At 37.9% G+C, this 114,086-nt stretch overlaps 1 protein-coding gene across 4 annotated transcripts; it reads right to left on the reverse strand.

Moving 5' to 3' along the window:
- Window positions 1-21,765: 21,765 nt before the first annotated feature.
- LOC122526058 (discoidin domain-containing receptor 2-like) lies at window positions 21,766-103,041 on the reverse strand. 4 transcript variants are annotated; one of them, XM_043649203.1, is made up of 11 exons: window positions 102,870-103,041; window positions 74,577-74,752; window positions 49,666-49,771; window positions 43,242-43,375; window positions 36,684-36,789; window positions 33,083-33,314; window positions 26,713-27,168; window positions 23,744-23,951; window positions 23,087-23,638; window positions 22,723-22,820; window positions 21,766-22,389 (listed from the first exon to the last, which is right to left on the reverse strand). In XM_043649203.1, exons 4-11 carry the CDS (start codon window positions 43,351-43,353, stop codon window positions 22,222-22,224), a joined length of 1,932 nt encoding a protein of 643 aa, XP_043505138.1. In that variant the 5' UTR covers window positions 43,354-43,375; window positions 49,666-49,771; window positions 74,577-74,752; window positions 102,870-103,041; the 3' UTR covers window positions 21,766-22,221. The 4 variants fall into 4 exon arrangements, with proteins under 4 accessions (XP_043505138.1, XP_043505136.1, XP_043505139.1 ...); XM_043649201.1 differs by lacking the exon at window positions 74,577-74,752; XM_043649204.1 differs by lacking the exon at window positions 49,666-49,771.
- Window positions 103,042-114,086: the final 11,045 nt, after the last annotated feature.

Raw genomic sequence — 114,086 nt, forward strand, 5'->3', positions numbered from 1 at the left:
TAAACTAATGATAATAATTTTAACCGAAAATTTCAAAAGGTGTTTCTGACACCTTCGGTAAAAATAGCGTATAACGATAATAATTATGGTTAGACTACCTTAACATGTATTCCATCCTTATATATCCAATGCTGCATATATCCGTATCCATATATGTATGTGTCACTATCCAGTACTACACACACTCGCGTACATATACATATCCGTATCCATGTATGTATATGTCACTATTAAACACTACACACACTCCCGTATAAATGCATATCCGTATCCATATATGTCACTATCCAACACTACACACACTCGCGTATAAATGCATATCCGTATCCATGTATGTATATGTCACTATCTAACACTACACACACTCACGTACATATATATATCCGTATCCATGTATGTATATGTCACTATCTAACACTACACACACTCACGTACATATATATATATATCCGTATGCATGTATGTATGTCACTATTAAACACTACACACACTCGCGTACAAATGCATATCACTTGCATATGAAGAAAACGCATACACGTATACGCGACGCGAAATAAATTGTTGTTAGATCTTTCGACGTTGGAAGAAGACTGGCTAATAGATCTGCGCAATACACTCGAAAAACATCGAAAGTACGCAAAGGTCGAAGTGTTTACATATTCGACAAAGAGAATACAACGAAAGTAATAACATTTGAAATAATCGTTGAAGACAACGGATAACGAGTGGTAAAGAGAGAGAGAGAGAGAGAGGTATATGTAAATAAACATTCAACGCTGGAGAAAATGTTTTCTTGATTAGTTTAACCGTTCCTCTCTGTTCACTCTTATCTCATCGTCTTTCCAAGCTGCTGACGAAGGTATTACAAATTTTTCTACTTTATTTATTTTCTCATATATACAATGTTTTTTATATTCTCTTTTTTAACTAATACTGTTAAATGTATTTCGTTTTATATACGATGTTCACATACAAGTATACCGGTTCATTGTCCTCTAAGAAAATCGATTAAAATACTTTTATTAAATTTTGTCCTATCAAAATGTTTACCTCATAATTAAAATCTAACAATAACGTATATAAATTTATTACAGTTATTTTAATTGTGTTTATTTTTTTAAAGACATTATTATGATTTGATATTTTATCGTTTCGTTAGATCAATCGTTTCCAATTATTTTCCTTTTAGTTTTCGAGAAAATTTTAACGCACGAGGAGAAAGAAAGGTGAAGGGGGAAAGGTAGGTTGCCTTGGATGACAGTCTTCGGATGTTTCCTTCTTGTTATACACCGTTCGTTGCTTCCATCCTTCGTCTACTCATCCACATTGGAATTCCCCGCGGTGTTTCTAATTTACGATAAAGCTCGCAACGTCGTCGTCGTCGTCGTCTTCGTCATCGTCGTCGTCCATGTGTCGGTGCTTTGAAAGAGAGTCCGATACTCGTGATAGTAAATTCATGAAACGCTAGACGATAATTTTCTCAAATTTTTAATATACGAACCAGAAAAAAAAGAAAGAAACAAAAAAATCTTAATTTGTGTGTCCGTAATATTTCCCCCCCAAAACTTCGACTATTTTTGTCCAATTCATAGAAGATTTATTATCCTGACGAAAAGTTTAGGCCAAATTAATTTGCCAAAATATTAGCTATAAAACGTACTACAAGATTTTAAACGAATGAAAATGTATGAAAAGAATGTTGTTTTACGACTTACGTGAAATATTAAACGAGAGGAGAATAAAGAAATGATGATAATTTTGTTGCTCGCATAAAAGATATACGTACGAATTCGTTATATGATAAATTTCATTAGAATTTTAAAAGAATAATAAAAATTTATGTGAATAATTACAAAACGCATAGATTAAAATATTTAAATTAATAATATGTTAAATATATTCAATATTCTTTTGTACGTTTACGATTGACATAACAACAATTTCATTTCTTTTAAGCAATAACGTCAGTCAAGTATACCAAGGATATATAAAATAAAAATTCGAAAACTGTAAACAACAATTCATTAAATTTTTCTCGACGAGACAATGTAATCATTTGCCATCATATAATAAAAACAAGATAAAAACTTGTTGTTACAATTACGTGAAAATACAAGGACCGTATCTCAGTTCACATTTAACGATTTTCTTCGCGAAAGAATAGTGAATGTAGAAAATGCAAGAAAAGACGAAGGACGAAAGGGAAAAAGACAAAAAAAAAATAAAAGAAAATAAAAAAGATATGGTCGCGAGTAAAAAAGGGGTGAGTTTAAGGATTGTAAGAAGGATGAGAGTAGGGGGTGGGGGTTGGGGGGAGGAAATAAGAAACAATATAGCAGAGAAAGGAGAGTTGAGATTTTCCACAATGAAATCCAGACATCTTTGTAACGAACGTCGCGCCGAGCAATTTTTTACAAGGAAAAGGGCCGCTACGCATAAACGTTGGCCCATCTGTTAGTAATTTGTAAGACGAGTCGGGTAATTAAAAGTTTGATGCGCGCATTAAACTCGTCAGGTTATAAAACCAGGGGTGGTGCTGGTGATGGTGATGTTGGTGGTGGTGTTGGTGCTTTCAACTGAAGTAAGTTGGGACGGGGAGGGGCTGGGGGAGAGGGGGAGGGGTAGGTAAAAGGGAGAGTTCGTACTGGAAGTATAACGCTTGCCGTCAGCTCTTGCTGTGCATGAAAGTGTGTGTGAAAGAGAGAGAGAGAGAGAGAGAGGAGCAAAGAAAGTCTCTCGATGCATACGTTTTGCTTATAAGATGCACCCTGAAACAGTCATAAACTGTTGTACACAGTGCATCAATTTTTAAATCATTTTATTGCGTCTCGCGTTTTCTCTAGACATTATAAATATAGTAGAAATTAATTAATAAACGATCAACGGCAAAGTTCGTCTATTTCATTGCAATCGATTATAATATAAATAACATAAAGGGAGATATATTAATTACAAAAAAAAATAATATTTTATTTTGGTCGGTTAATAAATAGGAAATGAATATCGAAGTTTCTACGGTAACTAATGCATGGTATGCATGATAATTCATGCAAATAACATAATGCAAATGAATCCATACTTGTCTGTTATTTCCTCTGAATAGTATTTTACAATTAATACTATTTTTAAAGTGCTTATACCTTCGTTACTCTCTGTCGATATTATGTTTCTATACACTGCCTTCGAATAATCGATATTTCGGACATTTGGTATCCGGGTAATCGGAGCCTCGGTTAATCGACATTTACACAATTAACGCGTTACTGTATTCCCAGTAAAATACACAAATACCTCTTGTAGTTCTCCGCTCGTTTATCGTTACCTAACTATATATCCATAGCTTTTAAAATATATTTCGCTTAATTTCGATTCGACCGAGTAAATCTTTTTTTCGAATAAATATTGTTTCGAAAACACGAATACAGTTTTAATTACCTTTATGTGGATTCGTTCTATATTTCAATACGCCTGGCTCCAAACCAGAAACGATATTATTGCTAAAAAAACAGAGAGAACAAAAGCACCGTTTGCTTGTTTGTTTGTACGTTTGTTCGTTCGGTTTTTTGTTTCTTTTTTCTCCCTCCCCACCCCCTTTTCACAGAAATGATTGATATTCAACGAATATTATTTGAAATCAAAAAATATATCTCATATTTTTACCACCCATATGTTTGATTAAAAACCAAAGTAAGTAGTCATTTATATGAAAAAAAAGAAAAAACGAACAAAAATATCGTTACAAGTGAAATAGGAAGTATTAAATCAACTTATTTGATTTCAGAAAATTTACATTACTCACACATGAGATATTAATAAGTATAAGATTTTGTTGAATAAATAACATTGAACGTACATATATATATATATAAAATCAATCCAAAGTGCTTTCAGCGTAGAATTCACAGCCACTGGCAACGATAACATCGTTAATTTACGGCAAAATTCAATAGCGTCGAAACGTATCGATTCTATTCTCCCCCTGTCGACGTATAATTTGTCCTTCCGGTTTGCCGAATCGTACCGGTCGCCGAATCTACGTTGTAGGATCTAACATAAGCTGGATTGAATCCGAGAAACTTACAGTAAAATATCGAAAAAATTGAATAAAAGAAAGTTAATTGTGGCACCGCGAACCATTCGGTCTGATTCGTTTGTTAATTCGTTGCACCATAATTCAATTTTTTTACGATCAAAAAGTACAAATTTCCCCTTCAATTAGACAATTATGTTTTTTTTTTAATTAGAAAAATCTATCGAACCAGACGTTCTTTCGTTGGATAAATATTATTTATAAAATTCGACAGATATAAAGTAAATTGTAGAAATAAATTGACGATGAGTTTTAGGATCGTCAATAGTTAACCCAGGTCATTTCCCTCTTCGTTGCCATGAGTTATTTTTATCTTTCAAATGAACCCCTCGATAACCAATATCGGATAAAAAATACGAGCATTAAAATTCATTGTGTAAGCCCTTGCAAATATGCATGGGTAAAGAACGTACCCCTTAATAAGTCAATAGTATTGGTACTGAATATTTAACAAAATTTTGGAAAATAATAAATATTGATCGATCGCGCGCGTTCGTGAACAAAAACAAACACAAAAAAAAACGATATAGAAAAAATAGGAAAACTAGAAAAAAGAAAAAGAAAAAGAAAACGTAAAAATCAAAATAAAATATAATGTTAATCGATTCTCTCGAACAGTGTAGCGCAGTTATCAACCCTTAATCTAGTTGTTGGCATTGCCACGCACCAAATCCCACTCTCGTTAATCAAAACGTTACTGCTTACTCCTGGGAATCTCTCTACGAATCGGAGCGTTAAATTCGTATACACCTAAACGATCTTCATTTCGATTTTTCCAATTCCCTTGACCGTTCTTAACCGACTCGAACAAAAAAAAAAAGAAAAAAAAGGAGGTTACCTAATTATCTCTAGAGCCCTTCGAGCCCCCCCTCTCCCACCCACTCCTCGGATATCGTTGATTGATTATTTTAATCCGATCACTTTAATATCGTTCGCAAAATTTTCTCTCCCATAGATAGATTTTGTTGGTTTGTTTGTTCGTTTCACTTTAAAATCGGAAAAGCAATTTCTTATCTAACTTTCTAACGTAATAGGCGTTCCGATATTATGATAAAACGAAATAAAAGAAAAAAGGAAAAGATATTTTCGTCACGGTCAATCGTTCATTTCGACGCTAATGAGATCGAATTTCAGGCAGGAAGTTTGTTTCGAAGTTTCGAAAGCGTTGCCCTTCCATCCTTTCCTTCCTTTTTCCCTAGCAAGAGTCTCTCGATTTGGCAGAGACTCGAGTATATCTCAGTCTTTAAAGGATCTTTTTTGAAAAGGGAAGAAGAGACGGGACTCGACCGATAACAAGCGGTTCTCCCTTTGTATATTTTTCTGTCTTTCTTTTTCTCGGAAGAAAAAAACAAGATCGATCGCATACTCAACCCTCCCCACACCTTCTCTCACCCCTCCCTTCGGAAAGAGAAAAATAATTCCCGCGGCTGTTTTAAGTAAATATTGAAATATTTCGACCCCCACGCAGAGTGTTCCTTCCTTTTTTTTTTTTTCTTTTTTTACACGTACACTCGCGTGCACGCTTACATATACACGCGAACACTCATACATAACTACGAGAAAAGGGACTGGACGTTGCTTAGTTAGTTAGACGAAACGAACCGGGACTTCGAAGTTTTCTACGAAGGATACTCCCCTGCGGCGACACTACGCATAATCTAATTTGTACTTTGACGACCAAGTGCTTCTTCTCGTTCTGTTACCAAGGATCCTTCCGTTTCTCCAAATCTCACAATCCTATTTCCTCTACGTCTTTATTGATGTTTCGTAAGTCTTCTGCTATCCCCCCTGTGGTTATCGTACGGTGTGATGTATTAGATCGTAATGATTAATCGACAAAAACTATTTTTATACGTGTTTATAACATTTTTTTTAATACTCTAACGAAATAATCGAATATATACTCGTAATTTTATATATAATTTAAAAGAAAATGTATTTTTTTTATTCAGAAACTAGATTATAATATAATTAATATCTGGATAATCATAAATGGTATAATAATTCGATACACTAAGTGTAAAATTACGAACGGATAATATTATGAGAAAATATTTTCGATAAAATTTTACGACTACATATAAATTTATTATCATTTAAATAAATTTATTATAATGAAAAATATGAATTATTTAAGTTGACTTGTACGGAATAAAAGAACTGACTGAGATGTTTACTCGTTGAAAAGCGAAGGAATACTGACTCTGTAAATGTTTGTCAATTCAACCGTTCGTTTCTGTTTATTTAAAATTTTATGCAGACAAAAAAACATTAGGTTATAATTAATTAGAATTTTACGTAAATAAATAGCTATTAAATGTTTGAACATATCCGTTGTGCCTAGTTTTTTAAACGATAGAAATTATTTTACGCTATACATTGTTTAAATAAATGTATATAATTTATAAAATATATGAATTATCTTATTATTTGATAGTACAGATGAAGAAAACTGAAAAAAGATGTTTACTCGGTGGAATATAAAAGAGGACTTCGCTTGATAATCGTCAAAGTTGTCTACGTGGTCGTTCTTATTTGCATCACAAACTAACAACGCAACTCGAAACTTGAAACGTTTTGAATTAAACGAGTTCACAAGGTTCTAGTGTGTTGCGAGTAGATTTTAAAGAGAATATAAATTATACAAAGAATACACGTAACTGTTATAATAAATAAGTTATTTTTTTTTTTACTAACGACTTTCGACAAAAATAAATTCTAAACAAATAGCACATTTTTCATTATTACATTTTCCATTAGTTCGTTAAATGTAAAACATTATCTCTAAAAAATAGAATTGTAAAAATTATTATTATAATATCTTAATTGACTTACTATAAAAAAGCTTTTGACGAACGATAAGAAATGTTTATTCGACACGATGAATGTATATACCGTTGCGTGTAATTTTGTTTACCCTTTAATTAAAAATATATTCAGTAAAAGCAAGGGAAAATAATTTAACTGTAATTTTTCGATATATTATAATATTTTCTTTGATACAGTCAGTTTCAGATTAAATCGAGATTACTTCTATTGAAGACAGTATTTAGAGAACTGGGCTGTTACGAATAACGACTACTTCTTTCTGAAATATCGATCGTTTAATAAATACGAAGATTTACATATCCATCGACGTTGGATGCTCACAAAGGGAATATTGTATCCTTACTGTCGCTTCTTCTTCGGTCGCGGAAAATATGAATAAAACATAATAGAACGTATTTCGTTTTTCCTTTACGGTCCTAGAAAAACTAATGTCATGCGTTCGCATATATATATTTATGTAGACGGCTTTTTCGCGTTTACCTGTATAAAAAAAAAAAAAAAAGAACTTACATTGAACATCATAGTGTCATATTCGTTGTTAAAATATTCAATTACATCTCGTATGCGAAGAATAATTTAAAAACTTACCTTCAACTTTTTTTCCGTAGAACCTTCCGTTTATATTTATAGATGTTATTTTCATTTTGATATTGTGAGATTCGTCAAAAGAAAAAAAGAAAAAAAAACAAAATGATGGGAGACTGTAACTCGAATACGAGTTTTCCGGGGCTCCCATAATAACGTTTGACACGTGAGTTATTATAATGTGCGAACGACAACAAGATAAATTCTAAATTCTTTAAAACAATTGATGTTTCTTATAAATCTACTTTTTACGTCTCTACCATTATAATTTATTTCTCATTTATCGATTTAACTCTTTGTTATTATCATTGTTCGAACGTACGAAAAGTGACACTCGTTCGACTGCTCTTTCGTTTTCTCTTATGTCAAGGAAGTCAGTCTTCCGAAAAAGGGAAGAGAAAGGGAAAGTGAAGGGTAGAACGATTAGCTGGTACTTCGGTAGTTACCGTACTTTCGAATGTTTCTCCTTCGAAAAGGGGGATGAGTTTTCATTGTTTTCAACCCTCGAAACTTGTCTGTCTCGTAAGATTTTTGGACCATGAACTCTGTCTACCCTTTAAACCATAGACAACATTCATCAAATTGTTCTCCTATATAAAATACTCATCATTTATATCAAAGTAATATTATTTATCGATGAAATAAAATGTTTCGTTTAAAAACGAATTAACTACGACTAATATTTTGATTATTCCTTATTATTCATAAAAAAAATTATTACGATTTATTCACGGTCCGAGTTTGACCGAACATTTGGTATTCCCCATCCGAGATCAAAGAGAGACAGGTAAGAAAAAAAGAAGAAAGAAAAATACTTTAGATAGATAGACGCGTTACTTTGATTTAGAAAATAAAAATGAAACGCATATAAGTTCCAGGAATACCAAAGGGAACACGAATGTCGACGTTTAAAAGACACAGGATATACGCTGTGATATCGAGACGGGATCGTTCCTGGCTCGAAGTGACAACTTATTTCCTTCGCGTGTTAGCCACTATCCGAACGCGGGCTTTGTTCGATGAATAATATATGGCAATGGCTGTCTGCATTGTTTTGCGTAAAGGCATGTGCAGCACACGGTTACATGCCGTTCGTGTACTTTAAAACATAGACGATTGACTAACACGAACGTTCACATGTACACACACTCACAAACACACACATGTACACCCACATACGTTTTAAACGCACCGGATGCTGAGCGTGCCCCCCCCCGCCTCTCCCCCCACCGCTCCCCCCGCTGCTCCTACCGTCGTCTACGCGATTTCCCGCTACGTGTCGCGTACGTAACGACGTGTATTCGTCTCTTTCTCGTGGAAGGCAACGTGGTACTCTAACTCGTTGGAGATCAAAGGGAACCGACGACGATCTTGGTAAACGACATCGAATTTCGCGAGAAAATTTCGCGGCCCTTCTTCTCAAGCCGGTAGCACTTATTCCGACGTTGACGATCGTTATCGTATTTATGGCACGTTTTTGAGCTTTTCAAAATTGCTTGGCAATGTTCCAGATGTTTAAGTTTATTTTTACCGTTTTTTTTCTGTTTTTTTTTTCTTTTCCCTTTTGAAAGGACTCGAAAAGATTATGGTAATATTCTAGCGCGTGATTTATTCCTCCTAACTTCTTGTCCGTGTATATATGTATATAATATTTGCAATCGTTTGAAAAATTTTGTTAATTATTTCGATAAACGTTTTTAACGAAATACATTTGAAAAAATATATTCTACAGAATTTTAAATATCCACGTGATATCTTTTTCTGTCGTTGTTGTTGTTACCGTCGTAACTTTAAGTTAAACTTGATATCGTTGTATTATTTTAGAAGAGGGAGGATAAAAGTCAGCGTGTTAAGTTGAATTTTGCAAAAGCGACGGAGTGGAACGACCGAAAAGGAAATAAATTTTGCGTTTCCCCTCTCCCTCTCTCTCCCTGTTAGAGTAATATGCTTTTTCGCATCCCCCTTTCCACGATTCTTCGTACGCGAACTAACCCCGTAAGTCGTGAAGTGAAGAATTCATAAGACCCAAGCGTGCTTTCGTTTCCTTTTGGTAGAATCGTAAAATTCAGGGCCCTTCTTGAATTCTTCGTTTTTTTCAAGCGGAAGTCTCTCAACGATTTCCTTTTTATTTTTTTTATTTTTGTTTTTTCTTTCTTTAACTCTCTCTCTCTCTTTTTATTTCTAGCAACGTCTTAATCGTGTTCCACGACTTTAAAGGTTCGTAAGATTTCATTTAATCTTTTTCGAGGAATCCTATAAAGCATAAGCGGCACTAATTAACGTTGGCATATTAATGGGCCAGTAAAAGTCTTATCTCAACAACGGCATTTCAACGTCGTCAGCGTCGTTTCTCTTTTCTCTCACAATCGTTTACATTCTATTACGAATACGCACAAAGAATGTCGAGAATTTCTTTTAACGTGAGTTGATTACGAATGACAAATTCATTGGTACGTTTATTCGCGCGTTAAGTTTATCTTCGATTTTACATCGTCTAGTTAACGTATAGAAACTAATTGAAATTAGATCGGATTAATTATAAATTGGTCAATAATCGTGTTTCGATAAATTATCCGAATGGATAATAAAATTGAAATGAAATTAGATGGGGAGTAAATGATATCGGTTATTAGCAAACGATCAAAGTGTAATTATCTCAAAGTCAGAGATAAATTGTCAATTCCAGGCAATCGAGCATCAACATTTCGCACTCGAGGACCGTCATCGTTGTCAATCCTTCTCTCCCGCATGAGTTCGCCATCTTCGACGCAATATATGCATAACAACAACTGGCTCGAATTGGTGATCGTTCATAGGCTGAATGAGCATCGAGTGGAAAGGGTTAATAGTCGATTAAGCGGCCAGTGAAACGCGCAGGAAGTGATCGGAAGCAAGTGAATGGAAGGAAAGGCTTAAATGCTTTTGTTAGAGCGAGCGAGTGAGTGAGTGAGAAAGAGAAAGAGAAAGAAGAGCACTCGTGATTGAACGAACGTTCATTGTCGCAGCGGTAGGCTTGACGATTGGCCAGTTAGATGCTCGAGAAGAGGCCACAAGTGCAACCATAGTCGCGCGACTTGCGGTTGTCCGATCGAAAGTACTCTCGAATCCGATTCAACTTTGCTTGTCCATTTCAATGGTGGTAGCCTCTTTCGAAAGGGCCGAGCCCAACGAAGGGTGAACGATTAATCACCACCAAGTTCTTCTTGCATGCTCCCACGCGAATTCGATCGTTCGATTAAAAGAATCAACGTCGTTTCCTCGATGGTTCTTCTTCCTAATCGTTTCTAGAAGAAACGAGTGTGTTCTCGTCGCTTGGGAACACTTTTAATCTTTCCCTTTTTTCCCTTTCAAAGTAATTACCTGGATTAGTTTGATACGAATGGTCTAACGTAACGATACATTTCCTTTTTTCATAATGTACGTAATATGTTTAATGAGCATTGAATAATAAGGTATGGTTAAGTATATTTATACGTTAAATGTTTATTCAAATAATTTTCATATAATATTGTAATTCGAAGATACATACCCCTTTTTCCAACAAACAAATCCAGCGATTTACTTCCGGACATACATAAATCCATCTTTTGGCTCGCGTTCAATCTCCGTTATAGACACGTTCTACACCATCTTTCTCATAGTTTCGCTGACCATAAATGTATTTACGTTCTCATAATATTTTACATTTGCGTGTTATTCGCAGAGGAATGATAATACAGGGTAATAAAATGTATCCACAATAAAACGATCTTCTTTCGACTATCTCAACGTGTTTTTATCTTTTATGTATCTCGTATTTTAACGATTATTACGTGTGTTCTAAGGTTTACATTAGTAAGTGACTCGTATAGAATACTGATGGTAATACAATCAAGTCATTGATTTATGTTCTTCATTAAAATATGACTTGTTGCAATTCGTAAGAAATAAATATTCTTAATGTTATTTATTTTTTAATTTACTTACGCTTATTAAGTGGAATTCCCCCGATGGACGAAGACCATTTTGGGAAATCTCAACTGGTTGGAACAAATGAAAATAAACTTTGGTACAATTAAAGAGACGTTTATTATGAATATGCCGGATAATTTGGGGTTCACTTTGCGAATGCGACCGCATGCGTGGAGGACCGATGAAATATCGAAGCGGCAGATCTTACGAGTTACGCTGAGTAGTGGCTTCCTGCTGGCAATTAGGAGGGGAAGAAGAAGAGGAATAAGAATAAGAATAATAAGAAGAAGAAGCGCGAAAGTATGACTCAAAATAAGTCCGTCTTCTTCCCCCGTTTTCTTCTTTTAACGAGCCGTAGTGAAAGAGAAAAATAGATGAAACAAGAACGAACGCACGAACGCGAGCGAATTCACGTATGGTGGGCATACAACGACAGGGATTATTTGTCTTCGAGAGTTGCCCATTTGACATCCGATACATCGGGGTGACATCGGGACTCCAGAGGAATTACCAGAGCTTACCAGCTCTATACAACATCGTGCTCTATTTTAATTGCCATCCATTTTTTGTCTTCTTCTTTTTCTTTTCCTTTCGTTATCGTAATTCAGCAAAACGAGTAATCTTTTTGTTTGAAAAAAAAAAAAGAAAGGAAAAAAACAAACGAACGAAAATAAATTGCCAACGTGATTTTTTCGGATCAACGGATTATATTTTTTATACGCGGTATTAATGGATTTTATACGCGTGTTTTAACCATAAAACACATTCGTTACAATGTAAACGAATTCATAGAAAATACAACAAGGGGGGAAATCGAACGCGTTACGGATAGACAAAATTGAATTATACTTCAGTTTTTGTTGGATTACTAGTGTTATCAGGAATAAAGTACGCGGGATTACATGTAAATGTCATTCGAGAACATGGGTATTAATACTTCGTTAAAACTAAACCGACAATGAGACGATTAAATAAATGTGATCTGTGAAATATATGAATAGAGAGATTTTATCGTCAATATACTCGACGTCGGCGGACTCTTGAATTTATGACGATTCGATCTGTTTTGAACGAATAAAATATGAAGTCCTGTATTCATTTCACGTGGACCGTAGCCGTACAAGCCATATGCATATATATATATTTATACATATATATATGTATATACATGTGAATGCATTCGCTCACGCGGCTTTTACTTTTTGACATTCAACGTTTGTTTAACAATGTCATTTTTCGATCGATTATTTAAACGATAAATACAAAAATTCGACGGATTAATTGACCAACCATTTTTATACATTTATATATTTTAAAAGAAAAAAAGAAAAAGAAAAGGAAACATAAATATACGAATAACGAACATTCTTTTGACTCGTGAATATTTTTTTTAATCTGACGCATTTTCTACGGTATAATATAAGAATTACGTTTATCACGATAAACTAGGACTCTATAAAAATACGTGACATTGGCGTTCATTCAAATCGTTTCTCTCTCTGTAAAAAGAAAAAAGCTTTAATCTAGCCACTAACACTATTTCGCACACTGATTTACTTTTACGTAGGACAAGCATAACGCGATATCACGCAAATATGCGATCATTATACCCTGGACTTGACATTTGGTTCCTGGAATTCCAAGCTAGCGTTGCCGACATTAGGAATGGATATATTTCTGACGAGTTTTCTTACTTTCGTGTTACTTTCAAATAAAAGAGTCTTTTTTAACGATTACGTTTTTCTTCGTAAAAAACAAAGGAAGAGAAAAGAAAGAACCCTTATCAACGTCGCTTAACTTTGTCTAGAAAATGAAATTACATTTACTCTAACGATCACGTGTTTCTTTTCAAAAAAATTATACACTATTTTATTTTAAAGTATAAAAAGATAGGTAGAATACGCGATTGCACGAAATTATAAAACGTTAACGACATCGTGTCAACGGCCATAAAAATAACATCAAGAAAAATACTAGAACCAAAGTATAACCTCGTGTAGAAGAAATATATATATATGTTAAACTATAGTTAATCTCAATCATCCATTTTTTGCAGGCGTGTGTTACGAAAATGACCGGACATCGTTTGTGTCCTAGAACAATGGACAACGAATGGTGAGATAAATCGAATCATTCATAAAGTGTACTCACCCCTAAATATCCATCCTTAAATCGAATTCGTGTCGAGGTAGAAATTTTGGCGAAGGATACGACCGGTGAGTAGTAGGAAATAGTGAAAGAGAGAAAGCTAGAGCAGACAGCTAGCTAGCTAGCTAGCTAGCTAATCGTGGGCCGAATTAGGGCGGACGATAACTACCACAGTACAGGGCCAAAAGCGGAACTCCAGAGCAGCGACGTGGTACAAAGCAAGCCTCCGCACCCCCAACTAACACACACACACACACGCACGCATACACCAACTCCACAAAGTTAGGATTCGACCGTAATTTCGGATGTGATGCGGCAACATTTTCAGGGGGGGTGTGAGATATATATTTCCCGTGGCAACGGCACTCGCAGGGCAGACCGACCGTGATGGATGGGAAACAATAATGGCACAGGTTAAAGGTTCTCGCAGGAAGCGCATTAGCTAGCCCACACCTTTCGCGTGTCGTTTTCTAAGAGGGTGCTAAATGGAATCTAGGACAATTCGTTGGACTCTCTATTCGATACCTTTTATTCCCTTCCTTTTGACATAGTCACGATTTTGGCTACAAGGTCAAAAAACTGATACCGAGTAATTATTATTAGTTACGAATGATTTTATACTAGGAACTTTTTATTATGACAATTAATCGTTAATGAAGATCGATGTACGGAATAATTGATGTAATTCATAGGAAACGATATCGTCGGACTGATAATTGAAAATTCAATTTTGTAGCATTCTCGTTTTTTAACAATCATGATCCTTAACGAGGAGAAAAATATTTAGGAGTTATATTTGAGTCTAATAATAAATGAAATTAAAACGGAGGAACAGTTGGCAGACGTGGGTCAACGTGGTAACTACTTAAAGTGGCGAGGAGAAAGTAGTTCATGGTGCAGAAGATGAGAACACAATAGGACTGTCTCGGTATGTCAAACTTTGAGTAATTTCGATAGAGCCGAGATTGGCGGGCCTAATGGATCGTGCCTGTCTAATGGAAGTCCGAATCGATGGGTGGGGTGGAAACATTTTAGAGAAGAAAACGTTCGAATAGTCGGGTCGGCCCTTCCGCGCCTTTGCATTAGCCTTCTTTAAAAGAAAATGGTGAGCCTTGTCGGGAAGAAGAGAGAGGAAAAAAGAAAAAAAGGAAAGAAAGAAAAAAGGGGGAAACGGACGATAGAACGTAAAGCACCGTGTCGAGGACAAATTAAAAGAGGAACTCACGCAAAAAGGAACTAGCGAATGAATGAGCAAGAAAGAGAAAAGAAAAAAAAAGAAAAGGAGAAAGAGAAAGGAAAGAAAGGAAGAAAGAAGAAGAAGAAAGAAAGAAGGATGGAAGGAAGGAAGGAACGGGTATAGAGGGAAACTCAGAAAAAGAGATGAACGAGGGTACATTGGTTGGTGGGGGTAAAGGCTATGACGGTCTCAACCCTCGAGTCATTAAAAACGCGCTCGTCGTTCTGGCTATTAGAATGACAAATGACATCGTTGACGGCGCCAAATTAGTACGATGAAAGGACGACAGCCATCGCGAAAGCCCAGCTTACGTTGGTACCACTCGTGAAAAGTCTATGCTAAAAGAGGTTGCATAGCCTACCTCGTAGGTTCCCATTGGGACTACCGGTAGATTAATAATTCTTCTTAGTTGAGTTAAACAATTCCAAGTATTCTTGGTATTTCAATGTCCTCGATGAAAAAAGTCTGAGCAGTATGACTCATGGTAATTGGGAAACTGGAAGCCTGTTTTAAAAGGTTTTATAAAATAAATGAAACTGGTCGTTGCATTAATCGAATAATAAACGATGTCGTTATTACTACTACATGCATAATCAAGGTTTTTCGATTAAATGAATGTCAAATAAAAACAAATATCATCTCGAGGAAAGAAATCGTTTGATAAATATTACCTGTTAATTGACTCTCCAACTGGACGGTTCCTTAACGATCTCGTTGATCTTCCATGTGGTTTTATTTTATTATCATTTTTTCTTTCAATTCCAAAGACGAATAAGGATAATGAGAACAATTTAATTTGATCTATGAGTTTGAAATATACAAAGAAATGGAGATCATGTTGTTCACTTTGCTAAAAGTTTTATTTTTGTCCAGACAAAGTTGTCTAAGGACTGAGATAGTCTTATGTATGTGTGTATATGTGTAACATGAGAATGCATAGTGTTGTATGTCTTCTTTATGCGTATGTATTCTGTGTGTATACGTATATTCATATGTACTTGTGATACATTAGACCTCACATTCGCAATCTCCTACGTCTCAATAATATAATATAATATATATATATATATATATATATATAGTAGTCTATCTCGGTAGCATACAAAAGAATACAGGCACACAGATATCAAATATGCTTCCGGTACTTGTTATCATATACTAGTCGATCAATATAATTACATTCATAGTGGTACTTCTCGTCCTTTACGATATAATTATTATTATAATTAATATAATTATTATTATAATTATTATTATTGTTGTTGTTGTTATTATTATTATTAATATTATTTTATTATTATTTTTATTATTGTTGTGTTGTTATTATCATTAATATACAATTTATGTACAAAATGGTCACAGTTCGCATTTTTATCTTAGCGAACATATATCAGCAGCGATCTTTCACGTTTACATATAATATTATGTATAAATTACAACGTTATATACACGAAGAGAGAAAGAGAGAGAAAGAAAGAAAGAAAGAAAGAGAAAGAAATAAAATGACAGAGAGATAATGAGTGAAACATATCATTTTCATTTGAATAATAACATTAATAATCATCATCATCATATATAATTTAATACGAAAACTAACAAATGAAATATTACAAAGATGGCAACAAATTTAACACGAAATTTCGTTACACAATGGAACGAGTTCAGCATCGAGCGAGCGTTAACGAAAAAGAGTTAATCTCCCCGACTGAATCTCTCGAGAGGTATTCGAGTGAATGCGAGAGGGTGGGAGAGGTTTAGGGTCTAGGGGGGAAGGGTAAGGGGTATAGGGGGGGAGTTGGATGCTTGGGGTTAGGGGAGGTGGTGAAAGTGGTACGGCCGAAGGACTTAAAAAATGCAGACGGGTGTGCTTCGAAACGAGGGCCACTAGAAGATCGCATGCAAAGAGTTTCGAGCGTGGCAGACATCGTGACTCCCTCGATACGACCGGTTCGTTCACTCTCTCTCTCTCTCTTTCTCTTTTTTCTTGCTCCTTTTTTTCGGTTCTTTTTATATTTTTCACGTAAGCCTGCCACCTCCCACCCTCCCCCCTTCCACCCCGACGGGGTACACCAGCAACGGCTCTCGTTATATTCCATCCGTCAGGAGCGTGCCGTATCGCGACTATATATCGCATTGTCGTCGACACGTCGGTCGCTGAGGTCGACGTGATGTTTAACCCTCTAAACTACCCCCTTCAAACCTTCCCCTTTTCCTCCCCAGTCACTCCCTGCCCTCTCTCTTTCTCTTTTTCTACGTTCCATTTTAAGGGTATGTAGCATGCACGTAGTGCATTTTCGCGAATAGATATGACGAAACTCGAGCAAAGTACCTTTTTTCTCTTTTGTTCGAGAAGTTAGATCACGAGCTCACTCACTCTCTCATTGTCAGTCAGTTACCCCACGTCTTACGTACATACATACAATTATAAGTTTTTTTTTGTCTTTTTATTTTCGTTGTTTTTCTTATTCTTTCTTTCCCTCTCTCTCTCACACACCTTCTCTCTGTCTGTTTCTTTCATTGACAAATTACATACATACCTCTATTTATAACCCTTCCTCTCAATATTTTCTTCACACACTTACACATTTTTCAAACATTCGATAACACTCTTTTTTTCGTCGGTTGGACCTTTAACACTTTTTCTCCCGATATATTATATTATATATATCATATAAACTAATTGCGTGACGAATTTTGTTGTTTCTGAAAGAAATAATTCGTGTTTATTTTGTTATAATATATTATTATATTCATTTTCTCCTTTTTTCTTTTTATTTTCTTCTTCTTCTTTTTATATATATAAGGATACAACTATATATATATATATAAATTTTAGTGTTATATGATACATGGAAAAATACTGGAAGAAAAAATAAAGACAACAAACAACGAGAAAGTCTTTACGTAACATATCATCTCCTTACACGTTTCTTAGCTCGTTCTTACAATATAAATCCGATGATTGTCGTCGGAAAGGAATCGACAGGTTTATTGGAAGTAAAGGAGAATGCGTTGGTACGTATAGTCCTGGTGAAATCGATCCTTTCGATTCCTTCCCGTATCGAATCACGAAAAATGATGCTCGCGCTTCGTAACAAAGACACACGCCGTTATTGCGATTGAAAATGATTTATTTGCTTGTGTCTCCAATTAACTTAAGGCGCTTGAGAAGATCTGTATGTGTTATTTGTCTGTCTGTCTGTCTGTTTATATGTATGCATGTATGTACGTAAGTGTAATATACGTGTATGTGTGTGTATTATTTATGTATTACATTTAACGCGGTCCCCTATTAATTAATATTTACAATCCGTCGTGAAGCACTTAGAAGCACTCTTATCATTATTTTCAATTTTTATCATTTCCTAATAATTTTTCTTTCATTCGATATAACTTACGAGGCGAGACGATATCAACGATTACACGCTAGAGATATACATTGCTAAGATTTTGATCGTGTAAAACACTATGTGTATATATACATATATGTATATACGCGTCTCTGTACCTTTCCCTCCGAAATTAAATGAAATAAGATTTAAAAAATTCGAAATAAAATTAAATATGAAAAAATAAATCAAACAATAACGCGTATAGTTTTCTATTCTTTTTCTCATTTGTTTTTATATAAATTTATTAATTTATTCAAATTGTACTAACTCGCGAGATCGTGGTTAACATCGCCATAACGCGTTGCTACGAATTCGTTTTTTACGATTAGAAAAATTCTTCCTACGGTTACTTATTTAGTAATGAAAAAAAAAAAAAACAATTTAATTTACGCATCGCTAAAATCCTTTCGTGTTCCCTTTGTTTTCTTTTTTTGTTTCTTTTCCTTCTAATTTTATTTTTTTCTTCCTTTCTTTCTTTCTTTATTTCCTCTTCTTCTCTCCACACCTTTGGACCACAAAAAATCGGGAGAAAGAAAAAAAGAAAAAAGAAAAAAAAATCTTCTCTCCGACGAGACGTGTTAAAGCTCACATACACACATACGAGCGCGCGCGCGCGCGCGGGCGGGCGCTAAACGGAGAAGTAGAGAGAGAGATAGAGGGAAAAGAGTGTTAGAAAGAGAGAGAGGGAAAGAGAGAGAGTGAGAAAGAGAGAGAGAGTGCTATGCGCGAAAGAGCCCCCCTGCAAGCCCTTGTTATTTTATTTTATTCTTTTTTTATTCTCTCTTTCTTTCATTTCTTCTTCTTCTTTTGCTTTTTTTCTATATCACAATAAAAGTCGTGTTAACGGTTCCCTTATTTTCCTGTACTCGTATCCTCTCTTCTTCTTGTTTATCCTAAATTCAACTCTTTCTTCTTATTTTTTCATATTATTTTTAATCCCTTTATAATTCTCTTCGTTAATCTCTTAACAAACACGCAATTTATTTATTGTTGTCTCTCTCTTTCATCCTGTATTGTCTATTCCTTACGTCGGTATATTTTTTATCATTTTTTTTTAATCTTTTTTCTTTTCTTTTAAATCTCGTTGCTTGAAGGCGTTTTGGTACCGATAGAGAAATAATCTTGGGTTTTATATATATATATATATATGGATGTATGTGTGTATGTATGTATATGTGTACTATGCACGTTTAAAGTTTGTTTTGAGTAATATGCAATTGTTCATTTAATTTTTATATGTACGTATTTTTGTTTGTGTGCGAGTGTGTATATATATATATATATATATATCTTTATATTTATAGTTTCACTTCTCGTAGGCATACATTATGTATATAAATAAAGTGGGTTTCTCAGGGAATTTGCAAGATTGGGGGAGAAATATTGCTACGTACATTTATGGGATATATCGCAAAATAATATACAGCGCAATGCCTATATAATTTATATATATATATATACATATACAGGATGTCACATAAAATCGTCCACATTATTATACTTCGACAAACAGAAACTTCATCGTCGTAATAACCTTATCAAATATTCACTTTTTAAATAGGACATCCTATATATTATAACACGAAAAAGGAAGCGCGCGCGCAAGCATCACAAGTCAGCTGCTTATGGTTGCGGGGGGTGGGGCGGGGGTGAGGATCGGATAGAGTTCATTATTTAATTAAATAATAATAATAATAATAATATATATATAACAAATTATCATGAATTTATCGAAACACGTCAGTCTTCGCTAAAGATTCGAGATCGAAGCTCACTATTGTATCGGTCCTTATAAACCCTTTTTTTGTGTGGATCAAACTGGATGAAACCGACGACGGTCTCGTGAAAGCAAGCGTTCGTAATTATCGAGCGATTAATTATCCTTTGGTCCTTTCCCTTGTCTCCCCCCGCTCACCATCCACCGATCTCGTGCCGATGTTCTTTCGAATATATAAATATTCGATTAATCAAGCTCGACATTAACTTTTTTCTCCTTTTTCTTCTTCTTCTTCTTCTTTTGTGTTTTTTTTTTTACTGTTTCATCTATGTGTACTTGTAGGACACGTATTATATACACGTATTATGTATATATATATATGTATATATATAAATATATGCGTGTGTATATCCTTCGGTCGGACTCGAATCGATAGTGAGCTCGATCTTGTTGCACATGCGTGCCGAACAGAGCGAATCATTAGCGTTACTCGTTCTGGAAATCCGTCTGTTATGTTATCTCGATTAAATTTCGTGACGACGAGGACGACGACGACGAGGAGAACGACGACGACGACGACGACGACGAAAACGCGTTCATGTTCTTTATCTCGCGTTTTTATTATATATACATATATATTTTTTTTTTAATTTTTATTTTTCTTCTTTGTGTTATCAAGTAAATAGATTAATCGTACATACATAAAGAAGATATATATATATATATATATATATATATATATATATATACAAATAGCTTTCGTCTTTTCTCGCAAATCTCTCTTATCGCGTTATTAAAATCGATAAAGATCACTATATATTTGCGCGATCGATTATAATAATTATGTTTCAGAGAAAAAAAGAGAAAGAGTTAGAGGATCAAAAGAAATGATTATCCGATAATATTTTAATAAAGTGTCCTGTTAAATCCGCGGGATACGTGTGGCAGTGAGAACGAGAGAGGGAGAGAGAGAGAAAAAGGAGTGGAGAAGAATGAAGAGGAGAGGAGAGGAGAGGAGAGGATAGGTCCTTTGAGTAGCGAGAAACGACATAAGCTTATAAAAAATCAAAGCAAACCGATACTACAAGTACCTAGGTTGCTTTTCTACAAAAGATATGTCTTCTGAATGATTTACATACACATACGTTCGATCTCGATTGGCTGTATTCTCTGTCCGATCACTTTGTCGATTTATTCTACGAGCACATCCATTCTCTTTCTCTTTTTATCTTTTTTCTTTTTTTTTTCCCTTCTTTTCTTTTTTTTTTTCCCTATACAAACGATCGGATTATTTTACAGATCCTTTTATCATTATCATTATTATTATATTATTATTATTATTATTATTATTAATATTATTATTATTATTATTACAAAGAGATATTCGTCGCGACATTGAATTTCCAGAAGAGTTAAATTCCGTGCGATTATTCGCGATTATTGTTATTAAAATCTGATATGCTAATTTCGTGTAATACAACCGTGAGAATATAACGCGCGTATTATCTAACTACATTGTATAGTATTTATAGTATGTATATATCTATGTATATATATATTTGTGTATATTTATATACATACTATATATTCCCCCGAATGTTTAACGCTTAACTATACGATTATTACATTGTTAATAGTGCGTCAATGGCAGTGCACGTCGAAGGAGAATGAACTAAATCCGATAATTATGTAAGAACTATTTTTAATCGAACGCATACGATTTTTGTAAATATTGTTTAATAATGGTCGTCTCTTCCTGCGAATACGCATTTCAGAGATTTCAACGTATTGCTTGATCTTCATTGCTTTATTCTACTTCCTTCTTACTATTAACCCGTTAGATTTGCTCCATTTCAACTATATTTTTATTTATCAGAATTCATTTTCCGATAATATTTACGTAATATAAATAATCTAATAACATAAAACGATGAAAAATAATTACGATCTAGATATCGATAATGATAAATAATCACTGATTGGTGTCTCACCGACGTAAAATATAATATTAAATATATACAATTATTTGTGTCTTTTTCTTTTGTATCGAATACATGCAAAAATCATTCGAGTAAGTTGAAATAGAGCAAGGACCATAGTGTCGTGTAGTAATTAATCAAATTGTGCAATTAACGTACCTCGGTAACCTTCGACACGTTTTGCGTATATCCCCGAAGAATGCGCGCGCGTGTACACTTCGTGTTAATGTAATATTTATGTATGTATGCAGGTATGCGTGTTGAGATGAACATGTGCCACGACGTACGTTCTCTTACGCGTATCTATGAAGAGAATGTTCCCTGCGTTTGCTTCCTCTGCGTTCGCGTTCGCATACTGGCTCTGGACTCGGTGGATTAGAGTACGTAAGATTGTTCGAGCCGCGAGGTGGTGGAGCACTCATCGGTGGCGGGGGAGGTGGGAAAAAGCTCTGTAAACAAGCCTAAGAGAACAACACGGTGACTCATTAAAATTCCTCAAGAGAATTTCGATTTCGATAAAATATAAATAAGTATCATATTCGGAAAAATAATATAATAATTGTAAGACCGTTTCTCATTTAGAAAAGTTGAAACAATTCATTAATGATAAATATCAAATTCATCGGATTATAGCTGACGATGAAAATTTAAGATGAATTAATAAAATATTAATACGTATTATAAGAAAATTCAATTGACCAATATTATTGTAAACTGTCTAATACTTTAAAAACGATTTTATCTAGCAATGTCGACTATTGTAAATCTAAAATTCGAAAAGACCGGGTGCTTACCTTCGCACTGCCTCTAGATGACGACTTGGAAAATACGCTATCTTGATCGCTGCTCACGCTAGGCACAGGCATTGGTACCGCGTAATCGTAGGTGGCATCTGCACGATATAGACCACACGAATCTACTTTAGTGACTCGAAAAAGAGTATCACGAACATGGCAAATTAATCGTTGGTTGGCTACGACTACTACTATTAAAATGAACACAATAAAGTTGAAAATTACTTTAAGATTAAAATCGAAGTGGGTAATGGAAAAAAAATAAAACGTTAAGTCATTCGCCATGTTAATAAATAAAATATAAAATTCCGTTTTTTAACGCGTGTACATTTTGTCTACAGGATAATACAACTTTTTAACTCACCAGATTGTTCAACGCTATCGTGAAGATCTTTGTTGTCTATGACTACAGTGCTGTATCCGTAATAAGCAGCATGAGGAGGTTCACGATATTTGTTCTCGTGAAATGGTTCCTGGTACTCGTCCAACCTAACATCCCCCAATAACCGATCATTGAGATCACGTGGAAGGGTTGTTAATTTGGTTCCCGCGTACCGATCATCCAATTCTTCAACTCTGTACGTCATTAAAGAAGGATCCTTTTCCGTGGTACCATACGCCGATTCGGGTGATAAATGTTGATGATTGCTCGATGGAATAGCACTTTTGGCACCCAACGGACTGGCAAAGTTTTTTCTCTGTCTATGACGCGAGACTATGAGAAAAATGGCCACCGCTAAAAGTAAAATGACAGCTGCTAAAACACCTATGATCACGGCCATGTACGTAGGTTCGTCTTGCTTGGCAATGGGAACTTCGTCTAGCGTGGGATTGTCTCGTGTTGGATTTTTATCACGAATACGCGGTGCTTCGGTTGTAGGCGGAACTTCGGGAGTAAAATTACCATGAGCTATATCTGTAACATTTGCCAGTTGGACGATCAAAATTTAGTTACAACATTTTACAAATCTTTTTAGAAATTTATTTTAAATAAATAATAATAATAAATAAGAATTTATACCAGAATCAAAAGTTATTTCGCTGATCATTATCCACTTGGCAGCGAAACTAAACTTCAATTTGACGAATTTACCAATTCGATGATGAAGTTTGATCGTGATGTTTCTAGATTGTTCGAAAATTTTATCTTCCATGTATGAATAGACGATTGGATCTCCAGTGTAATACTTGCCACCCACGCTGAACATGATGCTAACTTCGGAGAACACCTAAGGGAGAAAGAACAAAACGTCGGTGAGTTCTCTTTATTCGTATGTAATCCGCCTATGTGGGTGGAGGGAGGGGGGAGGGGAGGAGAAAGGTTGCAAGGACGTTAGCAGTCTTGTCGCGTTAACGCAGTCAATCTCGACTCTCGTTAAATCGGCAAATATCGCTTATTAACGCTATTACGAGCGCTTAAAGCGCACTCGATTATGGATATAATCAAAGGCTATTATCGTTATCACCATCGAGCAAGAGAAGGAGAGAATGAGTGAATGAGCGAGCGAGTGAGTGAGTGAGTGGGTAAGAGAAGGAGAAGGAGAGAACGGATAACGACCTTAACGCTGATGCATCAGGATCGAAGATGCGAATACGCGCGGAATGCTAATTTGGATCTCTTGCTAGTTGAAGGAGATCGTGAAGAGGAGGAACCGACAGATAAACGAAGAGAGATAGCACGAGAACTAGGGCTGGTACGTGGTACACGAAAGCGAAGATTACAAAACCCAGATTATCAAACTCCGTCTAAGATGAGCTTCGTGGATTTTCGTCTCCACCTAAGAGAAATGGAAACACCATCTTGAGTAAGAAAGAAAGACGAAGACAGAAGACTACTGACGGCGCTTTGAAGTGCAGTGTCTTTCAGGAGACGTGTCCTATCCGTGCAAGTGGGCACTCGCTTGTTAATAGAAGGAGTTGTTCAGAAGTGGAATGGGTTGAGAAGGTTGCCAACTACTCTTCTCTCTCTCTCTCTCTCTCTCTCTCATTTTCTCTTACTTAGTTCATCTATCTGTCTCTCTCTTTCCTCTAGGCTTTCCTATACATCTAAGTACTGCCGATTTGCCAGACTGCCGGTATTGTATTCGAATACGTGGCGTATCTGTACTCTCCGGGTCGTTGCTTGCTACCATTGTGTGTACGAAAAGGAAAGAGAGACAGAGAGACAGAGAGGAAAAGAGAGAGAGAAAGATAGAGAAGCTCTCGCGACGGTACCTTGCTCCCTTCGAACCTACTCTTCCACCCTTCTTAAATCCGCGTTACCGAGCGTTCCTACTGCCTACCCAACCTACTTGCTATCCTTCTCTTCCTCCTTTCTTCCACTCACCATGCTCGTTCCCTCTCTCTCGCTTGGTCGCGGCTATACAATCGGCTCCCGAGCCGGGTAATGAGGCGCTCTATTCAAATAAATCTTGATACCGGTAGAAGAGTGTTTCGCGGCCCATTATATAGAGAGATCCCAGTGCGAGCTGGAAAATTTTCGCGGAAGGGCCAACCACCGTCGAGGAGAATCCCTACGCGTTAATGCCGACAAGTAAAAGAAGCTTTCTCCTAACTATGGTTCCTCTCTTTCTTTCTTTCTCCCATTCCACCATCTCATTCCATCTAGCAAAGCCAGAGGCTAACCGTTGTTGCGCCTCGTTAACCATCCTACAACCTCGACCTTGACTCCAACGTGAAAACTGGATTCTATGCCGTACATACCCACCCTCGTCTTTTCCGGGCACGGATTAAAGCTTTGCTCTGGATATCTCATTCCTTCGTATGGGTTTTCAACCCGAGTCTATATTTATGGTTCTGTCTCTTCTTTTTTTCTTTCTCTCTCTTTTTCTTTCCATCTATTTTCCTTTCCTCGAACTATCATTCCAGCATAAGCTCCTCCTCCTCCTCCTCCTCCTCCTCCTATTCATATTTTTCTCTTTTTTTGCTTCTTCTATTCTTTCCTCTCCCCTAGCCCGTTTTCCTTTGGTCGCCATTTTGGTGCAAACGAAAAGTCGCCCGAGGGTCTTCCAATTTCCTCTTCGTCACGCGCACATTATATACTTCTCTACGTCTCTGCAGACATTTCTGAGTTCTCTGTTATCCGGAAAGCTTCGTCGTTCGAATTTTTCGATATTTCCAAGACTTCCGAGGATTGTTCGAAGCAACGACGACGAGGTTGAAACTTCGTCTCTAACGACAAAGTTTTGTGAAAGTCACGGAAATAATAGGTTCTGTGTGTACGCCATAGTAAGATGGACACAACTAGTGTCTTTAATAAGTTAGTAACCAGTGTGAGAATGCACGCGAGTGTTCATTGTTGAACGAGAAAAGAAATACCTTGTGCTTGACAAAGAAGACTCATCAAAAATAACAGAAAAAAAATTACGACTACGTGGAGTTACACTGTTCGTTCTTGGGTAAGCATAAAGTACCACGAGAACGGGGTGGGGAATGGGTGGGAGTAATGAACAGCAAGTTGGTTGAAGAAGGACAAGCAAAGTGCATCAATGATCGTCACTATACGCTTAGGAATTCTACGTTCTATATATGTATATGTGTGTGTATTCATGAGTCGCGTGTATGTTATGCGCGATGTTATCGATCGAAAAGAAAGTTAGCGGGGCAGACATGCGAGAACTTGGAAAGAACGATGAAGTCATCGTGTATATTATCGCGTTTAGTAAAATTTAATACATAGAAAACCGCTTTCCTGGTATTTCACGGTTGCGTACGTGACATCATTACACGATTTTGTTCGTAACTTTTCTTTATAATATTTTCCTAATTATATAACTTTAGAAAACGTAATCCGATTATTAGTTTAACGATAAAGTTCCTCTAACGTACTAATTAATGTTAACAAACAACTCGTCGTTACTCCTAGTTACTAGTTTATAATATATATATATATATATTTGTACCGTTAAGAAAGTTAACGATGTAAAAAGATTTTTAAATTTTTCTTACGTAAAAAAGAAAAAACAAAAAAGAAGGATCTTCCAAACTCACCTGTACTTCTTTGGTGAACTGATTGTTGCAATAAATGTGAACGGCTGAGAATTCCCTGACGTGGTCGAATTCAAATTTAATCTCAAGCGGATGACCGGAACGAGTGTCATTCCTCCAACCGACCCAGCCTTGACCACGATCGTAATCGTAGTAGCTCATCTTGAAATTATCCGGACCGATCTTGCCGTCGGTTAGTTGACCCAAACCTCGTAGGAGCTGACCGTCCCAGTAACCATCGTAAGTAGCATCAAAGAACTCCCAGTTGCTGCGCTTGTCTCCTTGTGGCATTGAATATGAAACGATACCATCGTTCCAAGGACAACCGTACAACTCGACTCTCATGCAAACCGTACGACGATGATAACTGTAAGGAAGAAATCGTACTTTGCTCGCCCACATTGGCGGGTCTAACTCGTGTTTCGATTCTAGATAGGTGTTCGTGTTGCCTTTTATCACCTGAAAAAAAAAAAACAGAAAATCCATCATTTTTAACAATACGTAATTTAAAATACTTTTTCAACTAAAAAAAAAATATCATAAAATATAATTCATTTTTTGTCAATTACTTTCATTATCTTTCTAATAAGATGTGACATATTAGACACCATTAATTTTATCCAACACCCCGTTGTTTCACTAATCACATTGGTTCGATACAAGGGACGATCGAGTTACCATGTTGTGACAGGGAATGAAGCAAAAAGATGAGACATATCTCTTATATAAAAGAGAGTACTCACAGATCGGTGCGGCATTACAAAAGCATCTCTGAGAGTTATGTCGTTTATTTCATTTTGAGGATAACGCATCGTTAGAAGAGACAAGACCCGTTCGTAATATTCTTTGAGTGTTCGCGACTCCGCCCCCTCCCCATCACCCCAGAAAAGAAAAAAAAAGATATAGGATGAAGGATGGGGGAGGGGGGAGGGGGTTGAGCGGAGAAAGCTGGAGGAGATTTGTCCAGTTGGCGGGGAGTTGGTTCGAAACAAGGCTCTTTCTATTCGACCATTCGACCGCGAGGAGCAAGGAACGACGAAAAGATTCGCTAAGAGAGAGAGAGAGAGAGAGAGAGAGAGAGAGAAGGGAAAAAGAAAGATAAAGATAGCGACGAAAAGAGAGGGTTAGGGCGAGTAGGGAATATCGAGAATTTCTCGAAGAGCGAGAGACCCTTCGAAACAAAGGCTCTCTTATTTCCCACTTAGGGACGACTCGTCGACGACTAGGTTCCTTGGTTCTCGCGTAATACCTACAACCTTCTCACGTATGGTTAATTACGTGAGCGTACTGCACATTACGAGGAGAGTATACAATCACGAGAACGAGTGTCCTCTTCTCTCGTTTTCTTTTTCTCTCCCTTTTTTTCTTTCATTTTTTTTCTTCTTCTTCTTCTTCTTTTTTTTTTACTTTCTTTTCACCTACTCCTAGTAGGTATACATCTTTCTGTCTATTTCTATCTCTCTCTCTCTCTCTCTCTCTCTCCCTTTCTGTTTATTCTCTTTCTCCCTTTAGTTCGTATTTTCTCATTCTCTTTCCCTTTCTCTTTGGCAGTGTTAACGACCCTATTATCGTCGTTCGCGAGACATCGGTATTTCTACCATTTCCTCTCTCTCCTTTTAACATTGCCATTCGTATTCGTACACGTAACACATTTCGATAAGATTCCAATCGAGAGGCGTTTCGTACGTTTACTACAAAGCATTATCGTTATTCCTTTTTGCCAAGATCTTCTCTCTTCTTCTTCTTCTTCTTCTTTTATTTTATTATATTTTATTTGTCCACTCGGTTCAATGCTTAATTTAACACGGTCATTATTAATAATTAGATAATAACAGGAATGAAAAATCACGACATGCCGAAAGTTAATAGAAACGATGTATTCTTAGTATTTTATTTAATGCGAACATGAGAGATATAAAAAATAATTGAATAATTTATATTTCGAACATTAAAAAAGAAGAAAGAAGGTAGGATTATTATTACTTTTTTGTTGTCTTCCCCCAACCCCCTCCCACTTTATATGAATATCCGCGTAAGGTGTTTTATGTTCACGAGACTGGTTCGTAGCAAATTCCGAACAAGTCGACGACAGGAGCTACCTGCCGTCAGCTACCTGTATACTCATCGATGCGTCGTCTTAAATGCGAGGAAAACATTAACATAAAATGGGCGTTGGTCTTGAGCCACGCCTACCTCTTTGTCGCATCGGCACCACTCTCTTTTTCTTTGGAATTTGTCTACCGAAAATCTTGTCGGTGATGTAGACGAGAAAAATAGAAAAATAAAATGTGTTTCAGAAGAGAAAGAACAAGAAGAAGAAGAAGATGATGATGAAGATGAAAAAGAAGAAGAAGAAGAAAAGAAGAAGAAGAAGAAGAAGAAGAAGAGGGAGAAGAAATGTCAAGAAATGGGAGGAGAGAAAGGAGAGGAAGAAATAATTTAAGAAGCGATATCAAGAGAAAAGTCTTTTACTCTGAATCCGTTTGCGGCTTCCCTCTTTTCATCTCTTTCTTTCTTTCTTTCGTTCTTCTGGCTCTCGCAGCAACTCCTTATAGCGTGGGAGGGAAGATAAATATCGAGATTATTTATTTTTCCTGGCGACCGCGCGAACGTACCGACGACTCGTAAATGCCGTCGTATTTTTGTTCTCTCTCTTTCCCTCTCTCTTTTTTTCTTTTTCTCTTTCTCTCTCTCTCTCTCTCTCTTTCCATTTGCTAGAGGTCCACCACCCTCTCCGAATTCGCGGTTGATATTTACGAAATTATCTTCCGGGAGAGGGGAAAAAAGAGAAAGAGGATATGAGAGAGGGAACAGGAAAAACAAGAAAGAAAGAAAGAAAAAAAGAAAAGAAGAATGGTACAGGGACAAGTGAAACATCTCGATTGGTATCTTATCGAGATATCCCACAGGTACGAAGTAATGGCTCGAAAAGAATAAAACAAACTAAAATGTATCTCTTTCCTCCTAAACGAGTAGTACTCTCCTTATTTTCAAAAATCCACTATAGATAATCGTCTGATTTCAACTAACGATATAAAAAAACGAGAATGTACAAATGTTTAAACAACGTGTTGGAATATAAAAATTATCTAACTAAAATTCAAATGAATAATTTCAAAAATTCTCACGTTAACGTATATTCGTTGTAATTAATTTCACAAATTAGAACAAATTCAACTGAAAATTACGTTCAATTTACTTGATTTTCTTTTCCCCCCATACTTTTGTTTCAGTCCACGTAAATCGAATTTACAGAAGTTTCAATAGTAAACTGTATTCGTTTCTTACACGGTCTACCGATCGATATATCCGTGGGTTGACACGAATGCACTCAAGCTGAATGAAAGTTTCTTTTTTTTTTCTTTTTCTTCTTCTTTCCGACCGTATAAAAGTTCTTACTCGTGTCAGAAAATAATTACCGAATAGGTGTCTCGGACGCCTACGCGGGGGACCGCCAGGAATGAAGTCGTTTTCTGTATATTTTTACTTTGACTTTGGTTCGGATATAGGTATATCTAAATGTGTGCAAGCAAACTGAGAGATATACCCATGCCTCGTAGATTTTTCTTAATTTCCTTTAATAGTCCGTGAACACGACTCGCTGACAGCCGTACCGGTTATATTCTACGAAGGTCGGGCGTCCTCGAAAGAACGCTCGACGATCGTACGTACGATAAGGACGAAGAACGTCGTTCCGTAATTAAGCGACGAGAAACACGCACACACACTGGGAAGGATGTTTCTCCCAGCGGGAGAGGAGAACGTACCGCGGGGACGCGAATTTCTGCGGATTTATACTCGCACTTTCTCTCTGTTTTTCTCTCTCCTTTTTCTTCCTTTTTTCCTTTCTCTCTTTCGTATCAACCTCTTGGGTGGGCCCAACCTTCTCTTATCCTTTCGAACTGGTGTCCTTCGAGTAAAACCTTCGAGTGGACTCCTCCAGGTCGTATCGACCCATGATAGAGACCCTGCCCCCTCCCCCGCACCCCCTAACTTTCGACTAAAACATTTTACTTTTTATCATATTAAATGTACAAAATAAAAGCAATTATTGTACGGTTATAGGAAAACGTATTTTCTATTATTTTCCAATATCTTTCCTTTGTATTCGAACGTAATCATCATACGCTTTAGTGATAAAATAAATTATATTATTATTCTGCAAAGGGTTAGATAGAAAATGTAATTGGATTCGCGTTAATTGTTATTCAATAGAATTCATTTGTACAATGAAGTAATGTAATACGAATATCGGGTCTCAAAAAGTTAACGATTCGTATCAACGAACGTGTAGAATAATTATTTGGAGGAATATCGTTTCAATGAAATAAGTGTTCAGTTACATGTCGGATGAAAATTATTCGTTATTATTTAAGCTTTTAATTTTCCTGCTCAAATAATTATCGGATGATTTAAAAGAAAAAAAAAAAAAAAAAAAAAAAAAAGAAAAATAGTAAAATATTGTGTTTAACTGAATCGACGACGATGAAAGACCTTAACCGAGTTTATGAATAAATAAAAGGAAAGAGAGGGAAAAAAAAAACAAGAAAAGAAAGGAAAAAAAGGAAAAGAAGAGTAAAAAAGGAAAGTCATAGAAACAAGGAAATCCATATCGAAGTATAAAGGGCATCTCTGGAGAGCCGTGATCCCTTTAGAATTTCGCAGTTCGTGAGATTCGTGGAGTACTTCGGTATGGCCTCGCCTATTCAGACAGGTACGTTCTATATAGGTGAGTTGAATATCGTCTGACCCGTGTGCACGCGACGACCTTCCCTTCCCTCGTTTTATTGATCCACCCTCCTATACAAATAAGCTCGAGGCAGCCCTCTTTCGTACTAACTCCCGAGGAAAACCTCTTCAACGATCGGACGCTTTACGTTCTTATTTTTTCCCTTTTTTTTTCTTTCTTTCTTTCTTTCGTTACGTATTTCAAAGATATCTTGTCGTGAATTTTGCGCATGCTCTAAAAAACAATTCTTAAGAACTTTCATCAAAATCTTATTATAAAGTAAAAGTATCACACGAATACACACACATTTAAGAAAAATCAAATTATTTTCTATTAATTATTATTATTAATTCTAAAAATTAAATCCAATCTCTTTGATCGTACCGTTCATATTACGTTTAAGTAACATTAGAGACATATAAATTAATTTAATCGATGCAAATGACGAACGTATATATTTTGTTCGTACAAATAATCCAAAGTGAATATGTAGATTAAGTGCAGTGAGAATTGCAGAACAATCAAATTCATTTAGAAGCTCGAGTAGAGCAAGTTCGGCTAAACCGTAGTCCACTACACTTCTACGAGATTGAAGCGTTGTCCAACCAAAAGCTGATAAGATCTCTCCACCTATATATATATTCATGATACATTGCGGATTTCCCACGAGTAAATCGATATACGAGACTGTGACTACCTTTGCTATTTCTACAGAATATAATAAAGAAATCATTATTTCTATATAGCGAAAAAATAAATATGTTATCATGGGGAAAAAGTTTTCAATATATTTGTCAAAGTGTTTGAAACATTAATAAACTGTTCATAAGAAAGTCAAAGATATTGTGTAGGTATTGTCTACTTAATGAAGGAGTTAGTAGATTCCCGTTTACGAATCTATTCTAGTAAAATGTTGAAAGAGAAAGAAAGGGTGACAGAGAGAGAGGGAGAGAGAGAGAGAGAGAGAGAAAGAAAGGGATAGAGATAAAGAGAGGAAGAACGTAGATCTCTGGAAAATAGCGTATTACATTGAAGATTTACGTCTTGTTAATGTCACGCTTTAGTTGCTGCTCGTGGTCGGCCTTTAGACTCGTGGACAACGCTACAAATCATTCTCAATAATCCTCGCACACGTATGTAAGCACATAAGCACGCACGCATGCACGCACGGCCATTTTATGCACATTGCCCTCGACTAAATTTAACCTCTATCGTATTCCCTCTCGCATTTAACGTGACTCTATTCGGATAAATTACTATAACTTCGGCGATCGATTTGAATTATTCGTTCGTCATAAAAGCCTGTGGTCATTTATTCGAAGTACGGCTACCGGGGGGGACTGGTGGTCTCTAAGGGTCAACGATGATAGTTCAAGTGCTACTAGAACGTAAAGAAGATGGGACCGGATGAATATATTTGAAATATTCAATAAAATTATCCTTTAAATAAATATTTCATCTTATGAACCCCTTGATGAGATTGAATTCAAGCACACTTTTCATTTTTTGTCTTTTTCCTTTCTACATGGAAATTCAAAGTACAATATTTTACATGGAAATATGAAAAAGCTCGTAACTTTTATTATCCGTTAATCAAATAATAAAATGAAGATGATAATACGTATATATTATAATATAACTCACCTCCTCGCCACGAACATCCCTGTAGCGAACCCATTTGCCAAGTTTGGGTCTCCAATATTCCAGAAGATATGCTTCCGAATATTCCACGCCCTGTCCATTTCCGAATCGACCTTGAGTGCCAGTTCCCGTGATCATATGCACCGTGTGTAAATCGATTTCCAACCACTCTCGTGGTTCCGTTGTGATCTGTTGCTTCGGGCACCAGGCACCTCCGTGACTTTCTTGCCTAAGCCTGGGGAAGAAAAAAAAGGTCAATATTTTCTTTTAAAATAAAGAAGAAGAAGAATAAGAAGAATAAGAAGCTAAACCTCTTATTTCGTCGTTTCCTCTGTATTCTTTTCGTTTGCTGATCGATTTAAAACGTTTATACGATCGATTGACCTAAGACAATGTATCACCCATTGTTCTGATGTACGATAAATCACTGATATAACAACAACAAGAATAAAAAACGAAAATGAAAAAAAAAAAAGGTTAAATAAAAGGATTGCGAACGGAAGCGATGTGTGCATCATCGAGAAAAGGAAGTCGCATAAATACGTGATCGTCTTCCTGGCCGACGGATAACCGTCACCTTGCTGGATGAGGTGGAGTTGATACGGGGGAGTGAAATTATAATTTATCGATCGTGCCAAGCCACCGGATGACATGAATTAAAGATGAGGTGGCACCATCGCGAGAACGACGACGACGACTACGACGACGACTACGACTACGACGTCGATGAGGACGACGAGGACGACGAGGACGACGAGGACGAGGACGAGGATAGTGAAGCCACTTCGAGCTGGCTAATAATTGTATTCGCACATACCTTTAGCGACACTCAGACACTCAGAGAAGCGTGCTCTTTACCGAAGAATCCTTCGAAAGATTCGAGTACCTTTGGAATTAATCCTTTGACAAATGATTGGAATATTCTTTGTAATGTTAACAGTGAATAATCAGCGAATATTTTATATATCGGGGTTATACGTATTGAAGAATTTTCTTTTACACTGTGAAACAAAACAAATTCATTTACTATTAATTTAATTTAATTTAATTTAATTTAATTTAATTTAATTTAATTTAATATATATTATTTTTTGTTCAACTCACAATTAGTTAGGATTAATGATAGAAAATTTAATTGAATGAAAAAAGAAAAAGGAAAATAAAGATTAAAAAGAACGGGTAACACGGAATTACCGGTAAATTATTTTGCGACAAAGATATCAACCATAATCCTTTCTGTTTCTTAAACTCTTTTAACTCCCCCTCTCTTTATAAAGTGTAAGAACTTTGAGTTTTGCTTTGACTAGAAGGGCAGTAAAAGCGAGTACACGGAACGAACTCGCGGAGTTGTTGTGTTCTAAAAGGAAGGAAGGAAGGAAGGAAGGAAGAAAATAAAAAGTTAAAAAGGAGAAGGGAAGTGAAGGAAAACGGTGAAACGAAAGGGATGGTGGATAGAACAAAAAAAAAGAGGTAAATAGAGAAAGAGAGAGAAAGAGAAAGAGAAAGAGAGAAAAGTAAAAGTGAAGGGGTGGGAAGGAGGATGGAGAGTGAAAGAGAGATAGATAATATGCACCACCGTGAAGGACCATAACTCATAGCCCATTAAGAGAGCTCGAACTGTCTGGCTGCCACTTTGATACAGTCCAGGGCATCAAAGACATTCCGCGTACGCGGCACCCGCTCCACGATAAATCTCAGAACGGACGATTACGCTGCGAGTAGACTCTGCCTGGAGCTGCCACGTTGGCGAAATCGGTGCGAGAAGCTTTTGAGAGAACTAAAGGGGAAAGAGAGAGAGAGAGAGAGAGGGAGAGGAAGAGGGAGAAGAGTGGAGTGAGTTACTCGATTATCGGGAGAAACTGTTTGTCGAAAGCACGAACGTGCCAGAAGTCGAGCATACGCTGGGATATATAATGGACGTCGAAATCCAACGTGTTTCTCCACCAGTCGCGAAAACTTCGAATCCGTCTGACGAAGGAGAAGAGGAAGAAGACAAGGGGCATGAAACAGAAAGAGAGAGAGAGAACTTTGGAAGACAGAAGGTACGTTTCTAGTTGAAAGGATTTATATATAACGTCGAGTATATTCCTGATTTCATTTATTTGAATATAAAACGTTTCAAACGTTATATCGAAAAATTTTCATTTTTCTATTTATATCCGTCTTATTCCTGATTTCTTCGATAATCTCGATAAAAAATTTTTATCGCGAATTCGACGTTATGTTTAGTATTAAAAAATATTATACAGCGTTATGATATGACAACATGAATAATTCGTTCTCGTTAGCACGTTAAGTTAGCATCATGTAACTTTAATAAAGATATCTTTCCTTATCACGAATATCATTAACGCTAAAGACACTCGTTTAGGGTTAAAAATGATGGGAAGAATGTTAGGAACGTGGAATTGGCGAAACGGCGTGCCGATTTAGAGATAGTATTAAAGTGTATACAAACAATGTTTAAATATGGGTATTTTAGGGTAAATGGAAGGCGTACAGGTAAATAGGGTATTCACCGGGAAGCCCGTGGCATCGTAGAAACCTTATAAGGGCTCGTTGAAGGAGGTCTAGACGGGTCTACTAGGAAAAGACTGCGTAGGAGTGAACGATATCGGTATTGCATTCACGGGGCTTTCTTCGTGTCGCCAATACGAGTGCCACAAAAAAAAACGTCTTGTCCTTCTTTTTTTTTTTCTAGATCTACCGCATAACCTATTAATGCGCTTTCGAGCTTTTCCGAATAAAAATCAAAGAGCTTTTCTTGCCAAACGATTGGATAAAAGTGTTACTCGTTTGTTGAGAAAAAAGTTCATGGGATGTGATTAAATGTACTTAGGAAGAAGATTGAAAAATTCAATGTATGCGTTGTAATGTATATTATTTGAAAAATTGTTTAAAAAAGAAACATAAAAATAAATAACGAATGACATTTCCCACGAGTTAAGTTTCTAATGCAAGAAAGTCCGACAATAAAAAACAGTCAAACAAATGGTCGATGGGAATAAAAGTAGGAACCATTGAGAGAAAATACACCGAACACCGTAGGTGGTCCAAACGACCCTTTGTATCACATATACCAGACTCTGTTGAATTTCTTTTTTTTCTTTTTTCTTTCAATGGTAATTAACTCGCACGTATAATCAAAGGACTAGGTATGGGGAAGGGTATAAGCATTTAGGGCGTCCAAAGAGCTTTGAAGCTGGCCGATACAAATGATTCAGCATGCGGGGCTTAGAATCCCAGGCGTCATTAATCCTCATTGCTAGCTGACGGCCAAAGTAGACGTACAGTTTACTGGTATTTGATTGATATGGTAACCGACTCTCGAGATAGATCTTTACCTATCTCGAATCCGTTTGTAGGGATATGACGAACGTGTCATCGATGAAGTGACATCGTTTCTCACGTATCCATAAAACGACTTACCACCACGAACCAAGTATGGAAGCGAAGTGCTTCTTGACTATCCGATCGATACCACAACATTTTTTCTTTTTTTCCTACATATATATGTAGTATTTTTTTTCTATCTTATTGTATTGCTCGGAGCAACGTGAACGTATCGAAGAGGGAAAAAAGAATATACTACTTTACTACTCACCGTCCATGATGGGGTCCAACGTTTCCGCTATCAAAACTCGAGCTGGCTGTAATGTCGGCATCTGGGATCGCCCTGGACTCCATTCCTAAGGGTGCGATGCATTGTGCTGAAAAAGAAAAAGAAAAAGAAAAAAAAAGTAGAAAAAAGTAGGGAGATTCGGTTACGCACGTTTATTCGACACTCCTCCTTGAATCAATATGATTTTTTGAAAGAGACTTTTCTAACACGTGATACCTATGATCAATCCTCCCTCCTATCTAAAAATAGTACACCTTTTATAGATTGTATCATTCGATAAGGCAAAAGAAAAGGAAAAAGAGGAGAATACCTCATCTTCTGATTCGTTAACGGTACTTTTAAATCGATACTTATCCTTCGAAGAAATTTTTATTAGATCAAAGAGACCTTGATTGCTCTACACGAATATATATATATACACCGCGAGAAAGTTCTCAGGAAAAACGGATAATATTGGTAGCGTTGGCTCAATTCGCTCTCGTAAACTCGATAAATTCAAGTAGGAAATTCAACTCCTACTGGCTGTAACGACAGCTGTTTCCTGAATCATCGCCAGGCACGTCAACGATTATCGAGCTCGTTTACTCGTGCAACGACCTTAAATCCACAAACTTTCTTCTCCTCGTCCTCGTCCTCGTCCTCCTCCTCCTCCTCGTACTCCTCCTAAATCCTTTCCTTTTCTCTCTTATCCCGTCCACTTTCTCCCACTGATTTTTCTGTCCCGTCACGAAAGGCTGCCGAGACCACGTAAATAAGTGAACTTGTAAATGTTCTTTTTTATTTTTTTTCTCTTCTTCTTCTTCTTCTAAGAGTCTAGCCAAAAACTTTGAATCTCCAATGGGTAGAGAGATAAAATTTGATTGCCACTTACGACATTTCACGTTTGGGGGTTGGAGTTAAAACTGTTATCATATAGTAAAACTTTTTTTCGTCATAGAAATATCTACTTTTAGTTTACTTACAATCAAGCTGATAGAATAAAATTGGTATTGTAATTCTTGGACAAAGACAATGAATATGAATGAAGAACTTTTTGATCTTTAAATTGGACTCAAATTAGAGTACAACTTTTGAACTTCTCAAATACCATGTAAAACTGTTTGTTTAACATAAATTATATCTATAGGATATGAGAATTGAAATAATTTACGAAGTAAATGTATTACTTGGTAGACAAGTTATATAAGCTTTCGTTCAAAAGTGGGATTTCATTTAGGAATAACAAACGAACTTGTGTCTCCTCGTGGAAAGCAGGTTCGATTTCTGTATTTATAGACATCTTGGAAAGGAGGTAAGATGAGAGAGTAAGAAAGAAAGAAAGAAATAAAGAGAAAAATAAAGTATTAGAAGGAAAAGAAGAAGTAGAAGTAAGTTATGCGACGTTTGGCCCGCCTCAGCCACTCGTTCGGTCACCATAACTCTCAAGAAGTGACAGCTCCGAACGGAAGGGTGGGCCCGCCCTCATCCATCCGCGAGAAGAGGGAAATTGAATGCCCTAGCAACCCTCTTCGCGAGATTCTTCTTCTTCCTCTCTTTCTCTTCTTCTACTCCTTCTTCTTCATCTTTTCTCTTCCGCTGTCAAACTGATAAGCGTTTTCCTTAGAAGGAAGAAGGCTTTTCGAATCTTCGTATGTTCTCGTAGAAGGCATTTTCCATGAGACAAGAGTGTACCCATCGCCTACTTATTTTTTTTCTTTTTTTCAAATTTCACTTCAATTTAATTGCTAGGTTTATTATATCAAATGGAATGCTAACTGTAAGCTCGTATCAATCAAATACTACAAATCAGTGAGATATAGTTCAATTAATAAAAATTCAAAAAGAAGAAGAAAAAGAAGAAGAAGAAGAAAACATCTTTGAACAAAACATCACCTTCTTACCGAGGCAAATTCGAAATGACGAAGCCAGGAGAATGCGGTATACTAAGAAAACGTTTATGAAGATGCTAATTATTTGAAGCAACAGGATTGCCGGCTTTGCGTTTTTAGTTCCACGAAGGAAGGAAGGAAGGAAGGGGCCCTTTTTCTGCTTGCGTCAGAGTAAAATGGTTGAAGGAAATGAAGCGAGGGAAAATTTTCACAACGCAACGCCCAGAGTTCTCTTTCTCTTTCTCTCTTTCTCTCTCATTCTTCTATCTCAGGCGGATTTAATAATTTCGCCATGCCCCCTTGCCTTTGTTAACTCGGTGATTATTATTAATGACTGTGTACGCGGTCCAGACCGTGGTCTTCGCTCTTCGTCTGTTCCACCCTTCCTCCTTTTACATGTTTTCCTCGTTCAACGGCGCGAATGTAAATTAATTACTCTCTCGATCTTAGCGAAAAACATATTAAGCGGTCTGCCTTATTACGCCGCGATATTAACGTATAAATCATGTCTTGCTTTAAATACTACCCGCGAATGTATTCCTTGTATATTTTCTTTTTTTTCTGAACCCGCAGAAAGAAAGTCTGTCAGGTATGAAATGTGCCTGATCGATCGGTTTTGCATTCAACGCGATTAAGAAGAGCTTTCACCATTTCAACGAGATTCATTAAGAATAAAAATATTTTCAATTTTCTTTTTTCTTTTTCTTGTAAAGAAAAACAACGTCTTATATTCAAGTTCTTATCAACGATATTCAAACACGAACCTCAACAACGCGAGGAAGAATAATAAAATACTTTTTATTTACAAAAAAAAAAAGAAACAATAAAATCGTTGGTTAAAGTAGAGACACGAGCTTTTTTCATCTCTTTAATAATGAATAGTAGACGCGTAATGGCTTTTCCTCGGTCGTATTATGCTAGTGTCTAACACTTTATTCGCTTAACAAAATTAGCAGTTGCCCACCTGCTGCACGGTATTTTCCATCTCTCTTTCTCCACTATTCCTATCTCTTTTCTGTATCACCGAGAACACGAAACTCCTTTCGTGCGGACCAGTGAAATTAGAATGAATGTTTGGAAGAGCGATGACCTCAAAAGAAGTTCATGCTTTCCCTCTGGGCAACATCGTGGTCGTGTTGTAGTGCTATCTCTTCTTCTTCCCCTTTCTCTCTTTCTCTTTCTCCTTCTCATTCTGTCCCTTTCCCTTTACTTTCTTTCTCTCCATTCGTGCCCATTGTCGAGGTCCAAGGGAGCCATTTTCGCCTCTTTCAGGAAAAACAAACAGCCTAGGCGCTGTAGGTTGTTGGAAGGGAAAGGTAGTGTTGGTAGTGGTGGTGGTAGTGGTAGTGGTGGTGGTGTTAGGTGGTGAACCGAAGGCGCATGCTCTTTGTCGTTTCTCTTTCTGGCGCCGCGACGGCTGGAAAAACGGAAGTACTACTTTTACGCGACCCTTCCGTCCCTCCTCAGACGTCCTGCTGCCCGAGCCTTTTCTTCCATCGGTCCTTTTACACCCTCTTCCCCATGAGATCCCCTGGGCGAACCGACCCGCCTCCTCACCAGACTCAAAATCACCGTCTCGAGTTGCATGCGTTGGTTACCTCTCGAGGGGACGCGAAACTCCAACCCCTTTGTGTTGAGCGTGCCATGTGTTTTGCGTTTGCCTTCGTGGCCTGGATTTATGAAAATACTCTTTCTCTCTCTCTTTCTCTCTACTAGTGACGTAAATCGTGCTTATTAAGAATATAGTACCGAGATATTGTATAATACTTTGTTTTTTGGTACTTACTCTCTTGAAGATTTTCTGTTTTTCATTCTTTCGTTCTTCATTTCATTCGAATTGTTTTGAATTTATTTGGTTCAACATTTTTACGACCAATTAATTGTCAAGAAAAGTACGCAGTTTAATAATAAGTTAGTATTTATAATAACAATAGCAAAGCTCATATTCTTTCGAAATTGGGTCTAACCGTTTTTACGTAATTACGTAAAAAATTTCCCGAGAGTATTGTAAATATTAATCCAATTACTTACCCATTACATAGACAAACTTTCATAATTATGATTACTGATAATATTCCCAGAACGGAGATACCTTTAAATACATGAAACCTAGATCGACCGGGTGACCTGGATCAAACGACTATAATGTCAGAACGGATGGACGAACGATAACGCTATAATAGTCAGGTTGTTATGTTAATGCGTCAAAGAGCAAGCTGATAATTTCGTATCCGACGGTTGCGGATCTAATGGATTTGCGAATAATTGAGGAAGGAGACTGGGGTGGGGGTTGGAATGGGAGGACGACTGCTCGAAGGATGACAATAGTGTAATGTGCGCGTGCGTACATGAGGAATGGAGAAAGGGTGAGAGAGAGAGAGAGAGAGAGAGAGAGAGAGAAAGAGCTTTTCGCGTAACGGTTCTCCATCCAGGACAAGCGCTCGTCATGTCAGTCCGGCTGCGTGTCGTCGACGAGATGGAAACTCCAATGCACGTTCGCGCAATCATATCCACCTCGTATAGTGCACAGCCAAACATAAGTATGCATGTATGTATGTATATATGTATATGTATACGTATTGTTAGCTCTAATACATGCTCCGTTTCAATCTAAACCTATGCCCTGTCTCTAATCTACGTTGAGATCTACTTGCTTGCTATCATCGTATACTGAACAAATACACTTACTAATATGAAAATCCTAGATCTATTTGAATATTTACCGAGCGTGTTTAGACATGTATAAATGTGTAAACGACATTTTGTTACTGATGAATTTTAGTTCTAGTTAGTTGATCGGTGAAGAGTAATAAGCACTTTTGAATCATAGGGTTTTAAGGTTTGATCAGAATACTTCGTTTAAAGGTTTCTCTATTCTGTACTATCATACAATTGGATTTGAGTTTCGTATTAAATCAGTCTTGCGTTTAGATTTCTATAATAAAAATATTACATTAAATTACCGCGTCAAATATAGAAAATAATTCAATGTTAAATTACGAATGATACGATAAATAATGGCGAATTCGAAAATACACTGATATCGAAAGATTCGAAACAGTGGATGATGAGCAATAAATTCATATTAGTGTAGCATGTAGAGGGAAGCAGTTCGTGTCCCCCGAAAGCAACAACCCCTCCGAAACGTTTCTGCACGATGTACATGCATAGCAGAACGCGTTCGCCGCTTGCAGACCGCAATCCAACCGACGGACAACATGTTTATGTATCGCCGGTAACATTAACATTGCAATTTATGCGCGCTTTAACTGTATTCCCTTCTCTCCGCAACCCTTCTCCGTTTCTCCTGTTTCCCTTTCTATCTTCCTTTCTCTCTATCTCTTTCTATCTTTCATGTATGCATAGGCTTACTTGCTGTTGCTCGATTTCTCTTTCTGTTTCTCTTTCTCTCTTACTTTAAACTGAGTTGCTTAACACGACCGCGAACTTACTAGCGTGGTTCAACGTACAACTTCACTCGGCATGGATTGTAACAGGGGTAGGACAGAGGATGGGTGGTGGAAAAGGAGAATCACACTCTTTGGGTTGTCCCATAGTGTGTTTCGGTTCTTCTCGCAAAGCCTTTGAATTCGTTTCTCTCGATGCTATTTATATTTCGGCATACGCGTGCCACAGAGAGTTCGTTTAATTCGTCTTCCACCCCCGCCCGCCCTCTTCTTGTCCGGTTAACCGTTTGCCTCGACCGAAATACGCCGCCGGCGACGATAATCGTGACGCGTTTCGCTCGTCGCTGAACGAGCCTTTCAGAAGTACGATCCTGTGTTTTTTTCTTTTTTCTTTTTCTTTTTCTTTTTCTTTTTCCTTTTCTTTTTCTTTACTTTACTTTACTTTACTTTTCTTTCCCGTACTTTACATTTCTTTCCTTTTCGTTTATACATTTGTGGAACTGATACTGGAAATATTTATAGGGGATGTAAATTTCGTGGAAGGATATTTACGAATGGTAGTAACACTTTTCATGTTTATTTTAACGAACGATGCTTATTATATTACGCGTTGAATAGCGCGAGTTATCGCTGATGTGGATCATTTAATAATAATAAAAAAAGAAATATAACTAATTATTATTTATATTTAATTTTTCTTTAGTCTTCCAATAAAATATTTTTCCCATCGATTTTCTTTACGTTTGAAAAAGCCCAACGTAGAAGCAAATGATCAACATACGAAATTTGTCGAATCGCTCAAACTGTTCCTTCAAGAATGTTACGCATATGGAAACAACTTTGACTCGATCGATCAGCATACTCTCTCTTCTATATCTAAGTTTCCAGCACGATTTGAAAGAACCTAAAAAGCCTTTTTCACGTGCGACTTGACTGAATGCTCGTCGAATACTTTACAAGTTTCCGAGGTTGTTTACTTAATGCGTACGAGGGTGCCTCAGCGAGAGCAAGCTTCTCGTTGCCCATGGAGGAGTCAATGGAATGGAAAGCGTGTAAAAGCTTGAAACTGAGGTTTAAACGCTATCCATAAGGATCACCCTACAACGAACCACTCTTGCCTGGTTTTTATCGAATAGAAAGGAAGGATTGCTCTAGAATTAGGGATCACTTTTGAAGATAAAAAACGATGTTATAAATTTTGTTACTAAGGAAACAACTCTGGTATAGATAATGATCGGTCGTTAAAACTTTCTACTAATACTTACATATGTCTATAGATCGTCCAGGTGAACAGGACAAAAGAAGAAGTAAAATCTTTAGGAGCCAAGTTCTCAGATAAGGCGAGTCCATATTGATGTCACTAAAACTTGTAGTCATCGAACCTTCATAACCGCTACTTCTGTAAAATAAAAAGAATGATTAAATGTGTATGAATTCGTATAATATAAGTATATAATCATGTTCTCTGTTCCCTGAATATATATCAGAGTAAAATATTTCATTTTTGTTAAATATCATCAACGTTCAATCTCGTTTCAAAATTTGATTGCTAAATTTTATGTTGAATCTGATTTAAACTTAATGTTGTCTATGGCAAATCTTTATTGCTTGCGGGAATCAAGCACGATTAAACAAGTAAGATGCTTTTTCCTGTATAAACCGAAAAGAAGAGGGAGGGTTTAGCAGTTTCTTGAGGCCAGAAAAAAAAGATACTGGTAAGGGGCCCTTCGGCAGCCCTCGTACTTTTGCCAGGGTGAAATGGTACGCTCAGTATCGGACAGATATACGAGCGGCGTAGGAACTATGGACAAAGAGCTACATTCACGCCAGCAGCCATTACGCATCATTATCGAGATTAGGATCACCAGTTCGAGAAAAGGAGAGAGAAAGAGTCGAAGAAGCGAGTTGTAGTAGGGCCTGAATTCTTCTACGAGGTTGTATGTATTCGAACGGAAGAAGAGGCAAAAGAGGAGGAGAATGAAGAATAAGAATAAGAAGAAAGAAAAGAGAGAAAAGAAGAAAGACGTAGAAGTGAAGAAGGAGAAGACCAAACTGTATTTTATTCTTGGTGGTGCCGTCTTGGCGCGGACGAAGAAAAAAGTCACGAAGTAGGAGGGTGAGTCAGGGAAGGCACCTTCTACGGGGAATGGAAGAGGTCTCACTTTTTGACCAATTAACTTGACTTTCGTTGGCCACGTTCATTCCGATGCTTATCCACTGAGTTTAGGAAACCACTGTCTATGTATTTCTGTTACTTAACATGTCACGAAAAACATGTTCCAGACGATATTTCTTTTTTCGAATTACGGATTCGTCGAAAGCTAAGATTTATGAGACACATCCGGTGGTCAATCGGGACTGTTTCTCGCAATCAAAGTCACATCATCATATCGTGAGATTATTAACCAATTTGCAGTTAATTTGTTATATTTAAATTTTGTCTATATTTTTGTTTTTTTTTTTTTTTTTAATTAAAATTTCATAAATTTCATTCAATATCGATCTTCATGGTTTAACACAATTTCGTATAATATTCTGAGACGGTCGATTGAGATATCGTTTCGCAATGGTGGTTACTCGCGTCGGTACCAGTGTCGACGATGGCGCGATCACAATGCGAAGGAGATCGATTAGCCGACACGGTAATTAAGGTCCTAGGGTTCATCCAACCTAGAGGTCTACTCGAGCAGACTAGTCGCCTCTGTCGGAGACGTGCGTTCCACTTGGAACCGGTTGAATCAGCTAGCAGACGATCGATCCTATGCTTCTGCGAATATTTTGTTGTTCCTGTTAACCCAACGATACCTAAGATTGAATAAAACTCTTCTATTTTTCAATCATTTTATCAAGATCAAAGAAACTAGTCGACGATTTTGCTTTGATGGAATTTTTACAGAATACTTACTATCTCGACGATCGCAAACGTTAAAATGAGATTTTTACGATCGTTTAAATTGCTGCATCGCATTGCCATTACTTATGTGTTCCATTCATTCCAACGAAAACACGACACTTTCAGAAATATCTAAGATCGAGTACTACGAACGGAGAAAGAATTTTTCCTAATGCCCAGCTACCTCTTGAAACGACGGCGACGTTACGTCTAGCGTAAAACGTTCACGCGATATGGTTCAAGAGCGAAGGAAGAAATTACGTGGATTTAGAGTCCCGTTTGTTCGAGCTTCGTAGCACGCTTCCTACGAAACGTACACCTCCATCTTTCATCCGCTCGAGCGAGCCTTGCCGTTTGCTCTACCGCTTTACCACCATCGCGAACTACCAACCACCACCCAGCACTGGAGATTACAAAGCCTTTTATCAAAAGGCTTTTACCTACGTAGTAAGAACATAGAAAAGACTTTAGATGTATGTTTAAGCGAGCTTACTTGGAGATTTTCCAAAAGAAAAACAACGATACAAAATACTGATGTTGATAAACCGAAGCAAAGCTTGCTTGCCTGGTTGCTTGCTTGCTTGCTAGTAGCTATTCGTAATATTTCAAGAATCCAAAGAAACATATTTTTAAAATAAAATCGCTAAGTTTAATTACGAGTAGTCCCTTTGACTACCGTACGGCATAGGTGTGGATACTATCGTGTACTACCGCTCCTGGCACTGATGTTTATCTTCAAGCACGAGCGATGGGATGGTCAAGATCGCAGAGCGTGTCTCTCCCATTTATTCCTCGTGCAAAACCGGTACGGCTTGTCCACTGGCAGAACGAAAAAATGAAAAGGCAGTAGTAGTCCATGATCCAGCCGTAGGATAGTCACTCCCTTTTCTACTATCCCTCTTTTTAGATTCGCACACCGTATGGCGCAGGGCGTTAGATCAAAGTCTCCTTCGTATTAATTTTCACGAAAGTCGGTACTTCGAGCTGTAGGTAATTTATCGAACAGACGTTCTCGACTAAATCGTTGGAAACTCTTTCATACGATCTTTCTCTCTCTCTTTCTCTCTCTTACTTATTTTCTTTTTCTTTCTTTATCTTCCTCTCTTTACCTCAATGCCAGCATAGCCGTTCCATAATTCAGCCAAAATATTCGCCTACATTCCTTTGCACCGTCGCTTTTAGAAGGCTAGCTGGGACGAGTATGTACGTGTGTTTGTGTTGGGTCAAACTTTATCACATAGGAGATTCTGTGTTCTCTAGCATACTGTCCTTCTCTCTCTCTTTCTCCCTAACCCCTCACGCTAACCAACACATGCCAGTTTACAGATGCGGGTTATAAGAACGTCGACGTACAATGCACGCGACTCCAAGGCTGACCCTGGAGAAGGAGAACGAAGAGAAGAAAGGTGGTAGTGGTGGTGAAGAGGTAACGAGGGTTGGGTGTTGGTGTCCCTCTGGAAGAGGGTCGGCTGGGGAGGCGGTCGGTGTAGTAGGGCCATGAATTATGCAGTTCGCCGCGGGCTAGGGCCTCGCACAAGGATAGACTGAGGGATGGGGGGGCAGGTACGAGGCCTTGCTGTGGTGGTAGGGGTTGGAGGAAAGAGAGAAACGTTGAGAATGAGATAGAGCAGATAGAGAGAAAGCAAAAGGTTGGTATAAAGAGAGAGAGAGAAAGAGAAAGAGAAAGGGGAAGGGGGCAGATAGAAAAGTGGAGGCTATACTTACTCGGTCCAGAGCCACTTTACCCTTGCCACTCTCCCTACTACTACCTTTCGGCTCTTTCACCCGACAAACTCCACCTGCGCCTCCAGCTTCCAACGCTTTCGATCACGTCCAACCCCACTATTCCCCCAGCTCCTCCTCTCATCCCTTTTTCTTCTTCTCCAACCCGACACTTTGACTCGGCCGATTGAAATTTTCATACCGATACGTCTGCCGGCCCAGTTTATGTTCCGAATAGGGCTGAAGTGCACGTCCGCAGACACTTATAGCAAGTTCACGTACTCTTTCTCTATTTCATGCCTTCTTTCTTTATAAACGTCCTTATCTCCTTGCTTTGCACTTTTCTTGGATTGGTCTGTCTACTTTCTCTTTCTTTCTTTCTATTTTGTTCTTTTTTTCCTCTCTCTATTCTCTTGTCTGTATTTTCTGTCTGTTTTTTTCCTCCGCCACGCTTTATTGTACAGAATAAAGGAGGTAGGGTTGAAGTTTGCATCCTAGAAGGTACACTTCCCTGCCTTTTTAGATTCTACGCGAGAATCTTATACTCCTCTTGGAATGCACGAGAGATATTCGTAGATGAAAAGAAGAAAACGCGAGAGGTAGAGCAAAAATATTGATTATTCTAACCATTCTTCAAGGAGATTGTATCTTTTCGAATAAAAAAGAAAAGTCTCGACGAGACGAAAAGAAATAAAAAAACTATCCAATATTTGAATACCTCTAGCATTAATTTTTTTTTTTTATAGATTGAACTTAACATTGAGCATCGATCGCAAAAATATATATCTATTTAATACTAACTTAAAAATTGTTTTCTCTTTGGAATAAAATAAAAATCAATCCTTACAGTTGAATAGTAATCGAAGTCGCGAGTTCAACGTCGAAGGTAAACGACATAGGCCCGACGAATCGAATCCCCCATTGGACGAAAATCAAACAATCCGTAGAAGCGAAACAGCCTAAGGGATTAATCCGTTATTCGGCGTACCAACGGAGGAACCAATCGATCGAAACGAACCAAATGGAACGAGTTGCTCATTCGCAACGCCGATCGTCGAAGAATTATTATCCGGTGCGATGACAAAGCGGAGATAGCAGGAAGAACTCGAAGAACTCGTTCGATTCTTGCTTCTTGCTCCTGGCCGATTAATTATTGGCGAGTAATGAGCAAGGTGAGTTGAGATCTTAAAAAAAAAGAAAAAAAGAAGAAAAGAAATGAAAGATAAAGATGATAAAAAAGAGAGATGGAATGATAGAGAGAGAGAGAGAGAGAGTAAGAAGGGGAGGGGGTAGGAAGATAGGAAAAATGAGAACCGGAGAAACCCGATATCTTTAGTGGGATTTTTTGTTGCTCTCTTATTCTTTCTTTTCTTTAACAATCTCTCTCTCTTTCTTTCTTCTGTCCTTAGAAATCGTTTATTCGTGTTTAACGGAGTCCCCGACAGTTCGACGAAACTTTTCGAAGCTCTCAGACGAAAGGCGTTACCTTCGGAGAAAAACCGATGGGCGAAGCGTTGCAACTTCGTACAAGGGAATGCTTTTGCATTGCGACGCTTACAACGTCGTTGAGGAAAATAAAAAAAAAAAATAAAATAAAAAGTAAAAAAAAAGTGTAAAGGTAGAGAAAAAAGTAGAATGAAAGGAAGGAAAAGAAAGGAACGGATAGAGGAGATAGAAAGAAAGAAAAAGTAAAGAAATAAAAAGCAAAGAGGAGAAGAAAGAGGTGTATTTACGTAAATTCTTTTTATCACTTTAGAGTCTTATTGATAAGTAACTTGTTTCTTCTCGTATTTTATTTCCTATAATTCTCGTATTTTTGTTTCTTTTTTAATTAGGCTAAAAATATTTTAGCAATGCACCTAGAACAAAATCGGTTTGTTCAAAGATGATGAAAAAAAAAAAAAGAATCAAATACCCAGATATCAGAAGAAATGAAGAATAAAAGAAAGAAAGAAAGAAAGAAAGAAAGAGAAGTAGAAAAAAGAGTTAAGCTAGCCAGGATAAATTGGGTCGAAGTCTCACGGCCTCTTTAGCCTTGTGAATGGTAGGTAGAGCTGACTAAGCTGGTGGGAAAACTTTTGCCTTCCCTGAAAGATCGTGTCGACGACGTATTCCGATCAAGCTAGGCATCGGGCTTTGAATAAACGTGGAATAAATTACGATTTAGTCGGGAGTAAAAAAAGAAAAATGAAACTAAAGGGAAAAGGATGGAAGAATGATTCGAACGAGTCGTAAGGATCATATATAACGAAAAAGTTAGACTTATATCGATTCTTATAAGTATAGAATTCGAAATACTTATAAGAATTGGAAGAAACGACTGATCTACCCTAGATGCAAATACTCTGTGTGTGTATGTATGTGTGTGTGTAAGAAGACTCTTCAAGGTATGGAAATTGAAGAAAGATAAAAGGAAAAAGGATCGAAAAAGAATAAGAAGAGTAAAAAGAAGTAAAATAGAGGAAAAAAGAAAATGAAGGAGAGAGAAAGAGAGTAGGAAATGCGCACGAGTGGCTCTAATCCGTCCTTCAGGGAAGCTTAAGCCCGTCTTCGTGTACTATGCTCGAAGAATACCGTTTAAGTGTCGTCCGTCTGGGGGTCCTCCACTCGAGTAAATATTTAGGAATTTTTCAAGAGCCCCGGAGAGTGCCTAAGAAAACAGTTTATTTCGTAGGAAAGAGGGATCCTTCCCTCTCTTGTTGTTGAGAGAGTACGTACGTATACGCTTGGGAGCTTGACTGACTCTTCCAAAACTCGAATCCTTCCTCTCGTCATTGTCAAATGGCCACGATGTGTGTTACGCGTCGACTATGCCCCGCTGGCTCGCAGTGTTCCTTTGCGTAAAAAATATTTCAAAGATGTGGACTAAAGGGGAAAGGGGGTGGTGGGAAGGAAGAAGAGGCAGAAAAGGGGGAGGCAAAGAAAGAGAACAAGTTTAAAAAAGAAACGTCCTACGTGGGGTGTGTGCTTCCTCCAAAGATTATCCTATCTCCTGACTCTCTCTCTCTCTCTCTCTCTCTCTCTCTCTCTCTTCTATAAAGCTTTTGTAGATCGGCCTACGACGTTATTCCTACCTTTTTTATTTTTTCTAAAGAGCTTCGTGTTTATCGTTCCTCGGGCTCCTCCCTTCCTACGGCTGATCTTTCAATGTGGAAGAGATCTCCAAACTGGATTACCTACCTGCAAGCAAACGAATTCCGTTTTTCTTACTTGAGGGTTAGATATATATTTTTCGCATAAACGATCGCACTCCCCCTCCCAGGGACGTTTGTTATATTTTTTTCATCGTGATATAGATCGATTCGAAGTATAATAATGTTTTAAAAAGTATCTGTTTAAATTTAATGTTTATTTTAATGTTTATTTTTATTTTTATTTTTTCGTGTCTATCTACTATTTTTTTTTTCCTAAATATTCTATCGGTCGATGCGGAAAGCTATGAAATTTTATATCGGGACATCGCAGAATGAAATTTCGTACGTGCCGGTAGTAGATTGAATTGAAAATAAATAGAAACGAGACAAGCGGCAAATAGTTTAAAATTGACTCGATGTTTATGATCGAATCGATTTTCTAGTCGCAGCTGCACTGTTTCGAGTTTTCGGTCGCGTACAGGAGAACGAATGAAAACGAGAGGAAGAGAGAACAAGAAAGAGAGAAAAATTGGACAGAGAAAAAGAGAGAGAGAGAAAGAGAGAAAAAGTGATAGATCGATATAGAACATCGTCGCCGGTACAAATCATCGAGAGCGATCCCGAAGTAACTGCAATAAACGCTTAATTACGTGCAATAAGTAATCAAAGCGATTAAGCTTTATAATGCCGTGCGTGCAATTAGTAACGCGCTCGTAATCTAAATTTAGTTTCACTGAGCGTCGAATGGTCACGATTTCGTCCATGAAATTCACGGCAACCAGACTTATACGCGAGGGGGAGGTTTTCGCATAGCTTTCATCGATTGCTTTTATTGCATTTTAATTGCAATAGCTTCCATGATTTTCCATTTGATTGCGTCGTCAATAAAAAACAAAATGAAAGAAAACGAAAAAGAAATATTAGAAAGGAAAGTTGATAATAAATTGAATACTAAAATCGTACGAAAATTTATCGGAGTATTTTTATCGCGGATATAGTAGGGGAAAAAAAAAGAAAGAATAGAAAAAGCATGTCCTTGAACGAATCGGGTCGTATCTTTTGATATAAAAGGATAAAGGAATCAATAAAAATGATTCTCCTTAAGAACAATTTTAGTAGCACTACAGGAGGTACTGTCCTTCCAAGAAGCAACGTTTTTATCGTTGATTTCGAACGATTCCGAATCAGTCAATACGTGCGCGCATCCTCAATGAAAGTCGCGCGCCCGTTGAATAATGCCGAGAATTCGTGGAAGGGGGGGGGGAGAAAAGAAAGAATAAGAAATCAGACCCGGGAGAAACCGAAAGAGTAACTGAGAGAAGAATAATAAAAAGAAAAAGAGGAAGAGGAAGAAGAAGAAGAAGAAGAAGAAGAGGCAAGACGGTTGCCAAAGCAGCCGGCGTCTCAATGAACTCCCTCGAGGAGTGGGTGCCTCGTTAAAATGGATCTCGCGACACCGTAGCGAGACCGCCATCTTTGTCCTTCGTCCTCATAGAAGAAGCGCCAGCTGTTCGAGAAAGCGAAAAGCGAACACAACTATTCTCTGAGCTTGAACTTTCTAATCCTAGCCACCGCCGACACGCGTTATCCTATTTCTGTTTTCCTTCTTCTTTTTCTTTTTGTTCCATTGCCAAGTTTATATTTACCAGCATAATAAATTTCAAGTTACATTTCCGAGACAGAAAATTCCTGCAGATTTTCTCTTACTCCTTTATCGAAGCTTCCAGTAAACAAGAATCGGACCAGATTAGAAACGTGAGACGTAAGTGCTGTTTTCTCTGAACTCCATTCGTCTTTGGCTTTTCTCTCTCTTTTCTTCTTTATCTCGCAAGGAAAAGACAGAAAGAAGATGTTACAACGACGATGAGAAAGGAGGCCCCCACTATGGAGGTTCATCTTCTCAAGTAGAGTCGTTACTTTCTTTTCCTTCGCTTCCACATTACGTTTCGGTCCACCCTTGTAAACATCCCTTCGCTCAAACACGTTATCTCGACGAATGAAGGATATTACCTTCGTGCGGCGAACTCTCTATTCCCCGGACTGACTGACTGCTTTTGCTCGCTCAACCTTGGGCTTTGGGTTCACTTAATTCCTCTTTGCTCAAAGTGCGCATCGCCGATTGTTCGACCCTTTCCACCACTCTCTTCTTCTCTCTGTTCTGTCTTCTTTTCTGTCTTTTTTTTTTTTCTTTTTTTCTGTTAGACCGTTGCTTTTCATTGTGCCCTCGAGGAAAAAATCTCAAATATCTGTCCTCGCCCTCTTTCTCCCTTTTTTTTTGCTTTCGTTTGACAACCGTACGCACGCACTCTAATGTGCGTCTCAACCGTATTGAAATACTGTTTTCTTTGGAACGTAATATTTAAATTCCAATAATACTAAGTAAAACTTTATTAATTCCTTATCTCAATTTCAAAAATATGAATTCCAGGAGAGCCAGGATAAAATAATGGATCTTACAATTTTTATCATAATACCTAATCCAATATTAAATCGATAATTCGACATAGAATTATTATAATTTCAAGCTTTAACATCGTTGAAAGTTTTCGATCTCGTAGGATAGAGAGTATTATACATATGTACATGTTTGACTACTAATGTACCTTCTCGTTTACTAGGACGAAATCCTGGATGCGTCGAGACTGGGTGGAATCGCGGTTTACGTGCGTTCTCGTGTACACGCACTTATACACCAATTCCCTGAACAATGCGCGGATCCAGGAGGCCCGTTCGAGCCGGCCCGTAAGGCACGTTATATGCGCTGCTGAATGACGAGCATCCGAGCGAATGGGACCAATCAGGCTGATTGGCCGAGCGGTATTTACATTTCTGCGGGCGAGGGCCGCTTGAGGCTGCCACCAGGAGATTCGGAGAGAATGTTGAAACCTAGCATAGACGTAACGACGCATCGTGGTGTACAACACGGTGTGGTGCCGTACAAATCCCAGAGCGATATGAAGGCTTCGAAGTAGATGAGATGCAGAAAAGCACTTTCGTCGAATATTACTGATGCGTATGCATTTCCCGATATCGCTCAACAAAAGTTTATTGTTGTCCTCGTTTTACTCTCGGAGTACTCCTCTTCTTCATCTTCTTCTTCTACTTTTTCATCTTTTGTTTGTTTTTTTCTCTCCGCCTCTTTTACGTTCTTCTTTTTTTTTGCTCGTTCTCAACACACATCCGCTCTCTTGTTTTTAATTCTTATCGCATATGCCGGATAATTTCGAATGCTCTCGTCGATGTCACTCGAGTCGCATTCGACAACCCCAAGTTTACCGAGTACCAGAAAGCGGCTAATTAATAACCCCGGGTAACAAGGAACAGATGGAACGGTAGAAAGTCGGCTAGCGACAGACGCTCGTCGCTATGCTACGCTTGATCGGTGGACCGATGTACAAGCATAGGTTTATATATATATATAAAAATATATATGTATGTATGTATTTCTGTTTGCACGTGTACCAGTTCCTACTTCAAGCTCGTTCCTATTATTGCGCACGTGTGGTCCGGATGGTCGCGTGCATGCTATTAGCGAAAAGGAGTGTCTAGAGGGTAACCGGTCCATCTACTGAAACGTCTGTTATAACTGACATCTCGTCGTGGTTAAACAGAAGAATCTTCCTGAGTCAATGATGTTTCATTTCCGGTTGACTAGTCATTCAATGCTCGATTTGCTTAATTTTTCAAATGTAATCCCTTTTTCGTTTACTTATTGTTAGTTCAATGCAGCAACGTAGTTTAATCATATTTCAAAGCAAATCATTTCTTTTTTTCTTTTTATAAACGAAAGTCATAGAATTAAAATAATCGTGACTCGAGATATTGTAGAGTAATATCCAACTCGTTTTAGGTCTGCTCGGTTAGGGGATCATCGTCTTTTCAACAACGAAATCAAGAAAAAAAAACCAAACTGTCCCACCTATTGTATTCACGTTCCAATTTTGTGTCACGATTAACGTTCATCCGTGATGTCTTCACCACAAAGCCTCGGGCATTGTGTTGAAATGATTCTTTTACCTTTTCTTCTTCTTCTTCTTCGTCCTCGTCTTCTTCTTCTTATTCTTATACTCCTCCTCATTCCTTTTGCCTTCAGAGCGGACGGTTTATTACGTGTCAGAAGAGATCACGCGGCTTTCTTATTCTTGATACGGTTTCGTGCCTCCGTCGAATTTCATTTATCCGATCAACGATTTTGATAGAAATATATTTTGAGAGTTGCCTCTTTAGATATATTATATATCCTTTATATTAAACTTAGAAACTAGGTTGTTATTTTATTCGACTCAATCTAGGTTTAACTATTTGAAAAAAGAAAAAAAAGAAAGAAAATAAAATAAAAAATTAGAACACAAGAATAAATCGTGCCCAATCGAGTATAAAGAAATATTTTTTGTCAAAAAAAAAAAATATCGAGAATAACATTTGAAAGAAAAAAGATTGAGGCCATTGAAATAAGAATAAACGAATATAAAATCAAGAATAACTCTGCTGATGTATTCGAAACGATCTTACTTGGCAGTTTTTCATGATCCTTATCAAATGGAAATCCTATTTTATTGCAAGTAGCATTCTTATTAGGAGACTCTCTTCAAGTTTTCCTTACTCTGCTTCTATTTCCTCATCTTCCGTCTGCCCTTGTCTTTTTCGTCCCCATTTCGCCTCATATATAAGAGGATTTAGAAAAGTGCTACCCACCGTTACAATAACAGATCATATTCATTAATGCAAAATCCTCTTCTCGTGATATGCTCGACTCTAGTATCTCACTCTACACTCTTTATCAACCATCTAACTTTCCATGCTGACATGAAAAAAAACTTTGGAACAAAATCGATAGAGGAAAAGATATACACCGTGAAAGTTCGTTGGCATGAGAAACATCGTATCGAGGAATCAAATTTCAAATTCGATGGTGAGAGAGATAGAGAGATAGATAAAGAGAGAGAAAGAAAGGACTAGGATGAGAGGAAGGTGGGGGGAGGGGAGGACCAAAAGATTTTGCACATTTATAACACAGTGACTCGAGCTAGCACGCGTTAATAATCCGTTTATAGTATTGATCGTAAAAGGGAGAGCTATAATAATCTGTGTGACGGGAGTCTCTCATAGAGAAAGATAGGGAGGGGGTGGTGGGGGGGTTTGCAGAGTGAGAGAAACAGTGAGAGAGACTGACGCTTTTTGGAGATCGTATCCAGCTGGAATTTCAGTCCTGCCAACCCCTGCCGTCCTTTCATCGGTTGGAGAAAGAGAAGTAAAAGGGACGAAGAGAGGAGAAAGGGCTAGCGCTAGCAGAGACAGAGGGGTTGTTTTCGTGCAATGGCACGACGTGTCTACTACTGTGTGTATGGGTTGGTGCCTCTCGGTATCAAACCCTCCGCGTGCCTAGAATTCCCTCGGTAATTGCATCGCGTGGCGCCACGCCAGAACGATTGCATTTTCCGTAAGCGCGTCACGGTATAAAATAGTAAAAAGATCGTATTTCTAGTCTTCTTCTAATTTACCAGTTTTTCGATATCTATTATTCCTTTATTTAGTTTAACTTCTGTATCCATTTTTAGGTATAACTTCATCGAGGTTTGACGTCAACTCAAAATCTTTAGATTTGATATTTGGAAATTTCGTATTTTATTATTGTAAAAGTTAATATTTGATATTTATTAAATATAAATAATATTTTTGTTAGGTCGGTTAGGTGTTTAGTAAATCATAAAAACAATCTTTAATTTTAAGTTATAAAGTTCCAAGTGACAGCAACTACTCGAAGATTTGAAATATTACTTCCAATTCTAAGTCATCGTTAGTCTACTATCAGTTTGCAAGTTTTGTAGTACTTTAAGTATATTCGAACGATCCTATAATCGTAAGGCAACTTAAGAGGAAAACACCACGATGAACTTCTGAGAGCTCTTTTACAAGTATTTCTTCTTGTCATTTACAACTCCATATTCAACGTTTAGAGCCAATGAAGGAAGTGCGAGGATACTTCCTTGACTTTACCATCGTTGAAACATCGAATTAGAAAGTAGGTGTGACTTGAAATGACCATCACTTTACGAGTTCTAGTATTTCCAATTCTCACGAGAAAAGAGGAACTGATGTCTAATCAAAATGATGATGATTTATTTATTATATAAAATCGTTGAATCTTATAAAAAAGTGAGATTATATTTATATCATGTAATTAATATAATAATTCATCTATATGTCTTCCATTTCTGTCTGTTTTATTTTTTCCCTAGACACGTCTTTGGAAAGACGAATCCTTTCGATCTCACGTTACTTCTCTATAAAGAAGAAAGAAACACTTTGAACGTGAAATGTCTAGGGGTGCTGCTGTCGAGGGATAAAGCGACGAGTTTCGAGTTACTAGACAAGCGCAATAGTTCGCCAGTATGGCGAACTTCTAGGTGTCGATGTATTACTGCGATTTCGATGAACAATAGCATTCGATCTCTTGAAATATTATACGGACGATTGTCTGCGGGGAAAACGAGAATGCTTCAGAGTCTTTTCGTAATAACCGAGGGTTCGACGAGTTCGCTATTAAGAAGAACTTTTCTTCCAACGTATTTTCTTTTCCGATTAAAAAATGTAAATCGGAAGACAGAGGAAGATGCCACCACCCTTCTCTCTGTTAATAGTTTTTTCCCATTCCGAGGGAAATAAACTCGGTGACTATTAAAATGCTAGAATCGAGCAGTAACTGTTCTTAGTTAAATAAAGCAAATCCCCGACGAGGGTGGAATTCTTTTTCCTGGTAAAGTCTCATAACAAAAAGAAAAAGAAAAAAAAAAGAAAAAGAAAAAGAATAGGGAAATCGTAATTTGTAGAAAATTACATTCTCGGTCGTACATTTCAATTTCGTTTGAGAACGTGAAAAGTGAAAAAAAAGAAAAGGTTATTATAACTCCGTAACATTTTTCAACTAATTGTACCAAACGATTATATGGAATAAATTCATAAGGATTAACTTATGAACATAGGTGATAAATTAAATACCATTGTTAAAAAGAAAATATTTTCTGTGCTATTTCTGCTTGTACAACTATTTCATATTCATTGCTACAAAGGTCCGAAAAATGATGGTAGTAGGGGCGATGCGAGTCCAGCATAGACGGAAACAAACGTTTGCGATTCGTTTGACGCGAGGTTCACCTTGCAGGGATATTGCGAGCCGCGGAAAGCTCGACGAGCGGTTGCAATAAAAATGCCTCGTGCAATAGAAAAGGGAGGATACAATGGGAACACAATGGGCACGAGTGGATGGTGGCTATGCGACGTGGGGGATGAGAGAGAGTAAAAAGGTGTGGGCCACGCTCCTCGACGTTGCAACAATTGGCGGTGTTCCTGTACCAGCTACGGGTGCAATCTCATTCGCGTTTTCTCGCATGAACGAACACAAAAAGGGTGGAAAGGAGAGAGAAAAAGTTGTAAAGCAGGAGGAGGGAAAAGCTTTAGGACAGACAATTCTTGCCAGTTTCTTTATTGATTTTACTTCTGTTGTAGAATTGTCATCAACTTGTTATCAACATTGTTAGCTACTATTTATTAACAACCAAGAACTAGATAATTTCCATTGAATATATTTCCTCGTTGATATTAAACGTATCAGTTTTTCTTTTTCAAACAAACAACTCCATTAGATAACGGTTCATGCCACTTGTGGTAACAGTCAGTTCTTGAAAGAAACGTGATTTTAAATAGCAAAGGGTCGAAACTAGAGGGTTGGGAACGCGATAAGCACTCGATCAAAGGCTCGTTGAACGCGTCAGAGACGTGAACTCGAGAGACGAATAGATATCTCGCGGGGAGGAAACTGGAGCATAGATAAGCCGGCCGTCAGCCACAGAGGAGTGAGAGGAAGAGAAACGGAGATAGAAGCTGGAGAGAGAGAGAGAGAGAGAGTGAGAGAGACGGGGGAGGAGAAGGAGGGAGAGAGCAAGCGTTCGTGGTTGTCGGTACTCGTGCGAACCGTCTGCCCGTGAATGTTACGCTATGTCGAGGGCTTTCTCTGTCGTTTACATGAAACACAGCAGTAAATTTAGATCAGAGTCAGCACACTCGTCGCAAGCCCTACGTCCTCCTGCAAAGATCCGTCCACCAATTCGGCGAATTTTTCAAAAGTAATTTTAGATGTAATAAATATCTCGAGTATGTTCTTTCCAACACCCTTGCTAATCGTTTCAGGCAAATGTTTTCTTCGAAATTTTTTAGTAGAAACTACCAGAGTCTATGACGAGTGTACCAGCGAAGGAATAAGATAATTGGCAATCCGACTCGGCAGAAGCTTGGAGACGATATTCCCTAATCCGACAGGGGACAATTATCTGGTCCGTCAGAGCAAGACTCCCGAAAATGTATTCGCAACGGACAAGCGTGTAAACTCGAAGAACGAATAACGGTATACGCTTAAATTTAGTAACAACTTGCTAATGCCGACTTTTTCCGACATGACCTTGGCTCGGACCCATATACCATTCCTAGCATTCTGTCCATCCAAATAATGATTGCACCGACGAATTATTCTACTTTAGTAATTGCGATTACTTCTGTCGATGAAAGAATGAACGTTAAAATGATGATTCGTTGGGTCACTGTTTGATATATATTCATATTCATTCAATTGACGTTGCTCAATTGAAACACCGTACAGAGTAAATATATGTAAATCAGAAATTGGTAGATGTATAATTCAATAGATCAATTTAGAACGAAATTTGTTCAACCTACAAATAGTCAATAGATACATACCTACTAACTTCGTGCCTAGATTACGCGCAAGATACAAGTAGATGATAGATATAGTATGAAGCTGTTAGTGGATATATCCGATCACCTGAACTCGATCGACAACTCGATATAGACTAAGGGACGAGCGATCGCGTCTAGACGTACGATCAATTAGTCTCGAGTGCTGCCCGGTGCCGTAGGAACACGTCAGTTTCGCGGCATGCCTCCTCCTGATCGGAACATAAACGACGCGTCGAACGCACATCTTGCCAAGACGTTGAGTAGAATCGACATCTATACTAGCTCGAATACAGCGCCTAGTCAAAGTCAGGATCATTCTCTTTTTCTATTTTTTTTTTTTTTAGTCTATCTCATCTATCAAGAAGACACGAGAGAAATAAACCGAAATGTTCGTCTGTCGATCAAAAATGATTCACGAAAACAATTTTTTAGGTCCGATCGTTAACGGTTATTAGTTCTTTTTTTTGTTTCGTACCCAGTCATTTTATTATTAACTTAATTGACTTTTATATTTTTATCAAAAGCCTAGGGGAAAATTATTTTTAAAACCAATTGAAAATCATTCTTGTACGATCAATATTATTAAAATATTTCGCCGAACATGTTTCTGATTTTTCATCAAATTTCCAATGTTGACTTTTTCGTCAGTTCGTGCTATCCAATTAAAAGTCGACAATTAAATTCTTCATATGAACGAGTATATATAGATAGAAAGAGAGAGAGAGAGAGAGAGAAAGAGAAAGAGATATGTCTGGGTACGTTCTTCCAGCTTAATGTACTTTATTAAACGTCGTTTTTCGAGCCTATTAATTAAAGTTCATGCGCACGGCAAGAAGAGCAGGTGGCATCGTTTTTCCCCGCTCGTTATGGAACGAGGGAGAGAAAATATCTCTCCCTCGTCACTTCCCATACAACAAGCTCGAAGATATATATTTAGAGCAGAAAGCCCATAGCTTGTCTGTTCTCTTCCTACTTCAGCATTTTATCTCTCTTTACCTCTCGGCTCCATTCGTCCCTAGTTTTCGTATTATCTCTATCCTACTGCCTAGAAAGACTACTTTCGCCTTGTTAGTAAAGTAAATATCGCGTCAAACGGTTTGGCATTAGTGCATCTGCTTCTCACGATGCTAACAAAAGTGGTTCGTCATTGAGGCTCTTGGAAGGAAGAGGAGAACTTGTGAACCTGGCCAATGGGAACGTCAGGTTGCTGCAACTTTGGAACACACGTTACTCCAGACAATTAGATGACGATCTAAGCTCGTGACCGTTCCGATCCTAAACAAATAGGCTTACGATGATCCGTAATAGGATGACGGCATGTCACATGGTGTCTCCTATAAATCCTTTTACGTTAGGTCTCCTTGTCGTGGAAAGGGACTACAGCAGGTAGAGAAAACTGGAGAGTAACGAACCGAGATAGAAAATAAATCCGAAAGAAAGCCTATGGAGTTTACAGTGTCATCGCAAAAAATCCCAAGTTGAAGGAAGGTTTGATGTTTCGGGATTATTTCTTATTTTCTCTCTTATCCTTAGAACAAAATTATTATTTTCAGACAATGACTTTGATAAATGCAATAGCGTTTTTAATAAAGTGTTTAAATAATGGATAAATTATGTCGAGAACAAATAATGCATAAGATCGACGAATAAGTTTGTACACCATAATTTTATTCGTTCAATCTCAAGTTACAAGTTCAACGTTGGAGATTATACGAATTCCCGTTGGCAAGGTATTCACGACTGGTGTATGTGTACAAAGGATTTGGAGAACGATGCATCGTACAACTTGATTCACAAGCAAAACCGGAACGTACAGCTCGCTTTAATTGGCTACGTGTTTCATTCGGCTTGCACGGACGCGGAACACCACACTGCTTACACGTACCTACTCGCGGAAAGAACGAGAAAAGAGAGATGGAAGAGAAAGAGAGGATAAAGTGACAAAGAAACATAACGGAGTACGTAGTTGAGTTCGTCCGAACTTTGTTATCTCTTTCTCTGTCTATTCCCCCAGTCTTCCAAGTCCCTTCCTCTATTTCTCTCTGTCTTTGTCTCTGTTTCCATCACACACACACTCTCTCTCTCTCTCTCTTTGACTCTCTCCTAGAACGATATAATAGTCTCTTCTCTAGCCGTCAGTTGGCTTATGTCACTCGGGATTAGTGCTGTTTGGACGGAGGAAATTAACTGCTACACCCCGAGTACACCATCTGCGTAGGCGTGCACGACATTGAATGTCGTAGCCAACCCCCTTAAGATTTTGGGGCCAATGTAATTCAGTGCCGAAACTGATCCATTGGACACCCCCGTCCCCTATCCCCCATTTCATCATCTCGCTTTCACTTATTCCAAACAGACATTAACATTTCTGTGATTAGAATCGATCTTCATTAGGGTCATTGAACTTAGTTCCCAACTTATGACGATATTTTTCTTTTCTCTTTACTCTTAGCAGGACGCTGTTTGAATTACAAGAGATACCTGCAGGTAGGTAAAGATGAACCGACTCCCGATCCTCTGTTTTAAAGTCATAAATAACGATCAGGTTTAAACGGGCTGATCGATTTTGTAAATAAAGATCCTGGCTGGTTCGTGAGGAAGCTCAGTGGTGGATCTTGCTCGATTATCATCGAGCACGCAGGTAGGCACTCGAGGAATCTTCGAGATGGGAAAAAAAATAAACAGAAGAAGAAGGCAAAAAAGGAAAGGCTGAGAAGCGAGATGTTGAAAAAGAGAATACTGGAAAGCAAAAAGAGAGAGAGAGAGATAGAACCGAAGAAGCCACAGGTCGGGACCGTGGTGTGCCCCGGGTAAGATTTTCGCACCCGGCGGTAAGCTCGTTAGCGAGAGATTGCGATCAATGACCGAAGACGAACGCGTGGACGCGGGTAAGAGAAGGCTATGCTCGTGGGCCTGACGCTGGTGGGCCCAACGTTACTACAGTGGGGGCTAGCCGTTCCTTCGCCAGCCAGTATCACGCCTTGCTCGTTAGTCCCAGCCTCTCGACTTTACCACCACCACAATCACCACCTATTGCACCTAACCTTTCTTTTCTCTCTTTCTCCTTCGCGAACACTTTCCTCTTTATCTTTCTCTCTCCCTCTTCTTCCTCACCGGCCTCTCTTAATACGTGTTATTCGATACCACCGTAGGTGGTTACGCTGGTAATTGCGTTCACACTTAAGCACCTCGTCCGATCGAATGCTGTAGCCACGAATTGCCTCTTTTTCTCGCGCCACTGAACCTTCCAACCAAGTACACGCTACGCATTCTAGATGATGCAATCTTCCTAATACTTTACCTTTATCTAGAGAATTCTTCGGGGTATAAACATTTTCTGCCAGATTCGTTCCTTTTTTTTTATTATTATTAAAAAGGCAATTACTTGTGTTAGGTAATTGATGAATAAAAAGTCCTATTATCCTAATTACTTTTCATTTAAAATGAAACACTTCATAGTTGATGACCTAATAGATAACTGTAGTCGTTTTCGTGTCTCCGGCCGGAGACACACCTGACAACCGTTATGTTACTTAGAGAAATGAGTTAATTCTTGAACCTTAGTCGTTCAGATGACCTTTATTACTTTTATGAACGATCATTGTTAAGATTACTATCATGTATCATAGTTTATGAAACCTCGAATGTTCCTAGCTATCGATATGTGTGCTCTTGAATGCCGCTAGCTTCTAACCGTTAAGAAATAATTTCTTTTAACGATCATCAGTCTCCGTATCCGCCTCGACGCGTATTATTATAGCGCGAAGATATAATCGGAAAGATAATTCTCTATCGCGATAAGAGCCAGTAAGAAGACTGGTGGAGTTACGATTTCCGCCGCTCTTGCTGTAAAATCTAAAAGAAGAAAATAGATTTGTAGGAATAAACTTGTCCGAAGAGGATGCTGCGTAATCCCTATGCCAGCTTTTTGCCACTTTTATTTCCGGTATTAACACTGGCCATCCTGTATATATCTATATCTATATATATATATATCTCATGCAGAAAGAAAACTTCATCGATACCTCCGAACGCAAGCGGCTATTTCAACCGGACTGAAACTGGTATATTCCTCGGTAATGTCCTTTTTTTGCTTTGGAAAGGAAAGAGAGAGAGAGAGAGAGACAGAGAGAGCATATCGCGAAACGATAAATAAAATATAGGCGAATTGAAGTATCCCAGAGAGTGGCCCAAAGGGACTAGAAGTGTAAAGGTCGTTCGGGTAACACCATCAGAAATTCAATTTGGCACAGCAGGATGTGTCGTCGTGCAGCTCCTACGAAGATCTATGCAAATAGCAAAGGTAGAGCAAGCACACGTATATACTAGAGGGAAAAACAACCGGTAAAACTAGGGTTTCGTTCGGCATGGGAACTTGCTGCGCGATACCAATGTTTTACCAAACTAGTGGAAATGTATTCGTTGGGCGGATAGTTCTTGGCCTTTGGGGTTTTAAATCGAAAAACGTGATGCGGTTGGTTTTGAGATGGCCTCGTTCAGAAAATACGTGCTGGAACACCCGAGCGAGAATTCTCTCGTTTTATTATGCACAAGAAAAATATAAAATGAATGTAGGGAAAAAAAGAATAAAGCTCGAAATCGTTTAAGAAAAACGATCTGTTTATATCCAAAAGCAAATATTATTGCTTTCATAATATTTGAAGTAGTACATATCTTTATTTCTAATTGATTTTGGGGTCTATATGGGATAATAAAATTTATGGAAGGGAGTGCTCCCCTATCATGCTTCTAATTCTTATTTTTTCCAATATCCGTTGCCAAAGTTATCCTACGATTCGAAGTAAAGGTGGTGAGCAACCTCAACCACGGCAAGTAAATACTATATTGGGTCCAGCAAGGAACTTCACCCCACATGAAACTCAGTCGACTGTAAGAATACCCTGAGGAAACTGACTGGGTATCTACATAATTCAATATATATACCCAATACCCTGTGGCGGAGTACAGTTAGTGAATTCGTACGGATACGAATCGTTTGTTAATCCCGAACCTCGCCTAACTTCATCCCAGACTACTTTTTTTTATTGCGTCTATGGGGAAATCTAACCCCACGATTTGGTTCGCGAAGAAAGCAACGGGAAGACATCTGGTAAGCGCTATACCACCTAGCTAGCTAGCTAGCTAGTAGTAGTTGATTGTAGTTACAGTAGTAGTCATGGTAAACAAAACCGTTCCAGCTCCAATTAGCGCTCGTTTACTTTGCGTTCTCCTTCTGCTCCTTCGAACACTTTCACCCAACAACCCACCCCAGTAATCACCTTTTCCCCCGATGCCGTTTCTATTCTCTTACCCATCTCGATTAAAACTCACAAGGGATTCTTCCATCGATATTGCGTGCTCGCTTCGCCTCTTCCAACCGGCATAGAGACTCGTATTTCTTTCTATTATTTCGTCGAACCAAGAGAACTCATAGTAAGTTTTACGAATAACATTGCACTTTCTGTTTCTTTCAATAACATTTTTATTTGTTAGAGGGATGTACAGTTCTCGTAGTTGCATTAAATACATTTTTAATTAGCAACGTTTTATTTATACAACAAGAAATATAAAATTTTGTTGTAAACATCGAATGTACAACTTCGATGTATGAGTCACGGTTATAAATCTATCCATAGATTTACATTTTTATGAGAGAACACAAAAAAGAGATATTCATTCGCTTCCTAGTACAGCTAACTTTTTTTTTCCTTAAAAGATAGACCGCAGCTACTTTAAAATACTATTTACTGGAGAAAAACTGAACATTAGAGTTCGTGGAACGACTTGTTTTTGATCGAAACCTTAGCTTTTTTTTTGTTTTATATCCAACAGGAAGAATCTTTTTCCAGTAGGGGATGGTGGGTGGATCGATCGGCAAAGGAATCGTTGTTGGTTCCACGTCACACGCATCGCGAGGTTCAGTCTAGGGAAAGAAATTTGAATGTAAATGCTTCGGCCTCGGCCTCGTCGCGGAGCTCGCATGTTTTCTCAGAGTAAACCGACGGGGAGCACGCAACGACGTCGAATGGAAATCACGGTCGGTCATTGCGGATTGCCGCAGAAATATGAGGGACTATAGCGATGTTGGAAAACAGTGGGACATGTATGCACGTACACAAGAATATATCAGCTCGTGTAGGATTACAATAAACCTTCGTGATCGTTGCTTAGGATAAAACTGAATGCTCGTTGGAGAACATAATCCTTTAGCTTACATAGGATTTGCATGAAAGTTTTAGTAATTTGAAATGAAATCTGGATGAGGACGAAATTTATTTGAAATTAGATCTACGCTAATAACATGGATCGTATTCGTAGAAATCTAAAATTAAGTTACATTTTATTCGTATTATTACGAAAAATAATATTCCCTTTTTATTAGGATTAAAAATACATATAAAGTAAGAAAAGTTTTAATAAAAACCCAATAGTTTTTTAGTCTACATGTCATCATCGATTCGACGTCATCCATTAAATGTTACCCTTACGTGATCCTATTAAGAAACAACAGTTGTTTCCAACTGTTGACCAATTATAATCCAGATATACTGGAGGAACAGGCAAAAAGCAGGGTCTTCTTCGTCGATCGAAGCTATTCGTTCGCGGAACGAAACCCCGAAGCGATTTCGTTCTAGCCAAAAGAAACTAAGGCCAATGTTTAAGGGCTGGATCGTTGGTTGGTTGGAGCGGCTTATCACCGAGTGGCACGAAATCCAAGCCACGACGTCTACGAAGGGTGCTCATAGGAGTTAGGCGTTCCTTTTCTCGACACCCTACACGTTCACATCGTACTTTTCTCCAAGTAGTGTATGGATAGCCACAGATCGATAATGGATCCTTTTCGGTCCGTTCCAGCAACGACGCATCGTTTGACACCCGATAAACGCAAGAGGAGTCGGCAAAGAAGAAGAAGAAGAAGGAAAAGAAGAAGAGGGAAGGACGAATTGAATGGATAGAAATCACTGGCATTGTCGAGTCCACGGTTGTACGAAGCGACGGAAAATGAGAGGGCTCTCTGAGGTACTACTGCTCCTAGGGAAAGAAGAAAAATTCTTCTAGCCGATCGAAATCCTCGAAAGCCCTGAGGAAACCGCCCAAAGCTTTTTCCTATTCGTCTTTTCTTACCGAGAGAGGTGGGGTCAAACTTCCCTTCCCTACCCTTCCCTTCCACCGCTTCTCGAAATAACGGACGGCTTGATGCGTTTCGACGTCTACCAAATCCTCGCAAAAATACCTTCCATGGTATTCATCTCACCTTTTTCTTTCTCTCTCACTCTTTTTATTTTTTATTTTTCTTTTTTTTTTTTTTTTTGATTGAAAATGGCAGCAGCTTGGAAGCACAGAATCTCATAATCCGTTCTATACGAGAAAACTTTCGTAGGATTGAAAAGCAACGTTAAAGTAACACAATCATTTGTATTATTTTATTATTTCTTTTTAAATATTGTTTTATTCTTCTCTTATCCATGACTTTTTACAACAATTTTGATAAAATTATTTTTATCAATTTGTCTATTTACGCGTGACAGCTCGAGAACAAATTCTTCATATTCTTGACATAAAGACGTAATGAGAATCTGTAGATTGATTGATTGATAAACGTACTAGAATCGTAACGAATGTTTTCACTCCTGTTCTTAACTTTCCTTAAACTTTCAATTAGGAGTCTGAGTTTCCATAACGTATTACACGACTTTAAAATTCAACTGTAAAGATTAGAATCGGCTAAAACTTCGAGAGTACGATAGTTAAAGCCTTTTGATAAAAATAAAAAAAAAAATAAAAAAAGAAGAAAAAAGGAGAAATGTGCGCGTCGTCGTGATTTTTTATGGCGTCGAATTTTCTTTGAAATTTTTTCCTCTAAAAAGAGGAGAAAAGAGGCGACGTGGCGTTGCAATCGGTGCCACCTGCCGACACACCGAGGAGGAGGAATATGGAAGAATTCAAAATGGAAGTTTTGGCGTCCTTCTTGGCGTTATCTTGAGATAGAAAATAGTCTTTCCTTTCTTCTTGGTTGATGCTTCATCTCCTTGTGTCCCACCTTGTATTCTCTATCGGTGATTCTACAAGAAGCACGGATAGCTTCGCGAACGAACGAGAGCAGTTTCAGACATCTGTTGCTCGATTTTATCTCTCTCTCTCTCTCTCTTTCTTCTAGTATCCCGCTTGTGTTGGTAGTAGTTTCAGCAACGTAGCCATTTGCATAATTATTATCTCGCATCGCGTCCGTCTAAAACGGCTGGCCTGTTCTCGGATCCAAGCCATCGTCTCGACTAATATCAAGATTTACTTTTAAACGAATTAGTTCAAACAAGCACATCCACCTTACCCCTCCCCGCCCCACCTCCCAAGCATTATCATTCCTTTTATCATTTAACTTACTTTTCCAATTTTCGATGCACCCCACTTCTCCTATTCTTGGAGAAAGAGTCACTCACGCGGACTATAATAAACTGCATTCTCTTCTTCTTACTCTCTTCTAGTTACTCGCTATGATCCGCTGCACAAGCTAAAAGAACTCTCACTCTTACAAAGAAAAAAGATAGGACAAATCTTTTATCGCACACCTACTAGGAAACTTCGACGAAGAATTCTTATTACGTGGAAAGAAAGAAAGAAACAAAAAGAGAAAGACGGACAGAGAGAAAGAGAGAGAGCAACGAAGAATCAAAGAAATCTCATTACCTTCGTCGGGAGGGTTTGGAAAAGGGGGTGGTGGATGTTAAGGGTGTAGAATTGCGTTGACGAAAAGTTCGAAGGAAAAGTAGTAAGGTGTTAAAGGTTCGCGCGAAAGAAAGGGAAAGAAAAGAGAAAAGCAAAGGAGAGACGAAGTCCGCTCATACATATAGCTGGTGGCGTGTACAAGAGGACAGAAAACAAAACTCAATTTTCTCCCACAGATAATAAAAAAAAAAAAAAAAAGAAAAGAGAAAAATAGCGTTACCAGGGCTAAAGGAAACGTCTGCTTCGAGACAGAATCGGGTTTTCCGTCAGTCGCAATCTTCCCGTTCCTTCCTCTCACTCCTCACCACTCTTATAACTCCCCCCAAAGCCCTGCCCCCCATCAACCTCGTTTTTCTCATAGGACAGAGAACGAACACATTACTTTGCTCGTGTTACCTCGTTAATTTACTCTTTCCGAATGCACTTTACCGAAATTAGACAGAATTACGGCCACTGATGTGAGCCTACTTTTCCGATCGTAATGATGGCTGCCGTGCCTAATAATACTCTTTACGAATTCCCATTTCTGAGAGAATTGATACGGCATTTTTATGTTCCTCGCGAATTATTGCAAGGGGAAAGCAGGGAGGGACTCGTTAAGCCAATCTAGGACGTTATATAACTCTCTATCTATGTTCGTTTTTCTATAAGATCCTTTTTACGAATAAAAAGGGAACAAATATAATATATTCTCTTAAAGAATTGTCATAGTCATTCTTCTTGTCGACATATCGTAGCCTTATTGAAAATATTCTAGAAATAATCCTCTGACAATGTGATATTTTATATTATTATTATTATTATTATTATTATTATTATTATATAATTAATTGTAAAATATGATTTAATAAATCACTGTGAAATAATTAACAAAAACTTAAAGTGTGATAAACAAATATAATTTACGATGTGAAAGGTAGAACAAAGACGTCTTTTTCATTTCGTCGAAGGACAGAGAAAAAGAGAGAGAGAGAGAGAGCATGAGAAAAAGGGTAGGGATGGGAAGGGAAGCGCGTTTCACGAGAGGGAAAACGAGATTACATTAAATTCACGTGTACCATGTAAAAAAGATTAATGATCCCATGATTCGTATCGCCGTTGTCTATGCGCGTCGCGTCGTTCATTCGTCACCGAGCTCTCACAGATCGACCCTTTGCGTTCCTTTCGTTCTGAAAGCTGGTTATTTATTACCCCAAAAAGCATCACGCGCATACCTATATAACATACCAACTATGTATTGCATTCTTTTCTTCGGGGGTAACTCGCGAACGTCAAAGCAAATAAAAGAGTCCATATAAATGTGCATCCTGTAGAGCATACAATTCTAAAACCTTCTGCATATTGCTCGGGCTTATCTAAAATGAGGACCTCAAAAGACCTCTTTTATTTTTTTTATTTATGGATATGGTTTCTTATGAGTAAGTTTATGATTCGCTTAAATAAAATCGAGAGAGATGAATAAATAGGAAAGAAACAAAACTCATTATTATTTCAATTCTAGCTGATCAGTATAATCATTTTACGGTTTGACTGATATTTCGTGAATAAACGAATTCCAAGTTTTCAATGGTGACATGATAACTATCATCAATAAGTGATTACGAGATTGTATTTCGACTGATTACCTCATACACTTGGTAATTATCATAAAACCAACTATAATTTCATGCGGTGATAGATTGCATAAAGTCAATAAAAACATTGACTCGATATCATCGAGGGTTATTTTTTGTCGGTAGCACCAACGTCGATTATATCGGCGAGAACCGAGCTCGATTCGCTATCTACACATGTATGTTATATGTATGTATTAGACGCGTATATGTACGTATGCGAACGTAGGCATACAAGAGGATAATTATGCTAAGTGGCTGCATAATCGTGCTGCAACGCGAGTAACGAGCATCGTCGTGTGAAGCTACATACGCCCACGCCTTCCCATACGAAAAGCGGTAAACGATGTTGTGTGTATGTGTGTGTGTATGTGTATGTATTGAAACGATTTTTGCTGGCTCGCACGGGCAGCTCGATAAAAGGGCAAAGGGCTTGCGATTTAAACGAAAACTTGACGCACGAACGCTCATAGAGATTGAACGCTGATCGAAACTACAACCAATACGATTAGTAGTTATCCTTTCTCCTTAGTTCTAAAGTAACTGGACCAATCACTGGCTTGCCAAGCTAACATATATAAACTTGACTTTTTCTTTAACCTAAGTAAATAATTAAATGTTAATTTTGTCGAATCGTTTTATTGTTTTTTATTTTTATTTTACCGATCGATCATCAACCTGTCATCTTTAAATAAGAATTTGTTTTTATTTTAAATAAAATTCTATTTAAAAATTACCGATGGATAATTTCTGACTCGTACTTCTCCCTTTTTCAAACGATCAGATATATTTCAACAGATTATCACGTGATTTCAAGTTCAGGAATATGTCATGTTTATATCGTTGACGTTGACATGCTATTTCCAGCGAGGGGATGCATATTCTATTTATAAATGACCTTGAATCTCGATACGTATCGATGCTCTGAACATGTTATCCGCATCGCTCGATAATCATTTACGCTTGGCGATCAAAAAACGGATAAAATTGAAGCATACGATGCAACGGGGCGGGATCTCTCGTCATCCGTACATCGATAAAACAATGTAATTAGCATTAAAGCAAAACACGTTTCGCATCGGTCATTCGTTGAAATGCGTAAAGACTAATCTGGCAATAAAATCGAAATGGATGTTACCATTAATAACGAAATAATCAAGATAATATTATATAAAAACATTAATAAAAAATCAATTTATATAATATTATTACAAATATATTTCGAATAAGTTAATCAAGTGGCAATGGGTTCGTAGATAAACAAATGATCAAATTTAATCATATACACGTTGAAATAATATTCATTAAATAAACAAACGTTTAATCAAACGTCAGAAAAACGTATTTGTATTTATTTACGGGGAAATCTCGGGTAGAAATTTAGTCAGTTTAAAGTATTTTAAGGTCCACTACTTCCTGTCCCATAACGTCACCGCGTCTTGTCATCAACAGACGACTCATTCTGCTACGAGCATGGAATAATACGTGAATATTACCATATGTGTGCAGAGAGAAATAGTTGGAAACGTATACTTGTTTCGGTTAGATAGAGAGACACTGGAAACAAGGGTGGAAAAAGGGGCTAGGAGGGGGAGAGGAGGAGGGAAATGAAGTGGGGATGAAGGATACATCGTCGAAAGACGGAAATCTACGGAAGCGAAGCGAGGTGCGGAATAGCGATAGAAGTGTGTGGGCTGGGACGGATGAGAAGAGAGAGTTGAGATAGGGAAGAAGAAATAAGGAGAAGGATGAAACTGAGGAGAGAGAGAGAGAGAGAGAGAGAGAGAGAGAAAGAGATAGAAAGATCTAGGACCGAAACTTGGATGTAATTACTCCCGTCTACCGTGTAAACTCTCGTCTTGTCATAGCTATCTCTACCCTGCCGAGTTCAGCCGCGCCAACGGGCTCGAAATTACTCCTGCTTCCTTCTGCCGGCTAATCAGCCACAGGGCTTCTACGATAAAACAAGAATCCTGTTAACGGGTAAGGGATAACGTTGCTCCTATCGCGCAAGGTCTTGGACTTGATACTCTCTCTCTATATATATTTATATAAGAAAAGTATTAATTACCAAAAATCAATGTGATAATTTATAGGAAGAAAAAATTGATCAATCAATTTTGCGATAATTTTTTTTTCTTTTTTTACTAGAACAGTAAAGCAGTAATATATAACTGTAGTTATATTTTCGAAAATTTTGATAAGTCTCAGATGTTACAGAATTCGTTTAGTCTTTTTTTTTTATAACTTTTCTGCTTATTTTATTTCGTAGATTTTTCAAAAAGAATACTACTGACATTCGGTTGCGGGACGAGGAAAGATGATTGCACCTACGTACCATCGATCAAGTCATGCGGCTAACGCAGGTGTATAAAGCAGAAGTATATAAGCGAGAGAATAGCCGTGTTGATCGATGAGTCAGCGTACAGGTAAGAGAGAGAGAGAGAGAGAGAATGAGAAATAGAGAAAACGTACGGAGGAAAGGCAAAGGGAGAATGTACAAGAGAAATAGAGATAGAGATACGTAGGTTAAGGGATAGAAAGAGAGAAGGAGTGAAGGGTGCAGAGACACGCCCGAAACACATCTATATTTTAACGGGAAGCTCGACGGTGCGTTAAAACGATCCGTCAACGCGACTCCCCCCGCCACCCCCGCCTCTCCCGTCACCTCTTCCCCCGCGTGAGTATTAATTACAAAACAATGGACACCGTGGACGACGATCCATGGCGGAATGCGCGCGAAGCGTAATCGACGAAAAGGGCCGTTTCGTACTCTGTAGGATTAACTCGGCAGCACGCGTGCTCAAGCACACCCCACATTTCATGATAACCCTTTCATGGATTTTCACGATTTTCTTCTTCTTTTTTTCAATGGATTCGTCTTGTTTTTTCTTTTTTCGGGATTAAGTATAAGGGAGTGGACGTTTACATAAACAACAATTGTGATTTCAATTCCCTGTTTAACAGGGAAGGGACAAAATATATTAACAATTAGAATGGAACCGATGTTTTTTTATACCGATATACCGATATTACAGAAATGAGTTATTATTTAATGGTCTCCCTTTTTTTTGATTTTTTTTTGTTTTGTTTTTATATAGGTACGTGTTGCAACGGTCGTTAAAGAAAATCGTGCCGCGAAAGGCTTTTTTATTTGTAACCCTGGCATAGGAAAATTCCGTGGTATTGGTGGTAGAGGATTATCGGTATATATCACTGGCTCGTACTAAACCCCAATTTAGCGAGAGACGATGGCAAACAATTAAAACGAGTGCTACGTATGTATATACATACTTGTATATTTGTGTGTGTCTATATGTGTACGTGCACGTATCCGTTTGTGTGCATACTACCTATAGATATAGAAAATGAACGATGAAGCGAGCATCTGCGGAATGGCCTTTGGAGTATCACCACACCGCGGAACTAATATACATCCAGTGCCGATAAATGCGAATTACGACATCTGGTTAACATTCCTCGAGCGATTTACCTAACCTGTGGTTATGTTCTTCCTTCGTCAATCTGTTCTGCTGGCACAGGATCAAGATGCTTGTGTGGACCGAAGTGCAAGTTGTCGCACTTTAGGCACCTCAATGTTCTATAAAACGGTTCGTGAGCTGAGCAAACTGTAACGTAGTAACTCTTCAAGATATATTAACTTGAGATACTAAAGATATTTTCAACTCCAATGATCTATGCACTTTTCCACTCTATATACACAGGAGGGATTCCGAAAGTTTTAGAGGAGTCGAGAAATTTGTCAAATGTCGTCATACTTCCACGTAAAATTAGAAGAGGATATTCTTGTTTTCAATGAATCTGTTGAAAAATAATATAACTCGATTAAAAATTTTATTCGAACGTTTTTACGTTTCTTTTTTTTTTCTTTTGATATTTTATCAACTTTTGAAACACTCTGTAAGTATAATTTAGCGACATCGTTTTATCAATGAACGAACTTAAAACTCTATCTATCTCGTACTAGCATTTTAAGTTAAAAGTATTAAAAAAGCATTGAATCATAAAGATTGGATGGTAAAGTTAAAAGGATAGGACGTTATAAATAGTCAATTTTTGCTTGAAAAGAGGTAAAATATATGAAGGAAGAGGTTTATTGGTCCACAAGATGAAGTGTGTGAGAGAGAGAAAGAGAGAGTTCGTTAAATCGATCAAAAGGATGATTTTCGCGAGAGATGATAAAAGCGATGGATAGTTATAGTCTCATATATAACCGAACACGATTAACGTTGGATTAAGTCAAACGTCATTTCCATACTTTATGCTTTCCCAGACGAACGAGGAAAAGGCCCATCCGATTGGAGAATAGGTTCGTTCAAAGAAAACGCTTTAGTTAGGAAAAGTGAAGAGAAATGAAATGAAAATGAGTGGTAAAGTGTAATAATAGATCTAGAACATTCGTTTTACAAGCACGAAAATATTCAACTTGGTCTCTTTGTCTCCATTTACCACCCGACGTTCAATTCCGACCAGTTCTTCTCTCTTATTTTTACTTATTATTATTATTATTCTATAGGTTTTGTTTAGAAATCCTAAAGATTCGAATAAATGAACAACTAATTATTCGTGCATTTTTGCTTGAAAGATGCTTTTCGTGTCGAACAATATTCATCCTGGTTAATAGTACGATTTTAAACAATAGACATTGTCGTAAGCTTCTAAACAATTATGAATAGGATATAAAACATTTCGATCAATTGTAATATGAATTAACTTACGTTCGCAAACTCTTAGCGTGATATATATTTCCTTCATTTCGTTTATATAAATATTTAATAAAAAAAAAGCCATCAAATCAATCGTACAATTTAACTGATTTTTGACTGAACTTCGGTAGCTACCGAAACTCATTAGGTTTGCTTCAAGATGAACTAACATTTTCATCAGTTACGATTTCATCAACATCCCAAACTCACAAGTCAAGAACGAACTTGGTAAGTTCTTCTCTCGTCTTATCTCCATCTAAATAGGAATCATCAGGTAGACGTACCGGACAAAACTAAATGAAGAAATAATAATAATAAAAAAAAAAAAGAAGGAAAAGCGGAAAAGTAAAAAAAAAAACAGAAAAACGATCAACAAGCTTGAACGGATAAAAAGAAAAGGATAGAAAAAAAAAAAACTAAAAAAGGGGGTGATTAAATTGTGAGTAGGAAAGGTCGAAAGTTCACGTGACGAGTAAACGAAACGTTGGTACGTCGAGCGTTCGAGGAGAAAGAGAAATTCGTAGGAATCGGATTGGCCTACGAACGAGAACGAGAGATATCCTTCTCTGGACTCACGTAGTGCGGTCATTTATTTCCCTAGGGTAAGCCGAATACGTATAGTGTGCGCTCTTAACGAGATTATTGTCGCCTCGACGTGGACTCTACGAGCTAGCCGTCGATATGCCAATCACGAATTCAACCTATGTACTGGTTTACTCTCTCTCTCTCACACACACATACACACACGCACTCGCGTGTTATCCATTTCTCTCTCTTGCACTCTTTATCTATCTATAAAGATAGGTATCTTTTTCTTTTTTATTTCCATTGGTGAATGAGCGAATTTTCGGTATACGAGGGAAAAGCTAAACTTTCTTAATTCTTTTTTCTGTTTTTTATTTTTTTTTTATTTTGTCTTCGTCTTTTTCCCCACTTAAGGAACATCTTTCTCTCTCTCTCGTGAGGATCTTCTTCAAGAGACTGGTAAGAGAGTCTCCATCAGAGAAATAGAGATAAAGAAAATCGTGCTACGCACCGGACAGAGGCAACATTAAGGCCAATTGTGAGTGGCCCCAACGTGAGAAACGGGGCCCGCTCGCGCCTTCGTGTCCATGCGAGAGATTTCAATTACGCCTCGTTATGCCGACAGATGGGAATAATGGTCCTTCTAACATTGCCGACACTCGGTTCTCGTTCCGTAGAAGAAGACGCCTACGATAACAGAGAGAGAAAGAGAGGAAGAAAAAGAATTTATCTTAACAAGAGCTGGGATATGTTGATACAAATAATATGATTTAAATAATTGGGACTAAATATATCTGATAACATGCAATAAAATAAATAATATCATTCGATTGGTCAGCATTTAATTAAATTCAACCAAAAATATATACCTTCCATTTATTAATCATAAATTTGACTTAAGTTAGATAAGTTTCGTAATTATTCATCTTTACCGTTTCCTAAAAAGTTTCATTTCAAAATATGAAAGATTACTTTTTCGAATAAAACGGTAAATATTTTCAGATCTTACCGGTAGTATCTATAAACTAGACGAGTTTAATTTTATTAATTCAACTTATATTCGGAGAGAAGTTTTCGAGATTAAATCGCGAGTTTCTATTAGCAAGTTGAACCAGAGAGTAGTGTAGAGGCCAGAGAAAAAGGAAAAAAAGAAAAAGAAAAAGAAGAAATAAATAAAAGAAGTAAAAAAAAAAGTAAAAGAAAAAGAAAAAAAAGGAGAATCCCTGTTATAATGTACCTTCGATGCGGACGAAATCGAAAAATAGGAGTTTGTTCGGGAGGCGTTCGTCGTCCTCGGAGCGTGCAACGAAATATAAATCGCAAACAGAATGGGGGGAGCTACAGGTTGAAGCGTCCATAGTTGAAAACGGGAGACGAAACGAGAAGAAGGAGGCACGATGAAGGTAGGAATGAAAATAAACTTGGCTTCCTCGTTGCGTTATCACTATAACTCTGCTTTCGGGAAAAGGCTTCTGCTTTTTCTTTTCCACCACACCCTTCCTTCTCTTCCTCCATCTTTTTTTTTTCTTTCTTCCTTTTTCTCTTTTACTTTTCTTTTTTTTCTCTCCCTTCATCTACCCCGTCCTTCTTACCCCTCATCTTTTTACCAACCAACCAACCAACCAACCAACCTACGTGCTTTATACCGCGAACGTAAAAATTTACCGTCTTCCCATCCAGCACCCTCCTACTTTTACTCAGAATCTAGCGATTTCTGGGAGGAAAGAGAAAATGAAATGGAGTTTTCTTCTTTCGAATGATTGTGATATATTGCGCCAGATATAAAGAGGATTTCACTAGATGGCGGTTTAAATGTTCATTTGCAAATGTGTTTGCGTATCGGTTGCATCGAGTATAGGGTTTCTTTTCAAAATCAAAGCTTTCGATTTAGGATGATTTTTTTTATTCGATATATATATATATATATTATTTATATATATATAAAATAAATGTGCTTCGAGTATCGAGTTTTTGTCATAATCAAGATTTCGGTTTGGGATAGATAATTTTGTTTGTTTTATTATTTAATATATTGATATTAGCAAATTATTTATTTTCGTGCTTGTTATGTCAACCCTACTACCTCCCCTCCTAGAATAACGATTGTAAAGTAAATCTATTTCAATTAAATCTTTTTGAAAGAAACCATTTGCGGATATCTATTCTTTACAAAACAAAAAGGGAAAAACTGGAAGAAGTTATTAATCGAAGTTGGGTGATAACTGGAACTGTAGATGTCTCGCGATAAAGGAATTTTCCCGCGAGGTTCCCTGTCCCTACGTCGAGTTCCCGCTTCGAAAGTCGACTGTACTCGATTTTGCGAGCGTGCGAATCGACAAATCGAATTTTCGATGTTTGTTCGTTGAGGCTGCCTGCCTCAAGCATCGTACAGAAATTCCCTTGATACGACTTGCCTCTCCAAGCCAACTCTCGCGTTCTCTCTCTCTCTCTCTCTCTTTATTTTTCTTTTTCTCTTTCTCGTTGTACGCGTATAGATAAACGTATTTCTCAACGTACGAACGATAACGTGAGAAAGAGAACGCGATTCGATTGAATTTATAAAACGAAAAGATCAAAAATTCCCTATCGCTTCTATACAAACGATATTTTTATTAATAAAAAAGAAGAAGCAAAAAAAAGAAATCCGTATTGAATTTATCGGAAAATTGAATAATCCATATATTCTATACATAGTTACGATGGAATTTTATTTCATAATAAATAATATACATGAAATATTTTCATAAATGATATACTTCTCATGTATAGGTATGTATATTATATCATTTTAAATGTATTATTAAACTTCGAGGAAAGGGGAATAGAATCGTTAAGGAAAATCATGGCAAAGCGTTTTATTGTTTGATCGATAATCCCATGGGACTCGGTTAATTCGACTTGGAAGTCGTCGAAGGTGAATGTGAGTTCTCTCGCACCTCGGCGACTTATCCACAGACGGGATCGATATCGGTTCTTGGATATCGACCTGCCGTACGTGTGCTTCGAGACTGCACCCATGAGGCATTGGTTCGGTCACGCCCTCAGAAGTTAAAGTACCTCCAAACAAACCAGAAATGATTGAACTTTTCTCTAACTTTTCTACCATATTTGTTTCGATGCTGTGGATGATGATTTCTTTTTTTTTTTTATTGGATTCTCGGTAAACGAACAGATTGAACAATTGAAAGAAACAACAAGAACCGTAACAGGAACAATTAGAAGAAACAACAAGAAACGTAACAGTAAAGAAAAAAAAGAATACTTTTAATACAATCTGATGTTAATGAACAATAAAACAATTTTCCAAAAGTCACTTGTTAATGAATCGACTAATTTCAATTTTAAAAATGAATAATTGTTTTCCGGGAAACGCGTCAATAGAATCAAATTGTCCTAACGATTTTTATTCACTGCAATCGGAGATCTGTCCGTACGTAATGATTAGAGTATCATTTTTCTATTTCTCCGGCACAATCAACGTCAAGTTCAACGAACCAATATTTAATCACCTGAAATGCTACCACCTTGACGCTCGATATCCTGGAAATCAATAATTCAGACATCTCTCGACTTATCGTTACTTTCTCGCGTCAACTCGGCGAATCAGTTGAGTCATGCTTTTTAACCATCGATCTTAAAGATCAACAACTTTCTTGGAGTTCACACAATCTTATTTAAGAAATGAATCAGATGATCAATCATGGTTCGAAGAATCATCATCTTCATGCGTAATAATAACATTCGAAAAATCAACCAAACGATTTATCTCGTAATCTCGCGAAGAATACTAACGAGCAAAAGAAAATAATCCAATGAAAACAAAGATACCAACAGGATATCGAATTTTTCTTAACGTTCATATCCCCACCCCCCACCCTACCCCACCCCGTTGACTTTCCTTTCTTATTTCGTTCTTTTTAAAAAGGGATTTTCAGGGAGCTATTAAAAGTCAAGGCGACCAACCACCTTCCACTAGGAAGGTTTTCGCACGTGACAAGCATTTATCCGTTCACATTTTCGTCAACTAAGGCCAATTTCCCAAAGTCCACGAGGCATTAATCATGAAAGCGTTGGAACTAATAACCCAACGGTGTCATTGTATCGAAGAAAGACAGAAGAAAAACTAAGGGATGAGACGAAAGGGGGATAACGAAGAAGAAGAAGAAGAAGAAGAAGAAGAAGAAAAGAAATAGAAAAGAAGAAGCATGGGTCACGTCTGGGAAATGCCAAAGGAATTTACTGGACGGTTCTATGCCCGTATCGTTCTTCCAGTCGTGTTAATCAAAAAGTCTCATAAAGCCACGACGAACGGCCATGTTCGCAATGTTTTACGATGCCGTTGCAACGACTAACCTAAGGAAACTTCTTTCCCCGAACTTTATATACCTATATATTTATATATAATACGTATACGTGCGTTTGTTTCCATCATTATTAATCGATTTATATCACTCGGAACTTCGAATTAATACGTATCTTTACACGTGACGTTAAATTTTTATGAAAATTTACCGAGTCTCTTCTTAGAACGATACTATTTATGGTACACCGTAAAAGAAAAAAATCTATAACTCGACGAGTATATAGATGCAATCAAATTAATTACACGCGATAATCCCGTGCGTCTAAGCTACAGAATTATGTGGAGATTAATTAAACAAATAAAACAGAAAAAAGTATAGAAAACAGGAAACGCTTTGTGGTGAGGTGTCTTATTCTCAAACAAGACGAGTCTTGAAACATCGATGACCCTTTTGAAGTCAATGAGCGCATCGAACGCATCGTATTATACTGAAGAATCAGATTTCAGCCGCATTTGCACATACACGTACACATGCACACACTTACACAGACATGTATGCTGGGAACACACGTCGTCTCGATTATTCCGCCTCGTTTTCGAAATCTTTTCGATATCGTCTTGGGTAAATTCGATTTGCTTAGAAGAAATTGGAGAAGGATCTTTCGAAGTCTATCACATTTCATAAATAAAATTTATGCACATAAAAAGTAAGAATAATCCATATCAATGATTCAACTTATTTACGCTTCGATACATTTTCTTAATTAAATACTTTATTAGAACTGCTGATATAATATTGTAATTTTATTCAAACGAATTAATAGATACTTGTTAATGTTTAAATAAACCGACGTATCCGAGTAATAGATTTTTCACGCATGAAAGAATAAACGATCAGCCGGTTGAGGAATCGTATCGGTAACGGAATTATAAGTAAAGTCGTTCGAGTCTCTGTCCCTTTTTTTTTACTTTCTTTCGTTTCTTTTTTTTTTTTCTTCTTCTTCTTCTGCATTGGACAATTTTATAAGCCGCACGAGGTGGCACTCCTCGAATCGTCGTAGAACCAAACGACGGTGCAACGAGATTCGTGATTCAAATGCGGAAGAATACATCTCGAGAAAGTGCGCGCTCGCGTAAAAGGGAAAAAGAGAGAGAGAGAGAGAGAGAGAGGGAAAGAGAGAAAGAATATGCGAGTATAGTACACACATTGGCGCTTAGCTGAATCAATCCGATCGTAAATAACACACTCCACTCGTAAAGCCATCCGTACTGGTCAGTAAAATCTCTCTGCCATTTCTTTCTCTCTCTCTCTCTCTCTCTATCGCTTTCTGCGAACCTTTTTAAGTACATTTTAGACTGATAAATGTGCCGGTCGATCGATGTAAATAAAAAGCAATAAAACGATAAATTACGAACAAGCCGCTCTTTAATGTCGACGCTGTTTCATACTTCGCGATAACGTTACCGTTCGAAAAGTCAGAAGCATTAGCCTCTCTTTAATCTACGTTTATTAATGGACGGCATAGAACGAAAACTCTAACACCACGATCCATCTCTCTCTCTCTCTCTCTCTCTTTCTCTTTGAAATCCTTCCGATTTCAAATAGGAAAGTAACACTCGTTTTCTTCCTTCTAAGATAATTACGATAAAGTTCTGAACATTGATTTTCTTTTTCTTTCTTTCATTCGTTCCTTCTATCGAAATGATTTAAAAGATAGATAGATAGTTAGATAGATAGGTATATATATATATATATATAGATGGGTGAACTGTATATTTAGTTGTAAAAATAAAAAGGCCAAGTCTCTATACGTTATATTCTCTTCCCGCGTATCATTTATGAAAATATTTTCTGTTCGCTAACAAACGGTCTAGAATGACTTTTCATTAAAAAGCCTCGGAGTGTACTGAAAACTTTTGAATTTTCTGAATAAATATGACGTGGCTCAGTAGTCCGTAAATTTTCGAATCCAGCTCGGAGGATTTCTTTTGCGTCGCAAGCAAGAATAAATATGGCGGATCTTCCGAACAGCCGACTTTCATATGGTTCGCATTTTTTTCTTTCTTTTTTTATTTTTCCTCGTTTTTCTTTTATTTCTTTTTTTTTCTTTTTTTGTTTCTTTTTCTGTTCTTTCTTTGTCGACATTTTTCTGATTGCGGAGCAACTCGTTGGCGGTGTTCGGTTTCTGATTATTGGAAATCGATCCACGGCACGTCGTTAAGGGCACGCTTGTATCGTTGGATCTGTTCGCAAAAGTGGATGGGGGTACTGTAAGAGAGAAGAGAAAAATAAAATGTGATTTGAACATGCTATCAGCATTTGTCGCATCACACGGCTAAAACCTTCTTCTCGCTGAAATAAAATCTTATTCCCGGTATTCATTTGTTTGTATTAAACGAATAATGACTTGATTGACGTCATCATTAATTGTAATGATGAATATATAAACCTATGCAAATGAAATTTATATTATACATATTTACTGTTAATAGGATCAAACTTTGAAATAAGAAAAATCGTATAATTCTATTTCCTCGAAGGATCATTATTTAAACTGTAATGGTTAACGTGAGTTAAAACGAGATAAAGCTGAAAAGAAGAGAAACGCGAAAGGCCATTTCCATTATGTGCACGAAACATATGGGCACGATACACTATCCTAGAAAGAGCTTGGTTGAATGAAGTCGTTTCGACTTGGCCGGGAAAACGTGCTTGCACAAGCATAGATAAATAAACGTTTGGCTCATGCCGTTCGTGACATGAAACTGCGACTACTTTGTTGACGTTTCTTCCTACCACGTTGTTCCGTTGAATATCAAACACAACAAGAGCTTGTAATGTTTTATATTTGCGAAAATGATCCAACCAGACACAGACTATGATATAGGATAGTCGGGGAGGGGGGATGATATCGTATTTTTCTTTTTTTCTTTTATTTTTACACTCGTATCTTATCATTGACTTTGATCAATTTTTTACATTTACCTTTGACAAAAACAAAATTAGTTTCAGAACAAATTGACGTACCCGGCCTTAATTAAAAACAGAAACTAATTGACGTATCAGTGTGGTTGTCTAGCTCCTTTACCTAACTTCTTTCCTGTTAGTGATCACGAGTAATCCTCGATAGCAGTGCTCGCTTTCCGATTATTGGAAATCGATCCTGGGCACACGGAACCGGTCGAGGGCACGCTCGAACGATTCCGTGGGCTTCGTCTACAGTCTAACTTGGCCCCCAGACGCACGCAAGCGATCGTCTGAACCAACCCCTTGCCGAACTCAACTGATGAATATCTTGCGATCGGTCGTTCACATTTAAATATCACACCGATCAAACTGCCAAAGTAATTTCTGGTGTATTGTAATATTTTAAAGGTTGTCCCACTAATCATTTCATTACGATGTACAGATTTATTCCACATAATCGATAAGTTCGAACTCGTCAACGTCACAACGGGTAAAAGATTCTTAATACTGATGCAGATTTATGACGTGATCATAAAGGCAATCTACTCGGCAAAGGGTCAGAACAAAAAAAATTCTCAAGAGTGGGGCACTTAGGCGACGTACGAAAAAAAGAAAAAAGGAAAAAAAAATAAAAAGAGTAAAGGAAGTCGTTCCCGCAAACGACAACTACGGGAAAGAAGAAGAAAAGAAAAATTGGAAGGAAGGAGAGGAGAGAAGTAAAAAGGGGAAGGAGACGAAAATTGAGCACCGCGGGCGAGCGTTGTAAATTAAATTTGGCTGCGAAGGAAGTCATAACGGTCGGCACGTGCTTTCTATACGGCGTGCGCGTACGCGTCATGGCATTATAGTGATAGAAGAAGAAGAATAAGAATAATAAAAAATAAAAAAGTAATAATAAAGAATTGTAGCAATCTTACTTTTTCCACCACCATTGTTTTCGTCGTTTATTCTTTTCGTCAGGAAGCGTGGCCGATACGTGACGCGAATGCGAAAATCGAATTCGTTTAAATCGACATTAAAGCGTCGACGTGACATAATGTCGACCTGACGATCGGAATTCCAGTGGATTTGAACGAAATTCACCTTTCCCCAATGTTATTTCGCCATTTGTATCGCAATTTAATGCGTTCGATTGGAATAAACTCAAGCAGGCTGGCACGTGTCATTGGGAATGGAAATGCATTGGTGCGAACGAACAGCGGACTCAGGAAGCGTGGCTGATACGTGTTCAGATTTTCGATTATTGTATTATGTAAAAAGCAAACGATAGGAAAAGTTAAATAATTATAACGATCGCGTTTTTAATATCCAACAAAATTACCGCGTTTAATAATCCTGTCAATTATAAAAAGGAAGCTTTATCGTTAAATCAAATAGACGTCTTGTGCAAATCGAAAATGAGAAAAATTTGCTCGTTTTCTAGAACGAGGTAATATTTTTCCTCATTGAAAATTCTTTTCTCGTTTTTTATTTTTAATTAATAATTCAATGAAACGTTATATTACAGAGAACGTACAGTAAAACGTTTCGCGAGGTTTATATTATACGGTCTACGCTTTTAATAACATTGAAAACAATTGTTTAATGAAACAAATATAATGTTACCGTATAACCAAAGGAGACCAGTTTATATGAAGTCCAGAAGAGTCTCTCGTTCTACTCGAATTTCCATTTGAAACCTATACGAGTAGAGAAAGATTACGCATAAGGCTAATTAAATTCGTTCGCACACAATGTATGTTTAATTAACCATCATCATTGGGCTCTGGTCTCCCCTAACTAACGTCTACCTTCTCTCCAATACCTAAACCCTCAGACTCTTTTTATATGAAAGCTCATAATGCGCAAGCAAATAATAAGGGATGATCGACCCTCTTGTAAAAGTGCACTTTGCATTTTGCCCATGCACGGCTCGCTCCCTCTTTTCAATGATAGGAAGACAGAAGGCATATTTTTTTCTTTTTCTACCCTCTTATCTTGTAAATTTGTCCAACAACGATACGCTCCAACGAGTTCAGGTAAGAAAGATCGATGGCTCGGAAAACAAGTAGTTAAAAGAACGAAGACTAGAAAGGCAGCGATTAATGCTCCGAAAACTTTTATTTGCTGCATTCGGTTTGAACAAAGATACTCGAAAGAGGGATGATGTTTTCGGCGAGCATTTTCCCCACTCTCCCAATCCCCAAACTCGGTCTCCCATCCCCGTTTGCGATCGATCGCAGCTGAGCAAGCGAAACCGTCGAATTACTAGACCATTACGAATTCAAATGGCGCAATAATCGCGCGAACTATCATCAAACAAGAATATTTCCCGATGACATAATGTCAAATAAAGGAACGATACTCCAAAGTCGATTCATTTCTCAGGACTAATTAAGGATTATCAACATTTTGACTTATGGTTGTGGTCAAAAAAAATATATATATATTACTCTTTCGTGATTAATGATTTGAAATGATTCTTTCGGTGTATGCGCGTGTGTGTTACTGTTCCAAGTACACCTTGATAGCGTGTTGGTGATCGATTTGTTCCTTGTGCCTCTCGTCCTTCTCTCGAGTTTATCTCTTTCTCTCATCGACGTACACTTGACCGAGTAGTTCGAGGCACTTGGCAAGACACACAAACATACAGACAGGCACGTACAAGTGCGCTTCCACGAGTAGGTCGTGTCTCGAGCGATCTCTCCAAGAGTGGCGCCAGCGTGTAAACGAGCCGAGAGAAAGAAAGAGAGAGAAAGAAAGAGAGAGAAAGAGAGAGAGAGACCGGATGAAGGAAGAGAACAACCTGTATAGGGAAAGTTCTCTCCGTTTAGGACGTTCAAGAACCGATACAAGAATGCTAAACGAGTAGTGATAAATAGATCGAGAGTATCGATTAAAAGCTCGTTAAGCTTCTTGTAATCATTTTTTAGCTACTTTAATTATTACCTTATACCTTAGCGATATATTTATAGGTATAAACTATGGTTACTTATTTTATTGACGGATTTTATATGTCTGTTAAAAGACTTCCTTCTCGTTATCGAAGTAACGTCATTTTATTTTCTATATAGATGTTAAACCATAAGTTGTTTTAACGCGTTCATGACGCGACCATATTTTGTATGTCTCGACGTCGAGTGACTCTATTACTTGTAATTTTTTCCACCGGACGGCGCCGATTTGAATGAAATGAATGGAATTAATGCGTTTGCACTACCATTGGTAACAACAACAAAAAAACGGTTTGATAGAACAGTCATGCGTGTATTATTATCAATGGAATATCCGGCAGTGAACGTGGTTAAAGGATGGTTTATTTAAACAATGATGACATTATGTTTGCTTTCTCAGAAATGTTATTTCTAGAACGAAACAGCTTTACGATCGAGAAACCTGAAGGAGCCGTCAAGTGGATCATTAACAGACCAAACTTCTTTTCCCAAAACGTCGAGCGAACCTGCTCGTCACATATTTATAGAAACACCAAATCCACTAAAGGAGTTTTCCCTTTAAACGTTCTCCAACACAAACAGATTTTTATCCCATCGAGCTGACTCTTTACAGAACGGTAAGAAAATCAGAAATATTCAGAGAAACGTTTACCCTCTTCTATGAAGTTATCCAGTTTTAGAATATATTCCATGGTCATAAATATATTGAATAAAGTATGAACATAGGATAGTATTCCTATACACCTAACTTATAATATTCTTATATTTATGATCGACGATTTCGTTAGGGATCGTTTTTGTACGGTAGCGCGTTAGTCGAACCGCACCCAAATGGTTCATTCGTTTCATGAAAGATCACCGTTCAAACCTAAAGAGAAAAAAGAAAAGAGAAGAAAAAACGAGCGAGAGAAAAAAGAAGGGTAAACAATAAAAAAAAGTAAAGGAAGAGGAATCGAAATGGGAGGAAGTATTGTCATTTAACGGACGAGAGATAAAAAAAAGGAAAGAAAGGAAGGACATCGAAGGTTCGAAATTATAGGCAGCATACGCTCACGATATGACATAAAGTTGGGTACTGTTAAATAATGTCTGTGGCATAAATCAAAGTTACACTCGTTTCTTTATTGCTCTATTAAATGGGACAGCTGCTGGGATGTGTGCGCGCGCGCACGCGGGGTTAGAAGAAAGAAGAAAGTACTGTGAACTCGAAATCGAGCTCGTTGAAATGACCCTGCTACTGCTGCTGCTGTTGCTGGTGGTACATTCATCTCCCTCCTTCGAAAAGCTGAAATAGAGGGACTTTAGGGGATACAGGGGAATGAACGGGGGATGAAGAGAAGGAAGGGTGGAAAATGTCGTGAACGGTTCGTCGAGTGCTGGCTAGCCAGTATCAATTCATATGCTTTCTGTTAGCGGTATTGTATTAATATCGTTCATTTCCGTCGACGATTTTGTCAAGCGTCCAACATCCAACGTTCATAACTTCAAGCTCGATACGCCGGATAATTGGTGTACCCGATAGCTTATTAAAATTGCGGCCGAGTAACGTTGTTTCGAACTAATCAAAGTGCCAATAATCTCTAGGCTGGTGGCATGTAACAGTGAAGCAATTGCACGGTTCGTTGAATGAGAGACAGACGGAGGAGAAAGAGAGAGTTAATATGAGATAAAAACAAAGATAAGCATAATTTTCTCTTTACGATGTAAAATAAGAATGAAACAAAGTAAACGTCGGCTTAAATCTAAACTCTAAAAGGCGGAAAATACTTCGTCAATAATAAAGGAACATTCCTATTTCCGTAAAATAATTCATCTTCCATATAATGGTCATTCCGTGGACAGCGATAAACAGGAACATCCATCATCGTTAGAGAAACGAACTTCTATCGGTGTTTTGCTATTTGATATATCTTTCATTCTTTCTTACTTATGACCAAAAGATTCAATGACTACCATTCATTTTCAACTAACAATACCTCGTTACTTTTTCTTCTTCTTTTTTTCCATTTTTATAATTTCAACATTAGACTAATTACTATTTTAATTTGTTCATAATTAAGGGATAGAACTTTTGATATTAGATCATTAAGTATGAAACGTTTGATTACACCGATTACTTTCAGTTCGAAGTCAAATAATTCATACTTAATGACCTAATATAATTGGAACTTTCTAATTGTAAGAAAATAATCTTTATTGGGGCAAAAAGGATATTACGATTGTGAAAGTCCAACGTTGGGGAAAAAAAGAAAAATGTAATTTAATAATCAGTCTATTCGTTAGAAGTTCATTAACTGTAATAAGAAAATAATTGTATACCTATCGATATAACCATTCCATTCTATCCAGTCGATAATATTAATTTCCGCTAACGATTCGACCAAACAAAACGCAACTAGAACTAGCCCTGTCAGGTTCCCTACAACGCATTTACCCCTCTCGCCCTTCCATCCTCTTTCCTTGTAGCTTCGTAGAGAGACGGATCGAAGGCTGTTTACATAGAAATTCCTACCGTGAAACCGCATCCAAGCAGGCCACAGTTAATTTTCGAGTAACACTGTGCCGCACGCCATCGAATACGGGTTCAGTTCGTTCAGACTTTGATAATGGACTCAGAATTTCGACGTCATTTCGACGCAAGCTGCGTTCAACCGCACGAGTTTAAACGAGCTTCAACTTGTTTCTCGCCGTCGTTGACAGAACAATTCGATACAAACAAAATCACACTACGGCAAAATTGAACGGGGACTTAACCTTTGCGATTGTAAACCTCGTTCCGAAAAGTTCTAACTTTAAAATCTTCCTTGTCAGATATTTTTCCAAAAACTTTAAAAATACTCAAAATAAGACAATGGTACACTGTCAATAGGATAACATATTTATAAAAATATCGTAAAGATCTCATCATGGTTGAATTCTTTTCCTCTGAAGAAACAATAAAAAGAATACAAAAAATTATGTATTCTTCAGGGTACTTTCTACGTCGGCGCTTTTCAATCAGCGAATTTAGCCTTAAGGATCAAGGTGTACGTCATCATCGTGTCTCGTGGACTGATTTCAAAGGTCGTACGTATACGAGAAGGGAGGAAAAAGAATACAAAAAAGTGAACTAAACGAGGACAGAACAAGATCCTACGCTCGCTTTAATTCTAATAATAGGCCAGCGATCCTACATCGACTCGATTCACGGACTATGCTTTTCATGGATCTTCATCTATTCAAAAGCAGATGCTGCCTATTCGTCGAGTACCTATGCATCCTTCGATACACACACACATGTATGTAATACGTACACTCGTATAACAAATGTACACGGAGCTTCAGAAATCCCTTCGTGGACCCTTCGATTTTGCAAAGCCAGCCCAGTTCTTTTTTCCCCGAGTGATGTTAGACACACTTCGGGGAGCATTAGACTCTCTCTTCAGCTCTCTCAGAACCAAAATGAGAAAATAAGAGTAAGAGGGAAAGAGAAAGAAAAGGATTTCCCTCGGGAAAAACTTTGGTATCTCCTTTTGCCCTCGTTACACATTTGTCGATAAAATCGTTGCCCTGTGTACAACGATCCTTTTCTTGGACACTAACTTGAAACGTAAGATTTCCTTCTACGACTATCACGAACTGATGCTGCTACGATCGTAAATGGAAAATACAAAGAAAAGATAAAAAAAAGAAGGAATGAAAGAGAAAGAGTTAAGCTTGGATTCTATCGTTTAAACTACGTATGGAGACAAGACTTGAATTTAACTGCAAGTGGAAACGTTTTATTCTTAGATCGATAGAAATCACGTTTTGCCCTAGTAAGTTTTTATCTTTACTTTCAAGTTAATGTAAAAACATTCGCTTTGATTTCACGAGCATTTAGATTGAACCTTGGATTACGATAACATGTGCATTACCTTATTTCTGAAAGAAATAATCTATATGTTGATGGTAATATTGTAATATATCTTAACTCATGATCAAGAAACACAAACAACAGATACTACACAGTAATACATTATGAAAATGATTTATTCAGGATAAGAACAGGTATTGAACATTACCGATAGTTCGTTCGAAAGAAACGACAATCCTAAAAAATTATTATAATACTAGATTCAATAGAAAGAGAAAAATATTCCATGATCTTTTTATTCTTTTGCCCGATATACAAATGAGCTAACTAAAATAACTATTTATGAGTAGTTTCTAGTCTAAGTCCGGTCAAAGCTGATTTCCATTTCTCTTTAGCCGCAAGATATCCCATCGTGATTTTTGGAGCGGACCGATTCGATACGAGGGGCATGGTTATGGCGATCTTGCACGTTCGTGATATGAAAACACGGCGGGTCCAATCGGCGTGGAATCGTTTCGATCACGAATATTCCTCCCTCTATCTCGATATCAACCGAACTCGTGATCCTCTAGGTAAGAATAACCGAGTATAACCGAGTATAACTGAGTCACGCTCTTTCTCTCTACTAGGATCCATTTCTCTAGCCCTCCCCCTAGCCCCTCACCTACCCCCCGATGTCCGTGAGCAGACCGATGGAGGACAAAGAAAGCACGCTGCGAATTAATAAGCAGGCTTTAAGAACGGTAAAGAGATTTCCCGTGGTATACTGCTACGTGCCACGAAGAAAACCGTTGGCTCGTTTATAATCGGTGCAGCTGAAAGGACTTTAAGGGTAGGATCGAGCTAGAGGCGTTTCGACGCCATTGTTAAAAAAGAAAACCCCTCTCATGGGCCCTCACGGACCCACACGTAACGTTCTCTTCTGACTTTTTGGGCATCGATGATATTTTCTAGAGGGGTCTCTTAGACGAAAAAAAAAAAGACGAGAACGGAGTTGGTGAAAGAAAGAAGGAAAGATAGGGAAAAAAAAAAGAACTCCTTCTCCTATGGTTTATTCCAAGCGGTCGATGCGAGCTCACGCTTTGTCGGGTTTCGGCAAAGAGCGCCATTTGCGCGTTTCAAATCCCTTCTCTCCGCAGGAGACCCTATTATCCTTCCGCATCCGTATCTTTCTCTCTCTCTGTCTCTTTCAGTCTCACCCTCTTTTGCTTTCTTAGCCTGTCTACTTCTAGTAAGTGGATTATCTAAGATATCCGTTTGATCTCCTCACCCTGGGTTAGGACCACAGGTACAAGAGTGAGTAGCTGATCAACTCTGACACGTCTCGTGTCAGCTTTACAGGTGCTCTGTTTTATTCTCGACCACCTAGGACGATTTTTAGCACATTGATCGAAAAATATTTTATTCTTTTTTCTCATCTTTTCTATGATAAAATTCAACGAAATGTATGTTAAAACTTTTTATAGGAAAAAGTATCCGTTGTTCGTGGTCTTCTTTAACTTGGAATAAAAGTTGTTTCATGGGAATCTTTTATTACGTCGAATCCAAGCATATTCGTTTAACAAAGTTTTTTTTCTTACCCCAGACAAGCAAATAAACGGCCGTTAAATATGCATCGCATACTTATTCACGGAAAAGTCAACGGCGTTAGGTCGGTGAACACTTTCAAGAGTTGGTGGAACGATGATGACTCTTCCTTCTTGACTTTTTCGTTTCTATTCAGTGCTCGGCACGATCAGACAATGGGACATCACGGAGTACTGGACGAGGGTGTAGAAACTTTAGGAAGAGCTTTTCTGGAGGGTTCCACGGTGTAATAACGAGCAGCGGCTCGCTTCAACCCGGTTCTCCCTTTTTTCTCGAGCGAAGTGAAAAGAAGGCGAGACGCGATCTTGCACAGAGTCCTTTCCGTTGAGGGATAAAACGCGCTTCTTCCTTTCGCGATACGACGGACAATGACAACTCCCCATTCATTTTCTCTCTCTCTCTCTTTCTTTTTTCCTATCTATATCTCTATTTCTCGTGCACACTCGTTGGCTCTTTTCTATAAGCGAAATGCATCGTGGGGTAAGAGAAGACAAGAAACAGAAATATACACTTTTTCTCTTCCCACGTCTTTTCCGTTTCGTTCACCGAAACCGCTAGCAGTGGTCGTCGCAAGAAAGCAGTTAAAACGATTAAAGATCTCGAAAGCTTGGCGAAAGGAACAGAGACATCAGAGACATCGAACGAAAGAGGAAGTGAAATGGAAAGCTTTTGGAGTTCCTTTGCCTTGCCTTGCCTTGCCTTGCCGTGGGGTTGCTTCTTGGAAAGGGTGGAGAAGAAGAAAAAAGACAGTGCGAGTGAGTGAACGAGTAAGATAGAGGGGGAGAAAGAGAGAGATGAGAGACACCCAAAGACAGATAGAGATAGAGAGAGAACGAAGACCGGGATATTGCGACTCGCGCTGAAATTGCCCCGGGCAATTGCACTGGAATCCAACTTCCATTCGGACTTATTATTTGAACAGGGGTAGCCCAGCCCCTTGAAGGGCTTAACGCTCCTTCGCTTCCGCTTCCTCTTCTTACAGTTCGTTCGTTCGTTTTCTTCTTCTCCCTTTTTCCTCGCTATCTCTGCAGCTTGTGATCGCGATGAAAAGTAGAAGCTGATCAAGCGTGAGGACGGCAGCATTGCCATTCGTAAAAGAACGTTCATTCTGACTTCGAATAATCTTAGACGAAACTTTCGATAGTTTGATGAAAATGCAACGAAGGGTATATTCAGAATTCTTGTCGTTTTATTTTTATTACCGATGACACGAAAAAATAATGATCGATCAAGATTGTTCTCACCGGTTCTGCCCGCCGGTAACCCGATCCGTTTGCTTCCGGAGTTCGGGATTTAGTGTTCTAAATGAACGGGTCAAGGGTCAACTTTTCATCCAGATGAGAAATTTTCAAACTGGAAAAGCAATTATTATTGATTGACCCTTCATGTAACTTCTGTGATCACGAAGGATTGACGGAACTAATAAACCACCGAATTCATCATGATGGGACTGCAAACTATCAGGAATACATTGTTATTTTTTCGTAGAAAAGATTTTTCTTACTTTTAAGTAATTAATCTACATAATGGCACCGCATTTAAACGAAATAATATTCAATTATCGTATCTCTCCAAACGCATCGATTTAATTAATCAACCGCTGTTAAAAGGAAAATAGATTTTCCCTCGCCACGTGTTCTTAGGAAAACATAAACGAATAATCCGTTTGGTTTTACAATCGAGTTCAATCCGGCAAGCGAATTCGTCGTGGATACGCCAACCAGAGGAGGGGGAGTAGGGGGAACGTTAATTACTCGTAAAACAATGGGCCCTGAAATCGTACTCTACTACTCGTCGCTGTACGTCGGCCAATTTACTGCACGCGTAGTTTGACAAAAGTCGTAGAAAATCGGATCGATACGTCGCGTCGATTACTTCCGATCGAGCGAGTCTTTCAAAACGGCGACGAAACGTTGCTTTAAACCACTTTATCCTAACCCAAACGTTCCAACGTTTTGCAAATGCATCGTGATCTTAGAAAGTTTTGCATCAGGGTATAAGCCGTCGTACGTCGAAAGCTATCGATTTCTGAAACCGAAGTCTTGTACAATTTAAAAAATAATCATAAAACAAATAAAGATCTGCATTTTATTTTTCATAATGTTCGTTGATGAAGGTAAACAATAAAAAGAAAAAGAAATATTGCGATAGTCTATAGACTAACGTAATTGAATTTATAAGCAGCAGTTTGTTTATTGATTTCTTTCAACTCCTATTCGTTCTTCACCACCAAACTCATAAAACACTTTATTGAAGCAGAAATTAATTTTAGAATAGATCTTGTATCATCGATGATTTATTCTATTAATACTTACAATTTAATTAAATATCTTTATTTTGTTGTAACAAGAAAAACAGGTCAGACACAGAAACAAGCCATATCTGTAAATTTTGAAGTACTCTAAAAGCTACTACTAGACCCTTTTTCGCTATCGTGTAACTCGCATAATGGAGGGAAACAAGCTGAGGAGAGGGAGCCGTCCGGTTGAACCGCGAGATAAAACTGTCCGACTAAGCGACGATTTCAGCGCGACCTCCGAGTAAAATCCGAGGTTTGAAAAAGGGATGGTCTACGTCCTTCTAGTCTTTCTCGTCTTCCTTTTCCACCCTATCTCTTTCTCTCGGTACCCAGGACCGTTTCCTCTTACCACGTTGAATGCACCGAGAGAGAGAGAGAGAGAGAACCGAATGAAAACGTTCGTCCCGACGAAATAATTCATTGTTCTCGTGGTAAAAAGCAGAGATGTTTTACGCTCTTGTGTTCGGTTAACAGATTCTTTTAAAGTTAATGTAATTTTGAAGATTTCCGTCGTTTAATTCTACCGTGACACGAGAATTCTACGATATGATAATCAACGAAATTTTGATAACATTTTATCTATGATTGACTCGATGAAATATTCTCTTTCTCCTATACAAACTAACTTAACCGATCTTTTATCTAAGAAAAACCCAGAGCTAGCTAGATAACTATCATATAAGCATAAGAAAGATAAAAAGGTAGGGAACATCATGGTCATCATCAATCCACGCTTTAACATCTAAATAAGAAAAAAAAAAAGTTGAAGTAAAATAAAAGTGTTAAGGCTTGGCACCGCCATAGGAAATTCGAACAAAGGACGATGAGCGAGGTAAAAGAGAATAGGAGAGTGAAATGGAATACGAAATGAAGGGTGGCTCTCTTCTGTGTCCATCGTTACATGGCGTTTGTCATGACGGTGGTTTCCACCTCCTACGACGACGAAGTCCGTAGACGGTGGTGGTACCTGGAATCCTTCTCCCCCTTTTCTGTACTTCACTCTCTCCCTCTTTTGGTGTAGGAATCGGCACGCGCAGGCTGGACGTCCCTTTACTTTGTATTTTTGTATGCGAGAGGAGGAACCTTTCCGTAGATAGAGACGGACACCAATACCGAAAGGGTCCAAGGATTTGAAGTGTAACCAGAATGAGAGAGATGGAAGAGGACAGTAGCCAAAGGCACAAAGGACACCCGCATGCATTAAAGGGTAACTATTGCTTCGTGTTGGAAGCTCGTTCTCTCCTCTCTATCTTTCTCTCTTTCTCTTTCTCCACTCGTTTCGAAGTTGGTGAACGTACCGCCACGCGACCGACCTTCCCCTTTGCCTCTTGCTCCTCTTTATCCTCTACGATGTTTTACTTAACGCACGCAGCGTATACGACCGGACGCTGGCTCCTGCATGCTAATTCCTGTCTCAAAGAAAAAAGGACTCCTCTTTCTTTCTTTCATTGTTTCTTTCTTTCTTTCTTTCATACTTTTTTTCCTTTATTCCTTCCTTTCTATTTTTTTCTTCCCTCCTCTTTATTACCAACTCTTCCTTTTTCTTATCCTCTCTCAGACTCCGACATTCCAATTTGCCTCTCGCCGTCACACTAATTAAGCTAACTCCTTTATATCCGTTACTTCCAACCTTATCAAATGTAACGACATACTACCTCGAACGTGGTATCTCTCTTTCCAATTTCTTATTTGAATGACTTAATATTTATAACTTCAAAGATTCAGATGTAAGAAGTTAATTGGACAAATCAATTTTTTTTGTTTGTTAATTCCTTCTTTATACAATGTTAAGATATAACGTAATAATATCTTGATCAACCTGTATATGTACTTTAAGTTATTAAAGATAATATCGTTTATTTCAGACCGGACCTATTCGACAAGGCAAATAACAAGAAAAGGAATAAAAAAAAAGAAAAAGAAAATCAAACAGCATGGCTTATAAGTTATATCATAAAAGATACTGATGTATCGCGACGGGACATGTTACGATACACATACAACATTTAATAGCAGATGTGCACAGCCAGCTTGAGACACCGGAAAGGTGTAGGATAACTTCAATCGTCGTGCTCGTTAAAGCGAGAAAATACATTTCGCGCGTTCGGCACCATTAATTCGCAACACTGGCCTTTATTAATCGTTCACGCGATTTACGTTCCATTAAAGTGAACGTAAACTACGTGAACTAAAGCGAGAGAGAAAAAGAGAGAGAGAGACTCGGTTGATATTGAATTAATGAATCCACGACTGTCTCCTCTTTGAAAGATAAAGAACGATCAAAGATGCCGCTTGTGCGCGTCCTTGCTAATTGCCTTTCCGACTGAAGCGGAGACAGAACGAGCAAAGATGAGGAGAACTACGAAGAGTAGTATTCGTCGGAAATAAGAACGGGTTCGCGGCTCGTTAAACGATCTCCTCCTCATCCTTCTACTCCTCCTCCTCCTCTCGTTTGGTCTTCCTTTAAATTAATCCGTCGTTTCGGGGATCCGGGGAAAAATAAAAATCAAACAAAAGTTTTCGAATATGTGTTACGAATAAAAAAGTTACGATATCATATCTCTGATCAAACTAAAAGAACGAACTATAATTCTAACTCGATTTAATTCACAGATTAAAATATACGCTTATTTAATTACGAATCCAGTTGAATAAAAATCAACGTATAACCCATGCAAAAGGATATAAACGTTCGAATCGATCTATGGTAATTCGAGGATCTCGCGAGCCGAAGTATCATCTCCTTTTTCTTTTTTCCTCCTCTCTTAAAAACCTCTCGATACTTGCACGACACCAAACGCGGAATTGATTACGGTTTACGGCTAACGTTTAGAGCTACGCGTACGTATTTGTGGTACCGAAGCAAAAGACCGACCGACCAGTTCTATAAAGTCGCCATTGCGGAAATTATAACTCGTGTGCCACGGTTAGGCGTGTAAAACGCCCCTTTACAAAATAATTTACCGGCCGAACTCGTTAGTGTGACATTCAAAGCGTGGTGAGGAGAACGGTGGTGGGAAGCTGTACATTGCAGTGGGAGAGAAGAGAAAACGGGATACGCAAGAAAAAGAAAAGGAAAGAAGAAAGAGAGAAAAAGAGAGCATGGTTAAAACTTGCGTTTACGATTGTATTGCTACCAATTCTTTATTCTTTTTTTTTTTGGAACAGAGAAAGAGCAGGAGAAAAAAGGGATGACGCGTCACAATCGAAAAGATCCAATTTCGGTAACTCGTTCTCGTTTACCAATCCTACGTAAGAAGAAACGTTAAGATCCAGATCGCTACTATTGCATGCGGGCATTAAACTCAATGTTTTATCTGATTTTCGAATGGTCGGCAGACCGGCCGAACGAAATCCTTTTCTTTCTTTCTTTCTTTCTTGGCTCGGGACTCGTGAGATCGTTTACGTTAAAACGCCACGAATGAGATCTGTTCCCGAGAGCTCGTACGTTTCACGATCAATTTATTCTTACTCTCGCTGGCTCTCGAACTTGGATAACAATAATGGTAGAATAGAAAAGGGGTGGAGAGTAGGGGGTAGGAGGAGGAGGGGGAGGGAACAGTTGCTAAAAGCTTTCCGCAATTTTCAAAGTGATTATTATTTCGTGACCGAGCTATACGCACTCTAGTAGGCCATAGGCTGCTACCTGCCGGTGCTATAACTTTCGTTGATTTTTATTCAACAAATCCAAATTTTCCAATTAATTTAACGAAATGACTTTTCTTGTTACCATGCGTTGTACAGTTCGCTACGAATACAATGAGCTAGCTTTGCAAAATGATCGATAGTCGATTTCACGTTCAAATATTACGAAATTCGTATAGAATTTCGTAGCTTTTACGAGTATCGATAAATTTCGATCCGAAATATACCAAGTTCTTTAAAATACGATCTTTGTTAAATAAAAACATCGATTTTCGTGTTACACCTGTCATATTCCAAGTAGTATTACGAGAATATATATTTTTCATTTCTCTCATCCCACGTGAATTCCTATCGACCTGGGGATCGTATGAATATTCAACGAATCAACGAGATTGTAAAAAATAAATAAAAGGAAAGAAATCACAGAAGAGAAACAGTAAAATACAAAAATAATAAGAAGAGAATTCGTAATAAATTTCGCAATAATATCCTCCTGTTACTTTTCGTGAAAGCTAGTAGAACGCGTTCGATAAATACTACCAACATTTCACGACCTTAGGAAACATGAATAATCATCGTGCTAGGCTTAAGAACATGAAAAAAGGGAACCGAAGAATGAACATCGAAAACGTTGAAAAATATTCCTGTGCTTTGGGTGAGACTACGGAGCAGGTAACCGCAGCACAGCGGGTCGTCATCTCGACCTGTCCGTTGATATATCATCTCCACTTTGCAACAGTTCTCATCGCCCTAGTACCTTGACTCCCTTTTTCTTGTGCCGAAAGAAAGAAGGAAGGAAGGAAGGAAGGAAGAAAGTAAAAGAAGAAAAAAGGGAAAGATATACAACAGCCTACCGGTGGTCTATTCCCAGGAAGTTTGTCACATAAAAAACGTACGAATAAAATTTCAAAATAATGTATATTCTTGTATATAATATAAAAAGCAATCTCATTATTTGTGTAATAAGGATTAGATTAGTCAGCTCTAATCTTATCTTATTAATAATATCCTTTTAAATGTAATCCAAATAAGAGTATATTAAAAATGGAATTATGAAGTATAAAACGGATAAATCTATAGTTGGTTGGTAGAAGAGAATAAAGCAACGAAAAAGGGGGTGTTAAAAGAAGATAGAAAGAGATACCAGGAAAGTAAAAGATAAAGAGAGAACGAGAGGGGGAGTCTAAGAGAACGAAAGGGAAGAGAGCAAGAAGAACACCTGGGGAATAGTAAATTTCTGTTGCAACGCTAGCGCCGTTATTAGCATACGAGTATTTAGAATGAATTATGGGCCAGACCGCTTATCCTCGAGGGTGGATATATTCGGTACAGGGTTCTCGCGACTCTCCCATGTCAGGTGTATCCCTAAGGAGGTAGCATTATGTCCTCCGGCATATTTTATTTTCGCAGACTTGCTTGCGTCAAGAGAAAGACGAAAAGGGTTCGAACGAAAAAGAAGAAAATAGGGGACACAAAATCGGCGGGGTAGAAATAAAAAAAGAAAAAAAAGAAAGGAAGAAAGATATTTCCTTGTTTCTCTGACATTTATGATTTCAATGCTACGTATATGTAAGCTACGTGATATAAATATGTATGAACCTAATCAAAAGACATCAATAAGAAGTCCCTTTTAAAGTCTAACAGTTGTTATCTCAAGAACATTGATATTTAAATACAATTCATTTTCTCTTCAACGGGAGTTCGAATATAAAAATCTTCTAGTTAAAAACGATACAGAAGAATGTAATTTCTTTTATGTTGAAAAAGAATCATAGAGTCAGATATCAATGCCGGATTTAAATAGAGACAGCCTACTCTCTCTCAAAGCTCCTTCCCAATCTTTCAATTTACTTTTTTAACCGATATCAAAATTGACTTGAAAAAACGGAAGCGAAGTGAGGGACCCCACCAATTACAGAAAATCAAACCACTTTCAGGAGTATGCTTCTATTGAACGAATCGCTTGAATATCGAATTTATTGGTATTCGCAAAACAATTACCGGCTTCATTCCCTCCCCTCGATTCTATCAATTATCCGAACTTCATGATGGTGATGCTGAATAGTGATGGGAGAAAAAAAAGGGGGGTGGGAAAAGAGGGGAGAACGAATCAGAAGCTTGATCATTATTGCCCAGGGATTTTAACCGTGAATTGCGGTAAAAAAGAATACATGTATATGTGATAGATACATGGGATAATATTACACACGTTTTGCGTAAGTGAGAATGAGAGAACGAGTGTGAAAAAGATAATAAGCGATCTTGTAACGTCGTCGTCGTCGTCGTCGTCGTCGTCATTATAGCATCGTTTGTTATTAAAGGGAAAGGATCCTAAGCGTAAGATCTACTCTTTGACGTGGTAATTTTCCAAGTCGGTGCGTTAGCACGATGCAGTAAACTTCCACATACATTTGAACTTACGCACGCTTACACTTTAAAATACGATCACGTATAGAAGGAGGATGGCGGTTTCTATTTTTCACGAGAATGGGATTTTTACTCTCATACCAATGACCTTTTCCTCTACGCTAACGAACCCCTCGTTAACCATTTCCCCTATTATCCCGTGGTTAACTCGACTTCATCATTTTTTCCTACGTTATTATGAATTCTAACAAGTTATTTCGATCTAATATTTTTTCACCTTTTATTCACGAAATGAGAGAGATTGCTTTCATTTTTCCCCTACTTTAATTATACTTTCTTTTTTTCATTATTTGTGCTCATCAAATATCGACGATTTTTCCATTCGGTGGTAACATAAACGGAGCTCCTCGTCAGCTGGTAAGCCTGTTACGAGTTTGAAAGTGAAGGTGCTTATTACCAAGCTAGATACAGATTAACTCAAGCATATCCAACGCACCTGTCTCAAATTATTTCAGTTTTTTAAATCTTTTGATATATTATTATAATATGTGTATTAGTTATTGCGTTAAATCAATTAAAAGAATTTAATATTCTGAAGAAAAATATAAAATAAAACTTATATATCACGCCATTGACATATCTTTCTTCATCTATCCCCGCAAGCATTTATCTTTCTCATTCGACTCGCAACATAATGGATCTTGTATTATCCACAATATTACTCGGTTACCTGTCTCGAAGGACCTAAATCAATAATGACTTTTCTTTTGAAAATCTTCTTCTATATCGTAATACTATCGCAAATACCAAACAACACAATAGTTTTTCCTTTAAGTGGGTATCACTATTATTTTCTCAATACCTGTTTCTATTCTCGTAGTAAGTAACACTAAACATATACCTGACCAGATCGTCTCGTCCATGCTGAGCAATTAGAAAGCCATTACTTCTCGGTCATGCGTACTCTAGCATGTCTGGTACAGGGTAGAAAAGCGGTAAAGACTCCCACAGAGTTTCCACACCTTTTGAAAGAAGGGATGTGGTCGAGGGTTGGAAATGGATGTCCAGTAATCAGGTGCAGCGAGATTCCCACTGACTTTGAATTCTTTAATACAGTATAGCATATGAAAGATGTATCCTCTCTTTCTCTCTCTCCCTCTCCTTCTACACCTTTTCTCTCTCTCTCTCTCTCTCTCTTTCATTCGTTGACGTCGAGTTGTCATCGTGCCGGTACTCGGCGCCACCCGCTGTTTCGTTTTCATGTTTGGAAGGAGCACGGATAAACGACACTCGAAGGGGAGTCCAAAATTCGATGTTAAGGAAATTTTCTGGCATAAAGATGGACCGTGGTAATAACGTTGATAAAATATCGGCATATTTCTTTTATCTTACGTTTGATCGAAATGTTTTTTTTTTTATATATATATACACACATTGATAAAATTATTCATCCTAGATCAATGAATATAAATAACAAAAGATACGATAATGTAGGATTCGTGAAAAAAATTGGGCCGTTGGACTGACTGGACCGGGACTCGAACCCGGATCTTCCCCTTTCCTATTCCGGATGACTGCTCTTTAACCATCGAGCTATCCAGGGTCCACCGTCCAATCTCCTCACGAATGACTATTTAAGTGTTCGGCTTGGAGGCGCTAGCATCCCACAATAATTAATAATTGGTCGAATTATCTCGTTCTATGAGAATCCTTTGGAAATCATTAGACAAATTTCACATTGTAAAATGATAGAACGAAATGGCAAATGACTGACGACGAAGGGAACAGGAGAAGATATAGTTCGTATGAGAAATACGTGTTCGTTCCCTTTTGTGAAAGCACACGGCGGTTCGACGATGTCGGTCGCGTTAAACTTCACCGTATCCATTCGACTACCACCAGGCATACGTTCATTTCCGAGAAGTTAATATTCAAAATGAACATCAACGATCCCGTGCTCGGTCGCGCTGCCGTTAATCTTCGATGGCATATGGGAGTAGAGCTCGCTTTATTGCGTCCGCGTTAATTATGCAAACGAATAATTAATATTTCGATTACTTCGATGACATCCTCCTACGCCTACGCGGGAATGATGATACCTATTTATTATTCGTATGGAGGATATTGTTGGAATTTAATGCACTAGTTAGGGGAAGAAAATGAATACAGAGTGAACGAGAGAGAAAGAGAGAGTGTAAGAGAGGGGAAGAGAAGGAGAAACAGTCAGGTAAATAGTCATATGATATAAAGGAATCTTTTCACCGCAGAACGATAATAATAAAAAATTCAACAAATTAAACGTTACGTAAAATGTAACAATTAATAATAAACGATTAAAAAAGTACAATCTTTAAATGATTACAAAAAGATATATTTAACGTTTTTCAGGAGATCAACTAAATTACTAAATAACACAAACACTAATACGATTTGAATTATAATATTTTTCTACTTAACGATTATCTTCCTTTATTGTTACTCTTCATTATTTCGTTATATGATTCGTATAAAAAAGGGGAAGGAAAAAATTCACGGCACTTATGAAATAATTCGGTACTTCCGCTTACTTTCTCTCTGTTTCTCTCTCTTGACCGTTAATCCCATTCTTCGTTCTTGTTGAGTTTAAAGTACGTAAGAAAAAGAGAGACAGAGAGAGAGAGAGAGAGAGAGAAAGTGAGGGAAGGATAAAAAGAATAAAGATGGAGAAGGAAGATAGAGAAAAAAAAGATAAAAAAAAGGGAAAAAAGATAAAAGATCGTTGTGAAGCTATAAAGGATCGTTCGCGAGGACGTTGCTCGTCGTCGCAGGGATTAATAATAACTAGACGATAATTTACGACGGCAGTCTTTCGACGGGATAGTCCTCAGGCAGGTAAGTTTCCGATGGAAGAGGTGGTAGGGACGGGGGAGGGGTAAGGGTTGAGAAGGGGACAAGGGGGTACTGCGAGTCCAAGAGACGTCGTAAAACTCGTACGTCGTCTTTCTTTCATAATGAAGATATTATACGGAACTGAGAGTGAAGAATCTCTCGAAGAATATTCGCTCGTAATCGAGATGAGTATCGCATTGACTTTCCATCTTGGATCAATTTGCGACTAAACGATGGATCACGATCTTTTATCCCCCATTCGCGTTCTTCCTCTCTTCCTCTTCCTCTTCCTTCTACATTCGATAATGAATAGAAGCTCATCGCGATGATTAACTCGCTTAAATTAATCATACAAATGGAAAAGTAAAAGAGAGGGAGAGAGAATGATAGTGAAAAAGGAAAGGGAAAGAATGAAAAAAAGAAGAAGAAGAAGGGGGTAAAGTAACATACAGAAAGATAGGATTGTTCTTTCCCACCATCACGGAAATAAACTGTTAGACTTATGAATATATTCATGATATTTTCATCAATATTCAGGACCTACTTTCCCCCGTCGCTCGCGTATCCCATCCGAAATCACGAATATATGACATGGACCGCGTATTTGCGGTTGGATCTCTACGATTAATCAACAAAAATTACTACCGTTTATAACTCAGTTAAAAGCTACTCTTCGTATCATAGATACCTAATCGCATAGATTTGTTTAAGTTAAATATTTGAACCCTGGATAATGTTAATGCATTCGTTATTATAATATAGTACCTGGTGTTACCATCTCATTTGAAGTACTTAAGACTACGTTAGAATGGATACTCGGAAATTCCAGGGTAACTAAGGGTATGGGATAGTGATACTAATCCAGCAAGTTTCTCTGGATTATCCCAAGGAATCGTCCGAGTTGAATAAAAAAGATCACTCGCAACGTCAAACGAAGTAATCCGTTTAACCTGTGCGACCTGGAGTCCTGGGCTTGTGAAGAAACTCAAGGAAAATTCAAAGGTTCTCGAGAAGAGAGCCACTATCACGTCTATCGTCCTAGAAAATCGTCAGGATCACGTCCGGAGATACGCTTGGAGCATTTCCAGTTCTCACCACATTCTATCTCTATTTCTCTCTCTCTCTCTCTCTCTCTCTCTTTCTCTTCTTACTCTTCCTCTTTCCTTCTTTCTCTCTTCCTCTCTCTTTCTCGGTTTTCCTTTTCCGTTTCGCATTCGTCATTGCCTGTTGCGTTATTTTGGCCCGTATGGTTGTGTACACTTCCGCGGGAAAGGAAGAATAATATCCATCTTTGGGGGAGAAAGATTTAAAGGAGGGTAGGGTATACGCGTAATGTCCTCCTACAGCTCGTTTCTCACTAATAGATGGCCTCTTCCTTTTCCACATGACCTCACCAGTTCCTCGAGTAGCAGGAAATTAGCAAGTCTTAGGAACAGATCCCAACTACTAATCGCCAACGTGCTTCTCCCTCTACGATCCCTCTGGGACACCTCTACCGGTCTTTCCAAACAAACTTCATTTCCCTTTTCCTTCTTTTTTTATCCGACCTTCTTCTTCCGTCTCTCTTCAATCACCTTCACTCACGAGGGGTGACTCAAGGGATACTTTGACGTTATCTAACTCATAAAATCGTCCTTTTATCGAAACGATCGGCTTTTCGTCAGATGATTAAGAAAAATACGTGCTACGTTATTTCCGTGATACTTTCAAGGAAATCTCGAAAGTAGAAGGATTTAAGGGATGCTATTTCTTAATGGAAACGTTACGCGAATTTATGAGGGAAGAATTTTATCCATCCTTTATGGATTGAATTTTTTTTTTATCTTTTTCTTACAGACTCGTTAATGAGAAATAACAACTTTCTCGTATTTCCCACCCCAATGTATTTTCACTCTAAGGGATAATAAAATGGAAACGTTTAAACGATCCTACAAAATATTTCTTCTAATTATCACTCGTAGAACACACTTTCATTTTTAACGCAATTCTGTATGCTCACCTTGTTAACTGTTATCCACATGAGAGCCGTCAGCAAATGCACGCGTAACACACACGGATAGATCACGAACTTGTAGATCATCGAATATCACACGAGCGTTTTATATTTGTTTGTTATATGTTTACTTCTCTCCCCTTTGTTTATTTATTATCTCGTTCGAACGTATTTATTTTTAAATATAAAATTCACTTGCCGTTAAAATGAATATAAATAAACACTTTTTCCTAATCACAACAATTATTTTCTTATACACTGTTAAATGAAGTTTCTTTTTAAAAAATATTAACTACACAGTACCAACTCCTTCTCCATTAGTTAACTCGCAAATATTCATAGAAAAATAAATCACAGCTTAATATAATCTTGCTTTGTTGTTTGTTTATTTGTGTTTGTTTTTCTGTATATATAAAAAAAAAAGAAATTATTTTGTTCACGTTCAAACTATTGTCCCTTAGATCCCGGTACCACCGAATTTCGTTTTCCTGAAAATAGCTTATTTTTTTGTTTATTTTTTGTTTTATTTTTTTTTATTTTATTTCGGCGCGACGGGCACGCGAGATCGAAAATGATCGCGAAGGTTGGAAGAAATACTTCGATATAAACGACACGCAAAAAGGGTCACCGTACCGTCACGGCGCCACGGCACTAACTGACAGTCCGTCGAGAGTCTCCGGTTGGTCGAAGCGACCTCGGAGGAGAGACTCGTGCCATCAGGAGTAGGGATAAAGCCAGTAAAAGAGGGGAGTAAACCTCACTCTCTGGCACGAGACCCTCTCTCTCTTTCTCTCTCTCTTTAACACATGCATACACGCGAACTAAAACACCACCAATTTACTTCTATTTAAAAACATAAATATTATCTGACCATTTTTTTCTTTGATTTTATTTTTTGTTTATACTTTTATAAATAATATCAATTTACTACCTTCAATGCACTTTGCTGGATACGTCAACTTTGACATATTTTATAATATCTATTACTATGAACGTTAATATACTAATTTAATATTATTTAATTGTTCATTACGAATTTTGTTTCGTACGGATTAATAGACTTCCATTTTTCACCCACTCTCTCTCTCTCTCTCTCTTTCTGTTTTTTTGTCTTTATTTTATATCTTTTTCTGGCATCGGCGAATGACACTCGCTCAGCATCATCCCCTCTACTCAACGTTTCTCCAACTGTCCGTCGAAGAGGTGGAGAAGGGTGGAAGTGAGCACGTGGGCACAGCAGGACGTAGAAAGGGAATATAGGGGGGAGGCAGAGGGGACAAGGGTGAAGCATGGCCCGAAATGGGGTGAGGTTGCAAAATATGTTGTAGAAATGGGGTGGCCGATGAATGCGGTCGCCCGTAGACTAGGGATTTTATTGATCTTTTTTCCACCCCAGGAGAGAGCGTATACGCGCGCCCGCTTAATTAAGCGACCGCTGGCACGAGACGAACCTCCTCCTCCTCTCCCACCTTCTTTCGTTCTTTCGAATTTTGAGAACGCGTCCTGAGGTTATGCAAATTATTTTTTTTTTTTCTCTCTTTTTTTTTTTTTAAATTCATAACCCCTCGCTAATAATATTTTCGTTCCGAAATATATCTAAATACCTTCGAGATAATTAATTAAACTTTTACGCGAGAGCTATCATCGATTTAAAAGAGATCGAAGATAATATTTAATAACAAGAATCATTTTTTGAGGGAACAAACATAATTTTCCAAGTACGTGTATTCATTCGTAAATTTCATCATTAGAAAATTAATAAACTCATCGACGCGAATAAACACGTAGTTTTCTATGAAAATTATTTCAAATTTTTTGACTGCTTTTGAAGCGGACCGCATGTAATCAGATATTCTTTTTAATCCAATTAATTCACAGTATCCGCTTTTCGTCTCTTCTATTCCCATCAGACCCAACGCGAAGAGTTTGTTTTGTTTTTTTTTCCTTCACCCTCCCTCCAGTTCTGCGCAATTTTTATGTAATTTTAATTCAAGATTCTTCGAATTCCCTAATAAAACGATATCAAAGTTAATTATATTATCATGTCGAAACGTATACTACGAAATTCCATCTCGTTCGAATTTTGCGACCCGAGTAACATTGGGAAAAAAAGCACTGACTCTAAGTTTTTAGCAGTAGTGTCGAAGTGACGATAAATATCGGCCAAGTGTGAAGTCAATGGAGAAAAATGACAGCCCATTGGTTCTTAATATTTATCAGCTTGTCGTATCCCCTAGGCACGTAGGGATAGCTTGGTGTACGTACCCTGGGCGCCATAAACATTAATCCGAATGTGGATGGTATATAGCGGCAGCTCGACTGGATCGAACGATTCGATGCTTCGAAGTGACGAGCCACGATATCTCACGATTTTCGCTACTTACAAACGTTCCTTCTCTTCCTTTCAACGGTATAATGATAAATCGTTGTAAAAAGAACTCGATTAATATTGAACCATGACTGTATAACACTTTTTCCAACAAATATTTTTACCATTAGTAATGTAATTTCTCTTGAAAATCATCATTTGATTAGATTGATCAATTAGGTTGTCCCATTTCTACAATTGTTGAGACTTACTACAAATTGTTGAGTCATACATAACACGGTGCGGAAAGCACTTATGAGACAACCTATTATTTCTTTAAAAAGATCATAAATGTATTGAGAATTTAAATATATAAAAAAACGTTCCTTAGGTAGCATAGAGGAATCGATGAAAATATGTAGGAATAGAGTAATGCAAAAGTAAAGACAAGTTTCTCATGCTAAAGTACGCAATAGTACGCTAGAGTACACCCTTCGGAACTTCTCAAATGGTACTACTACTCCGATCTTTTCATCCTTCATATCTTCGTCTTGGCACTCGATTTCTTCCCTCATCGTCTCTTTGCCCTTTCCCTTTGTCTATCCTTTTCATTTCCTTTCTTTTTCCTTCCCATTGATGAAACACCTTTGGACTCTTAGCAAATGTTAAAGGAAACTACAGATCTCTCAGTCTCTCTTTCAAGGCCACAGACAAGAGATCTAATATACCCGTCGGTTACATTAGCCGGATTTAATTTAAGTCTCGAACAGGGGGGGAGGTCTCTCTCGTAGGTATACGTTTATCTTACCCACCGTAGGCGAGAACACGTCGAACGGAGAGAAAGAGGTTGCACGGGAGGGTGAAAGGTGATGTGGGTTGGGGGTGAAATAAGGGAAGAGAAAACGGAAGTTAGTAGCAAAGGTAGCAAAGCGATGCTGGTTTATCGTAATCGTAGTACTCGTGTTACGGCATGACAAAGAGCAAGAATGAGTAAGAGAGAGAATGAGAGAGTATGTGTGTGTGTGTGTGTGTGAGTGAGAGTTCTATGACCGACCGCAAATTCGCCAACGTCGGACCACTTTGCGGCTACGCCATGACGTAGGTTTCATCAACCGACAGCCTCATTAACGACAGAAACCGACAGCAGCGTAGGTGCTTGAGAAATTTTGCCCTTTCGCCAAATTTAACGCCTTTCAACTTCGTCCGCAGAAATTCTCCTACGTTGGTAACGATTGCCAAAAAAAAAAAAGAAAAGAAACGAAAAATGAAACAAAAAAAAAAGAAGGAATTACACGTTGCGTTGATTATTTTTAATTACTGTTTCCTGATTTCGTTAGACTTACGTTATTTCTTATTTCGTTTCGTTCATATTTCATTCATATCGATTTATCAAAATGCAACGAGTGATTTAAACCAAAATGGATTGATTATGGAATTAGGAATATTAATCAACAATATCTAAAAAGAATTTGATAACAATCCTTTCGATTCTTCTTTCTGAAGATATATAACCTTTCTCAATTGCTTTATGTTCCATCATAAATCTTTCACGATTAAAGATGGCAAGAAAATGTTGTCATCCCTAGTAAAGTTCATTGGGTTACTGTGTCGTCCTAACGTCGTTAGATTTTTATTATTTCTTTTTGTTTTTTTTTTCAAATCTCAACGGCTATCTCCATTCTTTCATCGCAAAGGAACCTTTCTTGAACGGGTCACGCTCAAGCTATAAAGACATGGCAGGAGAGAAATCGGTTGGAAGAAAACTGTGTCTTAACGGTGAACAGATTTCATGATGCACCGAACACGCTCAACTTCTACGCAAAAGGTCTCTTCTCTTTCTATTATTTTGCTATTTAACATTTTGACCGCGTAGGTTTTCAATGAGTTGCTTTTTTAAAATGGTTGGTTTTTGTTACAACCTAAGGGCGTATTAACAATCCGCTTAAGTTGCTGTTCTTACACCCACACATGCAGGACAACATTTTGTATAGTTTAACAATACTCGTAAATCTTTCGTGTTTTTTCTTTTACCTTTGCCAATAAAAAAGCAGAGAATATTACAAAGCTTAAGCAAACCGTACGACGGATTCCTCTGGATTGCCGACTTTAACAATGCTATTCTTGATTTTTTTAAGAAAAAAAAAGGGGCTATGAATCTTGGAAGAAAATCCTTCCTTAGATAATTGGCTTTTCTGGCTAAAGAAAGTATGTTAGTAGGACTTATCCTGGAACGTTCATTGTTACAGTCATGGCTTTTGTTAACTGACATTCTTCAGTTTTCCTTTTGAAAATGTGCCGCTGCTGCTGGTGCTGCTGCTCGAATTCCTAAAACCCGGACACAAATACCACAAGCAGACACAATAGTGTCGCAGTAGTATCATTCAATGATTTTTACTTCTGGACTATTACTTTTACATTTATAATAACATTTTCCCTTTAAATGCAATTTCATATCACTCAAATCTTTTTATCATCCATCCCTTTATGTTACTTTTATTCTCAACCACAAGAGAAGTGAATTTGATTTGGTTTATAGTCTTGAAGCATATAAGACGTGGAACGCTATTTACCGGCACTACATGAACCGAGATTTTATTGGAAAACGGAAATCTGCTCTCGTGTGGATGCCATGGAGAGAGGATTCGAATAAATTGTGAGCCTTATGGAGCACTCCTCCGTTGAAGATTCTACAAAAGAATTTATCTTTTAAATCCTTCTGCACATAACAAAAAGAAAAAAAGAAAAAATCTGAAATATTCTTCAACCTTTTTACAAAAAAGGAAAAGGAAAAAAGAACAAAGTAATTTTAAACAATTATAAATCATTGAACATTGTCTGTTATTGATCACGTCGTAGTGCGATAATAAAAACAAAGATTAATTTTTTCACACGAGTTTTTTGTTCAAATATTTAAAAAAATTGTTGCCCGTTTGGACAAGCTTATTTATTATATTTTTAAAATCCTTCCGTGGAACAAAATTGGCAGATGTTAACAAAACGAAGATAAAAAAGATACAGGCAAATAAACGGAGTAATATTCGAGTGAAAGATTAGTCACTCCGGACTAGTTTCACTCGGATAACAATGATAGGTTGTCCGGAATTTAGTTCGGAATTGACGTAAGTTACGACCGGCTGAGTATGGGCTACGAAAAGCATCGTTCACCATGAAGCTGGGGCACGGTTGTTATTACGAATCAAGGCAAACCGGTGGCGTTAGAATTTAGCCGGAGGATCCTTTTCGTTCGGGGGCTGGAACGTTATTTATCCGACAGGAAGGTTCTCGATCTCGCGTCTCTCTGAACATCGACGACACGGCTAACTAGATTTCACGGTGATACATATCCGAGACGTCCCGATGGCCAGGCCAATTATCACGATTGTCACTCTAACCGAAGTGATCGTCTTGTAAGCAGTTCGTGTTTGCTCGCTAACTTAGTCGTCGAGTTTACTTTGCAAGATCAAATCTACCTTTCTATCGATCATTATGATCTTTCATCCAACCTAACGATATCTGGTTATTAAAGTTAATCCAAAAAAGAAACCGACTGAGGATGTTAGAGTTATAAGAACAAAGAGAAACCAATTTCAGATAATTTTAGGCTATCAAACGTATCCATTTTTAACGTACCAACCATAGCAATTTATCAAAGAAATCCTACGAATTACTACTACTACTACTCTCTCTCTATCTCTCTTTCCGGTATAAATATAAATAATCGTATAAACGTGAGAGGATATTCCCTGAATCATTTTCTATATAACATTCTAACCAGTTTATCCGTTCAAAACAGATTCACGTTCCCAAACGGTATCGCTTGTTTCATCGGCAAGGCGTGACGAATTTGTGACGTATGCACTGAATCCCTCGCTTCGTTGCACCCACAACGTCACTAGCAGCGGTCTCATATTCGATGGACCCCTTAGCACCACTACACCCCACCCCCTTCTCAAATGCCATTCGAAACCCAGAACGAAACAAATGTGGACAATGCATTTCGACTGGGAGTTCTCGATCCTCCTAAGCTCGCACGCACGTGTGTGTCGATCTTCCATTGTCCGAATTGGCTTATTGAAATTTTTCGACCCTCTTCGGATACAGAGAAAAGGAGATAGAAATTCAGAACCAACTTACGAACGCTACTACCGAACTTACAGACAAAAGAGGAACTGCTACTCTTCTCTCGTTCTATCTTTTTTCTAACTTTTCCTACTTTCCGCTCGTTCTTTTTCAATTTTTCTCTCTCTCTTTTATGTCGAACCTGAACTAGTAGTAGTCCGTTTAATTTCGTTTCCGACATAAGAGTTACGGTTGTGCCGTTAAAATTCTACTCTCGGACACGTCGAAAAGGGTTGGTTGGTTGGTTGGTTGGTCGGTCGGTCGGTTGGTTGTTCGGCTTTTCTCACTGAAAAGACCCTGCTCCTCGTCAGGAACGCGCATAAATACTCGAATATTTGTTTGCTCGTTGCTAAGGAGAGAAGCCAGAAGTTTTCCATATCCGAATAAGAAGCCTTACATTTCTTTTCATCTGCCGGATTTACGTTTGAATCATAATTCTTTTCTAAATGCGAGATAAATTTCGTTTCCTTCTAGTAGTCCTTCTTTAAATAAATATTTTGGAAAAAAAAAACAAAAAAAAGAAAACAGAACCCTTTATTAATTCCAATCTTTTTCCTTTCTTCTTATCGAATAACAGCCAAATATTATGCGGAAATGATACAAAATCTCTTTAAAAAGAAGAAAAAACCTCTTGACTTTTTATAATAATGTAATCATGCTAGCCCATCCCTCCAATGTAAACAAACAAACAGAATTCAAGGAAACGAGCAGAGATATAACCCGTGTATAAGAAAGAACGTCGAAGACGAGCAGCCGAGGTAGCAGACGCGTGTCGTTTTTTAGTTGGGAATCCGTGGCACCCCATGTATCCAGAGCTCGTAAATAATAGCACTCTGTATATTTGAATGCCCCTGACGGATCCCGCATGCCACTTGGGAAAGCTCGAGCTAGATGGTTCCAACGCTTACGCGGCTACCTAACGGACATGTACATATGTGTATTCGTAAATATATATATATATATATATATATATGTGTAAGTGTGTAATGCACATGTGAACGGGTTGACGTTGCGTTGTGGAGAGAGAAAAAGAGAGAGAGGAAGAGACCCTCGAATTCTTCCCCTTTTGTTTATGCCCCGCAATGTCAAATTTTAACGTCCAACGTCCCTCGGACACGTGGAACGCGAGATACGAGAGAAACGTTCTCTCTGTGTGTGTGGATGTGGGAGAGAGAGAGAGGGAGAGACACGAAAACTCGTCGTTGCTCGTGTGCACTTGAGAGGACGGAATTTGAAGATACGAGTGCGAGAGAGAAAAAGGTTGAGTAACGTTGTCCACGATAATAATTCACCCGTGCTACCTGTCCCTATACGCCAAGCTTAGCTACACACGCGCGTTTTATTTTCGCGAGTACCCGCTGCTATCCTCTCTACCACCATCCCATCTTTCGCGTAATCCCTTTATTAATGAGGACGATAATCGTGTGTGCGGCAAGCTTGAAAAAAGAAGACGCGGACCAAGGGTGGTGAGATAAAACGCGTTCTTCCCATTTCGTGGTCGATCGTTGGTTTATTCCTGGTTTTTAATTTTTTGTTCCCCCTTTCTTTTGTTTACCCCGTGTTGTCTTTTTTCTTCTTTTTTGTCATCGTTGTCTCACGATCGAAATTTTGTTGTTGATCAAGTATCGTCTGTTCTAATTGGTACGTTGATTTTCGCTGATGTTGTAACGTTGATTAAAAGTTATTTTCTTTTTTTCTTCTTTTTTTGTTATTCACTCGAATCAATGATGTTTGCGTCGAGCATCCGTTGATGCATACAGGAAAGGACACATGTTATAAAATGCACATGTTACAAGATCAACGAGTGTTTATATACATACAGACATATGTATATCGTATGTAGTCAGTGACAGTGTCATCGCAAAAGAACTTGAGATTTATATTCCGTACGGCATTCAATGTGTACCGTTACATCCACACATGTGTAAGTATATGTGCATGCGTGCTCCGATTCAAATGCTCGGAGAATTAAAATGGTTCGACGTACCTGCCCTTTTCGGTCATGTTGTATATTACACCCCATGAAAAATTCATTTATATTGAACGAACGCGGAACATAATTAGCCTAATTATATATCCCACATAATAATTTATTATACTCATTATTTATGTAATGCCGCGATCGCATGTTCGTTATTAAAAAATAAAGTTTCGTTTGAAATAAATAACTTCCGAAAAATCTACCAACGCAATAAGAACGTCGTCAAATTATTTTAAATCGTTGGAGTTGTATGAATTCAAAAAGAAAGAAAGAAAAAAAAGATACACGTACGTAAGTTTGTTGGCCGATGAGTACCCACAAACGTCATCCGTCATCCTGGCATGATTTCTCAGCTACGAAGTTTGATACTTATGAACAGTAGAAGGCACAAATCATATTTCACCGATTCTCGATGGGAGATTAATAACGCACGAATGCTTTTCGATTTCCCAGAAGTGACCGTAGTCGAATCGAAGAAATGTTATGAGCCTTCTATTTTTCTTCACCCTCCTCCTCCTCCTCCTCCTCCTCCACCTTCCGTCTTTCTGTCTTTTGACTATTATGTGAGGAACGTAGAAAGGCACACGTAGGAATCGAATGGTCCCTTTTATTTCTGGAAGGAAGCAGGACCCTTCCACGAAGAGACGAGGGTTGCTTTCGCAACCCAAAGCAGGACGTTGCTTTAATTACCGGTCCTGAAGTTTCCTAACAGAACAGCTATACACAACTACGATGCTGATGATTTTTCACGAGCAACAGCGTATCTGCCATAAACACCCTACCGCGATAATAGCAATCGCGATAAAGTGAACAACGTCAAGTACCTTTTAACGTTTCTCCGGACCCAACCATTGTCTCGAGTCTCCCTTCGCGAGAAATCTACTTCTTCATTCGCCATCTTTCTTTAAGCATGCCCGTGCGAATCCTCATTCATCCTTTATATTCTACTTCCTTTCTTAGAATGATTTTCGCCTCGGTACACGAGTCCTAGACTTCCCGAACACGTTTCCTGCAATTTGCATTAGAATAATTTGCCGTGCCATCAATTGAGAAACCCTTTCTTTCTTTGAATTTCTGTTCCATTTAAAATTATCTCCCTATTAGGTTTTTGTTTTATAATAATTAATTGCTTTTCTCGTTAAGAACTCATCGTCCATCAAATGCACAACGAGTCAACGAAATATATCTCCAACCAGATATATTTTGAAATACAGATATCAATTTTTGTAGATTTATATCTAAATTTAACCCACATTAATATCTTTCGAAACTAACCGCGACCTCGACCTCCTTCGAACGTTCCAAATTACCAGGGAAATAAATGTGAAACAAAAAACTATCTTACGGTGTCTCGTGCCAAGTCGAAAAAAAAAAATAAAAAAGAAAAAGATCCTTCTCGAATGTTAAACACAGGAAAAAAAGGATACCACGAGATACCTAACTCTCGTAAATCAAATTTCCTATTCCGGCGGAGAAATCGGTCGAAGATACTTTGGCAGAGAGTAAGAAAGAAAGAAAGAAAAAAAGAAAGAAAGAAATAGGAAGAAGTAGAGAAAGAAGAAGGAAAAAAAAGGAGAATCCGAGCGGTGTTTGGTCAAGGCACAGCAGGGTGTCTCAAGGGTGCAAATGGCCTGGTGCCGGTATACAAAAGCTAAACGAGAAGGAAGCGGTTCTCGTTAGCTGCTGACAGGAAGCCGCGCGTATAGCTCATCGCCTTGGAAAGGTCTTCCGGTTCTCTGGAAGGATGCGAAAGAGAACTTTAGCTACAGCTCTTCCTGGTGGTCAACGAGAAAATAAACGTTGAAACATCGATCGGTTTTTTTATTTTTTTATTACTTTCTAAACGAGAGACACGTGTGAGTGTTCATGAATTCAACGATATTTCAAAGTGTCACTTTTAAAATACTACTGAAATGCAAACGATGCCAAGTTGAGGACGATGATTTTACGTGTAATAATTCATAAGCATTAAACCTAGGACATATAAAAGTTCATGAGCATTTGTTCGTGGTTCATTTGTTCGTTGGAAACTTCTTAAGGAAGCTACGAAAATAAAAAAATAATAGTTTAACGAACCGTATCGCATCGTCTATGCCTTTCATGAAAAATGAAAATAAAAATTTCCATCTACCCCTTTCTTCTCGTACATATTCTCTTACCCTTTTACCCTCCGTAACATTGGGATTATGGGAGTCACGGAGATCTCCCCGTAAACATGCGGAATTGCCAGCGCGTGTTTGTGCTTACCAGATCACACTGTGTGAGCTCTGACAGGGGTTCGAAGACGGCTTCATTCTTGAATGGGATTAGAGTCGACAGGAGAAATTTTGGAAAAAGAAAAAAAAAGAAAGAAAAACAGCCATCCTTGACGGCTTAATGCCCGATCGAAATCAAAAAAGAGGCATTTCATGCCCTTTAATCGGACGGTTAGAATATTCTCATTTTCTTTATGGATATACGTGTATAACTTGGTACACCTGATAGGTACATCTATTCTGTAAATAATACCCTACATTTATGTTTAGTTCTTTATGTTTGCGAGTTCGTGTGCGTTTATGTCTATGTATGATTGAGCCGATTTTCACGTTAGGTCCTGTAGAAATCTTCTTTGAAGCTTTCCATCCCCCTTATGCTTCCTGCTTCTTTTATATCACCTTGAAGTCGTGCCGACTTGTTCAGGAACCCCTAAGAAATGTTGTTTACTTCCCTCAAAAAAGGCATTGTGCGCATTTAGAAGAAAAAAAAATATCACCCTTCCAAAATAGTTGACCCTCCCTTTCAAACGTCTCGTGAGAACGAAATATTCATATAAAAA

The sequence above is a fragment of the Polistes fuscatus genome, unplaced genomic scaffold, assembly GCF_010416935.1.
Source record: "Polistes fuscatus isolate 324 unplaced genomic scaffold, CU_Pfus_HIC Scaffold10, whole genome shotgun sequence".
NCBI classification, from domain to species: Eukaryota; Metazoa; Arthropoda; class Insecta; order Hymenoptera; family Vespidae; genus Polistes; species Polistes fuscatus.

Excerpts from the sequence above, each read along its gene's own strand:
- LOC122526058 (XM_043649202.1), bottom strand. The coding sequence starts at position 43,353 with ATGACTACAAGTTTTAGTGACATCAATATGGACTCGCCTTATCTGAGA. Across the intron at positions 36,790-43,241 it reads TGGACGATCTATAGACATAT|CACAATGCATCGCACCCTTA; the intron begins GTAAGTATTAGT and ends TTTCTTTTTCAG. Across the intron at positions 22,390-22,722 it reads CATCTAGAGGCAGTGCGAAG|GCTTGTTTACAGAGCTTTTT; the intron begins GTAAGCACCCGG and ends TTGTTCTCTTAG.